This window comes from Uloborus diversus, chromosome 3 (assembly GCF_026930045.1).
Source record: "Uloborus diversus isolate 005 chromosome 3, Udiv.v.3.1, whole genome shotgun sequence".
Taxonomy (NCBI): Eukaryota; Metazoa; Arthropoda; class Arachnida; order Araneae; family Uloboridae; genus Uloborus; species Uloborus diversus.
In genome coordinates this window covers 141646688-141778858 of record NC_072733.1, presented here as the reverse complement: position 1 = coordinate 141778858, position 132171 = coordinate 141646688, and the positions used below count along the sequence as shown (strand labels likewise).

The following is a 132171-nucleotide window of genomic DNA, read 5'->3' as shown; positions in this document are numbered from 1 at the left end:
GCGTTTTTCTTGCGACTTTGCATGCGTGCGACATAAAAGGTCATGAACTCAAATTCATTCGAGTTCTAGAACATTTTAACAACCGAAAGTACTTTAAGCCCCAAAAATTTCAAGTTTCCAGTGTGATAAAATTGTCCGCAACCTGCTCTTAAACATCGCAATTCGTTACGACATTCCAAATTTTAAGGTGATTTTTTTTCTCCTTAAACGAAAGAACACCATCGAAGAAAAAATATATTTTGAAAGGAAGAAATCTGTTCTTTCTAATGGTTTTAACGAAAAGATGCGAGGTGACCAAACTTGAGCTATAGTGCTTTGAAAAGGCTATTTTTCACTTGAACGATATTGATAGCCACTTTGGATGTCAATATCTTTTAGTAAATAGATATGTAAGCTCTGCAACTGTAACCCATTTAAAAACAAGTATTTTTACAATACAATCACGAAGCATGAGCTTTTTGAATAGTTTTTGTTCAAATTTTATGACAACTTAAAATCCAGGAAAAATTTTCCCTATCGCGCTTTTTTCACAAGTTCACGCGCATTCTACACAAAATCTAACGGGCTCAAATTCACAAAAAGACTTGAATATATTAACGGTCAAACGTACTTTAAGCGCCTAAAATTTCAGTCTTCCAGTGTAATAAAATTTTCTGTAAACTTAGTCTAAAGTTTGTAATTTGGCACAAAAAGCTGATCCGCCATTTTGGATCACATTTTTCGGAGATCTTAGATCCTCAGGATTTGGTATCGATATGAAAAATTTGGTCAGTTGATGTGGAATGACTCAAGTAAAATTTTTTAAAAAGTCGACAACAATGTTTTTTATAATTGTTATATAAAAAAAACCCCCAAACAATTAAGAATCAATATTTTTATTATTTCAATCGCTATTTACAAAGAAAACGAATGCCTTAAAACGGCATGTATGGATATTGTGTGTATACATACACACACAAAAAAAGAAAATATGTACACCCTCTTCAAAATTTATAAAATAAGGTGACAAACACCTAAAAACAGACATCTTTTTTTAAACTTTGTGTTCGCATGTATATACAGACAATAGTTGCAGGCCAGCAAATTTATCACAAATATTTCTAAATAAAATACAAACATGCTTTTACATACAAAAAAATCAAATGTGCTCGAAGTATTAATATGACGAAGAAAATTCGCAATACAAAACTGAGAGAAATCAATAAGATTCAAAATTTTTTGAGACAATTTATCACAAAGTAAAAATAAATTCAACTCAGCTGTACCGAAACAACAGACTAAGTGATTTCACTGTGAAGTTCGTAAATTATATTAAGGAAATCACAACGTCTGATTCGTCAGATACAGGCAATAATATTATCCAGTAGACATAGTATTTAAAAAAATGAAAAATCTGAATCAGGACATTTACATGACTCAAGCTTATCTGAAACTTATGTAGCATATATTTTGAAAATTAAGGAAGCGTAAACATGATCAACTAATTTGGCATAAGAGGGGGGGGGGAGAAGAAAATATCTGTACTTTTCAACACATGCAAGGTTGAAAAAAAAAAAAAAGCAAGCAAAATATATCGAAAAATCAAAAATTATTTTTAAACACGTTAAAATAAAAGTTTATCTTGGAAAAAAAAAAAAAAAAAATCACTGCTAAAATTTTGCATTTGTACACTATATCACCAAAAGTATTAGGACACTTTCATAAAATTCACATTTTTAAGAATTTCTCAAGAAATAAGAAATTGTAAGGGGTCGTTTGCAAATGCCAGCAATCGTTCGGTGTCATTCATGATATAACATATTATTTGCGAACGTTCCCTCACGATTCGTCAACTATTTACAGATTATTAAAACTTGACTTATTAGATTGCCGATATCTTTCCAAGTTTTTAAAATTTCGAATTAGAATTTCATTATGAGTTGGAGGGTTACTCGGGATTTGAATTATGAAAGTTATAAATTGCCATCTTTCCAACAAATGCAGCGAAAAATTGCTTTATAACGTTTATATTTCATCAAATTTTCAATATTTTAATTTCAAATTGTAGTATTATGTTTCTCCTGTATGCTGTCAAATATTCTGAAAGTTTAGTAGCGGTTGACGGAAAACTCGGCTTGTAATGAGCCAAAAATCTGCGAGCCAAAATTGATATTTTAAATAGAAATGCTTATATCTTCGCGAATATAAGTGACAAGTTCACGAAAATGTAAAAATTGAATCTAGATAGTAAGTAAATTTATTTCTGAAATTTTTAGCTTATTCCCAGCTATTTACAATGAACGATGATCGAATACATTTTTTGTTTTCTAAATTTGTTGCTGGTCTCCTAAATGCATAGGTGTTTAAATATTTATTGGAAAATAACAGCTAGAGTACAGCTTTCATGTAACAAAAGTGACAGAACCATCGGTCTTTAATGTCTTGAGGAAGCTGTAAAAAAGAATTTTTGAAAATGTCCCAATACTTTTGGTGATATAGTGTATATACATTTAATAATACTTTTCTTGTAGTAGTAGTACTTCCTTTTAAGACAATCCAGCTCCAAGAAATTTGTTAAATACTGTGAACTGCAAAATATATTTGCTATTTATTAAAACGATGTAAGTTTTGAAAAATGAAAAGAAAGATAAAAAAGAGTAAATTGTATTTTAATAAATATAAAACACGATACTAGAATCTTAGTCTTTGTCGTTGCTGTACAAATATCTTTTTACACATGATTATTAAGGTCAACACGATGTAACATACAACTCAAAAGAAAAAAAAAAAACAGACTCAGTGTACAGTACACTAAATAAAAAGCTAACTATGCTGTTTTGCATATCACAAAAGTTTACATTTTGATGTTTTACCCAAAAGACTTTAAACTTATAATTAAAATGATAGAAGTAAAAGTAAAAATGTTTTGAACAGATAAAAATTATGAATTTTTTAAATGCAAGAAATAACAGATTCAAAACAAATTTAAAAGTGGAGTATTTCCATCAAGACGATGCTGCTTGGAAAGCAGCACTATCAAATAAAAAAATGGGAAAACCATCTATCACAATTACTTTTTACTATAAATAGAAAAAAATGGAACTATCAAAAATGTGCTTTGATGAAAAACAAGACAACAGATATCCTTAACATAAGTGGAATCTGATTAGATTGAACCATTGCATTAACCAGCCTTCAGTTCATGTTAATACTTTTGATGAAAAAGTTTTTTATTTGAATCCCAGCACTGCCAGCCACTATTTTGATAAAGAAGTGAAACAAATCATTCAATCAGTGTCGATTTTTTTAGTTTTCTTTCACTTAACAGGTAAATACAGGGAGCCATCATTGATAAGCGTTCTCTTAAGAGGCATAGTGTGAGGGGATGATAGTACCTTGGCCCATTTCAAAAGAAATTTTCCAATTACTTTCTTGAGACACTATATTTTGTAAGACAATTTCTGGATTCTCTTTCAAAATTGATACTCATTCTATTTTTCAGTTCAAAATCTCAATATCAGATAAAATCTTATAATCTAAAAAAAAAAAAAAAAATTGACAATATTTTTTTCTTTTTATCAATTTATTTATCATTATTATTTTGAAGTTTCAAGAGTAGAACTCGCTCCAGTTTAAAGCCCTGCACACATATGCTAAACTGTAATTTCTATGAGAATCTAGAGGAAATGCCCTAACCAGTATAATAAGATAAACCATGTCTCTAAATTGTGTTTTACTCATATATCAGATTTGAATTACTTCAGAACAATAACACTCGCGGAATAAAATTAAATTTTGTATTGATTTAGGCCAAAATATCCATCAACACTACATCACTTTATGTTAGATGCAAGGAAGTATGCACAGGTTGAAGATATGAGCGAAAATGACCCTAAACAAATTACACAGGACGTCCCCCCTCCCCCAGGTGAATTTGGATAAGTAATATGATACAATGAAAAAATTTTATACACTGCAAATTATATGCCATGATACAAACAAAGGCCACTATAAGCTACATAAAAGAAAATTAAGAAAAATTGGTTTAAAAAAAAAAAACTTTATGCAATAAGTGAAATTTTGAGCATTTTTTTTTAGATTTAAGGCAAAAAAAAAAAAAACTGATGTAATAAAAATGCAGCATGCTGCAAAATAAAATTTTTAAATCACATGAATCACGAGCATGCAATAAAAAAAAGACTTTGTAATTAAAATATCACCATTAATTTTCGACATAATCGTAACAATATATTAAGGTCAACATAGAAATACTAAACATTCGCGAGAACCAAATTGGGTACGAATCACTGACACCATATGCCAAAACCACAAATCTAACAATTTGGGCGTTTTCACTTAAATGAATTCTTAAACAGTATTCTTAAAGCACAAATCTGAAAGTCATGCCTAAGTAGTCTAGAGTAATCAATCTCATACTTGAAAACCCTGATTTTTTTAATACATAATCAGACCTTTAAAGACATTTTTCCAAAAAGTAACTTTCTTCACATTTGTGTTTTTCCGTGGCAGAGACAATATCTTAACACACAATAATTTAAACAAATCAGTTTAAGCTGAGACAAGTGAAAGATGTGATCAAATAAAAAATAAACTAACGCTAGGCATTTTATGAAATTAACCCCTTCCCGCGTGCAACCCTCAAAATAACAGGCTCAGCCTATGTCTCCTATTTCTAATACCCATGATATTTCCGGGCAAGAGTGTACAAAGTTCAAGCTTAAAAAAATTCAGAGAAACAAAAATCAATACGTATATTGTACAAATAATTATTTATATAATTTTCTTGCATAAAAAATTAAACATTTTTATGGGGAATTGCTTGAAAATAGTAAGATGGGTAAGGGGTAGGGCTCGACCGATGGCATTTTTTGGCCGATGGGCCGATGCCGATTGTTCAAAGACGGCCGATTGTTTTCCTTCGAATGGCCGATTGCCGATGGCCGATGGCAAAAAAAAAAAAAAAAAAAAAAAATCAAACAGAAATAAATTGATAAGATTATCAGGGATTTAAAGGATCATTGATTCATTTCACTTAACTTCCTTTCTACGAATAAGTTATCGTAATCACAAAAAAAAAAAAAAAAAATCAAATTTCTTGACCTAAATTTCTATTTTACGATCACCCAATTTAAACTTCACAAGTTTTTTCGGCACATCTGTACATGCATATGTACCTAAGAACATATAGATGACCAAAATATCCATTTTGAACGCCTCCTGAGTTAATTATCGCAAATTCCCTTGTGATGTCTTCATGCGCATAAACTTTCTTCACTCAAAAACGTTATGAAATAGTAAGTTGAAAACTCATACGTACGTAGTATGATCTGAAAGCTCGAGGACAAGTTGTATAAAACCTTACCCTGAATAGTTCACATTACCGAAGCACAATTATCTACAAAATAGCCTTGGACGACTATGCACTTCTGCCAACATTCGTATAGCTTTTAGAAGCACTCCTGGAAGACATTTTTCGCAACCTCTTAAAAGGCCTCTTGCGCTGTTACTTTAACTTCATCGTGGGGACGAAGGCAACTTTCATGTTGAGGATGCACGGTTCGATTGGTCAATACTCTGATATGACAAACAAATACATAAGATTTCATCGGACTTAGCTCCATGTGACTTTTACCTGTTCCCAGCAAAAAGACATTTGCATGGACGCCGCTTTCTTCCGTCAGGAGAAGATAAAGCTGCATCATAAGAAGGTAGCGAAAAATGGCTCCCAGGAGTGATTCCAAAAGTTATATGAACACTGGCAGAAGTACATAATTCCTCAAGGAGTCCTTTTGCAGGTGAATGTGCTTCGGTAATATGAACAATTCTGGGTAAGGTTTTATACAGCTTGTCCCCGAACTTTTGGATCTTACTACGTACAATTTGTATAGGGTGTAGTTATGCTTCTCCTTTTTTGACAGCTGTATGATGAAAGAGAAAGAACAACAGTCAAAAAAAAGAAAGAAAGAAAAAAAAAACAAAGAGACTGCTTAATAACCTATTGATTTGTTTTTTTTTTTAAATTGAACATATAACTAAGATTTCAATAATATTGTAATAATGTATGGATTTAGGTACATTAAAAATAGTTAAAAAACATTAAATTATGTTGTTTAGTCCTTCAAAAAAAATAATAAGAAACAAAATAAAACTATGAAACCGTCAACAAATTACGCAATTAAATTGGAAAGATTGCACTTAGACATTTTTTAGCCATCAAATTAAACGAAAAAGATAACAGATAAATTACAATATTAAATCATAATAGAAATATTTTTGTACTTATTTAAAATTTATGAATAGAAAAGTTTGCATTTTTCATAAAATCTATAACAGTGACATAAGTTTTGCTGAAAAAGGAAATACCCATGAAAAGAACGAGGTTCTTAAAACGAAGCAACAATAAACAAATTCAATATTTGCATTAAGTTAATAACTGAATAAATATAATACTTGATCTGTTGTTTGCACATAATATTGAACAATTTGATTGTTTAATCTTTTATGAAGCTTTACAAACAAGTTCAAATTAAATTTTTCAATTCAGCAATAATTTTCTGAAATTTAAAAAATTGCATAATAGAAAATTCTTGAAACTATTCTATAAAAAACGAAAATAACTTATTCATTGATTTTATATAAATACATAAAAATAGTTACTTACAACAGAAAAAAAAAATCGATCGCTATTAATGATGCAAAAAAGATGGCGCATTACGAAATATAGGTGAAACAAGTATGAGAAATACGCAAAATGACATTTCTTGACCAAAATAAATAATCGCTAAATATATAAGAAATGCTTGAAACGACGAGGGAGGGTTGGGGGGGGGGGATCACCCTCTGATTTTGGAGTAACTCACACTTCGGCACCAACTTCGGCCTCATTTTCTTAGTACAGAACCGCTACCACCAACGCCTCGGAAGAGTTTCTGAATCTACTTCAGCACTTCCGAAGAAAAATTCAAAAGTCCCTTTGAGTTCCGAATTATGTCACCATTCAAAACGTCTTTAATCAGTTTGTTACATTAATGCTCTAAATTCTTTCTAAACAATAGATAAAGCTTGAAAAAAAAAAAAAAATCTTTAACTTTGAGAATGGTGTTAGTTTTAAACAACTCAGAAGTACAACTAGAGTTTAATTTCAGAAATTGAGGGAGTGGGAGGAAAGGCACGTAAGTGTTCTCGGAAATTGAAAAAATAGTCGTAAAAAATAGAGTTCAAAATAATCATAAACATGGCCAGAAAAAACCTTTTAAAACTTGCACCCGAGTTTGTTTTGACGTGCAGTGGCGGATTTAAAATTTAGCAAATGTTGCAATTGCACGAGAGGCCCCATAACCATAGGGGCACCGTTGGAGTTACAAAAATGCTTATGATAAATGTTTTACAACTTCTGTGATAGAGAAATAGGGCCCCAAAATGTATTTCAACGGGCCCCAAACTTGTAACTCCACCGAAGCGATACAGAAAAGACTGCATTACTGTGATTCCTATTACAAATATCAAAAAATTAAAAATTACCGTCGGTTCAACGGGAATTTTGCAAAATGACCCAAAAACCGGTTTTGCCATCTCATATTTGTTTCCATATTCTCCAATTCGGCAATATATCACCAAATGATCGTCAGTCTGAGACGCTATATTAGTTTTGCATTGAAATATGTAATTAATAGCCACAAAAAAATGAGTAAACTGGCTTTTTAGAGCACCCGATCGAAAACAAAAGGGAAGTGCACAACTGGAACGTACGCACACCCCGAATGCGAGAATTTAACCTTCTACAGCTTACCATTTTTGAGTTATGACTTATGAGAGATATATACGTACATCCAGCTGCAAGAAAGAACGCAATAATTAACTTGTTTGTACCTGAATGCAAAATTAAAAATTACTTCAGGGGTGATAAAATAGAAATTCATACTGAAATTCAAGTAAAAAATTTTATAAGAAAACAATAACTCCCTTTACTATGTATTAAAAAGTAAAACAGCAAAGGTCCTTTTTTTTTCAAAAACATCGGCCAATTCCATCGGCTTTTCGATGTATTTTAAGGCCGATGGGCCGATGTTTCCTGCAAGTTAGCATCGGCCACCGATGCCGATGGCTAAATTGTTGAACCATCGGCGCCGATGCATCGGTCGAGTCCTAGTAAGGGGTTAATAAAGATTCTTCCTTAAAATATTTAAAAAGTATCAAATATTAAGATAATTTTTGGTAATATTTGCAGTGATAGGAGAATGCTAAAATATTTTTTTTTTTTTTTTTCAAACACTGAATGCAATCCACAGTCAAGTATTCAGAATCGTGAAAAGGCTTCGTCAAAAATTGCTTCTTTTTTCCAGCAAATTGCCAATTAAATATTTTTTTTTTCTGCTATAGATGTGGAGGGGGGCAATTCTGGACAGGATTTGGTGAAAAAAAATTAAATACAATGGGACAAATAGGAAGGGGATGGTGCACAGGAAACACAAATCATATGAATGCACACTATTGTCCCTACAGCACTTAGTTGACAGCTATACAACACAGCAAAAAAAAAAAAAAAAAAAAAAACCCAGATGATTGATATTATTGTAGATATGACTTCAATGCTTATTGGAACTTTTGCATGTCTATTCACAAGCACATATACATATATTTTGAGCAAATACTTCCCTTATTAATAATTTTAGCACTAATTAAAGATGTTTATTAACAACATTATAGCACATATAGAAATCAATAGCAATTTTTCAATCATGTTATAAATATTCAAACCACATTAAATATAAAAGTTCAGTAATAATCTTTTTTGACACTTTAACTCTTAAACTTCATGTTTAGAAATTTTTCAAGGATTACTTGTTTGTGGCATTTGATCTGTTCTATATTCAGGAAATACTTTCATGTGCAGACTATTAGTTGAAACACATAAGCTATTTTATCTTCTAGAATGAGCACAACGGAACAACTTGAGGCAATATATAATTTTCATGAACCTTATTCCTAGCCTTGCTATTTGCATCTCTACCTTCGAAAGCAATATATTTTTCCATTCCTAACAACTTAATATATGACGTTTCACATGCTCTAATCTCTTATTTGTCGTCATAACTTTCCAAGTCAATTGAACTTTTATTGTATATGAAAAATTCCAATTGCATCAGGCTTCAAAAATTTATCTTTCCTTATCAAAACAAAATTCAAATCTAATAGTTGTAAGGAGTGATAAAAAATTGGTAGAAGCAACTGAAACTCATTTATGTATTACAGTCAAATGTCAAACACACTCCCTCTATTTTTCCCTTTCCAGTACAATTCAACCCTCTCCTCCCCCCCCCACTTTAATGTGTTTATACTGAAAATGAGAGGAAGAATAAAGAGGCTAATTTTGGTATTATTATTATTACTTGTGTGAGTATTTGTGCTTGCATGTGCAGATACATAAATGTATTTAGAAACCTTAGATTATGTGATAAAGAACCATTTCAATTTCAGAAGGAAAAGCACAGGCTTTTATAAATGCATTTTTTGCTGATTGTATACTTATCTTTAATTAACTGGCAATTTAGTTCTAAAATTCCTAAAGGAACAGCACAATTTTGGCACATGATAGAATCTTGGAGACAAATTAATACTGAAAGATAAATTATGCTTAAAATTTGAAACAACACACGAAATGTTAGGTTTGTTGAAATGTCTTCACATTTAGCTCTGTTTAACGATGTTTAGCAATAAATACAAAAAACTTTTAAATGCAACTGTACACACAAAAAAACATACGTAAAATCAGACATTGAACCTTTTTTTTTTTTTAGAAATCAACTATCATATTGATAACAATTTGTGCAAGGAAAACACAGACAAACAGACTAGAATTATGAGTATTATAGATGCAGAATATTCACTACATTTTCTTTATCTTTTCTCATACTTCAGAAACATAAAACATATAATGACACAACATTTCAAAAACATCATAAAATTAAACAAAGTTGAAAAGTTTTACACTTACTCTGAGTAAATAGTTTTAATAATATTTATATCAAACCTCAAAACATATACAGACATTTTTACAATGAATTTACAATACTTTTTCTTTTTTACATTTTTACATCTTATTTATACATGAAATTTACAAGTGTACGAAATGGGTACAAAAAATAAAAAAATTCATTAACTGTATTATTAATATTTCTTTGGAATTTATACCTGATGAGAGGTGGAAATGACAAATATAAAAAGAATATGGAAAACAGAGCAAGAGACATGAGTTTTGATCAAGAAATAATTCATACTTGTAACTACACAAAAATTTCAAACTAAAAAAACAATAATGAAACTTAAATTATGGAAATATTAAAGCTAAATTAGAATGTAAATTATTCAATTTGAGATCGGCTTATAGCATTAGTTAAAGACACATTTCAGGAAGCAAAAGCTAACTCAGCCACAGGAATTAAGGAGTTTCCTGTGACCATGAAACACATGCTAGTGTAATTTTAGTAGGCAACTCTTTGCTTCAGTTTTGCTACTCTTCCTACAATCTACATTTGTTGCAAAATGCAATCTTTTAAAACTTAAAATTTAATTTAATATTTTGACAGTATAAAAAATAAGGCAACTTACGAAAAAAACACCTGTTTTTAAATTACAATCAAAAAAATATTTCATATGAAAGTTCTATAGGCAAATAACTAAGAGATAATGGAATATCATGAATCAAATTCAGAAATAAAAAGAATGCATTGCATATTGTCAAAAGGCATGCAATGGTTTGAAATTGCACTAATGACTTAACTCTAAATATTTGTACATGAAATCTGCAGTAAATAGAAATCATTTGCAATATTTTCTCATTGTGCAGATATCTATGATTATTTCATCACTCATTGCATATAATTTGTGTGACTTATCTTTGCATAGAAGAGACTACTAGCACATAATTCACAAAAAACAGATGCTTTGAATCGATTCATCCATATATTATTATTGCAGGATTAAAAAAAAATATTGCAAGCTTTGAAAACAGATGTTTGGTACAATTCAACAAATTCACATTAAACACCAACATTGGGGTGGATTTGGAAGAAGCCTCAGAAATATCACATGAGAAATCAGAGTTTGAGAGAAAAGTATATGACTTCTTTGAATTTTATAATATCATATTTTAGTAATATGTATATCGTAAATAACATCATACTAAAGGGCATAAAGATAATTTGCAATATGGTAAATTACCTTTAAACAAAGGAACTCTCTCATTCTCAGATTTCCCTCAGGAAATATATAATTGAATACAGTTATTTCAGCTTAAGCAAACCAGCAATTTATGCTATACTACCATGTGCAGGTAACTGCAATTTTTTCATTTTTCATTTTTTTTGCATTTTTGTCATCTATTGTACGTTATCTTTACTGTACAAGCTCGCTTATTCGGTTTCCACTGAAAAAAAAAAAAAAAAAAAACGCAAAAAAAAAGTATAATTCCAGCATTTCCCTATTGTTAGTATTGAATCCTCCACACATTTCTTCAAATATCTCGAAAGCTGATTTACTGCAGATACTGCCGTTTACCTGCACACGGCAGTATACTTCTTTGTTTACTTGTCTTTATTCCTGCTTAGCGAGTTTTTTTTAAAAGCAAACTAATTATTTTTAGACTTCCAGCAGTATTAGTTTTTCTTTAGCAAAAAATTTAAACCATAGAAAATATTAAAGCTGATGAGAATTTATTTTTTATTTGAAAACCTTTTTTAATAGCACACTACTAGAAGGGGAACATAATTAAGGCACAAAACTTATAGAGATTCCTAGACCATGAAGCACATGTTTGAAGTTGTGAGCAATTTCTGCCTAAGTTTCGTTGTTGTACATGAAATTCAAGAATAGCTAAAAGGCAATGTTTCCAAGTTAATCTTTTGGATATTTTGATAGATTCAATAACATGACGAAAAGGTAGACTATTATTTTTATCTCAAAATTGAGATTAAAGCACCTTAAAATAATGAATCTATTGTTTTATTAAAAGAATAAAATCAAAACTTTAATAATGGCTATTGTAATATATACTTACTAATCATAGCCAAATTATTTTTTTTATTTAAACCAAAACGTGTTCATAATGCTTAAAAATTATTGAAATCATTCTGATAGGTAGTTTTTCTGTCTCATTTCATAACCACTGGGTGCAGCTATTACTTCATTGCAACAACTTTTATGAACAGAAGGTTTTCTTTTTTTTTTCTTTGCTCACTCTCTTGCTTGTGATCCTTTGTGCATACTGCCTTTAAAGCATCTATATGTTGTAGTACCAGCTTTGTTTAGTTCTTGTGAACAATTTGTTATTGCTTTAAGTAGTATCAAACTCATCAGACATATTTCTCATTTCAAATGAATTTTTTTTTTCTGGAATTTGTTAGCTGAAAAAATTCTAGGGTACTCTACATGAGATTCAATATGAAATAGGTGCACAAGGTTTTCTGTCTTCTTTTCGTCTCATTTTTCCTATCACATGACACTGAAAGCTTGCAGAAAGTTTGTAGAAAATAATTTTCTTCCAAAAAATATTGCTTTTGAAATTGATAATATTAACAGTGGCAGTGATACTAAAAAGTGGTAATTAAACAAGGAATTGAAATGATGATTATGTGTAATGTTCTTTTCATTTAACAAAGCTATAAAATCCCCCCTGAACTAATGATAATGTAATTTATTTTGAAATCAAATAAATGGTATTTAACTATAAATTAAAACAATGTGTGTGGCAAAGTGACTAATTGATATGTTTGCATTAGGAGAATAAATCCATGTGAATATACTGATGAAAGTTTCAGGCACTTCCAGATATTCACTTTCAGGTGTGTTATGCCAGTTTGATCTGAAACACAATAATTTACTCTTTAACACCCAGTATACACATTACAAAATGCAGTGTAGACTTTTCTAAAAATCTATGCACCCTCTATAGTGAATACATGCTGGGTATTGTTGTGGTTTACATCTCTGTACAGTACAACTGCATGCAACATGTTTATATTTGCTTGATGAAGGAAATTAATCTTTTTTTTTTAAATCCAAAAGATAATAGTAGTGAACCAATTTTAAGTGTCAAATAAAAATGAATATAATGGTTTTAGAATATGTACAGTACTAATCAAACTGGGTCAAGCTTATGTTTTTTGAAAATTTTTCTTCTCTGAATCCAATCTAAATGGACTCCAGGAAAAATTAACAAAGTTTTTAAAGTTTTTGTGACATTTCAAATGTTTTTTTTTATCTATAAAATTTGTATCCAATGTTTTTACGTATAGTTTCTTACTTGTGAATTGATTCTTCTTAAAATATTGCTCATGATGAATTCTCCATTTTGCATTTATAACTTGAATATAAAAAAAACTGAAAGGTATAGTCTATGGATGCATGTGTAGTAGACTCTTGCTGAACTTGGAAAATAATTTAATGTGTAGGTGAGAAGTGTTTCAAAGTTTAGGAAGAAATTGAATTATCAGGAAAAAATAACAAACATTTCTACGTCCGGACATCCAAATGCTTTGTTTCTCCACAACTGGCACAGCAAGAAGTTTCACAAGTAAATATCTTGTAGAGAGGAGCCAAGGTTTCAGACAATTGTTTCCTTCTGGTTTCTTCAAATTTTGGTAATGTCAAATAAAATATTATGATGACATTTCATAGTATATTAATTAGAACCAAGTAAAAGAAACCCACATATTCAGATACTATGACATTGCAATTAAACAATGTAACGTGATCTTAATTTATGCCTCTTAAATTAAGTTTTTTAATCCATTCCCCCACGTGAATTATATATGTTTGAACTAAAATATTCCAAGTGTTTAGATCCTTCCCATAGTAGCAATATTTCCCTCTTATTTTAAAATTCAAAGTATACATAGCTCTAAAGCCTTTTTCTATATCAAATTTAGAGAAATATATATATATATATATATATATATATATATATATATATATATATAAATTAACAACTTTCATTACAACTGATTAAAAAAAATGCAACATTGTCATACAGACATCTTTCTCAAATTTCTAGTTTTTTAAGCATGAGATTTAAGCAGTGAGCATAACAGTGAAAAAAATATTTCATGAGAACAATTGCTGGAAATGAATGACCACTAATCTATCAGGAGTTGTCAATCCAGTACAAGTCTTCTTTAAGCCCAAATGTGGTAAAAGGGAACAAAATAAGCACTATGTGAAAGTCTCATAACAATAATCACAACACTTTTGAGTAGTCAAAGTTTGGCATTTTTCAACAAAAAAGAAAACAATATTCAATTTTTTGATACCTAATGATGGGTCTGATACTGAAAATTCAGTACTAAACAAAGATTCCTATGCAAAAACAGCTTTTTTTTCTCTGTGATTAAAAGTGTCTCAAAATACTATTTGTGAAGAAATACGTATTCACATACTCATACATACTTAAAATTTCAGTATGGCGACTTTTCAGATTATGAAAACAAAACTAAAAAAATCTTTTAGTCTGAATAATAATGCTCTTTGAAAGAAATCAGCAGAACGAAGAACTAGTACGCAGCTAAAGCAATGGTTAAATTTTTGGCATGAAGCATCTTTTTGTTTTGTTTTGCACTTTTTTCAGAGTTTTCAGAGGAACTTAAAAAATAATTTCAAGAAAAGATATTTTACCTTGAAAATAATACATTTTTCTTACTGTTATAATCCATAACATACATTTTAACATAGGGGAAACAAATCAGATTGTAAGGGCTGTTTACTAGAAGAAAGCTGATTAAAACATTAAATCAGGCAGAGTTGAACAACATGCTGCTGTTCTATATTGGGGTCTACCAAGACAAAACTATTTTTCTTCTAAAATAATAGGAAGTTTTATAATAAATAGTTATCGTAACTTGTTTGGAATAGTTGGTTTTGCACTATTTTAGGATCAGATAATTTTAAATAACAAATGCCAATAAAAACTACTGTCGTGATAAAGTTGTTTCAAAATATCTGTAGAAAAAATCTTTAACGTAAGCAAACATTTTGGAAAGAATAACCATCAATAAGCATTTACTTTAATACTTCATAATTAAATCTATAAAAGTGATTATGAGACATTGTTATAAATGCTTTTGAAGCTTGAAAAACTTTACACGATGCATCTCAATTATTTTTACTGGATAGCTGAATGTTTCACAGCTTAGAATTGCTATTTTCATAGCTTGATGAAGCTATTTGGGAGTATTAAAAATCTTGCTGACTTGATGCTCTGCAAATTATGTTGCATCAGGTTAATTCACTGTATTCTGTCCATCCATGGTTTGGAGCTCCTAATCGCAAGATGCCGACTGATCTGTCCTTTGAAGCTGTTATTAAGACTTACTTAGGTCAAGGAACAAATAGATAAAAATTTCAACCATGAGCTTGAAAAAACATTCTAAAATCAATTATTTTTCAGAAAGTTGATACTTTCTAATATGATAACATAATGCATCTTTATATTATAATACATAACAAATTAAAAGCCTAAGTTTAAAATTCTGGAATAAATTGTATGAGCAAAACTGTCCTACCCATAGAAATAGAATGAGCAAACATTAGCCTAACAAAATTTAAACAATATATACAGTAGCGAACCAATTATTCGGGATGTTTAGGACCATCGTTATCCCAGATATATGATTTTCTGGATCACTAAAAAACACTGTTTGCAGATTGTTTATAAAATCCTAACTACTATAATATATATATTAATGCATCTTAAAATATGAGGAAAACAGTTCAGAAATGCTTATAAACTTCGAAATAAAAAAAGATATTAAACGGAAGAAAAATTTAAAAGCCCAAAAATGTAAAACATTCACCAACCCTCAAAAGAGTTGAATTTTGTGAACATGTTTTTTCTTTTTTATTTTTTAAAGGTTTCGTTTTGTAGACTACAAAAGTTGTTAATTATTGCTTTTGCACTGAATACAAATTTCCTTTTTAGTTTTGCATCCTTATTAGTTTTGTGTAACAATCTTCAAATCCCACCATACTATCCAAAAAATTCACGAATCTCATTGTTTTTCGCCCTTTTAATGTAGTCACTTATGCTATAAACAGCTTTAATTAATGGCCGTTCAATAAAAGATTGCTTTAGAGTGGGTCAGTATTTTATTTCTTCAGTCTTTAGTTGGAAAAAAAAAATAAGGGAAATGTCAGATTTTTGAGTGTTTTAAATTTTGCTGGGAAAAATATTTCGGAAGTTTTGCTGCGCATGTAATATGACTTCAAATTTAAAGTTTGTTTGTGTACTAGATTTCTCGAACTATACACTAGTAATACGGTATTCATAAAAAATGTTTATATTCTTGTAGGTATTCCAAAAAAATGCTCACTCTTTCAAAAATTAGCGAAAATGGGCATTAAAAAAAAAGAAAAATGGCAGGAAAATGCAGCAAAAATTTCCTGGTTTTTTGGATACCGGATAAAAGATTCTATATTGTACCTTGAACGTATGCCAGAAACAAATTTAAATCAGTCAGTTTTTCCACATTTTGTTAGAATTTTGCAAATAAAGTAAATGCATAGCAAAAACAGACCATTTAATTTTTCATCTAACCATCATCAATACTGCATATTATTTATTTGCATTCCGTCACAAAAAATTAGAAATTTATTTTATGCAGCAGAACCTGCAGTGTAACATCGTTCTTGGATACACATAGTTGTATAAATACCAAAAGTTTAAGTTTAAGACAACTTTAAATAGACAATAAGAAAAAAGGTCAAAAAGTCTCAAGTAAGTAACATTATTATTTTGATAACAAATTATGTTAAATAAATGAAAGTGCAAAAATGAAATAAAATGTAATTTCTTTCAGTTTTTTTTTGTTTCTTTTTTTATGAGCATAAAGTAATGAATCAACAAAAGAGTGGAGATTTTAAAAGTTTTACCCATTTCTTAGATTGCCCATCCAGCTAAAAACCATGTTGTTTCTCAGAACCTATTTTATTTCAAAATATATAATGTTATAGAACCTGCAATAGAAGTTTTGCAAAGACATGCGATTTTCCGATTAAACATTTCATTAAGCTTATTAAAGTTAACTTTTTCTGAAGACTAAACTACTTCAGAAAAAGTAAGTTTTTCCTGAAGTTCACTAAAGTATTTTCAGTAAGTTACATGAAATACACCGTCAACTCAGTCATTCCAGCCAAGGACTGCAGTTTCGTGCTTATTAGCACTCATCAGCCTGGCATAGGAGTGACTGAGCTGGAGGTGGAAAACCTTTTAAGGAAGCCAAGAGTGCTGGTATGGTATTTTCAGTAAGTTGATGTAACTTACTGAAAATACCATGCCTTACCATGCCATACCAATCCTTGCCTTCAATCTTCGAGTTGAACCAAACCATTGCTTATGTGAATTGTCTGGTCAGCGCTAATTCTGTATTAGTTACCAGTTTGTTTGGTAATCTTGACTTCCTTAAGAGGTTTTCTACCTCCAGCTCAGTCACATCCTATGATTATGATGATCCTCCCTCATTATCCTATGCCGGGATAATGAGTGCTAATAAGCACGAAACTGCAGTCCTCAGTCGGAATGACTGAGTTGGCGGTGTATTTCATGTATTCACTAAAAGTAGTTCACTAAACTACTTTTTCTGAAGGAATAAAGACAAGTCCTTGCACATGCAGACATTATTTTTAACATAGGTAGATGATTTAATACAATACACTTCTAGTATATTTAAATATCTTACACGTAAAAGGTTTTACAGACAGTTCTTGTGATAAAATACCTCAGGTTAAAGCATATTAAGCATGTCAAATAATAATTGCCTAGTTTAATCTCATAAGGTTTACAAATTGCATGTTGAGAAAATATTTTGTCACATTAAAGTAAGATTTTAAAGAGTATAAATTACACAAAAATGCGTATGCATATGGCAAATTATATTATAACTACAGGAAAAATGTTAATGCAAGACAATTTGAACTTAAGTAGGTTTATTTTTTTAAAAGGATACATTCATCATAAGGAGACAAATCCATGTCTTGTATATCACCTTTATGTGAATAAACTTCTCCAAGATAAGTATGATGATTAGGATATCTACGGTACCTAAACAAATTAATACTCATACTTTAGGAAGTATACTTCACTAATATTTTAGGAAGTTATGAAGATGAAAATTAAAAACTACCACAAAATAAACATTAGGAAAGTATAGAAGTCCTCTCTTTTCTTTTTTTTTTTTGGAATGATGTGCAAGTACACAAAATGTACAGAGCCTAAACATGTGTATTTAACATGACCAATAACCTTGTGCCATTTTTCAGGTAAGAGATGAGTCCCACATAAGTAAAAGTTCTGAGATTTTGATCAAAAACTGCTTTGGACATCAGTTTTTACGCCACATAGCTCACCAAAGATTTTTATATGGAGATAATGGTCAATGCATAATTTAAACAAGTGATGGTCAGAAGTCAGCTGAACATGGTTAGAAGAAAACTTTAAAATCTAAGCGTAATATATTTCTTTAATGAGTGATGCAGCAAGCAAATATGGAATCAAACAATCCTAACATCCTGAAATTCAATACTTTCATTAATTTTTGACAAATGACACTAAAATGTTGAAGGTTTCAACATTGCTCGCAGTTTGTAGACTTCTTTTTACAGTTTAATAAAGAGCATATATATCAATACATGGTCTTGAAAATTTTAAAGCAGTACTCACTTTCTTACAATTCCACCATCACAAGCAGTATATAAAAGTCCTCCATTTGATGTGTACCTTCAGAAAAAAAAAAAAAAAAACAACCTTTTAATAAAACAAATCATGCTGAAATGTAATAATAGTTTCAAAAAATAAAGTTACATATTGAACTGACAATCTTAGCATTAGTTTAAATATGTATGTAACATATTATGTTGAAATTCTTCACAGCTGCAACAAAAAGTTAGAAAAAAATAATACATGCATTTTGAGGTTGATCTGAATTTGAAAAGACATAGCTTTGGAAAGCACAACATCCTCATAAAAGAAAATAATTGAGCTGACACTTATTAAAAAAAAAAAAAAAGAAACTCCTAGAGAATTCTACGTTTACACAAAGATGCAGTCACCTAGATGGAGACATTAAAAAAAAAGAAGCATACGCTAGTGGCTAACATGGAATAAGAGCATTTTTGGCATTCATAACTACTTGCAGGTGAGTCCCCTGAAAACTATACAGGGGCTTTATTTATCTTCCCATGGGAGAAGACAGCTGTACAGATCTATCAATTCAGTTTTTTTTTTTTTTTTTAATTTTAAAATGGATAGATAGAAATCTTGCATATTTTGCAGATGGAGGTGCAGTGTTAACTTGAACTGTTGTCTTTGCGACTTGACCACTTAGGCCTTATGATGATGAGATTGTGCAAACTGAGGACATTATCATAGATGCAGTGTTAGAAATATGAATTTAAATGGCGTAATGATGATGCCTGGTATAAGTTTCTAGGCTACAAAATGAACTACATAAGTTCAATTTAATGAATCAAATATATATGTCAGTCCTGGAAAATAGGAGATTACAATTATGATATGCAGATTACTATTTTGATTACAGACTCGTGGGGAACAAATAAATACATACACACACCACACACACATATATATATATATATATATTGTGTGTATTATTCTCATTGCACATTTGTCGTAACAACGTCATAGTTGAAAAATTATGATTTTTGATTTACAAATATTATAGAGATGACCAGGTTCTATTTATCGCACAGGAACCTGGGGCTCATCCCCTAGGCAGGTAAAGGAAATTTCTGAGGAGCAGTTTTTTTTCCATAATACAGTGAAACTCCGACTTTACATTTTCTGTCGGACTAGTGATAAAAGACGTTCCAGGCGGGAAAACGTAAAATTGAGGGCAGGGCTAAAACAACGTATTGTTTAAATATTGATCCCTACTCATGAACTTGTGAAAGAAATCTGTAATCTTTTTAATTTTTAGACTGAATTTCTTAAAAGCACGATCTATATTAACAATTTTTCGTAAGCTCGTTTTTTAGTTTAATTGCAAATTTATCGTACGAATTCTCAAATAAAAATTGTTTTTGAGTTTTTATGCTTGGAATCGCTTGATTATATAGCTGTGGGTACATCTTGCATTTTTTTTCTTTTCCTCCAGTGTCTTCATTACTGTCATCAGGAGCTTGTGTTAAATCAAATGCCAAAGTAATTCGTGATTAGATGAGATAATGTGTTATCAACTTCTGGAAGATTTTCAAGACCAAGAGCGTCAAAGCTCTGGTCCTCAATTTAGCTGAAGGAAGATTGTATGTAAGCAGGTTTCCTCAGATTGTTCAAATGACAAAGAGATAGAATAGAAAGAGTTCCGGAATGGCTTCTAGCAGCTATAAAGCAAATTTATCTTTAAAAAAATGCTTGTGTGAGTTTTATAGGAGAAAAATGATTTTGATATGTTTGTACAAAAACTTATTGAGCGAAATTTTTGAAAAAGGGTTACGTTAAATCTGGAAAGTTTTAACATTATCAGTATCAAAAATTTCATGGACCAGCAGAAAATGACATATTAAGCATAATAATGTACTGACGAACCCCAGTCTGGACGCCCGTCCTCGGCCACGTGAATTTGCAACGAGTATGTGTATTTTTGAACACAGACTGGTGTTTGAGTCTCTACCAACTAGCAAAAGCCCTGGATTTATCGGAGACAATGGTGCAACGCATTGTTACGGAGAAGTTGCACGTGCGGAAAATCTGCGGGAAACTTGTGCCTAGAGTTCTGACTGAAGAAGGTACGAGTCAACACTCCCGTGGTACATTAGCTTTTCTACAGTCTGGGCTTGTGGGCCTCTGACTTCTTCTTGTTTCTACTATTAAAATCAGCACTGAAAAGGGAAGGCTTCGAGTTCATCGAGGACATCCAAGTACATGTCAAGGCAGCCCTTGCAGATATCCTGAACAGGACTTCAGCAATGCCTTTGGAGTCATGGAAAAACCACCTACAGCAGTACATTGTTGCTGGAGGTGCCAATTTTTAAAACTATTAGTCATTTGTACCGATCAGCACACTAACTCTGTCTTTTTAAACGAAGGCTCATTACTTTTGGATCGGACCATGTATCAGTGTAATTCATTTGTCAGATCACAAAAGTTTATCATCAATATAACTTGCTAAAATCATGGAATGTTTGCAAGCTTTAAACTAATACAAATACAAATGTGACAACTAGCAACAGGCTCTGGCATAGCTAGGCTGGTCCTAGTCAATTAATTGGTCCTCAATGAAGATCAATGGCCTTCTTAAAGCTATCCATCCCTTTACTCATTACCACCTCTTCCGGTAAGCTGTTCCAAGTTCCCACAACCCTGCTAAAGTAGTAGTTTTTCCTAATTTCCAGGTTAGCCTGAGATTTGAATAGCTTAAAACAATGACCCCTTGTCTTGCTTTCCATGCAAAAATTTAATCCATTAACATCATTCATTTTAATAAATTTAAACAACTGAATCATGTCCTCTCTGGCCCTCCTTTGCTCCAGGCTATACATATTAAGCCTATTAAGTCTGGTATCATAATCTAAATCTGAAAGTCTCCTTACTAGTCTAGTTATCCTTCTTTGAACCCTTTCCAATACATAAATATCTTTCCTCAGATAAGGCGACCAAAACCGCATAGCATACTCCAAATGGGGTCTTACTAAACTCCTATATAAAGGCAGAAGAACCTTCTTAGATTTGTTTGAAATAGATCTATTGATAAAATCAAGCATTCTGTTGGCTTCGTTACTAGCAATGCCGGACTGTTGACTAAATTTGAAGTTCTGATTTATTAAGAGACCCAGATCAATACCATTTTCTGCCTGACTAATGATTGAACCCTGTAAACGATAACTCGTACACTTACTTCCATGACCTAACGGTAGCACTTGACATCTCCCTACATTAACTGCCATACCCCACTTATCCGCCCACTTGGTAATTTAATCTAAATCCTGTTGAAGTTCTTTTACTTGTCCTTCATTTTCTACAATCCCCATAACTTTTACATCATCAACAAAACAATTCATGTTTCCAGAAATATTCTCATTGATGTCACTGATAAAAATAATAAACAAGAGAGGTCCTAAAACTGAACCCTGCGGAACCCCGCTTAAAACATCACTCCATTTAGAATGATTTCCCCCCACAACTACTCTTTATTTCCTTCCAGTCAGCCAATTTCTAACCCAAAGTAAAGTTTTTTCCTATTCCTATATCAGCTAGTATTCCTATATCCATTCCTATATTCCTACATCAACATTTTAAACTAGAGCAACCATTTTCTATTCTTTATGCCTCCCTCCCCAAAAAAGAAAAAAACTAAATATTTTCCTCACATAACACAACATGCCTTTTAGAGGTTGAACACATGTCCTAAGCCTGGCAGGCTAAGATGCAGGCTGATTTTAGGGTGCATTTTCGGAGGGGGGAGTGTCTTGTAGGTAAACAAGGTAGCGCATTGTTTCCAAACTAAATCCCCCTCGCCCCCCCCCTCCCCATAAAAAATAAACTATTACAGGGTGGCGACAGGAACTGGAAAAAAAAGTTCCCTGACTTTTCCCTGATTAAGTTCACCAAATTTCCCTGATTTACGTTATCAATGATAATGGTTTCCTTTCTTTGCCCTACCTGAAAAGGATTGCATATTAAATAAAATGCAGTGTTTAGAACGGTTTAAGCTATTAATTAAAAATATATTTTGAAAAGATGATCTTTTTTTTTTTTTTTGGAAAAATAGTGTATTGAAAATTATCTGCAGAGAAATATTGTAAGAAATCTAAAACAAATACTTTATTTCCAGGAACCAGTTAACATAAGAATTCTATGAAATTATTAAAATCACTCTTGAAGACATATCTAATCATGATAAAACTAAAAAATTTCAATGGAAATAACCTTGAACTGAATTTTTAAGCAGTATAATTGTTGATGCAAGAATAACAAGTGATAGTTAAAGTATAGAAGTAATGTAGTTTTACTTACGTAAATAATACTGCCGTGTGCAGGAAAACGGCAGTATCTGCAGACACTGCATAATCACATCTCATTAATTTTACTTTTTTAAAACAAATAATTGGTGGAAAATTCGTAAGGAATCAAAATACTTCATTTTGCAAGGAAAAAAATTTTTTTTTCTTCATTTGATCAATTTTCCCTGAATTTTTTAATTTTTTCAAAATTCCCTGATATTTCCCTGATTTTTTCCTGAGTGATAAAGTTCCCTGACTTTTCCCTGATCTCCCTGATTTCCCTGATCTGTCGCCACCCTGTATTAAATAAAATTAGGTAAGCTAATAGTAAAATAACAGTGAAAGGTGAGAAAAAAATGCATGGGACATAGATGTAATGCATAGCTATTAATCTACTTTTCAAAACCTTATTAATACAGTAGTCCAAATTTGTTTAACATAATTTGAAGATGCAGTTAAGCAATAAGATAGTTTGCAGGTCTCTAAACAGATTTTTAGTTTGTCCCTAGGGAGAAAAGGGACCTAAATTTTAAAAGAAAAGAAACGAAACAGGATTCAATTTTTAGAGGTTAAAATAGGGCACTGATCAATCAGCTGTATTTAGTAATAAGCAACTTTGCTGATTTTTCATAATTAGTCAATTTTTACAGATTAATTGGATGAAAACTATTTTTTGATTAAAATTACTCTTGCCTAGAACAAGAAACTATGCTGAATGAATTGATTACACTAACCAATAGTTGTGACCCACAACTGCTGTGCCTTAAGTTGATTCAAAATTTACTGCAGATACATAAAAGAGGATACAGGAAAATTTCTAAATGAAACTGAAAGTTTAAAGTGAACATTGGAAAATAGGTCCAGATTTGTAAAAAAAAGACTTTTAGGGAGTTAAACCAGAAAAAAAAAAAGAGACTAGTAGGGAGCCCTAAGTTAGATGTTGATAATTTAAATTGTCAAGTACTGTGGCATATAATCGAAGCGCATTTAATCTAATTTTGTCCTTAAAGCCTTGAGGTCTTTTAGGCTCAGCGGTAAAGCACTGGATTCTCCTACCAAAGGTCCAAAATTTAGACCCCACTATGAGCTCCCTGGGCACCTCCTCTGCAAACATCCACTCATATTTATACACCTACAATTGGCGACCCAAAAACCCATCAAATAGCATAACAACTGCAACCATAGAAAGTACTATACAACGTGAGGACACCATTCCTCGCTGGAATGGCATTTTGTGCATCACCCACTTATTTGCTCAACCATTAGCACTCATTTTCAATGCTCACAATGTTCCCAACTGCAGATGATCACTCTGCAAGCTCCTCCCACTCTGCAGTACCAACAAGACCTGCAACAACGACACCAGCATCTTGTGCCTTGCTGCTTGTAGCAGGATATACCTGGCTTTAGAAATTCATCTGAACGGAATATCACTCAGCATTAGGGAGTTGGCACAATAGACCTCTAGTTGCAACTCTTGGTTTTGCTCAGCCCCTTTTCTCTTTTTTCTTCTATCACTCTTATTTAATGCCACTAGTAATAGTTGCAAATCATTGTCTTGATATGATACTTGATAGTCAGCGTATCAAATTTATAATAATTGTAAAAATTCAAAGGAAAGCTCAATTCAAAATTGTTTTAAGTACATGCATTCTACCATTTTCAAGGACAAATTGAACTCAGTTTATTTTGTTAAAAATCAATAAATAAATAAGTCAAAAAATAAAATTAAAATGATGAGTTTTTGATAACATAAAAAGTTTAACAAACAGTTAGTCACAGGAAAATAAGGAATGTTTGTCCTGATACTGTCTACCCAATAACAGAAATAAAACATCAGTAAAATCAAAATAAAATACTAAAGAAATCAAAAGATTGCTCATTTGCAAAAAGAAATGAAATTTTACAGGAAAAGCATTTGAAGTTAAACTCTTCAGGTAATATGCATTACGATAAGTAAGTTTGGTGTGCACTCCAGTAGTTAATATAAGAACAAAAATTCTGTCATTATTTTCCAAAGAAAATAACATCATTTGAAGGCCTTTAAAAGAAAAAAAAAATCAAAAATTTCGCATTGTGGCATTATTCTTCCAAACGAGCGATATACTGAAACAATAACTTCACTGTTGCTACATTTCAATAAAAAAACTCTTACATAAAAAAAATTATTATTATGATAAAAAAATTTAGCTGAAAGCACGAACCAATTAAATAAATTAACAAATAAAATAAAACGTCAAGATAAATTTGAAATAAACCTGAAAGAGAAAGTTGATCGAACAATATGATTTGTGAGAAATTGCAAAGATATTTTTTACTAAAGTTATTAATCTATTTTTACCTAAATTCAATTTCAAAAGCAAAAAACTTTTCTTCCTTTATTTTACCTTCAGCCAGAGAGCAGAAAAAATTTAAAAATAAAATAGCAGCCATTAGAATTTTTAGGCACCAGTCAATTTATACCCCCCACTTGATTATAAAATTCATGCCAATGCATTTTTTAGTCGCTGGGCAACCAGGAACTAGGGATTTTTCAGATCCTGGCCCTAAAACACAACTTCATGAGAAATGTGATCTTCTAATTCTTCAATATTCTCAACAGACACAGTGAAACTTTAATGAGAAGTCACATCTCTTTATATAACAATAACTTTCATTAACGGTAAATTTTCCAAAACATTGCTTTTTTTCCTCCTGAACTCAAATTTATAAGTTCTCAAGGAGAGACTGGTCAACTTTCCATTAGTGTCAGTATCTTATACCTAAAAATTTTCTTGCTTTATCTTTTTGCACATTACTATATCAATGTAATATTTTTTTAAATCTATAATAATATTATAAAGAGAGAGAGAGAGCGCGGATTTTTGTATGTTTATATGTTTGAAGTAATCTCCGGAAGCACTGCAACTATTGAAAAAATTCCTTCACTACATGAAAGGTGCATTCTTACTGAGTGACATAGGCTATAAATTTTGCATATATGCATTTTTATACTATTTTTTCAAACCAATAGTTTGTCTTTGCTACCAGTTTGTGTTTCAAACTGTTTTATTCTTATAAATGTAAAAACAAACACCTATTGTACCGCCATTTGCAATAGCAGAATGGCTGAAGGTTCTCTTACAGCTGAACGAAGAGGGATGGCAACACTTGAGGAAAAAGAAATCAAAATGTCAGCATAAGAGCCGCCAAAAGCTTTGCATGTATTTGAGGATGCAGAGGATAATGTGTATAGCATTCTGTTTACCTTGGAAATTGAAAATAATTTAGATTCAACCGATGTTTATGCTTCAAAATTTATTTAAATGAATTATAACTGAGATTCGCTTCAGGCAAATTTGTTTTTGAATTCAAGCAGTGCAGATAGACGATATTATTCGGTGTTTTAAAAAGATGTAATTTCCATGCATTTCGGGCTATCCTCCAAGGTTTTTTATTCATGCTAAAATCGAAATGAAAAACATCTGCTAAGAAATTCACGTAAGTACATTAAGTTTAGAAAATTCTGAACTCAAAGAGTAATTGCAGATAAGTATCGAATATTCAAAGTTAAGAGTTAAAATAATGACGAACAAAGAACATTCAAAAGGAAAGAAATTGACAAAGAGGAAAAAATAAATAAATAAATATTATTTTTGGAAATATTCTTCATGATGACCATATTAAGGCACTTAAAACAATATACTCAAATAAGATAGCTCACAAGTCAATTATCGGAAAACATAAAAAAAAAAAAAAATTACCAAAAAAAAGTAGACGGTAGAATCCATGTCAATTCAACAAGGGGAGTAAAATGATGGTCTCTGATTTTTTTGAATTTAACAAATGTTAAAATTCGTAAAAAATTAAGAAATAGGTTTTTTTTGTTTTGCCCAACAAAATTCCTGGGCCGAGATACAGGCCGCCAAAGATGGTGGTCCTGTCATGATTTCTCACTTGGGATTATCGTCAAATCTTTAGAGTCCATTATCTCAGGAATGGTAGAACATATTTTGTTGAGGTTTGTTTTATTTAAAAGGATATTTTTTCTTGTTTAAAAACGTATGCAACATTTTGAAATCTGTTCTAGAGTTTTTTTTCCACAGTCTTTTGAAAAACAAAGCTTAAAATAATTTTTAATTTTTCTCAAATATGTCAATTTCAAAAATTTTTATTTTTTAGTTTATTAGTACCACTGAGCCCTACGTTCCCAGAAAAGGAGAGATTCCACTTTTTCGTTTAACAGATTTTAGAGGCATTTGAAAAAATGAGGGTTTTTAAGGAACTCTTTATGTAATGGCAGATCTGAAAATTCAAAACAAAATTTTGCAACAAGTATCCAGAGAACACTTTTAATTAAGTTATATAGCGAAATTTTCGTTTTGAGTCTCCATTTTATACAGAAGTTTTATTTTTTATGAAAAAAAGAATGCGGCCTCCAGTCAATTCGCTGTATTTTCCCACGCAATCCTTCAGCGTAGCGCCGAAAGAATCGTTAAGCGCAATACCATCGTTTCTCACTAAACTTCTCACTAAATGGCTATTCAAAATGAAAGTTTCGCTATATGACTGAGTTAAAAGTATTTTCTGGCCACTTGCTGCAAAAAAAAAATTTTGAATTTTCAGGTCTGCCTTTACGTAAAAGTTCATTAAAAACTCTCATTCTTTCAAATGCCTCTAAAATCTGTTAAACGAAAAAGTGGAAGCTCTCCTTTTCAGGGAATGTAGTGTTCAGTGGTACTAATAAACTGTAAAAAAATGAAAAATTTTGAAATTGAGATATTTGAGAAAAATCAAAAAAATTATTTAAAACTTTTTTTCAAAAGATTGGAAAAAAAAACCAAAGCACATATTTCAAAATGTTGCATACGTTTTTAAACAAGAAAAAATATCCTTTTAAATAAAACAAACAGCAACAAAATATGTTCTACTATTCCTGAGATAATAAACTTTAAAAATTTTGACGAAAATCCCAAGTGAGAAATCATGACATTTGAAAACCTGTATCTCGGCCCAGGAATTTTTTTGGGCAAAAAAAAAAGTATTTCTTAATTTTTTATGAATTTTAAATTTTTTTTTATTAATTTGTATCCAAGACCATCATGTTACGCCCCTTGTTGAATTGACATGGATTCTACCAGACGCATGCGAGGAAAGCAATTTTTCTGAAGAAAACAAGTAAAGGAGGCTCAAATTCATCCTGAGATTGAAAAAGACTCACCGCTTCGTAGAATATACAGCATTCATCCTACTAGCCTATCGGAATTTTGTCACTTAAGAATTCATTTAGAAAATTTTCGTGGTTCAACATTTTTTTCAAAGTCTTTTTTTCAGTTAAAGGGCTTGCCAACCTATCAAGCAGTACGTACAGAACTCGGTCCTATAGAAGACGATAAAACTCGAAAACTAACCTTATTTGATAGATATAACTTTCTGATTCCGCTTCTTAACTCAGAAAATTATTTATAACTATTTTAACTTTTGCGTCAACTTTTAGATCCTATTGATTTATGGCAAACATTAAAAAAAGATCTTTGCGACAACATATTGCAAGGAGATCGTCAGCAGAAATACGATGATTGAAGTTCAATGTCAGACGATATTAAGCAAAGCATAATTAAAATAAACTGCCAAATTTGTCAATGAAGCAGAAACTCAATAGGGGACTTTAGTTTGGCACCTACACAGAGAACCAACGAAAACAGTTTCATAAAAAACAAGATTAGTCCATAAAAACCAGGAAACCAAATTAATGTTTTTTGGCATACCCCAGTGGGACTGGAAAACTTAATAAATTCATCTGTAGCCAAAAATCGATCAACAGGCAGACTGTCATTTACGGAACTGCCGGGACATCACTTTGTGGTTAAAAAACTGACTATTACTGATTTAAATTAGTTTGAATATCTCGTCCAGAAAGACTCCTTATGTTCCATGAGAAAAAAATGGCAACTGGGAGAACTGCTTCATGATGGCTATAGAATGCGTAGATGGAACGATAAAAAGGTTTAGACAAAAGCATGAGAGGTGTCACCTTCATATTTGACAGTGATTTTTATCAAACTCCTCTGTGGTGCCCTTGAGGAACGCATGCAGATCTACTTCAATCCTGATTACAGTCCTCTCCTTTTAGGAGCCCTTTACAATCTCTGTCTTAAGAATAACTATAAGAGTTCGTTTAGGAGATGGTAGTAAGCATTACTAGAGTCTTTTATTACAAGTAAGTAAGGGGAAAATATCTGGAAAAGGATATATTATCAAAATAGATGAGTCAGGAAATTCTCTCTAAATGATTTGATCCACAATGTTTATCCTGAAACTAAGACTCTTTGTCAAAAAAAAACGTGGATGTGCGAGATTGCTATAGTTTTTGTCAGCAACTCTGTGCATCATCACATGAATTCCTTAATTCCCTCAGCTCCTCCGAACTTCTCTTCATGCTTTTAAAATTAAAGATGATACCTTAATAATTTTATTGTGCAACTTGAATTTGCCTAATCTATGTAATGCAATTGAACCCTAATTAAAATCACCAAGGAATATTATGATTTAGGGTATCATTCTTACAGCATCAGCAGTAGATGAGTTGGATCATCTTTCTTGCATCCCCATGGTCCTTGCATATTTGCTTTTCCAATTTAAGTTATTTTAATTTCGAATGAAAATTCCTTATGCCATCACCATTTTCAAATCTGAAGTTCAAACGCACATTTTTACGATATGTAGTACAATGGTGCATACAAGAAGATTGTATTGTTCAGTAGGAATTACTTGTTTGTCTCTTGATCAGAAAATGAAGTAAATTAATTTGTTTCAAATCTCATAAAAAGCAAACAAAAAATGTTGCTTACTAGTGAACTTTAATTAAAAAGTTACAGCATAATATTTTTTTAAGATAAATAGTTTTTTTCTTAACCCAAACAAGGTCGGAACAGGCCGCTAGTTTCTGAATAAAGGGCTAAGAGGATTTGATGCACTGATATAATCAAGAAGAGAGTTTCTAATGATATCACACAGCCCATAGACTCATAGCAGATAGTTCAGTTGTTCCCAATCTTGGGGGCAACTAACCCCAAAGGGATCAAATGCAATTTTCTCAAGGGAAATGGTTAGTACAAGGATTGGATCATAGTTTGATCACATCAACAAAATCATGTTTATGAAATCTAATTAACAATATAATCTGTTAACATTAGTGATTAGTAAAAAAAAAAAGACCTAGTGCATTAGGAAAGTTTTAGCCTCTAGGTAATAAAGTTTGAGCACAACTTTACAATGTGTATTGCCATGAAATTGCACCAAATATAATTTTTCTTTTTTTTTTTTTTTTTTGTTGATAGAACTAAGCAATATCCAAGAGTCTAACTAATTATATTTTGATTCAATGATAAATTCTAAAACAAAATGGTTTCTATGTCTGAATGATTAAAACTTGCTTTTAAATATTAATTTTCCTAATTTAATGAAAAAAATATAACTTATTTTTCTTTTTTAGATTAAACTTTTTCGGAGAATATTTGCTAAGATATTATCTATTTTACGGTTAATACAGTTTAAAAAGCTCGCGCGAAACCGCCAGGGTTAACAGGTTTTTGACAGTTTAAACTATGGATTTAACTGTCACATCAAAAACTTCGTCAAAAAAGTCAAATGCTGCAAAAAAAAAAAAAAAATAATAATAATAATAATAATAACAAAATAAATAAATAAGTAAATAATAATAATAAAAATAATAATAAATGTATATATATATATATATATATATATATATATATATATGTATGTATGTAAAATTGTAACTAAATGCAAAAAAAAAAAAATTATATAACTATTATTAAATTACTATCAGGATGCAAATATGCATATATAGTCATTCCCTTGATTTGTGCCAAAAAGAAAATGGAGTTAATACATATTGTGTCAAAAATGCATGCTAACTTAACTTGAATTTTAAATATTAGGGGGGAAAAACAACAAAATGTTTGTGCATATACATTTAACATAAATCTTTGATAACCGAGTCCTATCTATCATTTGGCCTTAGTTTTTATTACTTAAAAGGCTTGTGTCTGTGTGTTGATTATCTATATTTAAATCTTATCAAAATGTATGATGACAATTACTAGTTCATACTTCATTTGTTTCTTCAGCAAGCTCTCATTTACCCCTGTAAGGGCTTTTGATGCTGGGGGGAGGAGGGTCAACAGGTTTTTGACAGCTTAAACAACCCTAGCCATGTCAAAAATCCAACCCTGCGAACCACTCAGACAGATTGTAGAGGATGGGGCCTGGATGACGGTCTCCCCAAAACTCCCCACAAACTTCTAATAAATATCAATAAAAAGTATCTATATTAATTCAAAAATCTACTAATATAAATCTGAAAAATATTAATGTTTCCCTCATTTCACACAAAATTAATTTAATTTAGGTTTACCTTATTTTCTGAATAAAACAGTTCAAAAATAAATTGTCAAAGAAAAAAAAAATTGAGTTTATAAAAAAAATGCTTTATTCTTTGGTTAAATAAAAAAACTTATTAGTTGAAACATGACCAAAAAAGAAACATGAGGTGATTGATACATATTTAAATAGCTAATATTTGTTTATCTCTGAAATCTAAATCATTAACTGCTGTTTAACAATAGCAAAGCTATAAAAGGTATGAAGTTCTTAAAAAGAACAAAATTCAATTTTTAACAAGAATTGAAATAATTGTAGAGAAAAAAGGACAAAATTTTAAAGATGGGAAGCCCCATCTCTCACAAAAGCATGTGCTAAGTCATTAAATTATTAAAGGTGTACAAAATATGTTTTTATCAGTATAAGTTGACAATAAGCAAAGAAATGCATGTGAATGATTAATACTATGAACAATTATCAAAAACTTAGTGATAGATCATTAATTTTTGTATTTGGTATCTTGAGTGCTCAGAAGTAATTGGCAAGCATTTGTTCACTTGGAACAAGACGGATCCAGAAATTTTTCAAGAGAGGGGATATTGATTTTTATTAGTTACCCTTTACTACATATCCTAGTTTGCACATCTTGGTCACAAAATTTTCGAACTTCAGTACCGGAACATTTCCGGGCCAGATCATTGAAGCTCGTCTGAAAATGCGTTTTTAAGATTTCAGTTTCCAAAAATTGCTTAAGGAAAGTCTTTGAACTCCATCCTTAATCTTAGCATTATCTAAGATGGTCTACAATCACGTTTAACTAAGAATTCAATTTTGAAAAATGTACATGTTAAATCCGCTGAACCTCTCTTCTCTGAGTAACAAATAGCAAAAGATAGTCTAGAGTTGCGTTTTTGAAATTTAAATGTCGAGACATTTTCGAACCCCATATCTTTCCCTAACATCAAGGGTGGATTCAGAAAATGTTTAAGAAGGGTGCGATTGTATTTTACTCTTTACTCTTTGGAACTTCAATTTCCAAAATTTTTCTAAAGAGTATTGAACCCCATCGCTTACTTTTATGTAATCAAAGGTGTCCTACACTTGTGTTTCTTTCAAAAACATATCCATGTTGAGCCCTTGATATAACCCAAGATTGTGTAAGATTGAGATTTTGGAACTTCAATTAAAAAAAAAAAAATCCTGTAAGAAGTTCTGGTCCCTATGCCAGATTAATAAAAATGGGCTACAATTACATTTTCAAGACTTCAGTTCCGGAAGAATTCCGAGAAAGAGTTCCCTTTCTCCTAAAACTATCGAAGATTAAATTAAATTGCAGTTTTTGAAAAACTGCAATATAGAAAATATACCTAAAGAAAGTTCCCATATCTTGGCTAACGGAGGGGGTGATCGCAACCATTGCCTCTCCCTAGTATCCGTCCTTGACTTGGAGAGAAGGAAGACCTTCAAATATGCCTTTAATCACAAAGATTTACATCACAAATATGCAAAATTTCTGATTTTAAGTATTGAAATCTTGATCCAGTGTTATCAATACTGCATTGCTAAGCACAAACGTCATATCTGCCCTTTTTATCAAAATTGAGTTACGATTCCAGGAAGTTCTTTGTCACATATTTCACCTAAATACAATGCTTTATAGTTATTTGTCAATGGGAAATATTTTTTTTAGAAAAATGAAAAAGTTGCATCTGAATCAAATATATGAAGGCCTAAAACTTTAGACGAGAATTCCTCATTTTAAACTGACAAAGTTCTGTAAAGCCCAAGCAGTAAATCCTTTCAATTTAATTCATTTTAGGTTAGAATTCATTGTAGGTCAGAAATAATTGTTCCACAGAATGTGTTGCACTAAATTTTTTTCGAATAAAACTTTTGAACCTTCATATGTTTCCTTCATTTTAACTGAATTTGGTGATGGGTGGTACCATGGGTAATATGTTTCATTTATTTGATGTGCTAGATTTTCAAAAAATAAAGAAACTAAAAAATGTAAAACAGTTAACAAAAACCATAGTCGTGAAAACTCTTGACAAAATCGTTACTTCAAAAACAGAACCTTTTCATACAAAAATATGAAAATCAAATTTCCAATCTTGAACATGCTTATAACATTTTATTTTCCATCATTTTAAGAGGCTTCTTTTCCAAAATTATGACCAAATATTTCTGATTTTTTCCAGATGTAGGGGGTCCATTTATACTGTAGTTTTCTATAACAACCCTAAGAAAAAATTGACAGTTTCTACTCATTTCAGTTGCTTCTCCCATTACAGTCAAAGTGTTTTACAAACAACCATAATCGTCATTTTGCCTACATTTGGGCTATAATGGTCTCCATAGCTGATTTCTCTTTTTAAATTGGTAGCTTTGAATTTTTCAGTTGAAAAAACTGATTTATTAAAAAGTAAGCGTATTAAAAGTATTACAAAACACTAAATACGGTTTTAATCTTAGGGTTGCAAAAAGACCACCAAGTCCAATTTACTCATTTTCAGTGTTGAACTAAAATCCTTAACTTGGAGATCTGAAGAAAGTGATAGCTAAATTTTTACTGAAAGTAAAAGAAAAAAAAAACATGCTAAATAGAAATTCCTTTCTCAGGTCAGATATGCTTATAATATTTCTCTCACCTACTAATTAGAGTTATGTTGCTGCATCAAAGGAAACAAACTTGTCCTCACTATCAGATACACTAAACTTTCATAACAGACCATGAAGTACCTTCACTATTTCTTATTCATTCTGCTCCAAAATTAATGTATGTTCTTGGAATCCCACCTACCCATGAAGTTGACAAAGTATCTGCTACATTCATGCCTGGACAAAATCTATACATTTCCCATCCTGTCAGTCCTTAAGCAAACCATTTCCATCTCACTCACTGGCACTTTTCTGGTCTTGTCTCCTCCTTCTCCAGAACATATGTGTTTTAGGCACATTAAAGTATAAACACATATGTAGTTATCACTATCGAAGAGAAATAATTTTAAACATACATATTTGAAAAACACAAAAGCTGCAACTTGCTTATCAGCTTTATCTTTAAGGTGATTTAACTAATAAAATATTTGGAACGTAGTCCAATAATTTATCTGATTTTTACATGAAAGTTGCATTCATATATATATTTGCGAAAGCTTCAGTGAGGTGCAAGGGTAGCTGAAGGGTCCATGAATCTGTAGTCAATTTGATAAATGAAACAATTTAAAATAACTTAATAAATGTTGATGTAAGCACTATAGTAACTAAAACAAAGTAGATCTAATTATCACATCACCAAACAAGAGTGCTTTCCAAATTTAATAAAAATATGGAACTGCTACACACTTGTTTGTGAAAATTGCAACACCACGAAGGACTTATGTGAGTCAGTTGAAAATTGCAGGTAATGTAAAGTAGGGCATGATATGAAAATGATTAGAATTGCAGACTGGTAGTGCATGTGTATGCTGAGCAGCACCCTCTGAACGGCGGATTGAACCATAAATAGGCTATAGCGAGGCGTGTATGAGTATCAGTGGTTATATGCTAGAGTAAACGTTAACTGAATCTTTACTACGCCTCTTCGACGAAAGAAAGCGAAATTTGAGCAAATTTCAGAGTTTGAACGGGGCAGAATCGTGGCCCTTTGTGAAGCTGGATTGTCTCATTGTGCAGTAGCCACTCGTGTGCAGCGTAACAGCAGCACAATCATGCATGTTTGGAAGCAGTGGACGGACGAGGGTCGGACAGCTCGGAAATTCGATAGTGGACCCCGAAATGTGACGTCAGCTCGCGATGACAGACACCTGGTGTGTATGGCATTGACGGACCACACAGCTTCTTCTAGACAATTGGCAGCACAGTGGTCAACAGCTACAGGTGTTTCATTGTGTGCTTCATCAATTCAGAGATGTCTGCTGCAGCGTGGGCTGCATGCAAGGAATCCTTTATACAGGATTCCTCTCACGCAAAACCATTGCCGCCTGCGACTACAATGGGCCAACGTGCATAGAAGCTGGCGTACTGATTGGCAGTGGCAGCACGTCATCTTTTCTGACCAATCCTGCTTCAATTTGTGGCACCATGATTGCCAAATTCGTGTCAGGCGCTATGCCGGTGAACGGTATATTACGGAGTGCATTATCGAACGCCACAGTGGACGAACACCCGGAGTTATGGTCTGGGGTGCCATAGCATATTATGGACGATCACAATTGCTATGAATTGTGGGCAATTTGAACAGTACCCAATACATAAACGAAGTTTTACAGCCCCACGCTATTCCTTCCCTGCAAGGATTACCAAGGGGTGTATTCCAGCTGGATAATGCCTGTCCACATGTCCCCAGGACTGTCAAATCGTACCTTGATTCACAGCAGGTACAGCTTCTTCCTTGGCCTGCATATTCCCTGGATATGTCACCGATTGAACATGTGTGGGATTTCATTGGGCGGCGTCTCACTCGTGATCCTCGTCCTGTTGCTTCGACAGACAAACTTTGGTTGCACATACAAACAATATGGAATACTCTTCCACAGGCAGATATTCAAACTTTGTTTCACTCCGTGCTGAGTGGTGTAGCAGCTCTTACTGCAGTGCGTGGTGGCCACACAAAATATTAATTTCTATCTCTTTTTATTGGTTTGAAAATGTAATCATTTTTTTGTACCATTACCACTCAACTGTGTATTAAATTTCATTCAACTATGATGCTTCATTTATGGTGTTGTAATTTTCACAAACAGGAGTGTACTTGTCAAAATTAAGCTACTAATTATTTTCCTTTCTACTATATGGAAAAGCAGTATCTCTAAAAAGTAGCATAAAATATGCAATGCTAATTGTGATTAAAAATATATGGATCTATTTCCATGCAAAAATATACCTAAGGTGTTACATCTATTTAAAAAGTCAACACTTTGTCCAGATGTCTTTTTATTCATAACCTCATATATTTTTGCTTTAAAAATACAAATCCCTGTAAAACTAAAAGTCGTGTCTGCAATTTTTCATAGTTATTTTGAGCCTAAAATGCTGCTTTTTACTTTGTGTTGCATTGTTATTATGGGTAGAAAAATTGATAGATGCAATGCCTTCTACCATATATAGTGAAAACTCTATCCAAATACATTTAGTCTTTAAAAAAGAAAAAAAAAAGTAAAGTTAATGGCGATAAGAAAGAGAGCAAGAATTCGCTAGCTTTAAAATAAATACCTAAATAAATAAAATGAATGATTTCAGCCATATTATGAGTCAAAGATTTTTTAGGGTGAGCCACATTTAGAATAGCTTCCCTTATTCCCAGTAGCAGAATTTATGTCAAAAGTTGAAACAGTTTGAAAAATTCAAAAATAGTCTACAAGGCAAGTGGTCATCTATAAATGCCATATTTTGAGGGACGGATGGAGGTTTGTGGAAATATGACCAGGGGAGAGGGGGTAACAGTGCGACAGCTAGGGACAAAAGGAGGAATAAGGTCAAATTGGTTGAAAAGAGTGTGACATTTATAGACAGCTTCTAAACCAGCATTTGTTTAATCGTACAACTTATTATAAATCATTACCAAGCAATGTCTGAAAATAAAATGCTAAATTTAAAAACTACAAGTGAAACATAGGCTAAAAAGTTACACAGTAAAATGGAAAATCGGGGTACAGGTTTCATATCCTGTTATTTAAAACACTGAAAAAATTAAGTGAATCATCTGAATTTCTTCTAACAATTTTCATGTCATAAATTTTTGGTTTATAACATGTTTAAATATACACTCATGTCCAAAATTATCTTTACATGCATAAATTAACCAATTTCTCAGAAACTGTGAACTATGAACTTGCTATTTTTTGTGGAATGTTACATAGCACAATGACACATATATAACAAAGGGAAAAAGTAAGGGCATTGCACATAAAATTGTAGCATGAAACATGAAAAATGGTAATAAAATGTGGGAAAAACAATCTCAGAAAAAAAGGAATAACGCAGAACAGAATTAAGCCTTACGATTTCAATACGGAACATGATCTCCCCTGACTTGCACACACATATCACAATGTGTTTTCATGCTGGCAATAACGTTGTTAACTACAGTTTGGGGAATTAAGCTCCACTCTTCAAATAATGCCGTCTTCAGAGCATTTACAGTTCAAGGAGAATGAGGTCTGCATGCAATTGCTCTTCCAAGGTAGTCCCATAAGTTCTCTATCGGATTCAGATCAGGAGACTATGCTGGCAATGGCATTCGCTCAATGCCTACAATTTCAAGGAAGTCGTCAACGAGCATTGCCCGATGTGGACGAGCATTATCGTCCACAAATAAAAAGTCACATCCATATCCACCTCTGAAAAGTCTGACATAAGGCTCTAGAATCACATTACGATGCCTCTCGCCAGTCACATATTCACTGTCGAAAATGTGTGGGGGGCATACATCCATTGATCATTATTCCTCCCCATACCATCACACCTGTAGAACCAAAACGGTCACGTTCCATAATATTTGAGGGATGATTTCATGTTTCTGACTCCCTCCACATGTAAACCCATTTGGAATCACCTGTAAAACTAAACCTCGACTCATCCATAAACAGAACATGGGTCCACTGAGGTGTTTACTACAGTTCTGATCTGCTCTGCACCAATTCCGACATTCCCTCTTATTATGAGTGAACAGTGAAACCCATATCCTTGGCCTTTTGGCGTAAAGGTCTGCATCATTAAGCCTACTGTATACCCTTTGCGGTGATACAGCAGTTCCAGTGGTGGCTACAAGCTCTGAAGCCAACTGGCGAGCAGTAGATTTCCTGTTATGACGGGCAGTCAGTGCCAAATATTGATCTTCGGCAGCAGTTGTCATTTGTTTACGGCCTTGACCAGCCCTTCTTACAACAGTTCCCTAGTTTTAAAATTATTTCCATAATGTAGAGACTGTCTGTCATGAAAAGTTCAGACATCTTGCTACTTCTGTGACAGGCTGCCCTGCTTTGAAGCCATAGCAAACCGATTTGAGCTCTTACACCCTAAACTCAAACGTTTTGTTTGATAACTTTTGATTGGATAATGCTAATTAGGCTTGTTTTTCACATCTTCTGCAAAAATGGATCACATTGATTGGACATTTCATTGAATATCACTAATTTTGTATATGTAAAGATAATTTTGGACATGAGTGTATTTAAAAGTCAATATAATATGAAATGGCATATTTTTTGACCAAAGTTACTTTTAAATATTTAAATATAAAATATTTAAAAGCAACTTCTTAAAATATTTTGTAACCTGGTGAATGACCATTGAGCTTCATAAATGCATTCATATCTGCTGTACCAATACATTAGCATTTCGATCAAGCCTTATAGTCATAACACTTAATAACAAAACCCTAACTTTTGCAAATTACTTAAGATACTAGTATGGTAGACAATCGTAGTTACTCGTATTTTTAAGTACTTCCAAGTATGTATAAAAGAAGAAATTCATAATTAACCATAGCATAAAATTGACTTCATTATAGTGTGTGTCTCACTTATGTTGCAGAACATATTCATGTGAAAACATAAATCAAGTGAACTATAGTGGACAAAGGTAATCAAACTATTGAATTGCAGTATAATCAATCAATTAGATTCAAATCAGGTTAGACTGCTTTAGAAAAAATGTAATCCAATTTTAATTTTTTGCTTGTGATGACATTCACGCACTGAAATAGCCATGGTAAAAAGCATAAAAAGTTATTAATGAAAAATATGATTTTGTAGGCTTATTTGTTACTTCACCTCTGTTACTATATGCAAAGTCTGTCCAGAAAGTAATATGAGATAAGTTCAATAAAAATCATTTATTTGTAGATTATTTTTACAAGCACTTAGAAGCCTCCAAAATAGTCTAGACCTGCATTGATATCCTCCACTCAGCCACCCATTGATGCTTTTCTGAAAGTCTTCAAACGGAATGCTGCTCAGAATGAGCGTTAGGTTTTTCTGTTAGTTCTACAGATAGTCAAGATGAGTTTTTAAACTGGGATTCAGCCAATAGAAAAAACATATATCTGACTGACAGAGTATAGGGATACTCTGCCAAGAGCAAGAGGTCATCCCCCCAAATTACCAAAGACTCTAACATTGGCCGTTCGTATGGGGGGGGGGGAGGCAACCGCCCCCTCACTTCCAAAAGTAAAGGGGCCCTGCTCCCTCACTTTGAGAGTTAAATTAATGATTGATTGAAAAAATTTTATATTGGGTGGATTAAGTTTGAGAAAGAAAAGCTAAACGTTCCTAATAAATGACTATCCTTCCCTATTTTTAGAAGTTATTAAATCAGTAATATTAAAAACCATTGATTATAGCCAAATTTTACAAAAAAATTAAAAAAAAAAAAAAAACAGTTTCAGGGGCCACGCCCCTTACTCCTGCACTTCTTTTGGCATCCCAATTTTTTGGTGCACCATCCACCTATGGTCCCCAAGATCGACGGTCCTCCCCAAAAAAGAAAAAATATCCCTAAAACACCCCTCTCCCCCACTAAAACCTTTGCTGGAATAGCCTGCACCATTACCCTCCTAGGTAAGCACCCCTGCAGATTGGGGTGTACGGTAGTTGGTGCAACATTTTGATGTTGTTATCCAAAAATTCAGTCACTTCGGAGAATGCGTGGAGAGCAATTGAAGATCTTTCATGATTATTTAATGCATCAAGGCTTTTGAATTGGTCGATCAATTCTCCTTATTTTAGATTTTGGATGCAATGTAATTATCCTGTCTATTCATTTTTTTGGCGGGAAGGAGGTGTGGGCAAACGGTGCATACTTAATACACATTGTAGGGAAAAAATAAATAATGCATATTTAGATTATATTTCTGAAGAGCAGGGCTAAAATTCACTCCTCCCAAAATGTTAGGCATGCAAGGTGGTAAGTAATTTTGTATGAAGTGGAGTTTTCTTTAAAACAAAATATTTGACTGAGGAAAATAGATTCCTACACTGTTGAAGAGAAATATTGCAAAAGTGAATATTAGGTAAAATGTAAATAATTTGCTCTCTAGTGCAAAAGTAAACTAAGTTGCCAGAATCTTTATAAAAGATGGGCATATCAATGTATATTCTGCTGTAGCAGAATCTGCAGAAATGAGCTTTCGAGATATTTGAAGAAATGTGTGTTGCATTCAATACTAACAATAAGGAAATGTTGGAATTAGACGGTTTTTTGGCGCCTTTTCTCAGGGGAAACCATATAAGCAAGCTTGTACAATCAAGTTGAAGTACAACAGATCACAAAAAAAAAAAAAAAAAAAGAAAAGAAAAATTTGCAGTTACTGCCCTTTACCTGCAAATGGCAGTGTTGGCATGCAAAAGAAAGGACAAAATGCATGTAGCTTTTAAAAAGTTACCACTTTGCAAGATGATTGTCGACTCGTCAATGTATCAATGTTTATTGTTGTAACAAGTATATGCTTATGTTTCGGATAAACCTATCTTGCCAGATAGTATGGTCTTACTATAAAATCGTATGGTCCTACAAATACTATAATGAAATCACATTGTACAGTTATAAAGGAAGTCCCAAAATGATCGCATAAACTCTGCACACCTTGCTTCCTCATTGGGAGTACATTAGAACTGCCCAAAGAAGCGTTCATGTATGATCCATATAGTTTGAGAAAAATATGAAAAACAATGTATAACGTCACTGCAGGTGCAAGGTCTGCTGTCACATGTAATGTACCTATACTGCTGTTGATATATTCAATAAAGTGTTTTTTCTTGCACTGGCAGTGACGTCATACTTTGTTTCTCACATTTTTCTCGTAAACTGTGGATTGTACAGGTACGTTTCGTTGGGCAGTTTTTATGTACTCCCAAAGAGGAATCTAGCTGTGCAGAGTTTATGAAGTTGTTTTGGGACATCCTGTATTGAACAAATTTTATTCCAGAAAGTGTTAATTTCAGTAGTGCTGAGTAATTTTCAGAAAACTGCAACTTTATTCTTTTAAGTGGGTTTAATCAAGATTGCAAAAAAAAAAAAAAAAGGCAGAAATTTCCTGAAACTTTGTAACTTTCTGTTTTGTTCATTTACAATTTTTATCTTTTGTCCCCCCCCCCAAAAAAAGGAAACCGGGACATAATTTTTTCAGACTAAGAACGTTGGGGTACGTTGGTCGACTTTTTGCGGAGCATATTGAACCGGACCAACCTACCCCAAGATTTTTTAAAACTTTTTCCCCCATAAATCTCACATTATAACAATATATTCTAAGAGCTTTGTATGTTATACATTCTGTTCATGTTACACCTCACATGTTTGAAAATAATAGAAATCAAAATTTAGGGAAAGAAAAGCAAAGGCATATTTCATAATTTAACAAAAAGTATACAACCGTAAAATCCCGAAAAGACACCCCCCCCCTCCCTCCTCATTTTCAAATTATTAATTTCAGAAATGGGAGGTTATAATTGAGATTTTTTTGAAAACTTAGCCAAAAAAATTGTTTTTAGTAGCATTAATTTTAGACTACATAAGAGAAATAATAAGTAAATAAGTTAATATTAATGAAGAGTGAGAAATTAACAAAAACTTCTCATAATTTTCTAGTAATCATAAATGCAGGGGGTGTCATTTTTTTTTTTTTAAAGAAAGGATTTTGCACCTTAAGTTGGCAAAAACTGTATAATTTATCGCTTGAAAATTCATCATGTACTGAATGTAATAGGGTTACAGTAAAAGAAGCAAAATCTTAATGTTCTTGTTTTAGAATAGAAGCAAAAATCGCAATTACGACCGCAAATTCGTTAGGAAAATAGTAATTTCGAAAACTATGCATTACAAAATTCGCGAACATAAAAACAGACAACTACTCGATTTAATGAAATTTACATTTCTGATCCTAAATTCGTTCAATTACTTTATTTCGGCTTTAAAAATGGTTATTTTTAAGTTTCGTGCTACTTTTTAAACAATGCTTTTCCAAAATGGTGTCACATTTTCAAAATGGTTTTGTGTTGAAGGTTATTTTTATATGTCAGAACAAAAATGCCCCTTCCAAAATGAATAAAAAACAGACCGTTTTTTTTTCTCTTTTTGTTTAAATCGTTGTGTTTTCTTTCCTTTCCTTCTTTTTAGAAACGAAAACCTGCACATGGAGGGTGAAACAAAACCTCTATCAATCAGGGTTGGCAAATACCCGGGTTTAAAAAAAAAAACCATGGATCTGGGATTTTTTTGTTTTTTTTTTAAACAAAAAAACCCAGCCAAAACTGGGTTTTTTTAAGGAAAAAGGGTGGGTTTTTTGTCTTTTAAAGGAAAAAGGTGGGGTAATTCTAGGGAATATTTGAATAGAAGTTTATTTTTCTAGAAAGAAGTTCGGTTTAATGAAAAAAGTTGAAATTTAAACTTTTTTTAAAAGAAAAAGGCGGGTTTTTAAGCAAAAAGGTGAGGCATTTGTTGGGAAAACTTCAGTGGAAGATTTATTTTTCATAAAGAAGTATGTTTAACAGAAAAAAGTTAGCCTCAAATATAAATAATAATTTTTAATGTAAATATTGCACACAATTCAAGTAATGAAGTTTCAGAAAGCTGCCAAGAAATTGGGATCTTTTTCCATAAACGGGACAGCTTAGTGCTACTTTAAAAAAGATAATATGTTAAAATTTGCTAATAAAACCAAAGCAAACCCGAAAGAAATAGCAAGATAATATGTAGGTGTGTACATAGCAAAATAACCAAGTTTTTCTTAAAGAGGCCAGTTGCAAATTAATATCATGTGACATACAGTGTGTTTTATTAATTCTGGTTCCCACAACAACAGAAGACACATGAAATTCATAAGGCCCACCCCCTAGTGAACTAACAAGCAACTGTCTTGACAAAGAACTAGGATATGATAGATAAAAGGAACAATGAGCAAGGAATGTGTAGCTGCACTACAAGTTTCACTCACAGAAATTTGCACCACATAGGAAGGGCAGAAAGGTTGTCATTATTTGATGAGCAAAAGGAAAGGGCAGGCACTCCCCTTCCCCTTACCATCAGGCATCTCCTGGATAAGAGTTTTGAAGAAGTAGAGTCACAACTTGAACAAGAGTTAAAGGGCTTAACTATAACTTTGATGCTCGACAGATGGTCCTCTATCAAAAATGATCCCATAATAACTACTTCAATTCATACAGGAAAAAATGGCTTTCTGCTAAATGTTTTAGACTGTGGTGCCAAAAAAAAAAAAAAAAAAACTCGCCGAGTATTGTGCTGAAATCGCATGCGCAGTAATTTCAGAAGTAAAGGTTAAATACAGTGCTGATGTCTTTGCAATTTGCTTTAACAAGGAAAAGAAAATGAAAAAGATGAAGGAATCAGCGGCGAAAGAAAATCCAGAAATCTTAACTTATGGATGCTCAGTGCACTATTTAAATCTTTCAGAGAAAGATGTAATGTGTGTAAGATATTCAAAGTTCTGTTTAAAAAAAATGTAAAAAAGTTAATCAAATCAACATTTTTGAGAAAATGAGAAATGTTAAAACTTATTGTAGAAAGAAAATTGAACTTTTTTTCTTTAATTTTTTGTTCAGATAAAAAATGAAAAGTAAAAACATTGGACCAACGTGCTCCATGTCCCACTATGTATGACAAAATGATAAAAAATTTTTAAACAAAATCTTTTTTCAAGTTTCAAAAGAGGGGTCAAAACCTGGAAAACTATCACGTTCCCATGCCACTGATACAGACCTAGGGAGAAACAACTTCCTAAGATATCCAAGTAAGATAAAGGAACTTTTAGTTTTAAAAGAATATTAATTCAAAAACTCTCTCAAACTTACAAAACTGCCCCAAAGGAGTGAGAGGGAATTCAAAGCTAATGAACAAGTTTTTAGTTTGAAGTGATATACTTAGAGCATATTTGTCGAATTCACTATTTACCCCTACAGTTTTCCATTTTAATGCTGTACTGAATTTCCCAACTAAGTAGTTTTCGTTCTATTCAAAATAATTTAATTAAAGCTATTTCTAAAAATTGTTCTAATTTCTAAAGAAGTACACAATACAAAATGATAAAACTTGCTGAAACCAAAATTTTAGACTTTTTCCCTATTACTAACTACTTACTCTAAATTTCCCATTGACATATCATTACTTATTAATACTGATCATCTTATTAATATGTATTTCTAAAGTTATTTTACTGATCACAACATTATTTTATTTTATTTTATTCATATTCAGACTTCTGATGAACAATGCTTTCTTTTTACATCTGCTTTTAAATGTGGGATCAGAATTTTTTTTATTTTTAATGCTTATTGAGTTGATCATTAAAATATTTTGAACTGAAGAGTTAAGGCTAAGTTTAATCTTTTGTTTTTCAAACAAACCAAAGGGCTAGTTGTAATATTTCCTTTTTTTAATTTGTATAATAGAAATCTTTTTTATGCATTATTTTCCACTTGAAGAATTTCAAAACAGAAATTTTCTTTCATACCATTACAAAACTGTAAACAAGAAAAGGCATTACTTTCTGCCAAAAAACCTTTTTTCTGCATCATGGGAATCTAAAAACAATTAGACTCAAAAGAAAACTAAATTTAATTTAAACAACTATTAAATGATAATATCAAATGAAAATAGGATTTAACTACGCTTGGCTTTTTTGTCAAAAGTACTTAACCAAAGATATTTTATAAGTAAAATATTACAAAGTATAACACACACACACAAATTTGCTCCAACTTTCCCTAAAATAAATAGTATCAAAAATTTATGTAATTATTACTTATACAAAATCAAAACACAGACATATGAAGAACCCATTTATGACTAAAGTTTGTTATCTTTGAAAAAATTCTGTATGAATAAAAATATATTTGAATGTCTCATTTGATAAGCAGCATTATCAAAGTACACAATACACTTATAAATGTATACTGGTTTTATAAAATCCATCTTTAAATGTATTCAATTTTCAATGTGTTTTCAAAGAAAAAAAGCAAAACACAAGTTAATGATTTATTGTTTTGTAATGGCATCAAATAAAAAATTAATACACATGTGACATAACTGAAAGCAAATATATATCCGGTAAGACAAAAGGCACTGGATCTCTAGTTTATGCCAAAATGACTATCCAATGCATCTCAATGAAGTAAACACTTCATATATTTTTTAAATCTTTCAATACAAGTTACGCTCTACAAGGGATTTCCAACAAAACTTGTGTTTAACCTGTTAATAGCTGAGGTCCAATGCATTAATACTTTATTTTTGTATGTATTCTATAACATGGCACTTTAAAATGTAATATAGGAAGAAAAAGTTAGAAGTGTGAAAGTTTTAAATAGGTGTCTAGTCAAAGGATCCAGGCAATTTACAGGAATTCAAGCAGGAAACAAACTTTGATTAATACAGATATTGGTGGTGGGAGGGGGGACGGGATTTCTTTTACTCATAGTCTCACACATAAAATATAAATACAAATAAATGAGAATGAATGAGAAGAATGATAACACTGGTTGCCAAAAATTTTACTCAAATATCTTAAGATTTTTAAGGGAAAAAACAGCAGAAAAAATTGAAAAGTGCAGACAAGAAATTTCCGCTGCAAAGTGACCCTGGTTTTCAAACTTTTCAAGTTCTGTTACAATCCTGTATTGTGAAGAACAACATAAACATGAATTTATCAAACCATACCACTTTTTTGCATGGAACAGAAGATTTCTATTAATGCCTTATGTTCACTATGTTACAAGCAAGCGATCATTCAGAAGAGTTATTTGTAAGGATAACCTTCACCTCCCCTAGAAGCGATATCTCAAGCAATGCTAGTGTATATTTTCTTTGCCATAGTAAGAAAATATAATCAAACATTTTATTACATAGTAAGAATAATACTTATAGAAATAGTTTTAAAAATATATATATAAACAGGAGCCAGAAAGAAGTAACAAACAATCATTTAACTTAAAAAAATAATAACAATCATTTAAGTAAAAAAAAAAAAAAACCTTCCCTTTTGGCTAATGGTTAAAAACAGAACCAGCACTACTTTTTTTTTTGATTGTGTGTTTTTTATTTATTTTATTTTTTTAAGTGCTGCTATTTTTAAGGTAAAACATAATTATGCAACACATTCAAACTTTTTGTATGGAAAAAAAAAATTTTTTTTATTCCAAGAAGACTAGAAAAAGTTTTTTAGATGAGAAGTCATTATTAAGTATATTGAATGAACAGGTTATCTTGCAGAATGAGTGCCGGGCTATGAATCAAATAAAGACTAAAGGTTTCACTTACCAATTAATAAGACACTTAAGTACATAATCCTTTTCCAATAAATAAAACAACCTTTTTTACTGACTCAGTTAATTTTACAGAAGAGTAAATAAAATATAAATATGGGGACTTTCCAATGATTTAAAAAGTATGATACATGGAGCTATTAAAAACTCATTTCCTTGTAGTGAAGAAGATGAAACATCAAAAAAAAAAAAAAAAAAAAACTGTGCACAATTTACATTGTAAACTTGTGAATTCATTTTGAAATGAGACAGTTGGCATAAAGGTAATCTTATACAGTTATCCTTTAAGAAATTGGTTTAAAAATAAGTTTTAATAATTGTTAAGTGTGTTATGCATTTCAGGAAACTTTGCCTAATTAATAAACATAAACTAATATAATAAATATTTATTGACCTTAACTTCCATATGGGGACATTTCCATGTTCTCTTAGGCGTTCTTGGATTCCAACATCAGGAATATATCCAGATATAATATCACCACCAACCATCATTATACCTATAATATTCAAAATAAAAAATAAACAAAATACACTATATGTTCAAAAGTACTAAAGTACTTTTAAAATGCACATTTTTAATGATTTCTTAAGAAATGCGACCAATTGCTTTGTAATTTTTGTCACAGAAAAGGTATGCTCCAGCTGTCATTTTCCAATAAAAGTTATATCACCCTTGCGTTTGGGGGCTCAGCAAATTGAAGAAAACAAAAACGGTTTTTTAATCATCACTCATCGTAAATAGATGAGAATAGGCTGTAATTTCAGAAAATAATTACCTGAGTATATGCAATTTTCTTTCAAAACTATGAATTTTATTTGAAGGTTTTTGGCTCATAACACGCAAAGTTTGCCATCAAAGCTTACCAATCTTTCAGAAAACTTCACAGTATACAAGAGAAGTGTAATACTAAAATTTGAAATTAAAATGCTGTAAATTCAGAAAATATGGACATTTAAAGCAATTAATTTTTCACTCTGCTTGCACAAAAGATAGCAATTTACGATTCATAATCTAAAACCCAGCTAGATTCCTCAACTTATAATAAAATTCCAGTTCTATATGTTAAGAACACTATCAGAGATCTAATGAGCCGAATTTCAATAATTCTTGGATAGGCGACGAATCGTGAGGGATTGAAGGGTTGCAAACTTGTGAACTACCCATCACGTTTCATCGCCTATCCAAGAATTATTGAAATTTGGCTCATTAGTTTGCTAATAGCTTTCTGAATTTTTAAGATATAGAACTTAAATTTTATTATGAGTTGAGGAATCTAGTTGGGTTTTAGATTATGAAAGCTATAAATTGCTATCTTTTGTGCATGTGCAGTGAAAAATTAATTGCTTTAAATGCCCATATTTTATCAAATTTTTGACATTTTAATTTGAAATTTTAGTATTATAGTTCTTTTGTATGCTGCCAAATTTTCTGAAAGCAATTAATCTCTTATTTCTTGAGAAATCCTTAAAAATATGAATTTTTGAAAGTGTCCCAATGTTTTTGGTTATATAGTGTAACTACAGCGCACAATTGAAATCAGCAAAAAAACTATGACTTGCAAGTTCTCTATTTGATGTTTTGATTTCAATAAACTTGACTAAAGTTCTGCCTTCACTCTTATATTTCTCCTTTTCTTTTGAATTTAAGAATCTATTTTCTAAAACATCAGTATACACAATCTAGTTTCAACTGGCAACAATGCGAGGGATACCTCCCAAGACCCCTAGGGTAAGTTGAAATTTTGCTTTGTGGTAAAAGGTGTGAATACATTTTTTTTAATAAACAAATCCAATTATTTTGGACATTTTAACACACCTCTGAAACTGTTTTCACCCATTTTTTAAATTTTTATTATCATTTTTACATAAAGAACTGATTTTTCACAGTATTTCAAAAAAAAAAAAAAAAACTGATATTCAACATTAAATACTGAGTTACGATGCCCAAAACCAATGAGAGAGAAATGCATAAAATAAAACACTACCGTACGTATAGTATGTAGTAATAATAAAATGCTGTACAATAATACTATGGTACAGTAAATATAGTAATTATATTGGAAGCACTTTTTAGTTGCTCAAGCAATTCGTAAGGCTCTACCTTTTTTCTTAAACTGTCAGAAATTCTCTTTTTCTTTCCCTTTTCAAACTGTTAATTCATAGCATGCTTTGGTGAAATTATATTTCATAAACTTCATATTTAGAATTTGAAAAAAAAAAAAAAGAATGATGCGAAGAGGTTATTTGTTTACACTAACAAAGTGATGTTTAGATTAGTATGATGTGTGAAACTTTCACTTTCAGTCAGTTCCGCTTCAGCCCGCTTCTCTTCAGTCTATTCACAAAAGTAATATTTAATTGCCAATAGCGAAAGAGATACTTACACTCCGCAATTCCTTTTCGAAAATTTACTTTCTGCAGTCTAGGCTCTAAAATTCGTTTCTGATGAAAAACTTCCATTACAGCCATTTCGCATAAGGTGAATTGCATTGTAGCGTGAGTTGACAGTAGTTAACTTTGATAGTTTATGACCTTTTGTACATGATTACCTTTTTGCAAAACTTGCTTTAAAAAGCATCATATTTGCTAAAGAAGCAATGAAAAGGAAAATGGACAGTATTTATATAAATTTTACCAGAAACCATTTTTTAGAGCTATTCTATAAGAATCCACTTTATAGTTCACCCTTCTCACTAAAAAAGCAATACATAAGGTAAAATTATTTTTAAACTAGTGTACAAATAAAAACTATACATGAAAAAAAAACAATGTTTGGCAGTAAACTCATTTGACCTATGATTTTTTTTTCTTTTTCCTAGTGTACTCGCCTAGCATTGTTTTTCAGTAGTGATTTTTAAATTCATAATTGTGTAATTCATATTCAAAAATTCTAGCTGTAAACAAACTATTAATTCTAGGTGAATTTTAAAATGAAATGATGCAGTGAATTTTCTTTAGTTTGTAGCAAATCACACACTAATATCAGCAGTGTTGCAAATATTAGAAGAAATACATTACTAGAATTAAAGCTACTCAAACAGTTACTTGACATGTGAATAAGAAAATAATTACAGATGCAATTTGTTATTAACTTATTGTTACCCTTTTATCTTGGGGAACTTATTATAAAGCTGATTTTTACTTCTAGCCATATAATAGCCTATTCTAATTAATAACATTAGCCAACTGAATAAGCGATTATGTTGTATTTCTTATAAAAGTTTCTACTTTCTGGTTCATTTTTTTTCAGGAACAGTTAGCCATCATAACAAAGGACTCAATGTGTCTATTTTATTTCATTAAAAAAACTATGCCTTGCAAAGGCTAGTTTGAACGCTGAACATGAATAACATAAATAAAATTCAAAAAACTTTATAATTCATTACTCGAAAATCAATCCTCAAAAGCAAATCAGTTCACTCTATTTTTTTTACCCTTCACACAAACAGGCAAAAAAAGCTTTAACTTATGGGTAATTCTCCAGAAAATGTAACTTTTGAACGCAAATATTTTTTGATTTCGAAACCTTTTGTTTTCTTTTTTTTCATTCTTACATGAATGTGTTACCTACTAGAAGTAACCATAAACAATGTAACAGCTAAGTTCCAATTATTTTACTCAAAAATAGAAAAAAAATTAAAAAATGCCTTGTTCACGGAAATAAAAGAAAGTAAAATTTTTTAATGTTTGAAACTCGAGGCCAATTTACTATCAAAGCAGTAATTTTGTTAATTGTGCAAACAATAAGCTATTTTAATGATTAGTGGGAGTCTAATATTAAGTTTTCTTAATTAAAGTATAGTTTAATTAGTAGTTACCCTTCCAGTTCAAATATGTGTTAAAAATAGTATGTAGTAAATTTGAGAATATACTGGCAATTTACAATTTTGGTGGAATGCATAAGATTGATGTATCTCCCCCTCTATCATTTATTTTCACCTCAGAAATACTGACACTGATAAGGTCTGTCACGGAGGTGAAGAATTTTCCATTAACATAAGGCCTAATGGATACAATTTTCAGGGAAATATTTTTTTTCTTTGTTACTACAATCTGCACATGTTAAGCATATGAAAACATGTTCATTTCTTTTTTTTTACATTAATTTACATCCCTGAAATTAAAGTTCACGGAGATGAGAAGTTACAATAACCACTTAGTTTTTAAAGCAAAATTTATCTTGTTTTTCGACAAAAATCTTACAACTTCTTTATGGCTGAAAATAGACAAGGGGGCTCCCTTGTATCATGGAAACTAAAATTTGATGTCATTACTGCCACGTGTTAATGAGGAATGGCATTTTGTGTTATGAATTTATTGTGTGACATGACTCCTTATCCTACTAAAACTAACTAAAAAATACAATATAAAAAAAAATTAAATATACTTCAACAATTGGCATTTGAGACCCTTGTGAAAGGAATAATAAATAAATATGTATATACTTTTAATTAAACAAGTTATAAAGCAACATAAACAGTCATACAAGGTGTGTGACATGCCACGGAGGTGAGATTTACATGTTTTGAACCAAAAAATATGCTAAAATAAAAACTATTATTAAAAAAATCGTTGGCAGGTTTAAATAGATATGTTTTTGATGAAATTAAAAAGCATTGTTAGATGAAATGTTCCTTAAAGTTTTTACTGTAAAAGGCATGTAACAGAAAAGTTTCACTTTTTGAAGAATGACCCTTATAGGTTATATCAATAGAACAGATTTCCTTCAAACATCATGTAGCTTCTCAAGTGGACACTAAAATATCTTATTGAAACTTAATGTCCTTCTTTTCATCAGAGACTCGAGTTATGCATATGCCTGATAAAGGAAAGTATCTTATCAAGTTTTAAAGAAATTGTATGATGGAGAAAAACACACACAGATTAAGTTTTTATTATAAAAAAGAAGAGAGACAAATCTCTACATTGTGCTTATCAACATGAATACAATGGGCTATAATAGTAGTTAAATAGGAGACATTTCATAAGCTCAGAAACATTGGGAAGAGAGATATTTTACACTACTAATGTGATACCCACACTCCATGTTTTCACTGACGAAATGTAGCAAGAAGGCTGCTGTTTTAAAGGGATATTATATAAAATTCATTTTTTTGAAGCATGTATGAGAGTAAAGATTTAACTTTTTGCAAAACGATGCAAAGCAATACAGGTAACCATATCATTTCATTATCAAAAATCACTTTTACAAAAAATTTCAGCACACATACTAAAAAATCCATCTTCAGCACCAGTGCCATATGTTTCAGGAGTAGGAGCTATTGAATTTGCACCATGGCCGACTTCAAAACAATGCAAATAGCGTCCATCCAAAGTAGTTACCTAATAATGTATGCAAAAGAAATTAAGTAATTAATTCTTTGAAACTGACATTTAATAGGGACAAAAATATTATCTTCCATGATTGCAAAGTCAGAACTGTTTATTTGAAAAGTACAAAGTATTACAAGATACAATATAATTTTCTGATACTGGGTATCTTCAGAGATGAGCTCTTGTCATTAGTAGGAAGGGCAGGGGATGTTAGTTTTCAAAGAGTGCTCTCAAAAACATTAAAATGTGTTTGAATTATAAATGTGTGAAATCTAATCCACACTGAATTTACACTGGTGAATTCTCTCATGAGTTTACATGCATGTTACACAGAAGTTGATAAACTTAAACTCAAATATTATAGAATATATTTACAACAAAAAAAGTTACATTGTATAAAAGTGTACGAAGATTTAGAGCTCCAGTGTAAATAAGTTTTCTACAAGAAAAGTTTAAACATAGTGATTTTTTCCACAAAACTCTCCTGACATTTCCAAAACCTTCACCTGAGAAATCCCATGTTCACAGAATTTGGATCTTGGAAGCTGAAAATTAGCATATGTTATTTTCAAAGAAATGATTACATTTGTGAAATTTTACTAAAAGTATGGATTGTTGAGCAAGGATCACTAGGCTAGCTGACAGAGAATAACTACTATAAGAAAAATATGAAAACTATGATCTGAAAGGAAGCAACATATTAAATAATATAATTTCCAGAAAACATTTTCAGATTCTGTATTTGAGGCAAGTTAAGCAACCTTTTGGACTAAACGTATGCCATGTTTCATAAGTGTGAGTGTATTAGTTCAGTCAGGATAACCCATACACACAGATAAATAGTGCTTTCTTGTAATAAGTTCAGAGAGACTTTATGGTGATTTGATACTTTTGGTTATAACCAAAACCATCAACCATCATATGCACTTATAATAGGTTAAAATAATCAAGCACAAAGTGTTACTTTGGATAGCAGTGGACCAACAAATTAAAAGTGGATGCTGAACCACTAGGACATGATTGGTAAAAGTGCCATAGGATAACTAACACCATGCTCTGTTGAGATCCAAACCAGGATTTGAACTTATTCCTACAAGGTGAGAGTCATCTATTCTACCAACTATGCCACTGTGTAGTTAGAGAATTCCTGATGAACGACACTAACTGCTAATTATTTTCACTCAAAAGCAATACTTAACCTGTAATAAAATGTAATTAATCATACCCAACATTCAGTTTTAAGGTAACATGAGTTTTTAAAACATTTTCTAAAAATTTGCAAACAGGTATATTTTTTTATTTACGGCCTGTTGAAAAACAAATTCAGAAGAGATACACAGAAGACCTTTGTAACTTATATACAATGAGATTGCAGGTATGCATTTTAAACTAATTTTGGTGCTATTAAACATCACATCACAGAGCATTTAGCTTACTTGAAAACATGGTCAATAATATTTGGAATATATGTTTGGATTGCACATGAGAATTTAATAATACACAGAATTTTATAAGCAAAAATCTTGTATCTAAATATTATCAATAATCACTCAGAAATAAATATTCCACATTGCAAGAAGTAATTCTGATAGCCTAGCTTTACTATATGAATTTTTACTTCCTAGCTGATTTAATAACTTTGTTTTCAAAGGAAATAAAGCAGCATTAAATACTTACCATTTCACATACACCATTTTATTCTCTTACTTTTTATTTATAGATGATTTATTTTTTGTTACTGTAACAATAATAATTTTCATTATGAAGTTCTGAATTAAAGCATAAAGATTAAACACTGTTTTAAACTTAATTTGCTGAATAATATAGCGATTTTCGAAATGTAAAATATATGTGTTTCTTAAGCACAAAATTTACTGTTCACTAAAGAGAAATTGTGTTGCTTGGGAAGAAGTGTGAATAAAATGTATTGCTGTAAATATTTCAACTACCAATCAAGATTAGTAGTTTAAACACTTATAGTATTTTATCTCATTTTAGAATTCATTTCTTAAACAGATTTCTTGCAGGCAAGTAGATGAACAGTGTTTTCACTCATAAGTACAGCACAAAACAAATGGACTAACATAAATACAGAAGACATTTTAAAACATAAGTACAAAAAATGGAAAAAAACATACTTTACAAACACCATCACATGATAAAGAGAGAATCGCACTTTGTTGACTCCGGACAAATGGCCAACTACTGTGGACGAATGTGATATCTCTTATGATATTAGGATGCAACTAAATTTAGAAACCAAAAAAAAAAAAAAGAATTAGAATGATGAAAGATTTTTACATGACAAATTATTATGTAATGTAACTTTTCATGGAAATTCTGCACAATGGTTTGAGTTCAAAAAGGACTATTACAATAAAACGTTAGTTTTATCAAAGCATTTCTTAACAGTAGAGTACTAAATCCTACACCTGGAATCCTCCTGAACATGGTAATTCTGAATTTCACATTTATAAAATTCACATCATTAGCATTTTGACAGTCACAAAACTCTACATCACCCTACAAATTAGTCTGTGCGGCATCTGGAAGCTAAAGCAGCTGACACTTTAGTTAGAACTTTTTAACTTTGTACCATAATGAGAAAGAAATTGCTTATAAATCTTTAGAAAAGTAATATGTTGCTTGAATCAGTTATTACAGACCATATACATTTTCAAAAGCTCATAAATCTGGACTTCTAGCAATAACATTTTACTTAAGATTGTAAATTAATATCAGTTTCTACTCTGTAACAAGTGCTTAACTGCCCGAGTCCTTTGCAAACATCATCTAAAAAAAGAGTTTTCTAATAACATCTTTTCACAAAAAGGAAGTGGTAAGTTAAGAGGTTTTAAACCATAGCATAGGATAAGTGCTCAATATAGTGAGTATAGCAGGTACACGGGACGAAAAACATTTTTGTAAGCAACATAGAAAAAATATACTGCCCTGGAAAGGTAAAGCCCAGTATGTGCAGACGCTCATATGTTTTCTATTTTTTGGACATAACTCTATTGATGTAAACATAGATTAAGTAAAATTAACACTAATTTAATAATCAATTTTAAAACTGGAAATACTTAGAAATGAAAACTAACAATGAAATAATGTGTTGAAAATCTGTTTTAAATATTCATTTCTTTACTTGATACCCAGGTTGAACATACAGGATCAATCAAAAACCTGAATACCTTTGGTTCCAAATTTTTTCCTAAAAATGTGAGCTCAGAAATAAACAAAAGTTTTCAGGACATCACCACTCTACCAATTTGAAGGCCAATTTTTCATCCAGCAGTGTAATTATTCATTACTTACAATATAAGTTTGATGATATGGGTGTTAAAAAAGTAGGCTATTCGAATTATAACTCAGAGAATATCTCAAGAATGAATATGAGAAAAAACTATGTAGCCAATAAATACATGTATATTCCAACATCAGTATCACTTGAGTTGTCAGGAAAATGGTTCCTGCGATCATTTATCATAATGTGGTGAAACTTACCAGACATATACAGGATGTATTACTCATTGCAAAAATGCATCAGCAAAATACAAGTACAAAAGTGAAGACCAGCAACAGGTTATGATGGGCAGCCCTATTATGCAGGTTTGAATCAATTTGTCAATCTCCAAAGAAGATCAAGAGCCCTCTTAAAACTAATCACCTTATTGCAAGTAATTGCAGCTTCCAGTCAACTATTCCTAACACCAATTCAAATAGTAGTTTTTCATAATTTCAAGATTAGCTCTGGATTTAAAAAGCTTAGAAACATCATGAATTCTGCCATCCAACCACATGTAACAACTTCCATTTTAATTAATTTATATGATTGGATCATTTCTTCTTGACTCTCCTTTGCTGGAGATAACATACCTTAAGCATTCTAAGCCTGGAATCATAATTTAAATCAGAAAGCAAAGTTACTAATCTAAAGTAGATCTCTTTTGAACCCTTAGCAACATGTTAATAGCCTTCTAAGGATAAGGAGACAAAAACTATACAGCATATTCTACATGAAGTCTCACCAGACTTCTGTATAAAGGTCGAAATGTATTCATAGAATAATGTAAAATGGATTTAATGATAAAACCCAGGGTTTTGCAAGCTTTGTTATTTACTATAATGCATTATTTATTAAACTTTTATGTCCTGATTAAGTTAGACACTCAGATCCAAAACAGTTTCAGCATTACTTAATGATGCTGATAAATAATAGCTAACATGCTTACGTCCAGAACCTAAATACGTATCATTACCAAACACATATCATATACATTCATTTTAGAACAACGATTCTCAACCTTTTTTGATCTCCAGACTGGAAGAGCTTTTGAAAAAAAATAACGTAAAAGGTTGATGAGTTTTTCTTCTTTTTTTATTTCTTACTTTTCTTCTTTCTTTTATTGTTTTCTGCAAAAAAACACCTTGCAATTGTGGACCATTAAAAACATGTGAAAGATTTTTACTGGCTGGGGAGGTTTTATCCAATCCCCCATTTTTTTTTCAAAAAAGAAAAAAAAAAAAACTCAAGGATTGTTATATACTTGAGAAAAAATTTGGGGAACAACTGAGGGATATTTCCCTTTTTTACAAAATGTAATAATAATAATGAACGAGTTATTAAATACATAAATAAAACTTTACTTGGCGTTTAGGAATTGTTACAGAAAATATTTAAATGTTAAGAATAATATAAGTAGTTATTGCAACAATCATACAAAAGTAATAAACATTGGTGAAACATCATAGAAAAGTGTGAAAATTAATTACAAAATTCATGTGAAATGGTACTTTTGTTTTTGAGTAAGGAATGTTTTTAATGTGAACAAGCAAAAACTCTCAGTCAAATTTTTCTTTGGACCAGTGCCGATCAGTCAAACCGCTGGTTGAGAATCACTGTTGTAGAACATATGTATAGATATTTCTAGCTCATATTGACTACTCTGTTTTTTAAGTTCTTTAACGTTTTTTATTGCATTATATTCCTTAACATTGCATATCTCTACTTATCTTACACATTACATAGGTAGAATGCATGCATTTTTGTGATGCAAAAAAACATTGTTTGAAGTTCAGGAATATAAAATTGAACAGTAAATTTTGCAAAAATAACTACAGCAATTTTATAAGCAATGATGGAATAATAAATGAACGCCCAACTGCAATGATTTCCATTCCATGAACAACTAAAATTATTTCATTTAGTTTTATTTTTAACTTGAATTCTATTATAGCTAAACAGTAAAATTTCCAGTAACATAATTCTTATTTCTTGTATATTATTAATAGTGAAAGCTTTCCAGCAAAATACAATTTAAAATTTCAAGTCATAATGTAATGTACTTAAACATATCATCACCTCAGAGCAACTGTTAAGATATCTAATTCCAGAAACAACACTAAGGTCTCACTGCTGCTCTGAGATGACATTATATAGAAATTAAATCATTGAAAAAATAAGTTTCGCCAAGGAACACTTACATCATACACAAAATCCAAAGGAAGGGGCATCCTCAAGTCAAATAAAGTCAACCCCTAGAAATATTTATAAAATGTTAAGTATACCACTAAATCAAAATGATAAGTAGATTAAAAAAAAAAAAGTACCTTCCCATTCACACAACTACAGACAGCCATATTTGGACACACAGGATCCGCAGCTAACCCCGCACGATCTCTACCATTAAAGGCACCTAAGAGATACAAATGATGTTAGCTCATAATGATTTCAATGAAGGCTTATGTCCAAAATTAACAAACTCACTGATGGCATCACTGAATTAATAATTCTAGTACTTGAATGATACAATACCCATACTGATTAAGCTTGGGGGGAGGGGTTGAACACCCTCTTTCAGTTGAAATAGGAAGCTAAAATTCTTCTAGTATATTACTATCCACAAGTCTAAAAATATTGAGGGGTGCCTTGTAATCTAGGAAACTTTTTTTACATGTATTTTTGAACCACTTCAGAGCAGGGTTTCCGCTATGGTCGCATTTTTCGCAAAATGCGAAAAATCTATTTAAATTGCGAAAATAAAACAAGGCGTTTTCGCTTTTTTGCTCAAATAAAAAAGTACAGAAACAAAGAATTTAAAAAAACAAAACTATGCATGAAGCATGATCCGAGAGATTATTAAACAAGAACAGCGATACTCAACTTAATCATATTACAATTCTTAGTTCAGAAAATGTTTCAATTACTATTAAGTTCAACAGCCAGTACTGAGTCATTATTTGCAATCTGACCTCCTAATAAATGAATTTTTGGGCTTCATTAAATGTCGATGCTTTTTTTTTCTAACTTTAGCTTTTTTGCTAAAGAAATTTTAAACTCAGCTTAAACCCTGCTTCAGAATACTTACTGGTTTGCATTCTTTCACTGGTCTTCAAGCTTTGTCAGTTTTCAGAGAAATCAGTGGCTCAACAGTAATTCAGTTGCATAAGTATTTTAAGCAGGAATTTTCCATCAGTTACAAAGAAGTAATATCAATAATTAGATTTGAAAAAGAAAAAAAATCAAGATCACCATCATAAACAAACTTCTAAAACTTATTATTTACAGACTATAGTCAGAAAATGCAGCAGAACTCAAGTGTATCTGAAGAGATGGCTTACTGACACAAAAACATCTTTTTATGTTTGCATATAGTTATCTCTCATGTTGAAAATTTAAAACAACTATTCTGACACCAGACTTACAATTATCATATGACATAACTTGCTCCCCTCTTTCAACATCAATAACAGCAAGTCTTCGTGCAGTAGTGGATGCAAGTATCTATAAATCAGAGATAAATTTCATTACTTTTTGAACATAACTCTCATTTGTCATTGCCCATATTTCATTTATTATGAAAGTATATGCCATTTTCATAAGCGTGATTGAAACAATTTTTGGATTCAATTTGCACAATTCAAGGAATTTATGTGAGATAAGAAAAATTAAGTCTATGCTGAAAAATATCAGAATAAGTTTACAAGATAGTGAACAAGATTTCAAGTTGGAAGCTGAACAACTGAACAACCTGCTTAAAGTCAAAATTCTATGACAGAAAATGTTCAAATCACATAAATTCTTAATATCTTTCGTGGGAGACAGTTGTGAGCAGATGGAACTTTACATAGTGACTATTATAGGAAAAAAACAATCACCTATAGTAGATATTTATCTTAAGATAAATATTTATGTTCTTTTGAGATCAAAAACTGATTTAGTTTGACAAATACTTTACTGTATGGCTTCCCCTGAAATAGGAAGTTCATTGCAACTGTAAAACCTTTTCATTTGCACGTTTGCACTGATGGGCTGAGAAGATTAGCCTTTTTTAGAAAAAAAAAAAGGTGTGACATTCATTTAGAGTATGCATGACCTCTGGGCAATATCATAATCATATTGTGACCTTACAACCATTGGAACTATTTTAGAATGAACATTCTCTTTAACAGTTCGTTGAAATGTTTTTTAAATTACTTCAATGGATAAAACTTTTGATTTTATTATTACAAGACAAGAAGCAAAAAAGTTTTTTTTTTTTTTTGTAGTTATCAATGTAATTTTTTAAATATTTCTTTTTATTTTTAAGCTTCATTATGCTATTTTTTAAAAAGTTATTAGTTTTATTTATAAAATATATTGTTCACAACTGTATTGGAGAAGAAGTTACTGATCAAAAGCATCATAAGATCATTAAAATCCTGTACATTTTTCTATAGATTTCCTAGTCGAGTTTAAAAGAACATTATTTTTCTGTTCATACTATTTTCACCAAAGAAAGAAAATGAGAAATAGTTATTTTTTAGCGACATTATATAGAAAATTAAATACATAGGTAAATTGCTGATCTATGTATTTTCTCAATGGGATCAAGCATCCCCCACGAAGGGATCAAGTATCCCTTGAAGTGGGGATACATAATCTCTTTACAAAATATTGAAAAAATTTATTTTACAAAAATTTTCTGTTTAATTTCAACTACAAAAAATATGGTCAGATAGAGGAAAAAATTACCGTTGTTGAAGCAAGAATTTTTTAAAAACTGATCATTTGCAGCAGAAAAAAAATAATTGAAAACTAAAGTGGGGATCAAGTATTCCCAGTTTCCTCTACAAATGCAACTTTTGCCCAATAAATTTTAACGTCTGTAAATTATATTATCAGAACAGCTATGAAAAAAGGACACATTGAAACAGGAATGTTACATTTTTAATAATTAAAAATGAAATCAAAATCAAACATAGCTTATTAGTCATAATTAGAAAACAACATAAACTTATTAATATGAAGTAACAAATTAAAGTAAAATTGTTAAGCCATATATAAAGGAAAATGCATTACATGAAAAGTGGAAAAATTATAAGGATATCTTCTAATGTGTCTTGAAATAAATTAATATTCTACAAAACCAATATCTATTACAGAATAATCCTTTTTTTTTTTCAATTCCCCTTATTAACTGTTCAGTAGGGTGGGCCGAAAAAAGAAAATTTTTGATAAGCAACTTCTAATAGCCAAAAAAAGTTGTGTGTTGCCATCCTAAACATAGGAAAAATAATTTAAAAAATTAATATTTATGTCTTCAAATTGCACATTGGCAGCAAAGTTTGAAAAAAGGTAAAACATGGTTAATTTTCAATTAATTTTATAAAAATTTAAGCGTTAATTTTTTTTGTTCAAAAACGGATTAAATGCTTTCTTTTAATAGTCTTTTCATACATCTTTCAAAATATTTGTATTCCTTTACAGTTTTTAGTTCGCGCATGAGCCGCAAATTTACGTGAAATTAATCAAAAATTGACATTTTTAGCTTATTTTGCACATTGCAGTATTTCTTCTTTTATATCCCAGTTACATTTTTTTTTACAATAAATGTGAAGTATACAGCTCTTTACTGGAAATGTAATCATGTTTTGTTCCATTAACAACAAAGAATCAACCCCAAGTAGGTGGTTGCACTTCATGTTTCACCCAGCAATTCCCAAGAAGAGTAGTTATTTACAGGACTTATATATTTGTAAAGTAACTTACATTCACAATAACAATATTTTTTAAAACAAGTTTCTAAGTTTAGATCGAGGTTTGAGGTTGGACTGGTGACTCAATTTTTTTATATTGATGATCGCGAGCATAACATTTTCACATTAATCCATATCTTGTCTCCATGCCAAAATACCCAACCTACCGACTCACTAAGCAGTTTAATAACTCTTTTTACAGCCAAAATGTAAAAGAGGAACATTAACTGAATTGTTGGTAAAGCTTCAACTGTTTTTGTATAAATATATATTATTAACTTTGATAGAACTCGGTCAGACAAAATCAAACTTTTAAAATCCGACTTAAAAAGCGAGAGAAAGTATATTTGATGGATATTGTCAATGTAATACATAAACAAAAGTGCAAAATTGCTCTCGCTCTCACAAAACCAAGACTTTTCAGTCTTTAGCATTTCTTAATGCGTGCTAACGGAGAACTAGGGCTGTATATTTATAAATTCAAAGTGTACCATTCAACATACTCATAATGGTTTCTGAAATGCATTTTCTTTTCAAAGCTAGAGGTGCAAATGACAATGCCTTCCGGGCCAAGAGTATTTCTCAAAAAGAAAAGCATAAGAAAGAGGCAAGAATTGCAAATCAAAATAACCAACTTCTTTCTTATTATACAGAAATAAAAACACAAAACAAGTATGTATGAATTTTCATTATTTTCTGCATTAACTCATTTTTTATGAGCACTCTGTCATAACGAAGAGATAATATGGTTCATTGGCACTCCTTATAAGCGAGTTTTACTGCATTTTTAATAGAAGCATTTACACCAGTGCTCTGTGAGAGAAGAATTTTATATTGTTCAGCTTTAGTTTGCGCATTTGATTTTTAAAAGTCAATCAATAAATAGTATAATATCATAAGTAAAAAGATTTGAGCTTAAATTAAACTAAAACCTCAATGGAATGATTTATAATGATACACAAGAAATACATACAAACATTTTAAAAATATTTTCTGCCAAGAACATATGATTATAACAATGAATCTATAAATCTCTACAATGTATCAATCTTCAGAGATTAATTGAAATTTGAATTAAGAGAAAAGATTCTTGGGAGGGTCGTAAGACTCTTAGGATCATAAGACTAAGAGAAGGGGAGGATTACTAAGACCAAACATATAAGAAAAATCTACTGTGAATGGTGCTCTTTATCAATTATAAATATAAACATTCAAAAAGTTACCCTTGAGCCATCACTTGTAAAGCGGACAGCATTAACATTTCGTGCCAGACCAAGTGTTGAGATCTATAAAATAAAAAGCACCCATAATAATCAATGTAAAGAACACATTTTAAAATAATGAACTTCTGAAAATTGGTGCTTTTGCTTATAACATGATCAAGCATTATTTCATGTTTGACAGAGAATTAAAGTGATGCATGCCTAAAGAAGAAAAATAACAAAATTGATGAAAGATCAAGACACTAGAACAACATATCTAATGAGGGTTTCTGGAGCCAAAACTTGAATTACCAGCCAACCAGTATCACACATGCTTGAGCTTAGAACATTTTTTCTGAATTTAGGATTTTGTTGCAACCAGTGTTGAATTATTGAAGCGTTTTTGGTTCAAAAAAAAAAAAAAATTTAAAAAAAGAAAACTGCAAAATGTAGAACATTATTCTTTGTCCCCTTTTTTAACAAAAAAAGTTCAATACTTTGATGTAAAATTCCCTTACAGTAAGCTCCCAATTATTGGCAGAATAGGGTGGCACAGTAACTTTGGATGAGTGGATTTTGCCAATAATCCGCAAAATAGGTAAAAAACAATACTAGTATATATAATAGCTTAAAAAATCCTTGTACTGTCAAATACATTTAAAAACTATAGCTAAAGACGATAAATGTATGTAAAAGCTAAAAAAGAATTGGTCACTACTGAAACACATAACACATGCAAATTGTGAAAACAGATAATCTACAACAGATCAAGTTAGATTATACCAAAATCAAGGAGATATTTTTTTTTTCAATGAAACTGGTCTGGTTAATCATTCACATGGGAAGAAGTGCATATGTAAAAATAAGGTTCCAACTAGTCCAGGTTTGATGACCTTAGAAGGTTTAATACATAGGCCGCTAGAGAAGCACCAAACAAGTGAGAAGTCAAAAGAGTCATGAGGGAGGGTAGATTAGGTTGGCAACATCTCTAATGTAGACTTTATTTTTTTATTGAGCAATTGAATTTCAACATTACTATTGAAAAAATGAACTTCTCTAAAAAAATTCAGGATACTAACTAAAAAATCGGGATCGATGGTAACAAGCCTCCCTCTTCCAATTCAAAGCTCCATTTTCATTTTTGTGAGGTAATAACATGAGAAAATATTTAAAAAAACATTTATGAAGTCAATTGGTCTTTCTTTAAACACGTGCATCTCTTTTGTGATTTTTCAATCAATTGTTCATTTTTGAACTGCCCCTTAATACCCTATATGAGTCACCTATGGTTTGTTGTCATTAGAAGGGAGGGGGAAAAAAGAAAAAGGAGTTAATAAAAATGGATTTTGCACTTGTTAAATTAAAATGGGTGCATTTTTCTAAATTTGGAAAATCATCCATGCAAGGGAAAAAATTCAAAACATGAAAACTGCAGATAATTTGCAAGTTGAACTAGCTAATAACAAGCTGTAATTTAACCAGAACCTGAATTTAACTGGGGCTAAGGTTAGACTTAACCCAGTGTGACTTTTACCTATTCCCAACAGTTAAAATACTTTTGCAAGGACGCCTCTTTCTTTGGTGAGATCAAGTTAAAGCTGCATCACAGGAAGCCTTACAGGTGGTTGTGAAGAATGGCTTCCAGGAGTACTTCCAAAAGTTATACGAACGTTGGCAGAGTGCGTAGTCACTCAACAGGGGTCTGTCCAGGTTTTTTCATAGGGTCCGTTTTTTGTGAAAAATCAAATAATTTTGTGAAAAATGAATTAATTTTGTGAAAAATCAAAAAATTTCGCAAAAAAAAAAAAAAAAAAAAAATTTTGTTAAAACGAAATTTTAGAATTTAGAGATGGCACAAACTGCATCAATTAAACTTAAGTTGAGTGTTTTCTTCTTCTATGACGAGAAAATCATTCTGGATTTTTTTTTCTGATATTTGGCGTGGGGGGGGGGGGGGCATCGCTCTTTCAAGTATCAATATTTATCTACCATTCTGCATTATGTTAAATTATACTAGATATATTTCTGTACAGTATTTAAAATAATAACAAAAATATAAATAAATAAAACAAAATTCAGAATAGGGTTCAGCATTCAACTTTTTGACCCAAGACACTCTTAAAAAGCATGAAATTTCGTTTCTAACTTATAAATTCCGTGATTTTAACAAAAATAAAAAGAAATTTCAATTGTTTACCTCTTAACAAAGCGTAATAATCATCAAAAATTCGAAAAATCGGATTCCCATAGCGGATGCAAAGAGATCGCAATTCTCAAAGTGAAGGCATCAAAAGTATAAAAACGGCTTGTAAAAAAAATATTTTTGATAAAAATTTTTTAAAATTGCATTTTAGAGTGCTATGATAACATATCATTAATATCTGTGAACACAGTTGACCCCAAAAAATAAATAAATAAATAATAATAAAATAAACCATCTATTCAGCATTTTAATTTTTAAATCATAACAGAATTTATGGAATTTTGCTTTTAAAACTTGAAATGAGAGTTCTAACAAAAATAAAGAGACTTTTCATTTATTTGAATCCTAATAAAGCGAAGTTAGCTTGAAAAAAGAACAAAATATGATTCTCATATCGGATGTTAAAAGATTGCATTTTTCAAAATGTAGACATCTAAAGAAAAAAAAAGCGGTAATTAAAAGAGTTTACTTAAAGTTAATCATCCTTGTTAGCATCGAAAAATCAAAACCCATATAATTTTCTCCCAAAATAACAATTAAACATCGCACCGCACCGTAAAAACTCAAATATTGACAAGCCGACAAAATGATGAGAATATTTTCTAATCTCATTATAAAGGTTCAACGCCAGACGCTAAGTGGTGATAGTTTTGAAGTTGGTAACCCTATCTGAAGCGATCATATTTTTTCCTCACCCTTACTATCCCTTTGCAGTTCTAAGTTCATTTCGCAGATATATATTATTATTGTTTATTAAATCATGAGCGGAGAAAAGTGCTTACCAATGCCTTTTCAGAAAAGTTTACAACAACACCGCTGCTAATTAGCTGTGATAAAACAAACAACCATTATATTTATTTGGCAGTAGCAATTATTTATCGCTTGAAGGAGCATCGGAGCATCGCAAGAGTGCCGATTTTTTTTTTTTTTTTTCAAAATTAGCCGATTTTGTATAAGCTGATCCCTCTAATTTGACTTAAAAAAAGGTTCCAAAACTTATCGGTTTATACAGAGAAATATGCGTGTATGCGTTATTTTGCTTTCAGATTTGCTCTTTCAATAAACAATTTGTGACAGATCCGATCTTGTTTATCAGAATTTCGTGAAGGGTCCGTTTTCTTTGATCGGGATTTTGTGAAAGGTCCGTTTTGTTTGATCGGGATTTTGTGAAAGGTCCGTTTTGGTTGATCGGATTTTTGTGAAGGGTCCGTTAACGGACCCAAATATCCTCTGGCCAGACCCCTGCTCAAGGTGACTATTTTGAAGGTCCCTATGCTTCGTGATGTGAACTATTCAGGGTAAGATTTTATATAACTTGTCCCCAAACTTTTGGATTGTACTCTGTAGAAGGACTGTTTTGACTAGAGATTGTTTAGAATACCATGAAACTAATTTCAATAAAAGAAAAACTAATGTAACTAATTTATTAATCAGGACTGCCACTAAGTTTAGGTGTTAAAAATAATAACTTTAGAATAGCCCTGCTATAAAAAAAAGTCTCCAGATGCAAAAAATAGAAGCTAAAATGGTCTCCAAAAAACTTGTTCTTTGTATTAATACTTGTATTGATTGGAGATGCAATGAAACTTCAAGAAATTAGAAAAACTTATGCGGGGAGGGGGAGGGTCTAAAACAAAATTGGCTTTATTCTACACATGTTTCAACAGTACATAAATATTAATTTCTTAAACATATTACGTAACATTATGTAAAATTTATGCTTAAATACAATTAAGAAACTGGCAAACTTAAAATCAATAATTGTCTTTTTTAAATACCCCTTAAATATTACGGTATAAAAATCTTATGAACTATTGAAGATCTTAATTCTTTTTCAACAAAAAAAAATAAATAAATAAATAAATAAAATAAAAATACAGAAAACGATGTTCAAGGACATTTAAGGATCACACACCATATTTGAGATAAGTTATTTTTTGAATTGATTAAAGTATGTTTTATCCCTTTCTTTATAAAAAGCTTTTTTTTTTAAATTTGTAAGTAGAAACATAAGGCACAGGAAATATTGATGTATTTTTTTTCTTCTAGCATCCTCTTTGTATACATGAAACCTAATTCAAAAACACAATCAACATTTCCTACCATCATATGCAACAACATCACATTTGATCATAACCAGAAAAATTCAAATAATTATGCAAGTGAAACTATAGCACATTCTGCTTGAACAAAATTTTGTAGCTTTTAAAAAAATATGTCTAAAACAGAATGATTTTTGAGCCTCAGTCAATTGCAGAACTGCTGAATTTCTTTTAAGTAAAAAAAGTCTGTAGTAAAAAATAAATTTTCTTTTACTCCTTTTGACACACGCAGCCCTAAATTTTATTATAGTTAACATGAAATATGCAAGATATTCCCTCCTCTCCACAGATTCCGAAGTCATTCAAGAGCTTCACAAGAATAAAACTAGAATCTGCGAAAATATGACTCACTAAAACATGACATAAATTATTTCATAACAGAATTTCACAATTAAAACAGCAGAAAGAAATTATTTACTTGGTAACACATCAGTAGTTCCATTCTCTGGGCAGAATACAAATTGACTTTTCCATCATATGCACCAGAACAAAATAAATATCTATCCTAAAAAGATAAGGATTTTATATAAGGATATTAAAATACCAAATCAAACAAAATCTAAGAATAATATTTTTATATTGTATATATGAACTAAAGCTCAAAACTCGCGGTCGCCAGTCGCCAAATGCGACCAATTTTCAAATTTTGGCGACCATTATTTTCACTTCAGTCGCCAATGTGGCTACCATTCGCCAATGCAACCTTCCCTGACCTATAGTCTTGATATATGACCTTTCCCCAAATTCTTTTGTCCACTAAAAGATTGTCTATCGGATCGCCAGGGATGAAGGAGGGAAGGGGGGGAGTATTGTCCAATTGTGGCTAATTGTGCTATGTGTTCTTGTTCTGAATAGAAAACAAAAATCGCAATCACGATGGCAAATTCGTTACAAAACTTGCTATTTCGAAAACTCGGCTTTCTTTACACGCGATCGTAAAAATAGACAAATTTCATACACCAATTTAGTAAATTACGCTTTTTTGATCTTAAATTCATTTTTCAACTTTATTTCTCCTTAACAAATGGCTATTTCTTCGTTTTGCGGTATTTTTAAACTACGCGTTTTCAAAATGGCGTCACTTTGTTATTGTTTATTTTATCAGTTAAGACGAAAATGTCCTTTCCAAAATAAAAAGAATTAATCTTGTACATTTGGTTTACATATGAATAAACAAAAATGGCGCCATTGAGTCAAAATGCACCGAGACAAGGTAAAAACTATATCGTTGAAAAAAAAAGTTTTTTTGCAAGATTTTTGATTTTTTTGTTTTAATCTTATTGTTGGTTTTTCCTTTTTTTTTCTTTTTAAAATAAAAAACCTACTGGAGGAGAGGACATATCCGTTTATTTCCTTTATTTCTCCTTAAAAAAGTTGTTATTTTTAAGTTTCGCGGTAAATTTTCAAAATGGCGTCCCGTGTTTTCAAAATGGCGCCACGTTGTAGATTGTCCATTTTCACCATTTAGAAGAGGAAAATGTGTGTTCCAAAATAAATAAAGAGAAGTACAATCGTATTTATAAAACACATAAATAATAAAAAAAATGGCATTCCTGGATCTAGAGAAGGTGGAAAGAATACGGCTGAAACCCTTTTTTTCTTCTGCTGGATCTTTTATTTCACTTTTTTTTTTTTTTCCGTTTTGTTTTATATTGTTTACCTTTCTTTTATTTATTCATTTTTTGACACTCTGGCTTCGATTTTTATAAAAATCTGCATGCATTTGTAAAAACAAAAAAATATTTTTGTAGAATTGCAAATGGTTTAGGTTTTACATTCTGTTCAAGTTTTTGGTATTTTGTTGTTTTCTTTATCAAGGAACTAACTCGTGTTTTGGTTGAAAGCTGTGATGTTTCTAGAAGTTTTGAAAGCTGAAAAAAAAATTTAATAATAATAATAATCTTATTTATTTATTTTTTTATCCTGATGTGTTTTGCTTAAAGATAAATAAATGCAGATTATAGTTTGCAAAAGATGTGTTAAATAATATCTGGGCAGGGGTGCCCGTTCCCCCCAAGTTCAATTCCCCCCCTCCAAAATTTTTCCTCAACCCTCTTTTCCTTTTTTATTTTTAGCTCGTTTTTATTTTATTTTATTTATTTTTTTAATATTTTTTATTTACTTATTTATTTTTAATTATTATTTTATAAGAAACGTTCTTTGCTACGCCAATGACATATGCACAAATACTAAATAAATAAACGGATTAAAATAAATTAAATAATTTAAATTAAAATAAAGTTTGGCTATCATTTTTTGAGATTTGGCTACCATTTTGGGAGGATCTGGTAGACATTGGCTACCAATTCAAAATTTGAGTTTTGAGGTATAATATGAACAGTGGAAAAAAAGGGACTGAGAACACAAAACTATGATTAGACAGCATATATACAGAAGAATAGATTAAAATAAATCAATTCATGTAATAAATTAAATTTTTTTTCAAAGGTTCACATTCAACTCAAGTCAAAATTAAGCATTTTTTTTTAATTTAAAAGAATTTCTTCCAAAATTAAGCGCCTAGATATAAGAGAACACATTTATAATGCAAAAAAGAATTTGTGGTATGACTCAAGTACTTATAATAACCTATTTATTATCTAAGTTTCAGGCTTGTTTTGCTAATGTTTCTGGTTAATGTGCTGCCTAAAATATCTAAGGATGTTTGTTTCACAGCACAAATAAATTCCAAAGAGAAGTCCAGTTACTGTATGTGGATCTTGATCTTATTTTTCATTGAACAGGACAGCAATTTCAGATTTTATGATACTACTTCTGGTTAGCATATGCAGTTTGTTCTTAAGGGTACATCTGATTGGTATAATCTTAAGCACATGAGCACAGTATTTGATAACTTTTAAACTGTCATCTTTTCCATTAATATTTTGATGTTTATGAATTTTTGACAAGTTTTCTGAGAAGAATGGTGAAAGATATTTAAATACCTTTGAAAAAGGGGCTGATTTCTTGTGACAGTAGTATTCATAGCAATGACTAACCTCTGAACATACTTCAGGCAATACAATAGTGTCCCATTAGGCTCTTCTACATCAGTAGTTACACTTCTCATAGAATTAATGTAATTTTGCCCACCAGTTATAAGAAATCTAATAAAACCCAGCAAACTTTACAAGGATCCATAGTATCTTTAGATGAAGGAAAGGCTTAATTCTGCAGTAATTTTTACATACATGCTGCCAGAAATTTTCTCAACTCAAAGCAAAAATGCTTTGACTTGAAGATCAAAATTTTTAAGCTCTCATTTTAAGATTTAACAACTTGCCAAAAATTCAAAGAATGTGTTCCTTTTAATTCTATTGTCAGTGCAAATCAATTAGCCACCAACTACATTGCTGACTATTTATCTCAGTTAGGACAGGCCCACATAGGAAGCAGCCAGCACTACATACATTATTTTCTTCATTTAATAGAAAATATTTACAGGAAGAAATTCAAGTCGTAGTCCAGTCTAAGTTTGACTTATTTTCTCATGAGATTTGGCAGTTCTACTTTTCATCAACACACATCCTCCCAGCCCAGTTCATGCCCAAGCTTAATTTTTATTACTACATATCATTGCACTCTCCTTTTCATATGCACAATGATATTCTAGAAGCTTATGAATTTCCATATAAATTTATTATCTATACAAAACCTAAACTCTCATGAATTCAAAACGTAACAACAAATGTGTAACTTTTAAACAATTAAATATAGTTAAAATACTTTAACATATGTATATATTATTGAACACAAAGTAAATTGAAGATGAATGAAAAAAGCTAACAAGCAAGTTTTAGCACAAATTAATATACACTAGCATTTTCACTTACTCTGGGACTAAATGCCACACCTCGAACACTACCCTGATGAAACTTCAAATATTTAGGTGTGCCTTCTTGCTGCATAGTGAACGCTTACTGAAAATAAAAATTTTTCAAAAATATTATAAATATAAGTGATGTTTACATGTGTATAGGGCTGTACTGATATCAGATAGTTACTCTACATGATTTACTAATGACTAACTTAAATATGCAGCAAATAAACAATAATTTTGCCTACACCAAAAAAAAATCCAAAAATACTGAACCATCAAACATTTTGGCAAACTAATCTTTCGGAAAAGATTAAAAGAAATTTTTTTTGCACTAGGGGCATATTTTTGAAATACTTAGAAAATCTTATGCAACTAAGTATATAAAAACTTACTAATGAACACGCGTATCTGCCAACAGCAAAAGCCAAGATAGGAGATGGTAGATGGACGAGCCCTCCTCCCTGAAATATATTTAGATTACTATTTTTTTAAAGCTTATTATTTTTACTTTCAAAAATTAATGTTAAACCAACCAGGAAAATTTTTGCTGAGTGTGACCATGAAGAGATCAGAGACGTTATTTTATACTTTAAATAGGAAATTATATTTTGCTGAAATTTTTAAACCCACAAAAGGTGTTTCTTATACCTGGATAATAATTCCAAACAGTGTTAGAAATTAAAAAAAAAAAAATATTCCTCAAATAAAAAACTTTCTTAAACTATCTCATCCAATTAAAAGAAAATATTTGTTTTCTTACCAGATTTTTAAGGTTGACAAGCAAACATGCCTTGAATAAAAAGTGTTTATGTATATTCTCAGATTGAAATTAAAAGACTTGATTACAGAAAACGAAGGCTGTCAAAAAATTTCTAGAAAATATTGCTGAGCTAAAAGCTGTTTTGAACGTAAAATTTGTGAGATGCAGAGAAAAATCTAAAAAAATGACCCACTTTACCCTATCCCCATAAGAATTTTGGATTGAAAGGAAATAGTTTGACTTGTGACCTCATCTAATTTTGAAATTACTGTTCCCTGTAATTTCTCAAAATTCTTAATATAATCAATTTTTCTAAAAATTATGAATTAACTTCTTTGAGCAACAATGTTTTTGTATGTTTAAGGTTCCAAATAGAGCTAAAGCAGTACTGAATGTGATATACATATATCTATAAAGTCAAAAACATAATAATTACAAAATTTTTGAATGCAAAAGTTCAACTCTTCGGGGGGTGCAAGACACACCTCATCAGTTAAGAGTTATAGTATGAAACTGAATTGTTCATACTTGCCACTTACAATAAGCTCAAATGTAAAAAAACTCGGGCATCATTACTTCAAACCCCTGTACATGATTTCAAACTTCAAAACAGGAAAGCAGCAAGCATAAAAATTTTGAAGATTCTTAGATATTTGATAAATAATTTGGTACCTTATCTGTATTTTCCCCTTTCAATTCAGTTCTTACTTGATTTTAATATAATACTTTAGGACTCCAATCTATTGTTTTCACATCTATTGTTTTATGATGCCTATGTTCATTGCAAAAATTGCATTTGAATAACAAACCAAACCATCTACTGTTGTTCAAAAAGTAGATTTCCTGTGTTTATCGTTAATAAATTTTTCGTCTGACCGAAATTCAGTTAAAAGGCAAGTGGATTTGTATGGCATGCAAATTGAAAGAGTCCATTTATCTTTCCTTCCTAGGCAGCTTGTGCACTAAAAACCTGGGTGGTCAACCCAGATGCAGGGGCATGGGGGCTGCAGCCGTTGAGCTGATTCCACCTCCCCCCCTTTTTTTCTTTCATTCTGTCCTTTCTTATTAAAATAAAATTGAGTCATATTATTGAATTTCAACATTGCTCGTTAAATGACTGCTAAAAAATTGGAATATGGCCTCAAAAATCAGAATGGATAGCCATTGTAGACTTCCCCATCCAATTCAAAGTTCCATTCCTATGAAATGGCATGAAAAAAGCCCCTCAAACTTGGTTTTTATTTTTGTGAATTGAATCAATCCACATAGTAAAAAATATTATTTTTCAATCGATGGTTGAATTTTAACTTTGAAAAGTGAGGGGGAAACGACCTTTACTTTTGAATGAGAGCGGCCAGTTGCCCCCCTTGCCCCCTCACACAAGCCGCTTGTGCTTGCTTCCTTTCTTAAACAGAAAAGATTCTGACTATTGTTATTAACGTAAATGGCCCAAATCCAAATGTGATTGCATTCCTCTTTTTGTTCAACTGGACAATAGACTAAATGTTGACTTTTTAATTCTTGTCCTTTGTAACAAAAAAGATTATTGAAATAAATAAAAGATACATGATCACACGCAGTACAATAGATCTGTGGGGTCATTTCAGTAGCATTAGTGAATTTGAGCTTGTGTATTCAAGGGGGGGAGGGGAAACTTGGATATCTGAGTCATAATGGGTTGGAAGAGAATTTATGTTTTTTTTTTTTTGGATTTGGGTACCACAGACATTCTGATACGCTGGTAAGCATAAATCTTACAGAGTCCAAAACAAGGGGAGGCAGGTTCTCTTATTTGGAAAATGCTACATTTAATATACTGCTGTACTAAGGAGAAAAGAGATGCATCCACTGCATTCTTCCAGGCTAATCTGCAATTTTGCAGTGTTAAATTTTATATGTGCCTACATAAGTATCCATTCTGTATGACGCAATTACAGCATTTGAAACTGAATGTACTTTTATGCATGCACAAAATTTCAGAGGGATCCGAAAAATGTTGCATATCTTGAAAATTTAGTTTAATGCAAGAAATGAAAGAAAATCCAACAAATTTAATACATGTTTTAAATAAATACATTGACTAATTTTTAACAACTTTGATTTATTTCTAAAACAGTTTGGTTAATGAATTGACTTTTGCATTAGCATATGTTGTCATACGCTGCGTATAACGCATAAACATTGTTCGTTTGTTTTTCCTGTTCCGATTTTTAACAACTTTGATTTATTACTAAAACTGTTTGGTAAACGATATGTGACAATTGCATTAGTATACGTTTTTATATGCTGCGTATAATGCATAAACATGGTTTGTTTGGGAACTGATGTGATATACCCCACCCTTGGCGACTTTTTCCTGTTGGCGCCAAGAAAGCGTCGCCAAGAAAACGATGTATGACGACATATGTCATACATCGTTCTTAGTGATGCTTTTTTAGCGCCAACAGGAAAAAATCAGATAAAAAAACATGATTAAAGCACTTCAGAACACAATATATATAAAAACAACATAAAACAACAACAAAAAACCATCACGAATGTACGCTTCAAAAATACCAGAATCTAGAAAGTTTTTGTACACAAAGAACAATTAATAGAAAGTATTAAAAATGCTTAAATTGACAAATTACTATAACAGCTCACCAATGAAATATGTACCAATAGAAATAAAAGCTATTTTCCAACATGCATTTCATCAAACAAAAACTTTTCTCATACTCTGCTATAAAAGAGCAAAGCGATTCAAATTGCGATGTTTAAAGCGGAAAACATCCCCAAAATCAATAACTATTTCAGCCAAAAAAGCGCTTAGTTACTCAAATGTATGATGTATGAAAAGTAAAAATGTCTCAACAGAACCATCCTAAACATAAACAATACAAAAATACCATACACTTATTTGCTATCCAGACATGCTTTCAAAATACCTATTATATTTTACATAAAATAACACCTTTATATTTTTATAAAATGCTGTCAACTTATTTTCAGAAATTCAGTACCTAAATTGGGTACGTTCATAGAATGTCTAAATAATTCGTGGCATTGTTCGAATTAACTTTTAGAACAAAATAACCGTACTATTTTTGTAAAATTAATTTACATACAGTAAAAATAAAGTTAAAAACTACAAAACCCCTCAAGGATTTGTAAAAACAAAGAATTTCGAAAGTGAGAGTTTTTTTTTTTTTTGAATTCTAAAATAAACAACTTACCTTTTTATGGTATAAATCCTCACACTCAGTCTAAAACAATGTATCATATGAAAATAGCACGTTACAGATACACACCACGTTGGAGTTAACTTTTAATTAACATTCAAGTTTGAAGAAACTGGCATTTTCTAATGTTTTTCCTTCTAAACACAACTACTGAATTTAAACTAACACAAAATAAGCTTTCCTGTATGGTATATTGCATGAAACAACACCTATCTCTTCTGCGTAAAACTGAGTAAACAACCCAAGTAAACAAGTTTGAACAAGATTGCCTTCGGGTTGCGAAACACAGGTTACTTTTGCCAGGTATGCCATGCTTAAGAAGTTATCGCCTTATTAGCGAGAAAAATATTTCAATTTTGTGCAAAAAATCGGATGTCGCCAAATGGGGGGGGGGGGTATATCACATCTGTACCTTTGTTTGTTTTTCCTGTTCCAACTTGTACCTGCATTTATTGTTTCCCACAACCCACAAAAAATGATGAATTGAGGTTAATGTAAATAATTATCAAAATAAATATCACTAAATGAGGTCATTAAACTATGACACTTGAAAAATTTTATGCACATTCAGTAAAATCCTCATATACAGAATAGCGAATTCACTGATCGAGTAACACTCCTGACGTCACCAGCAATGAAACTTGCGCCACATCATGATAATTTGATAATATTTTTTGGTAATGTTTGACGAGCAAGGAAATGCTTTATTTTAACAAGGCTGAAACTGGATTCGGTAACTTAACTGTTTTACTGGCAAGAGAATAATTTTGGGAGAATGAAGAAATGAAAAAGTGGTCAACAGTTAATACTACCTATTGGAGTTTTAGGTTAATCTACTGTAGAAGCAATTTTCACTTGTCATACCTTGATGGGCAATGTTCTAGTAGTAATAATAATAATACAGTAGGCACTGCTTAATGTGATCATTTTTGGAAAAATATTTTGATAACATTATCCAATTGATAACAATATTCGAAAAGGATCCTGGAGACATAAAATGATGCTTTTTTTCAATTAAGAAGCATTTATTTTTAAGAGTACAATTTAAATTACAACGACTCAAATAAACGTTTAAATTTTTACTTAGCTTCACTTTGTTTTTAATCTCATCACGATTCATTTAGTAACTTACAAAGTAACAGCTGAGAAATTTTTAGCTGTGCTCCAGCATTTCTTTAACTCACCATCGGTAAATTGTTGAAGCGTTTAAAAATGTAAATTTTTTAATTGACAGTTAAATCACTGCACTTCTTCTCCATGACTAAAATTTTTTATCGTTTGGATGGAAGTTTTTAATGTAATTGAACAGAGAGAAAAATTCTGCTTCACTGATAAAAAGAAAACTTATTTTCTCAGAAGCTACATTAATTCTCTCAAAGTGGGTGGAGATCACCTCTTGCAACATGTCCAACAACTGAATTTTTGCATGTGCAAACAAAAAGCATCTTTTAGGGGTCACAGTGGTCACTGAGAACAAAGTTGCTGCTGTTTCATTCCTAGAAAAAGATTGTATAGCTATTGAAAACCACAAAATGCCATACATAAAGTTAGTCTTGTCAGGGTTTGCCTTCATGTTTCTGTTGATTGAGGAACAAAAAGTGGTAAGAAATTGAAAGTTCACTATGAAAAAGTAATAACAATAAATAAAGATACTGATTACAATATCAGACCTTATAAAAGTGTGCCAGGATTTAGTGACTTGATATTATTAAGTGAATGATAACATTCACCGTGATCACATTAAGTGACGCCTACTGTAATTAATTTCATTTTTCTTTCTTTCTTTTTGCTTTTTAATTTTATTTTTTCCCCATGAATTGAGACATATATTACTTATTATTATGATTCATTTTCATGATCCAATGTACTGAAAGTTTTTCATTCATGAAAATATTAGCTCAAGTTTATTTTCTACATTTATAAAATCCTTTTAAATATACATTGAATGCAAAAAAAAGTTCTCTTCTAACACATTCTTTGAATTTAATGTCTCTCCAAAATAAATGGATTTTATAAAACTCAGAAATAATAACACAAGGCAAAAAATGCCCCCACATTTTAATAATACAATCATAAAATACTAACCGTCGATTTTTTACTGGAAGTGTGCCCGTCTTTACCATATGTTTCAACATCCAATTGCCATTTATAATCCGTTTATTTTCCAGAAAACAAACTGTTGAATACTTCAATCAATCTACACATGTAAAAAGAACAAAGCAGAGCACATGCTTTGCTATCCAAGGCAGCAAATGTTGCACACAATATGATGTTTCATTTAACCTTGCTCTGTAAGATAAAAGAAAAAATTATGTCAGAGTTCACATAAAGTTATCTACTATCATTGTATATGCATGTACACATATTAACTAAAATGTAAGTACAGTGAAATCCCTTTACAACGAATACTAATACAACAAAATATTCTTTTCAACGAAATAAATTTCCAATCCCGATTTAATTTCCATTACATTGCTTGAATTTCATTACAACAAAATTCCTGTTACAGCAAACAATATTTATGGCACCTTGAAGTTTGTTGTTAAAGGATTTCATTGTATTTAAATGCAAAAACAACTTGAAGATACATCTTTCAACTCCTCACCAAAAAAGAGATGCAAATCCGACGTCAGCTTGAAAATATCAGCAATATTGGAGGAGCAGCCTGGAGAACCCCATTGGCAATGCGTAGGTTTGCAACAAGCCAACAAGCTAAGTATGGCTGAAACACGAATAAGCAAATTTTCTCAGGACTAGGGGTCATTGCTTTGAGCTATTCACACACACAAATCTCAGGTTAATCTAGAAATTAGGGAAAATTAGGGCTTCAGTAGGGTTGTAGGCACTTGAAACAGCTTACCAGTAGAGGCTGTAATTGGCAAAGGGACACATAAATTGACTAGGACCAGCTTAGCTGTGATCAGTCTATTGCTGGTCATGACTTTTGTATTTGCATTTGTACAGTAAACTCCCTCTAATCTGCAATGCTTAAGACGAAATGTTTTGCAGATGATAAGATTTTCTAATTATACAGAATCTATTTGCATGATTTTTTTACTTCATTGATTTTTTCTACAAAAAATAATATTGCTGTAAAAATCATAGTAAGAATGAAAACCTTTAATCTGATATATTATTTCTAGCAATAAAACAATTTTTAAATTTCAAACCTTGTCCACTTTTTTGTGGAATTGCCTTGAAGCCTATAATACACAACTTTAGACAGGCTCCCGATCTACTACAGTGTGCGGGGAGGGGGAAGGCATACCTCTAAGGGGCCCACAGCCCAAGGAACAAAATAAAAAAAAAATACAAAATAGATTTTGAAATATAAAACTCATGAAATTTATACTTAATCACATACGTGATTATTTACTGAATCACATAAGTGAAGGGGGGGTGTAAAGTTATGGGATGCTTGTTTTCTTGCAGACATAACTTATAAACAAAATGAGTTCCAAAAAATCAAGATAAAAGAAAACCCATACAGCTACCCTGAAGCATTTAAAAACCAGTTAAAACCTTAAAATAATAAAAATAATAAATAAACAAATTATTTTAACAAAAAAATTCACAATTTAAGTAGACATAGTGAGGCAACTAAAAGACATACTGAAATCACTTGATAAAAAAAAATCTGTTTTTTTTTTTATCCAGGCATCAGGGGACCTACCTTGGATTTTTTTTTTTAAATCTTAAAAATTTATTTTAAGCTATCTATTCTGACCAAGGATAAAAAATAAATAACATAAATATTAAACCATTAAATATTAAACTTAAATAAATTATTTAAAAAATGGTTAGATCCTATGTTTTTGAGCATGTTCTTTCAGAAAAAAATACTTTTAAAATATCGGAAATGACCCCATTGCGTTTTTAGGAATTCAATTTCAAATTTTTTTGGAGCTCCCTAAACCCCATGGTTTTTAGCATCCCTAAAGATATCTAAAATTATGTTTTTGAAGCTCTACCATCAAAAAACGATTGGGGAGAATTCCTGAATGTCATCCTTTCCTTCAAGAAAACGAAGATAGCAAACAATTGTTTTCGAAAATATACCCTTAAATTTCAAACAAATTCCAGAGAGGGAGCTCCAAACCTCCCTTCCACTCATTAACCACCAAATAGTCTAAAAATGCGTTCCAAACAAAAAATTCTGGGGGGGGGGGGGGGGCCTGCAAACACTTCTACTTATGTGCGAATATTAACTAACTCAATCAACAAACAAATCCATAGCTATCTTCAAATTTTATTAACAAATGCAATTTTAGTATTTCATTATTTGTTCGGTATGAAAACTGGTAGAAATAGATGCCATCTTGTTACTGCTAACTTTCTTCTATAAAGGAAAAAGTACAACTGAGCACCTGAATGGCTACAGAAAATATTTCATGAGTCCTCAAACGAATCAAAAGTTGAATCGTTTAATTTAGATGATAAATCCAGAATATTAGTAGAAATTCTTTTTTTTTTCAATTTTTTTATTCTTGGTACTCGAAACAATCAAACTTACTTTCAAACTCTTTGAACAATACAGAGTATTCGGAAAAAAAAAACCCATGCTTCAGTTCTTAAACTTTTTAACAATTTAATTTTCATTAATCAATGCCTCCCCCCCTCCCCCCACTAATGCATTACTCAATCGCCCCTCCACACAGGGTCGTCTGGATCAGTCACTGGAGTTACTATTCCTTTTTTTAAAACCTCGATACCTCAATTTTTCTGTTATCCTTTTTTATCTCAGTGTTTAACACAGTTTAGATTCCTGTGCTTTTCTTCAGAACAAGTTGCCCATTTTGGGGACAGGGGGTTGATTTTTCGTCAGTTGTCAAGCACAAATGGAAAATGCGTTCCTCATCTTCATCATCCTGAATTTTAAACTCCTACAAAACGGCTGGAGAAAAGTTTTGAATGTACTACTGTGTGAGGATAAAATTAGACTTTTTAAGATTGCATATGTCGAAATGGTTGTTTATTTCAAAATCCCTACCAGGGGACACTTTCCACAACAATAAAAAACCATAAAATTATTGAGGAAAACTATGATGGAAGAAATTGTTGAAAAATGAAAATTTGGAAGACTCCTTATTCAAAGCAAAACAATCCAGCTGTAAAATACCTATTAGCCAGTCAAAAAATTGAAAATAAATTTCAAATCCAGTAAAATGCTAAAGAATAACTTGTTAACGTACTTAATAACGAATTACTCAGTGGCGGCTCCACAGGGAGAGGGGGGGGGGGGCGATCGTCCCCCTCCCCCTTCAACACATCACAAAAAATCGCCTTAAACTATATTTTTACGACTTTGATCGCAAAACTTTTCCAGGGGGGATTCCTCAACCCCCTCTCTCCAATTTCACCGAAGATCATCAAAACTTCTATTGTTTCTACTCGAAACAATAAAAATTTCATTCAAACTCTTTGAACAATACAGATTATTCGGAAAAAAACCCATGCTTCAGTTCTTAAACTTTTTAAAAATTTGATTTTCATTAGTCAATAACCCCCCCCCCCCTTAATGCATTACTCAATCGCCCCCAACAGGGTCGTCTGGATCCGCCACTGGAGTTACTATTCGTTTTTTTTTAAACCTTGATACCTCAATTTTTTTTCTGTTTCCAAGAGATTCGAGATTTGACTGCAAGAAACATTAAAGTTCCCACATAGAGTAAACTACAAATCCCACCTGGGACTGGGTAAGAAAAAGGCTGTGGGTCGGAAGAATCAGAGTGCCAATTTAACCTCCATGGTAATCGACCATGTAAGGTTTCTGAAATGACCAATTTTAAAATCCAAATGCATAAGTTCCTTTCTTTCAGCTGATGTATAAATGCACAGATGAAGTTCAATGAAAATCTATGGGTGTTTTTTTAATTTAAAAAATTAATTTCTTCTTGACAAATTTCAAGGTTTTGCACTCATTGATTGTGGCTAGGTTTAGAAATATTGTTTTTTACTTTGTTTGAAATGCTCTTTTCCCCTGAATTGCATAATGGCTTTTAAGTAGAAATGTATGTAGAAATTACGCTAACAGATTAACTAAAACGTACCAAATTAGGTTACACCAAATACGTATAGGGGAGGGGAGTTTTTTCAAACAAAACCAATCTGTTTGCTTGTTTAAACGCATTAAGAGCAGATGTAAAAATCTGGTTTCAACTATTCGGATTTGTTGACCAATGATTTAGTGTCAACGGAAAGGAAGGATGTCTAAAAATAGGTTCTGTACCTATAATGGATGCATTTTTCTTCATTCAGTAAGTCAACACATGACAAAATATTCTTTTCTTAAAAGTCTAAAAGACCACAAAGTGGATAATCTGGAGTGTACTGTACTTTGAATTAAATTTGAACCAGCTTTTAATAATTTACAGAGGTTCAATAATTTTAAATGCGTAAAAAAGTAAATCGCAATTTTATAATGTGACCAAATTATCTTTGTTACTTTCATAGTATGGGTTGATGCATAAGCACTTTTAGCACTTTAACCTAATGTAAAAATGTTTTTAAAACAAAGTGAACATGTAGATGAATTGGGAACTTGAATGTTTCCTAAAGAAGACTTTATGAAATTCAACATAATAATAATATTTTGCTCAAGGCAATACAGGTCACTAGAGACGTTTTGAGTACTCGGTAACTACTCGGTTCTCGGCCAAATTTTGATCAGGTACTCGGCCAATACCGAGTAGTTGTAAAAAATTGAATATTGTTCAAAGCAAATTTTACAATTCATAAAAAAGTCCAAACATATAATATACTGCAATCATTTACAATTCAAATTTAAAAGTCAAACACAAATTTTGAGAATAATGAAGTTTGTTATGCTTCAATGGAGTAAATATTATATTTTAATGCCCCAAAGTTAATGAAACTTATTTATTAAAAATGGGGCAAAAAAAGTAAGTACAGAAAATATGAAATATTTATGTTATTAAAATGGATTTTTGAAGCATAAAAATACCTTTTCTTAAAACATAAAACGTTAAAAGCACAAATGTGCAAGAACACTGCAGACTTGTGTTTTGGCATTACAAGGGATGCTTTTTTCAATGCACAAAACGTAAGCTTATGGATTTAGAGACATTAGAAAGTTGGATTTTTTTTTACATTCATTAGTTCACATTTTAAGCACTGAAAAAGATGTTCCTTGTGATGCAGAAACATGTGTTTGCAGTGCTCCTGCACACTTGTACTTTTAACGTGTTCTATTTGCTTTAAAAATTATTTACGTTAGGCGGACGAGAAGTATAGATGGCTATAATTTGTTTTAATTCCAACTTGATTAATCCTACTTTTTATGTATTTGTTTGTTCTTAATTTAAAAAAGAACTTATTTGTAAAATTATTGACACAAACAAAATCTTTTCAATAATGCGTAATTAAATTTCAGCTGGAATTTTGTTTTAAAAACTATTATTTAGACATGGAGGTTATACTACTATTCTAATGAGTTCAAAATTCGTCACGTGTGTGTCCGTGATTCTTCATAAAACATAATTGGAACTCTGCACTTGGCCGAGTAGTGAAAGGCCGAGTACTCAGTACCAGTGGCGGCGCTAGGCGTCGGCGACTGCCGACGGCCTCGCGCAGATAGGGCCTCGCAAAATTCTCAGAAGTAAATTCTCAAAAGTTTTAAGAAATTTCCATGTTTTCAATTGAAGCTCTTATTAAATGCAACAGACACAAAAGTAATCAAAATAGTGCGTGCAGCGGAGACTGCACAGAGCCAGCTTTAGCAAATGCGGGGCCCAATTCTGTAGGACCCTGAATTTAAAATATTCACTAGCTACAGCTTATTGATCAGCTAACCCTTCCCCCCCCCCCCGTTTTATTTCTTTTCTTTTTCTCTTGTTGAAAAATTAGAAAATATTCAAAATGCTGCTCCTCCGAACACACACCCCTCCATACACGCGCGCACCGATAGCATTATGGAGCATCTGAAATTTCGTTTCGAGATCTTAAATTTCGCGATATTTCCAGCTTAAAGCTAAAGCCCCCAAATACTAAACAACATCGAAAATCGCTTAAAATTGTGTTTTTGTAGCTTGAATTTCAAAAATTACCGAACCTAATATTACAAAATATGGCCTTAGAATCACATTTTTAAGGCTTGAATATCAGAAAATATTCATGCAAGGGTCCCCATACCGCCTTTCTTTTATATCGTTAGCAATTAGGTTTTTTAAACTACATCAACAAAAAGTTTAGGTGGACTGGCTCCTGAATATATTGGGTGAGTGCAAAAGTTCGTGCGGAGTTTGCGAAAGAAAGTCATACAGTGATTAGGCAAGCAAAACTCTTTATTCAATCAATGATATATTCTCCATCGTTGTCTATAATCTTCTTCCAACGTTCTGGCAGCATACGGATGCCCCGATCATAAAAACTGCGTGGTTTAGATTCGAAGAATGAAGACACGACGTTTTGTAAGGCATTCAACGAGTCAAGTTTTTTTTCCATTTAAATGATTTTGCAATGACCGGAATAAGTGATAATCCGGTGGTGCGATATCAGGAGAATACGGTGGATGAGTTAGGACACCCCATTTTAGGCTGTTCAGTTTGCGTAGCGTCTGTCTTGAAACGTGTGGTCTAGCGTTATCTTGATGAAAGACTACGCCTTTGCGATTTGACAAACTCGGACGTTTCTGTTTGATTTCTCGGTTCAGATTAGTTAATTGACGACAGTACTTGTCCGAATCAATCGTTTGGCCGGCGGGGAGAAACTCGAAATAAATTATACCCTTGCAATCCCACCAAACACAGAGCATCACCTTCATCGGGTGCAAACTGGCCTTTGCCATTGCGTCACCATGTTCACCTGCCTGCTTCCATGTGCGTTTGCGCTGAACGTTGTTGTACAGGACCCATTTTTCATCGCCCGTCACTAATCGATCCAAAAACGGCTCGTTTTTGAGCCGCTCGAGTAAAGATACAGCAGCAGAAATTTGCTGGATTTTGTTGCTCTCGGTCAACAAATGGGGCACCCATATATCGAGCTTTAAATCAAATCTAATTTTTTTTAAACGCCGAAAAGCGGTTGATCGGTCAACGTTAAGTGCTGTAGCAACTTTCTCTGTTGAAATTCGCGGAGTATTCTGAACTAAAGAACGCAAAACGTCGTCATCAATGTCGGAAGGTCGACCTGAGCGTGGCTCGTCTTCTAGCTTAAAATCTCCACAACGAAATTTTGCGAACCATTTTTCCACAGTTTGTTTAGCTGGTGCTTGATCTTGATAAACGTCTTGAATGTTTTTTACGGCTGCTGCAACGTTTATTCCCTTCCGAAACTCGTAAAGCATAACATGCCGTAAATGCACTTTATCAACACTCATTTTAAAAGTAATCTTTCTCGAAGCAGTTTGTATCTGCACAAATTATTTTGATTGGAATGAAAGCTGCACATGTCACCTTTCCAACGATCTGACTTACGTAGATAGTGGTATTAATGACAACACGTTACGCCCGTTCTAACGCCATCTATTGCAACTCCGCACGAACTTTTGCACTCACCCAATAAAATATTGCTAAAGTTTTTAGAAGCATAATTTTCAAAATTTTTCGAGGGAAGAGCTCCCTCCCTTTCCGTAAAATCATCAAAGTTTGTCTAAAATTCTCTTTTTGAAACTTCGATTTCGAGAATTTGCAGGGGATTGATTTTGACCTTTTTTTTTTTAAACAAAAGAATCGATCTGGGACACTCTCTGACCCTTTAAGTCAATAAAAATGGCCTATAATTGCGTTTTTAAAGCTTCAATTTCTAGAAATTTCCACCGAGACCTCTGTAAATTTTTTCCCCTAACATCAGCAAAGAAAGCCTAAAATGGCGTTTTTAAACTAAAAATTTTAAAATTTTTCCGGGGGAGGACCCTTGGACCCACCTTTCTATCAGGTCATTTTTCCTCTTTCAATATGCCGCCCCCTCCCCCATCACCAAAAAAACTTTTTGATTGCGCTACTAGTCACGAAACGTTTTTCTCCTAGCAATTAAGTGAATTGGAAACTATAAGTGCCAATAGTTAGTACAAAAATTAATTCCGTGAATTCAATGATTTGTCTGAAAATATTTTATGATTAAAAGGGCCTCGCAAAACTGCATTGCCGACGTCTACTTTTGCTCTCGCACCGCCACTGCTCAGTACTTGGCCAAAGTGTTACTCAGTACGTCTCTACAGGTCACTTTTGCAAGTCAAGCTTAATTAAAATGAAACCTAAGCATCATTTTTCTCAAATTACGATTACTGCATTTCTGGGCTTCCTACATGCCATTAGCTTATGAGTCGTTCTCAAAAAAATCAGTAATTTGTGTTTCTGGTTTTTACTATAAAGAATAAAAGTTTAGAAACTAGTTCAAGTGAATAAAACACTTTAATACAACTGATGGAATATATTGAAGTTGCTAAATGAGAAAAAAATATTTTATTTATTGTTTAAATTTTGGCTACAGAATGATTTATCACATCCGTGGATTGTAACCACTTATCTTCTTTTGTGTCCATATTTTATATTTCATTCATCAAACAAAAAATTAGCTATTACAGCTATATTTTCAATCAAGTACACATTTAGTACACACTTCTCAAAAATTTAAAGTTAAAATTAAATTCCATATTTATTTAATTGCAAGTTTAATGCTTGTAACCAGAGAAATAGTCACATCTGTGGACAGAAAAGAAAGTGCCAATAAATTCTATCAGGTTGCAACACCAAACTGTATTGGTTGAATGATCAACTATCAAGAAGCCATTTTGTTTAGTGGGATAGAAACAGGGCCGATCCTAGCAGGTGTGCAGAGTGTGCGCCGCACAAGGGCGGCCAAAGCAAGGGGCGGCCGCAGGCCGCATCACATAATTCTTATAATCAAGCAAAATTCCTCTAGAATTTCTCACAAGATAACTTATAATAAGCAGAATAAATATGCTGATTTTTAAATGTTCAACTGTCAAAGTATGTGTCGATTTCCTGACAGCATAACATCCCAGCCCTACAGCAAAATTTCTTGCATCAATCTTGACAGATCTTGATATTATACTGACGGCATCAATATTGACGTGTTTCATACTGCATAAAGCTTGCGTAAAGATTAAAAAGTAATATTACAATAACAACACGTATGCAACATTGCATTCATCTTAAAATATCAATATTGATATTACCTTACAATAACAACATTGCATACATGTTAACGCCGTCAAGATGTATTGATTTCATGCTGTCGCCGTCAAGGTAATTAGTACACAATACAACAGGTGGACCTTCGTTGATACTTGCGCATGCGCACAGTTCTTTCTACCCAGCGTCCCTCGCATTGCTAGTATGTTATCTTCCTCCTTTGACCTACGATTCAGTCGGTTCAGAGGAGCTGCACGTGGCGTTGGCGTTGTGTTCTTTAGGCTTCGTTAAGTTGGTTGCTTAGTTATTAGTGCGGAATAGTATTGTTTTAGAAATAACTTATGAATGACTGATAACTGCATTTGTTTATTAATATAGTACTAAACAAGTCATATCGCAGACGATGTGCGATCAATGTTAGAAATGGCCGTAAATAACTTTTTTCGTCCCTAGACTTTGAAACAAAGGACATGAAGCCCAGAATTTCGTATTATCACTTCAATCTCATGAGTAAGATTAATTTTATTCAATGGTTATTTATGTTATTCTTTAAGATAAATTCATGTGTTTTGTCCATGGGATATTTTCAACGCTGACATCCATTTGGAAATGTACTTTATTGTATTTATTTACTTATTTATTATCTTGCTTTCTTTACTCTTAAACGTGTTATAAAAACTTCCGCAATTATTCCTAACTAGGCATTTTATGTTTTTATAATACAATTAGAAGCATGAATTTAAAAAATAAGTCAAGTATTACGCAAAACGAAGAAACTTTCATTTTTTAAGTTAAATTGCGGGTACTATTAATACCTTTATATGAATTTCCGATCAGATGTCAGCTTTAAGGAAATATTCTTAGGCTGGAAAACTATCTTGAAGAATAACAGAAATAATTAAAGAATGAAATTTAATTCTCGAGTTTAAAGTGAAAATAATACAAATAAATAAATAGATAAAACACCTTGCAAACGTGCTGATTTCATACTGTCATGTCAATGTATCCTGACATTTTCCTGCCATATCAATACGTATGCAATATTACAAAAGCAAGATCATCTTGCCTAGACCTTGATTTCATGCTGTCATGACAACATCTTGATACAGGCCGAGGACTGCTGATGGCCTTTGAAAAAAGTGAGAAGGGTGACAAATTTGAAAACAAAGGTGACTAAAAGGTGACAAAAAAGTAACTAAAAGGTGACCAAAAGCAATTTGTTAAGAACTCAAAAAACAGAAAAGGATTATCCCTTTTTACTGACTTTTACCAATATAGCCTTATATGCTTTTTGCAAAGATTTCTACAGTTTCACTTTCAATATATGTTTTAATTTTTTCCATTTTCTTAGTTTCTTCTTCACAATCCTTTCTTTTTTGCTCTTCTTTTTGCTTCTGTTTCAATTCCAAATCCTTTTTCCTTTTACATTCATCCATGTATGTCTTTATGAACGATATTCACAAAAATATTTCCGGGAACATGAATTACTTTGCTGATGATGTCAAAGTCATGGGGACTATAGAAAATGAAGAACAAGCAAATCAGCTGCAAGAGGATCTAGATCATATTATGGAGTGGGCTGATAAATGGGGTATGGCTGTTCATGTTGGGAAATGTCAAGTGCTACATTTAGGGCATGGAAATAAGTGTACAAGTTATCATTTGCAAGGTTCAGTCATTAGTCAAGCAGACAAAGTTACTGATCTGGGGGTCTTAATAAGTCAGGATTTAAAGTTTAGCCAACAGTGCAGCATTGCTAGTAACAAAGCCAATAAGATGCTTGGGTTTATCAATAGATCTATTTCAAACAAATCTAAAGAAGTTCTTCTGCCCTTATATAGAAGTTTGGTCAGACCCCATTTGGGTATGCTGTTCAGTTTTAGTCTCCTTATCTTAAGAAAGATATTAATGTATTGGAAAGGGTTCAAAGGCGGGCTACAAGGCTAATAAATGAACTTTCCCACTTAGATTATGATTCCAGGCTTAGAAGGCTAAAAATGTAGTCTTGAGCAAAGAAGAGACCGAGGGGACATGATTCAGTTGTTTAAATTTATTAAAATGAAAGATGTTACGGGGCTGAAGTTTAGCACTGAAAACAGGACAAGGGGTCATTGTTTTAAGCTATTTAAATCTCAGGCTAACATGGATATTAGGAAAAATTATTTTAGCAGGGTAGTGGAACCTTGGAACAGCTTACCGGAAGAGGTGGTAATGAGCAAGGGAGTAGATAGTTTTAAGAGGGCCGTTGATCTTCACTGGGGCTTGTAAATTGACCAGGACCAGTCTAGCTGGGCCCAGAGCCTGTTGCTGGTCGTCACTTTTGTATTTGTATGTATGTTGTGTAATTTACGTGTGCTTGTTGTGCATATTTAATTATTTCTGGACCAATTGGTAAAGAAAGCAAATGAGGATATTCTTTTACAGAGTCTTTAACTATAAGTATGCTGTTTAAAAATCTTTCAGTCCTTGCTGTCTTATTTTCACCAAAAAGGTGCTTTGAAATAGAAAATAGTCTTTCAATGTCAGCATTACCATGTGATAATGAAAGTGAAGCTTTTATCATCTTAGAAACATTAGATCATTGGAAGTTAAGTCCTTTTTTGAAATGTGCTGCTGCCAGTAGATATCAATGGTTTTGTTTTTGGATGCTTCATCATCTTTTTCCAGCTGCAAAAGTTTCCATTCATCTTGCAACTTATCGAGTGGAACATTAAAAGGCATGATTTTGGCAACCTTTATCAAATCCTTACAGCTTCTAGATTTACTTCTCTCTTTTGGATCCAAAAATTTAAAACTTTTCAGTAACCCGTTTGATATGCAACTTTTTTCTATTACATACTTGCATGCAGTCACACAATGCTTTTTAACAGCTCTTAAAAACATAACCTTTTCATTTTCTTCCAGTTTTGACAGTTCATCTGTCACCTCTCCACTAACAACGAGATCTTCAAAAGGTAGTCTGTTACCAACTGCAAACAGTTCATCCGTGTCTACGTTTAAAAAATCAACTTACTTTATGACAGAGGCTTTTATAACCCAAGCCATAAAAGTCTGAACAATGGTCTCTATTTCTTGGTACAATTCATGTATCATAGGTGCTTGGCATTGAAAGTGTTTCGTGAACTGCATAAACAAATCAGCAGATTAAAAGATAAAATGCAGCTCAGCTTTTATAGAAGGTCTTTTTAAAATATTTGCAACAGCTTTATATGACCTGCATTGCATAGCTGAATTATTTTTTAAAGGCACATGTTTAAAAAAATAATACTGAAGAGCATTCCACTGTTCCAGTAGTCTGTTTGCTGCAGGTCCAAGGGTAAGCCAATGGGTAGTTGTGTGTTTCAGGAACTTGCGATGAGGTGCATTTAGTTGAGCTTGCACTTCTTCTAAGTCCTCCTAATGGGAAGGCCAACCTTCAAAACAGCTATAAGTACTAAGAAGAAGTTTAGATGCTTCTTCACCTAAATATTGCAATATTTATTAGGCTTTTTTCTCGTGTCTCAAGGATAATAGTGTCAAACAACCTAAAAACCTTTTTATTAACATAAGGACCATCCAAAGGAAAGCATGAGACATTTATTCATGGATAATTACTCTCGGTAAGTGCTTCACATAGCTTCTCAATCCAAATTTCACCAAATGCCTTGCCCAAGAAGGAAAGTTTTGAGATGCCTTGTAGTGATGCAACATTGGCTTTCAGACCAATATTTTATTGTTCGTTGCAGTTCTTTTTTGTCTTTGACATTGGTAGTTTCATCAAAGCTCAAAGTATAATAGGATAAACATGCTTCCTTTAACATACATTCCCGAAAATAAGGAGCAAGTCCATCTGTAGAAGGGATAGAAAGACTGGTTCTGCTCATGAGGTGCAATTGCAAGCGATAAAAAAAATTCCCTGATTTCCCGGTAGCATGGCTATTTTTCTTAAACAACAACAAGGTGTGTGTGGGGGGGGGGCATATTTAAGGCTATTTTTTAATTAATTTCACTGTTAAAGATATCATTCAGATATTTTTCAAAGATTTAATTATTTAAAAAAAAATCCTAAGATGCATTTCAAGAAAGGTGAGAAAGGTGACAAAAGTTGCAAAAGGTGACTAAAAGTAACCAAATTTTCAAAAGGTGACTAAAGGTGAGAAAGGTGACTGACTCCTCGGCCTGTTGATATTATCCTGTCATATCAATACGTATGCAATATTACAAAAGCAGCCTACCTTGATATTTTCCTGATATTATGCTGCATACACCTTGTCAGTCAATATTGTGGCAGCCTGCTGACAGCATAAATGGAGTAACATAACAACATTGAGGCAGCATTAATGCAAGATGATTTTTCTTGCATGTCAACCTTTATGCAATACTGAGGCAAGATATTTTGCTTACTGGGTAGTAAGCACCACCACCTGTTGTATTGTGTACTAATTACCTTGACGGCGACAGCATGAAATCAATACATCTTGACGGCGTCAACATGTATGCAATGTTGTTATTGTAAGGTAATATCAATATTGATATTTTAAGATGAATGCAATGTTGCATACGTGTTGTTATTGTAATATTACTTTTTAATCTTTATGCAAGCTTTATGCAGTATGAAACACGTCAATATTGATGCCGTCAGTATAATATCAAGATCTGTCAAGATTGATGCAAGAAATTTTGCTAGTAGGGATAGTTTAAGAAAAATAGAAAGTTAGGGAACATTGTGTTGGTTCATTGTCCATTAATATCTACTCTTAACACATGCTTCATTTGGTTGCAAAGTTTGACAGAACCGGTAATCAGGCATGGATCATACAGGGGAGGGGAAAGGCCCCCTTCTGAAGCATGAAATGATGCCGTCTGAAAGGAGTTCCGAGGGCGGCCACTAATGTTTACCCCCCAAGCTTTTATAGACCTAAACAATGAAGACATATTTTATTTATTAAAAAAAAAGCTATACTGATTAGATACTCTCGCAAGCATTTCAAACAACAAACTATGTAACAAACTCTGTGGTTAACAATCGTGGATGCGTGGAGAAAAAGTGGACAATTAGGACTCCCTTGAGAATAACATATATGAATGACGAACTAAAATAGTGTACTTTTCTCCCTTTACGACAATTTTTCCGATTAAAATGTTGAATGAACTGCCAGGTTTCAGATCAGGTAGGAGGACAGGGCCCTTGCCCCGGGAAGCAAATTTAAATGTAGCTCCAAAACGAAGATCCAAAAGGATGCCATGACCTCCTTGACGAAACTAAAGAAGGCTTAAAATTGCGTTTCTAGGACTTTAATTTCGGAAAATTTCGCTGGTTGAACCATTTATCTTAAGGACCCAATTAAGTCTCTGATTCACCTCTTCCACCTTAACTTAATCAAACATAGCCTAAAAATGTTGACGCCAAAATCCAAAACGTGTTTTCAGACGACAGCCCATCCTATCATCAAACGTCATATAAAAAATTGCTTTGGCATTTTTCGAAATATTTGCAGTGGAGGACCCTGAAATCCATTCACAAACGTTACTACCAAAGACAGTCTCAATTAGCGTCTTTAGATAAGCCCCTAATTCCACCCCCTTTCACTTAACGTATTGAAAAACAAACTAAAATTGCGTTTTACAAACATCAGTTTCAAGAACTTTTGGGGAAAGACCCCGGATCCCCCTTTTCTCCAACGCAATCACTATACCTGAAAATTTCGTTTTTAGACGGTTCCGTGGAGCCACAGCTACAGCTTCCTGCCTAAACTAGCCTGAAATTGACTTCAGTTTCAAAAACACAGTTCGTGAGGGCACACTGAACCCCCGCCCGCTCTTAGTCCCATCATTATCAAACAATGCTTAAAATACGATTTTGGGACTTATATTTCTAAAGAATTCCGGAGGAGAACTGCTAGGTTTATGTAACTTTTCACGGCGCTAGGGCATATCCATCAATCGTCGAGGTGAGGTGGACAAAAGTCTATAGTTATATTTTTCAGATATTAATGTTGAAAAATATCCCAAAGATCCGTAGAAGCTACCCAGTTTTGTTAACGTCACCAAAGATAATATAAAATTGAGATTTTAGAAATATCCGCTTAAGTGCCCCAAAATCCTTCCTCCTCAAAAATAGCCTATAATGGATTTCAGTTCCGAAAAATATTTTGGTTCGGAATATTTTCACGTTTCCCCTATTGTTTTCAAATCTAGTCAAAAACGGGTTTTTGAAAAAATAGTGCCTGGAAATTGTCGGAGGATAGCCGCCAGATCCCCTACCGTCACCAAAGACGGTCTAAATTTGCGTTTTAAACTTATATTTCGAAATCTTCCGATGGGAGACGATTGAATATCCCTCCCTCTTGCAACGTCAACAAAGGTAACCCAAAAAATTGCGGGTTTAAAATTTCAATTTCGGAGATTTTTCGGGAAGAACGCCGATCCTTCCTAAGCTACGGTCTTAAAAAATAGCTTCAAATTGAATTCAATTTTGAAAGAATTTTAGGAAAGAACTGCAACATTACTTTCACCTAAAGTCTCGAAAAAGTTCCTAAAATTGCGATATTTGACGCCAATCTCGAAAATTTCTCCATGCACTTTGAATATACTTGACTCTTTTGTCCTTGCAACCAAACACAACTAAAGATTAAGTAAAATATTTTTCATACGCCTATTTCGATAATTTTCTTGGAGGAATCCTCCTCCCCTGAACCCCTGACACCTCCCCCTTAATCCGTCCCTTCTCTGATGTCACCGAAGAAAGATTATAAAATGCGTTTTTACGACTAGTAAATTTTGGTATCTATTACTTTCTTCAAAGATATTAATTGTACCTAAGGAGTTTCTTACTATAAAAAATTTCTTCCTTTTTATAAGATCATTCTTCTGTTTCCCCCTCCCCCTTTTTTAAATTCGAAGTTGGCATAGAAATTTAAAGAAAGATTTATATAGACGTTAAAGATTAGTCAAAATATGCAAATTACTCTTGAGGGGCGGCACATTAGGTCTTTGCACACGGGCGGCCGACACCCTAGGATCGGCCCTGGATAGAAACAGGAGCTTGCTTTTTGATATTTCTGTGACTCTATTTAAAGTTTCTGTCCTTGATTTATAAAAAGTAAAGATCAACTCATCACATCCGTGGCTCATACAGATTTATAATAACCAAGATAATACAATAATTCAATGAATTTATAATATTTAAGGTAAAAAATTTGTTTTTCAACTTTCAAGTCAAAACTTCAAAAGCACATGATCTTAAATATAGAAAATGGTTGTTTTTATCACATCTGTGGACAGTTTGTCCCATGGCTTATGATACTAAAAATGTAATTTAGAAAATTTAAAATATTTGTCGCTTGATAGACTTTTTGCTTGCTCCCTAGAATAGCATCATTACTTTAGGATAGATCTAACTTAATCTTAAGTATGTAACATATTAGGAGAAATATGTTTTAAAAATCAGCAGCAAAATTGCTGCTTTTTCTGAGAATGACCCTTATAGCATGAGGCCAAGTAGTACATTTAACCAGTTATGAGAGACTGCAATTGCAGAGACAGCTTCAATATCTCAAAGCCCACTTTGCCCCAGATTTAAAAAAAAAAACTCTTTTATCCAATTTCAGGCATAATAAAGCTTTTGAAAATGAAAGAAAACAAAACATTGAAGAAGTTTTTAATTTAGAAAACTTTCGTCATATTAATTGTGTGTTAAATCTGTCATTTAACATGTTTCAATGAAAAACAAATTAGCTGAAATTATGACCAAAACTGTGTTTCACGGTTTTCGTTACAGTGGCATTTTTTGCAAAATGTGAAAATACTATAAAACTTCTGAAATAGGAGCAAGGCATTTTCGCTATTGTGCTCCAAATAATAAGAAAAAGAAGGGGTGGGGGAGATACACAATCCGAGAGAGGAAGCAAGCACGAGAGAGGAAACAAGCACTGCAATATTGAACTTAATCTTATCAATAAATCTTAGCTAAAATGTATAAACTGCTATTAAGTCAAACAAATTTTGTCTTAATGGGCATTATGTCCCCCAAATAAATGCATTATTTGTTGTTTAAAAAAAAAAGGCTTTCCCTCAATACTAAGAACAATTCTGAATTTTTTCATTTCAAATTTTTAAAAAATGCTACCTGTTGTACATTTATTTCTTCAAAGATGTCAAGGCTGAATTTTGGCAATTAGCTGAAGATTTTTTCTCAATTTTGTCTTTATTGCTAAATAATTTTAAAACTCAGCTTAAACCCTGTTGTGTTTACTCATGATTGAAAAAATGCGGAAAAAACATTAAAACAACAGGATAAAAATTGAAATTACATTCAAAAAGGTAAAATTCATTAAACAGAATCTTACTCAAATTTCTAACCCCAACAGTAGAAAACCCAGCTTTCTACTACATTATCAAAATCAACAATAGCACCTACCGAAATTGAAATTCTATCAACAAAGACTTTTCATCTTTGCTGTTCTCAGTTGCAGCACATCACATTTCTGCCATAAAGCTCATAATCTTCATTTTTCAAGAATATTTAAAACCAGCTTCGGAAAATAATTTCACACAAAAAGATTGTAAGGAAAAGAAAAAAAAAGAAAAGCAGTCGCATTTTTAATCTTGTGACATTTTATTGCCAAAAAAGTTTTCACGTACTTAGTACTAATTTCTTTTCATCGAAGATAAGACAATAAATTTTAGAGATCAGACTCATAAGTTCAAAACGTAAAATTAACCTTTGATATCCCCGTGACTCAAGTAATGGAAACACTTGTTTCCCATAAGAAATATATAAACTTTACCTGTATGTATGGAAATAGTATTAAATCTAAAAGCGAAACAAACGGGGAAATTAAAATGAAAATTGTACTTCATTGAGAGTTTCGTGTTCCATGCATTTATTCAAAAAAAAAAGTCACTAATTTAAAGGATATCATTGAATTTATAAGTTAACGTGTGCATTTTTCTTCTTTTTTCTTTCTTTTGTATACTTACAGTATGCTCTCTGCCTTTTAACATCTGAAATCTGACACTAAATTTATAGAATCGGTTTTTCAATGATTAAAAATTTCACTTAATCATGTGTTTGTCTTTTATAAAGTTATCATCCTTTTCCGGATAATTAGATGACTTATAATTCAATACTTTTAAAAATCATACAACCAAACTAATATTTATTTCGCGTACACATTTCTTTCATAAACTACTTCTCACTTCTCCGCTTCTCCAGAGGGCGTAAGCAGTTGTAAACAGTTGATGTTTTCTTCTTCTCATGTCAATAGCAGCACAGCTGAGAAACAAAGTCTACGTTCGCATACCGCTACCGATTTCCACCGGTAGATCGCAATTTAAGCTGGTTGATTGGTTGATTGAACCACGTGACATTTTTTGAGCAATAATAATTTTTTTCACCTGCGTGTTATTCGTCTGCGCAAGTAATCGGGATCCACCGAAACCGTTCGATGAAGCAGGGGTCCCCCCCCCCTTCGAGCAAGGGCACACACCGCCCTAAAATTACGAAGAACCTCCAAACGCAAGAACCTCCCCTAAAAAGAGATAAATACCTCTCAAAACAACCCCCCCCCCCTAAAAATTTCAATGGCGCATTCCTCGCCATGAACCCCCCTAGGTGGGCACCTTTGGATGAAGCATCGGTTGGTGAATAACCGGTCTACATTCGGAAACAGGCACCGGTGCCAACACAAGAGGTCGAAACGTTTGATTCCCAATATAAAACGGATTGAGACTCGATCGTTTCCGAACGCTTGCGGTGGCACCTGTGCCTGCTTCCGAGTGTAGCACCGGTCGGTGAATAATCGCTGACGTCATGTGATCAACCGACCAGTAGTTGTAAAAATAATCGCTAAATTGAATGCAAAATTTTTTGAATGGGATATAATTTTTTAATTTCTCTATATTTTGCTACGTTAATCAGTGGCGTATATATGTTTTTATTTTGGAGGAGGCCCAAAACCAAGATCAGCTCCTCCCCCCCTTTTTTTTGCAATTTCCATTTTTCTTGAGGGGAGTGGCAACAGTGCCTTAATCTTCTCTTTTTTTTTCGAGGTTAGGCAATTACTTCATTGCTTCATACTGTCACCCAGTGGCGCAACTGAAGAAAAAGTTTTAGGAGGGCACTCTTAAAAAAACTCTCCCAAGTAGCATTTTATCTTGGCTCAATATTGGCGTGAGATTGTTCACGTTGGCAATGTCTTGGCCAATATTGGCACGATTTTTGCAATATTAAGCCAATATTGGCTTCCCATTGTATTAACAATATTGTTCTTAGATTGGCATATAATCTTGTGCCAATATTGGTGTCTCATTGCATTAACAATATTGTACTTACATTGGCACACAATCTTGTCCCAATATTGGCTTAACAATGCGCAACCATTATTGTATTTAGGCTGTGAGACAATATTGGCGAAAAATTGGTCGAATTATGGAAAGCCAATATTGGGCGGAAGATGGCTCTTTGATGTTCAACCGATTTTGAAACAAATCTGAAAAATGATTCATTTTCCTAAGTGAGCAATTAAACACTGAGTCTGATTACCTGAAACTCCACGAACTGTTTTAAAATGCTAAGACAAATTTTGAACGTAGAGAGAGTCCTCAAAAATTGGAGCTATTTGAGTTCACTTTAAACGCTTTTGTAATTTTTTAAAACCCGGCGAAAAAGAAACTTCAACTTTGTCTGCTCTGCACATTTTGTGTTTTGTTGCTCTTCCTCGCCGCTGCACATGGTAAATGCTTTTGTCCGAATATCGGAGATATTTTCCTCAAAATTTTATTGTTGCCTTCATTTCTTAAATGATATTTTATCATTTTCATCAGTGAATTTTTTAACTATGTCTAATCCACTGTAAAATTTTAAAAAGCGAAAGAGAAAAGCGTTATTGGAGCAACTCAATGAGAAAGCTTTCTTTTGCAGTGATGAACTTTGTCTTCCAAAATAAAAGTAATGAAATAAGGCAAAAAATTTTTTGAAGAAATATTAAATGCTGAATAAAATTCTGGATAGATATCCAACATTGAAGAAATTGCTGAAACGATGTGAAGCAGTGAAAATTTTGGATCGACATTGTGTTTTCAAAACTCGAAATCATAATCGAACAGTGACATTCTAAATTGCGTCAAACATTGAGAATTCTGAACTAACATTTGAAACTGGAGTAAATTCTGGATCATATTTGACTTTGAAAACACTGGATCAATATATAAAGATTCCAGGAGTTTTATTTTCATGATTCTAAAGTGAGAATGTATCATGAGACAAACTTTCCGTGAAAATTCAAATTTCTACTGGAAAACTGCATTCCTTTTCACAGTGCTCTATAACACCTAAACTTATTGACAATAATCTAGTAAACTTTTAGAAGTCTGAATGCAAAATGTGAAAGAAGATTTTACTGACTAGTTTTATGCTACCAAGTTCATTTCTCTACACGGATTTGCGTTTTGATGATCATAAGACTTTTGGCTCATTACGGTATGAGAATTAAGTTCCATGGTCTATTTTCAGCTGAGCATGTACAATTAAATGGCAGTAAAGGTAGTGTAAACTATTTAGCGTCAACCATTGTTACGGAAATAATTGAAGTTCTATCTGATAAAGTAGTTCAAGAAATGTATCCGAAATCGAATAAAACCAAGATGCTTTGATTAACTATGATTTTACACCAGTGTTGAATTTTTTGTGCCAAACCCTTATTTTCTAATGACATGTCAAGAATCTCTTGAACATACGTTCAACACCATGACGTTTTTCATATTTCAAGTTAGAACTTTTTCTAGAAATTTCGTAGGTTTTTTAATTGTTTCTACATGTATAAGTATTGAGCAAAAAAAATGGCTCAGTCATCTAGAAAATCTGAACTTTTATTGATAAATGTTGTGCAAATTCTACGTCCAATACCGTGAAATTGTCCATTTGCTTTACAAATAATTCTATTTATACCGTTGCCTGTAACAAACTGTTCTAGTGAATGTTCCTTTTCAACCTTATAAATTGTTTCACTTCATCTCATTTGCACAAAAAAATTAAGTGTTCATACTCTTTCGTCTATTAAAAGTAGATTAAAATTTAATAATGTTGAAGATTTTGGAAATTTAAAGGTGAGGGGAAAAACATGTAAAGTAAGCCGTAAGTTCTTTTGCATTATTGTATGGAATATTTTTTATTTGTTTAGAAATAAAAATAAATGTTTTTATTTTTTATAAAAACTAAGACAATACAGAGCTAAAAAGTGATGTCAGAAGTTAAGCCAAAATGCAAAGGGTTTAATAATCATTTTCAACTTTTTAAATTTTCCTTTCATTATGGTAAGTGGAAGTATTTTTTTATGTGTTTTAGTTTTCAAACATATGTACTAGACTGACTGCTTGTCCATAATTTCACTGCAATAAGTGCAACCTATATTTGCATCAATAATAAATGATTTTCAGATTATTCAGTGTTCATTGTCACCTACATTACATCCATTTTAAAAAAGAAAAACTTAACAACTTTGTTTGTAGTACACTCAAACCTGTTTGTGTGGGATCCTTTTTCTTTGTGGTACATGAAAATTTCAATCAAATTGTGACTCAATCGACTAACTTGTCTATAAAACAAGTGCTCGGTAGTATTTTTAAGTGATGAATCGTTCTCTGATGTATATTTTAAAAGCGGATTTAAATGGTTGGCGAGATTCAAAGTAGTTGCAAAAGCAGAGCTGTCTTCAGGGTCCCATCTAACTGGTTACGCCACAAAAAGTGGTAGGTACAGGGAACTCTGGAGTGAAAAGTGTCTTGAATTTGTTTAAAGAAGAAATTCCTACAGTTTCGTATGTTTTGGGTTATTTTCAAGTGAGACTGTTACGAAAGCATTTTTTTGTAGCTAATAGTGAAGTTTTGAGTGAATTTTTTTATGCGGTCCCTATCCACCACACAAAACTAGGTTTGAGTGTAGTTTGTTTCCACATTTATTATAATGAATGCCAATTTTGTGAAATAGATCTTATTATTTTTCTTTGACAATAATTGTTAGTTCATTATTGAATACTTTTTGTTTATGTGAAAATATTAGACATATGCTGGAGTATTTGATAAAGAAATTTTAAAGATCTACTTACTTTATTTACATAAACATGGTCAAACATTTTACTGAAGGAGTTAATTCTTGCAAAATTAAGTTGCTATTTCTGAACTATCCGGGTCAAAGAAAAAGGTACTTAAAAATGATGTTCATATTTTATTTTTTTTAAATAGGAATAAAAATTCCTACCATTGTTCAATATTGCAAAATAACTTCACTAATCAGTTATTTCAAATTTAAAAGTTTATTATTAATTTGAATGACAATGAAAACGATCAAGCAAAGATTTTGAGCAACTTTTGCACTGTACTTCAATTACATTTACTTTCTGTGTAACCTTAGAATTGCAATGAAACCAAATGTGTACAAACTTTCTATTTGTTCGTCGAGGGAGAATTAACTCTAATCTGAATTCTGCTCAGGAACTTTTGTAACTAATATTTAGCAATGTTAGTAAGTTTTGAGCAGAATTTGGAAATATCCGATATTTTCAATTAGCACAAATTAAAGTCTTTAAAATAGTAAATGTTTCCTCAAATCACTCTTTATTTTCTTATGTTATTATTACAATATGTAGAATTAAAATTAAGTTTTTTTTTTATTATATTTCATTTTACATTTTCATCAGTTTTTATGGAGTTAGCATTGACTGTTTCATTTTTCTTCTGTCAGCTACTTTTACATTTATATGATTCAAAAATAAAATATACATTAATTGGTGCACAGTCATAAGAAATTCTCTTTTTTTCTGACAAACATTTAATAACTAGGCACTTTTAATATGAATTAAATTGATGATGTTGTGAGATTCTGGGCTGTTCTGCTGTGGTCTGAGTGTTGTTACCACAAACATTTCAACTGCATCTGCGGCAGTCATCTTCAGTGTTTACGTGGTCGAAGCTTCCAGGAAAGCGACTTTTAATTCCTTCTTCCTTTTCGTTGAAATTGTTGGAATCCTAACAATTTCAGTCCTGGTTAAACTGTAACAGCTACCTACACTGCTGGCCACACGAAATGCAACACCAAGAAGGATAGTAGTCAGAGTGAAATGAAAGTTTATACTCGTGATGGCAACCTTACTATCAGAAAGTGATTACAAAATGAGAACAAATTGATCATTTATTACTGGAAAAATTCCAAATTAATGGAGGTTTAAGTCTCCTGTCGAGCTAATTATGGCATGAATGTACGAGGTAATACAGTCAAACATTGAAGCATATCAGTCTTGTAGGATATCCTACTACACAGGTACTAGAAATGTGCACCTAATTCCATCAAGCTCATAGCCTACGCAATTTACCATCTCAAGTGATCCCAGATATGCTCAATTTGTGACAAAGCAGGGTGACGCACTGGACATAGAAAGTGGAAAAGGAAGTCCCCTCACACCCTTGCTGTGTGTGATCAAGCAGTGTCTTCCTGGGAGCCCCGCCATGAGTGTCAACACATGTGACTGAATAATGATATTAACGCAGTTTGGTGTCATGGGGACCGCAGGGTGACCTGTCGTGGTGCTGTGGATCAATATTAGAAGTGACTATGTTTTGTACATGATTGCAACCCATAAAGGCATCCCAGCTGTGGGTGGGGTATGCCGCTGAAAAGCAAAAGCATTATTTGGTAGTTCACAACGTGTTCTCCATAACCTTGCAAAAATGTTATTTTTGCCAAATTCGATCTGGATTCATCGCTATGAGAGCAATCAGGAACCATTCAGTTGCTAACAAATCGATTTGAACTCGAACCTACTCCAAGTGTGTGCGACACTAATAAAGCCTGCTTTTTAGGAGCACACCACGTCGACAGCTGTAGTGATGCTATGGGGTGCTATATTGTGCGTGGGACAGGATCACCTCTAACATTGATTCGCTGCACTATCACAACCTAATGGTATATTTTTGTCATGTGTTGAGACTCGTGTTCAATAGGACAATGCACCGTCACACACAGCAGGGGGGGGGGGTTCCTCTCCCACATTATCATCTTTTCTGACCTGCGTGATGTCATGATTTATCACAAATTGAGCATATCTGGAATGACTTGACGGTAAATTGAGCAATCTATGAGTTTGATTGAATTAGTAGTGCTTTACATTAACTGATAGGAATTGACCTATTACATCATATGAGACTAGTGTACCTCAATATTCGACTGTATCGTGTTGTACATTCAAGCTAGAGTTGATTCAACAGGTACTTAAACCTCCATTCATTTGGGATTTTTCCAGTAATAAATGTTCATTTTATTTTCATTTTGTAATCAATGTTGCCATCAAGTGTAAAATTTTGTATCATTCTGACTGCACCTTCTTGATGTCGCATTTTATGTAGACAGCAGTGTATATAACAATAACGGAAGCCACTATTTAACCAATATTGGCTTAAAATCGAAATGCAATAATGGCTCAAGAGTGTGATTGCAATATTGGCCAATATTGTCAAAATGTATCCCCTCCGTGCTTCAGCCAATATTGTGAGCCACTATTTAGCCAATGTAACGCCAATATTGGCCTTAGATCGGCATGCAATAATGGCTCAAGATTGCAATAGCAATATTGGCCGATATTGTCAAAATGTATCCCCTCCGTGCTTCAGCCAATATTGTGAGCCACTATTTAGCCAACGTAACGCCAATATTGGCATTAGATCGGCATGCAATAATGGCTCAAGATTACAATAGCAATATTGGCCAATATTGTTAAAATGTATCCCCTACGAGCTTCAGCCAATATTGGGTGTAAATCGTACGCCAACATTCAGCCAACCAAGTACAATATTGCGCCAAGATTCAATGCTACTTGGGTCTCGCTTCCAAGGGGGGGGGAGGTCTGAGGGATTTCCCCCGGGATTTTTTTGAAATTGTAGACCTAAAAACGCAGTTTTAGACGGTCTCTGGTGATTCTACAGGGAGGAAAATTTCGGAGGGCTTTCAGCGAAAATTTTTCGAAATTAAAATCTTTAAAACGCCATTATAGATTGTTTGTTGACGTTAGGGTAATGAAAAGAACGGGGCTTCTCTGAATTGTCAGCCCGATTGATTAAAAAGAAAAAAAGAGCGAGTGAAATCCATCCCCCTCTGCTCAATTTTTCGAAATTGAAGAGCTAGAAACGCAGTTTCAGATTAATTTCGCCTGTTGCTGGTCGTCACTTTTGTATTTGTATTTGTATGTTATGTGAAGAGCGGTTCTGGGGTTCCTCACCCCAAAACTAGTTTGAAATTGAAGTACTAAAGAACGAATTTTTAAAGAGATATTCAGTGATAGGTGGAGGGATTTAAATCCTCTCCACTTTTCGAAATTGTAGGTTTCTCATTTTCAGATTTCATTCGGGAGCAGTCGGAGCCTCGTCCGAAATTTTTCGTAACTGAAGTCTTAAAAACGTGATTGTGGACACTATTTGGAAACGTTAGTGGTTTTGGTAACGTTAGCGTGATTACCTGACGTATAGTCAGCAACTTTTGAATTTTTTTATTTTATGGTTCTTTCCAAAAGCAATTCAGATTTTTTCCTAACACTAGGCAATTTTTGGAGAGGAAGAGAAAGGCCTCCCCCCTGAAAGCTAAAACTCAATTTCAGGTTATCTTTGGAGACGTTTACAACTAAGGAGTGGTTAGGGATCTTCCTCCGAAATTTTTCAAAATTGAAATCCTATAAACTATTACCTATTGCAACTAACTAGGTTTGGTTTTAAAGATTAATTTCGTGTTAGTATTATTAGTGTTTCGCTCAGGATTCGGTGGATTTTCCGTTAGTTTAGGTAGTAGTTTATAGGATAGGAGGCATCGACTTCAAATGTGATTAAAAATTAAGAGATCGTATATAATTAGTTAAGTACTAAAATAATTTGTCGTACATTATTTAAAATCAGTGTTTATTTTATAATTGGGTGTTTAGTTTTATTGATTTTTGTACTGGAATTGTAAAATATGATTTATTTGTTTGGGTAGGAAATCGTATGTAAATGTGACCAATTATTTTTTGCTTTTTAGTTCCTGGGTGTTTTTTTTTTTTTTTTTTTTTTTTTTTTTTAAATAATTGGTCGTAATCTTAGTGAAAGGATGTTGGTTCGGAGACCTTCCTCTAGAAATATTTTGAAATTGATGGTCGAAAAGCGCCTAAATAAATGCGTTTTTAAGACATCAATTTCCATTATTACTCCAATGGAGCAACTAAAACTTATTTTAAATTTCTTGCAGGGGACGAGAGTTAAGGAGGGAAGCATTTTGAAGACCCTTCTTTTCAGACTGACTAAGAAAAAAAGGGGGGGGGGGGATGATATGGGAACTTAATTTGCTAACCAATAAACTGCATCTTTTAAATATTTTTGATTTAAAGATTTCTTTTTGAAGGAGAATGGCGTTTGTTTCGCCAACATTATTTGCTTTTCGTTTTGTAAAATTACTTCGCTTTCCCAAGACACGTTCTTTTCTTGAGTAAGAGGTACTTAGCCCCTGACCCCTTCACCTGGTGCCTTCTAACGCAGAGTTCCCAAACTTCAACAATTCACAGCACTTTTTGAAGAATTAGAATTTTCTCACGGCATCCCCCCTCTAGTCTAGTTTTATATACATATTATTGCTGCTATGGGCACTTCGCGGCACCCTTCACCTCTTAATGCAGTCCACTTCGGAAATCCCTGGTCTAACGAGTTATAATTATTATTAGCACTATCATTATTTTTCATTTATTTATTTATTTACTTTTCTTTTGCAGCCTAAATTTTGGAAATTATTTGTGAACAAACTGAAACCAAAAAATAACTACCTTTAATTAATTTTTTTCCAGATTTTGGAGGGGGCCCGGGCCCCCTAAGCCCCTCCCTTATATACGGCCTTGACGTTAATGAAGGGAGACTGAGCGATTGGATCCAGGGGCGGATACAGAAAAATCTTTTGGAAGAGGTCCGGGAAATTGAATAGCACCCCTCCCCCCAACCCCACACACACATTCTATGTTTCATAACAAAGTTTTCATTACTTTATTTTTAAATTTCTTTTTTTTCCCAGGATCCTTTCAGGTTATAATGATCTACTGCTAAGTACATAAATATTATACACTAATGTACTTTGAATGGTGGACGTAAAACATATTTAACGTTTCAAGACAATTAAATAATAAACCCAATATAATGTAACCGAGATGCTATACAGTGAGTGGTTTTAATTAGGAACATTGTCATAATGATTACAACACGAAGGCAAGATTATTCAATAAACCCATATACCCATATCATTTGAGTTTTTATAAATTATTTTATGTTTTAACTATAAAATATTATTCAATTAAGAAAATCATAGCTATTAAACGTATAAATTTTATTGAAGAATGCAGGACTATTTCTGTGTGAATTTCAAAGCAGTTGCTGGCTGCTGATTTGTTCTTGAAGTCATTATACAGTTGAGACAACATGTGATATTACATGCCGTTTCCATTAATATCATGGTTTTCTCAAGAAACTACTATATGATTTCTTTCATTTTGCATTTTTTATAAGCTGAAAAATAAATCTATTATTTAGCAAATAACTCCTTGAATCAAAATAACTCTTTTAAGCACGTCTACACATTTTTTGAAGAATGTTATTTATTATTGATTCCATGAAAGAAGAATTAATGAACGAATCGCGCGATATTTCGTTCTCTTTAATTTCGAAACCAGCGAGTTGAATGTATTCTAACACTCCGGGCCTCTGACTCCAGTATTACTTCGTTAGCAAACAAATATGCTTGTATTTAAAATGCTCTGTGTGTTTTTTGTTCTTTTTAATTGACTGTATAAAAAATGCTATAGAGAAGTGTCAATTGAAAAATAATGAATAAAATAGTTAAATAATTTCATCTTTTTGTCGGGGCATGTGCCCCCTGCACCCCTCCCCCCTAAAACCCGCTACTGGTCCATCAAGCCAGTCATTTCAAAATTTTCCAAGGGGGTCAAAGGGTATATACCCGATGCAAGTTATTTCGAAAAACAGCAAAAACCACACCCTTTTATTCGTAATTATATTAATTTCTCAAAGTTAGGGGGCCCAGTTCCTGGGGCACATATCATAAAAAAAAAAACTGATACGTGAAAGAGAATATTATTGCTTTGCGAAAAAGCGAAAAAGGAAAAAGCGACTCAACTTGTAATCCATGTAGTATGACTAAGTTTTCTAAACGTCATTAAAAGGTACTTGGAGACGTCAGTTTTGAGGTCAAAATGCCCCACCTGGCAGCTTTAGACGTTTTCTATTTGCGTTTAGAAAATGGCGCGTAACAGCGTTTTGATGTCGTTTTTGTACTATATGCAGAGAGGGGCGGATTGGTCCGCGAGCCAATGCACCCTCGCGCCTGCGCGCGCTCTCTGCGCCTTCGTTTCTTTCTTTCTTTTTTTTCTTTTTTTTTTTTTTTTTTTTTTTTTGCGCCCTCAAACGTGTGCGACTTGGTTTTTTTCTTCTCTTTTCGTTCTCATTTTTTTGCGCCCTTGAACCTGTGCGCCTTTGTTTTTCTGCACCCTCGGACCTGTGCACCTTTGTTTTTCTTCTTTTGCGCCCTCAGACCTGTGTACCTTCAGGCTTCTTTTGCGCCCTTCAACCTGAGCGTCTACGTTTCTTCTACGCCCTTGAACCTATGCACCTTCACCCCCCCCCCCTCTCCAGCCTGATCTGTGCGACTTCATTTTCTTTTCTTTTTGTTTTCCTTGCGCCCTGAAAAATGTGCGTTTTCGGAGGGGTTTTTTTCCGCCTTGAAACATGTGCGCCTTTATTGTTTTTTCCTTTGCGCCATTTGGGAATCAAGGTTGGCGCCCTCTTGGGGACCCAGTCCACCCCTGTGTGTAGATCTTTTGAGAATGCCATATGACATCCTCAGTAGTTCAATTCAATTCAATTCAATTCATTTAATTTCAATCAGGGTAATATTTTTTATAAAAATGCATTTCACAGATAAAATAAAAGAAAAGAAATTACAAACAGAAACATATTTCACGCTGTCTATTTGAAAATCCCTGATTGAGTAGGTGTTAGTAAAGGTTGTAACAATAGCCTGACTAGCTCCCACCACTCAGAAAAGAACATAATTTACGGCCAGTTTATAACATAAGATAATAATAACAAAAATAAATGCATAATCATACAAAGAACACATAAACACAACACAAGCAATGCAATAAAGTATGTCGAATTTTATAACAAAATCAAGATATACTATTACAAATATGCTACTTTATCCTAAATTAACTTCAGTAGAATTGAGTATAAAATTTTTTAGCCTTTTCTTAAACAAATTTCGACTATTTATGGTTTTTAGACAATTGAGTAAGGTGTTTCACAATCTTGGTCCCTAAGAGTTAATGCCATTAAATAATAGATTTGTTTTTGCATTAATAGGTATACTATTTTCACAATTTCTAGTGAGGTAATTATGAACCATTTCACGGATTTTGATACTATTTCCAAATTCAAACCATTTATTACTAAATCATGCATAAAAATACCAACATTATATTTATAAATTTGTTCCACGGTCTTTAAAAATCTTCTATAACTATTACCCATAATTTTTTCTCTATTAATTATTCTGTGAAATCTTTTTAATAAAATATTTATTCTATTTAGATTATTTTTAGTTGTTTGACCCCAAGCAAGAACACCATAATTGAGAACTGAATATATTAAAGAAATATATAAATAAACAGAACATCAGCAGGAAGGAAATTAGACACAAAATTAATTAAACCTTAATTACGAGAAATCATTTTTGAGAGAAACTCAATGTGATTATCCCTACGTAAGTTATTTTGAAGATTTAACCCACAAAAATTAATATTCTCAACATGTTGATGAGTTTTTCCAATCAATTTTAGTTTAAAACTATAAATTTTTTTATTTTTCCAATGAAAACAGTGAAATTAGTTTTTCCGTAATTTATAAATAATTTATTAGTAATAAACCATGTCATGACTTGCTCTAAAATTACCTGACACTTATTATATAAGAAACTACATCTTTTTCCCCAATAAAAACAGATGTGTCATCAGCATAAGACAGTATTAATGAGTTATTTGCAATAGAGAAAATGTCGTTTAGAAAAATGATAAATAACAATGGACCCAAAATTGATCCTTGAGGAACACCATGAGTAACAGTGGGCAATCTCGATTTTGTATTTTTTATATAAACATATTGTTTTCTATTCCTGAACTAACTCTGGAACAATTCAAATGGCTCCCCTCTTATAACATAAAACTTTAATTTGTGCAGCAAAATATTGCGGTCAATAACGTCCAAAGCTTTTGTGAGATCTAGGAAAAAAAAACCAAGTACAATATTCTTTTTAATATCAATCTCTTTCTGAATATAATCAATTGTTCGAATTATAGCTGCTTCTGTTGATTTATTTTTAGTGAAACCATACTGGTTATGAAACAATAACTTGTTATTATAAAAGTAGTTCCAAATCCTTGTATAAATTAATTTCTCAAGAATTTTAGTAAATGTGCAAGCAATAGAAATTAGTCTATCATTTTTAATATCCTTATGGTTACTTTTTTTTTTTTTTTTTTGAAGATGGGAACAACTTTACAATTTTTAAAAAATTTTAGGTATTTTAAACTCAGAAAAAACATTATTAAATAATATAGTAAGTGCAGGAGATATCTCATTATTAATGTATTTTATCACTTTAGGGCAGCGTTTCTTAATTTCTTTGATCAGTGGAACCCTTTTTGTGCTCACTTATTTCGTGGAACCCCTGGTGTTTCAATAGTTTGCAGTGGCGTAGCCAGTATTCTGCTTCGGAGATGGCCCGGTTCTGTCCTCAAAGAGACTATCACATTAACTATTTGTCATTAAATCGCTAATTAAATGCACATAGTTATAGATCATTTTAATTATTGATGATTGTTAATTATTATATCTCATTGTAAAATACCAGTACACCCCTATTTGTGATTCTGAGAAATACTAAGAATTGTTCAAAAGGGATAACAACCTCAGAATTTAAGCATCAGTTATGTGATTAAAATATCTTCTTAATTAGGAAAAGAAATACTGATGTGCTTTACCAACAAAAGTGTTAATAATGCACTTAAATTTACGTAGAAAAAGTTTTTAAACTTTGAAACAAAAAATTTTAAAATATCGCTTATTTTTTAACATTTTTTTAATGTATTTACAAATTAGAGTTTTTGATGTCACTGTGTGTTCCCTCAGACAGAACTAGAGTCGTTCTATATTATAGGGGTCTTAGACACAACTAAATTATTTAGACCCTCGTGACTAGTACTCCTCATTAAATTGATCATCACTCGGTAAATGCTTAAATTGTTTTTTCAACTGCTGCCATAAATTCTTTTCTTTTTTTCACTCCAGAGTCCCCCTACCTGCCACTATTTGTGGCTTAATCAGTTGGATGGAACCCTTAAGACAGCTCTGATTTTTTGAACCGGAGCTGTAACCGAGCAATCCCTGGTCCAGCACCCCAAGAGCTATCGTATCACTTGGAGGACTTTGTGACCACGAGCATATTAACGTGCCCCAGTCACCATTAATAAAGACGGTGGATCGTTGACCAGCGAGGATCGAACCTGGGAAGCTCCGGTCACAAGGCCGATGCCTTACCGATCAGGCCACCACGGCCTTGCTATAGGTACTGGGAGAGTGGCTAGTATCAGGATCAAAACATTTGAAATTTATGTCAAAAATCATAATTTATGGCAATATTTGGTAATGTTGTAGGAGAGGGATTTGGGGTGCTTTCCCAAAATTTGTTCAACCCTAATTCCCCCCCCCCAATCCACTTTTAAAACTATTTTTGGCGATATTTGGGACTCAATAGCTTCTTTCGAAACTTTTTCAAAATTGAAAACTTTAAAACCCAATTATATATTATCTTTGGAGACATTAGCTGAAACAAAGGCGTTTTGGGATTGTTCTCGAAAAAGTTAAAACCTTAAAGGCACCATTTCATGCCATTTTTGATAGTGAAAAATTTGCATTATTTTAGACCGAGAAATAAAATTGATCCAATAGTGGCAATTCCAGATGGGTAATAATGCTTGGATTAGATGCGAAAGTGACAGTAAATGTATTTTTGAAAAGACGTTATTTTTGCCGGTTTTTTAGGTGACAAATTTAAAAGGTGTGAACAGAAAATATACAAATCTCATGGAATCCCTGAGAGACTCCGTGGAACCCTGGGGTTCCGCGGAACACAATTTAAGAAACGCTGCTCTAGGGTGTATTCCATCATGACCTGCACTTTTTATGCATTCAGTTTATTAATTGCCATATAAATCTCAGTAGTAGTAATTTCATTAAGATAAAAGGAGTTAGGCACTGGCACTGACTCCAAATTCTCTAAATACCCTTTGAATGAGAGATCCATCAGTATAATTAGCATTGATTAAATTATGAGTTATATTAAGAAAATAGTTATTCAAAGCTCAGCCTTATCTGCATCATTCCCAACGATTGCAACGCCATTGTTTAAATCTCCAATATCACACTGTTCCATTCCCTTAAAATTGACATTAATTTTCTTTAAATTATTCCATATAACTTTAGTTGATTTATCAACGGAAAATTAATTGCTATAGAAAACTGCCTTTTCACTCTTTTAATTTCCTTTTTTATTCTATTTCTATAAGTCTTGTAGGTTAATAAACCGTCGCAGTTTCTAGTGTGAATGAATTTCTGATAGAGCTTATTTCTGTATTTAATCTTTTTCAGTGTACAAGTCATTGTTCATCGAACATTTTCTCATTTTTTTTCTTCTTTTTAAAGGCAATAAAAGGGAAAAAATATCATAGTATTCAGAAAATGTTTTCGAAAAAGTGATTGTAGTTGTCAACAATGTTATTAAATGTCAATATATCCTTCCAATTCATTGTAGAAATAAAAAGTCTGAAATCTTCAAGAGATTGCGGATTACAAGACCGGAGAGAGATCATATGTTCAGTCCAAACATTATTTTCATTTAGAACTATACGATTATTAAAAATTAATTTCTGTTTCATTTTAACAAAAACAAGCAGATGATCAGAAATATCTGAGATAATTATGCCAGCAAAAATTTCCCCATTAAAATCAACAGAATCAAAGTGATTGAAACTTGCAATGTCAAAACTGCCCAAGTTTTCGAGGTTACGGTCAAAAAATTATCATATAGCCTACTTTTGTAACAATTATATCAATGAGTAGAAGTACTATGATTTGGCGAATTTCAAGGTATTCATGCAAAATGTTTTAAACTCTACGCAATTTATCTTGGTAAAAATAAACACAAATAAATAGCCAAATGAAAACCGAAACAAACAGAGAAATTGATGAATTTGAATGTGACACCAACTCTCCCCCAATATGACACCAACTCAAGCACCACATTCAGTAACTTTTAAAATAAAAAACACACAACTTTTCAATCAAAAGTTAGAATTATATATTTTAATTTATTTCTCAGTATTTCAGACACGATGCAAGGGGGAAATGCTTATTTCTGTTATAAAGATTTTTAAAATAATTATTACTTACTTCGAAACACATTTAGATCGTTCCCCAGAAATTCATTTACGACTGATGAATATTTCACAAAATGTTTAAAAACATTGCGCCAAAAATAGTAACGCCATACTGTGACATCAAACAGAAACCTTACATCCAATTATCTTAGATACTTTGAAAATAGTTTTCCACTTCCCCAAGAAACTCCCGGGGAATGAAGGGGTGACATTGGAAGGAAATTGCCGATGAATTGCTTCGTAAGACAATATATATCGACCATAGACACGGAAACCGGTTCGCTAGCGAACCGGTTCCCATGTCTATGATATCGACACAATAGATCAGTCTTATTCAATTTTAAGGGTGAAATCAAATGAAAATGCACGGCTCTCAATGATTACGGTTATGGCAAAAAGCACGGTAAACGTTACTCGGATCAGAATGACGTTTAATAAACGACTTTGATTGCCATTTTCTCTACGTCACTAGGTAAACGTTTTAAAGGTATCAAAAATTATCCGTTCACGCTTCTCGGTTTCAATTTAAATTTTTAAAACGTTATTACTTTATTAGAAACGTTTTTTTCTTTCTTTCTTTCTTTTTTTTTTTTTTTTGACTTAAAAAAATGCGTTTACTAAGTGTCAACTTGATGCTTGGGAAATTGAACATGATTTAAACTTACTCTGTGAAACTTTTTTGAAGCTTTTAAAACATATGCATATTTGAACTGTGAAAGAATTCGATGCAAAGTTCGCAAATTGAAGGTATTTCGTTCTTTCTTATCTTTGCATTTGTACAAACAAGCTGAATAAGTTTAAATAAATTTTGATTCGATTGCGTGAAAAGTAGCTGAGTGGGCAATTTTTTGCCGCGGCTCACGACTTAAAATTTTATTGCCAGCTACTCCTTGAGAAATTTAAAATTTTGGCAAAAATTACAAAAAGCATATGAGCTTGAACAATTGAGGAAGTGAGAAGCAAAGGGATGTAAGTGGCAAAATTAAAAATTTGGAGATAACCAGTGCACATGGTAGGTGAACCTCTCCTCTGTCTTGGTGCAAGAAATATGGTACTAGTAGCCCTGGTAGTTACTGCTATACAGCATTATTTAGAAAACAATTTCAACGAAAGCTTACCTAGGATGTTATCTTTAAACGCGTTTTACTCAAAACTTGAAAATTTCCACTTACATTCCTTGCTTCTCACTGCCTCAATTGTGCTTTCACAACAAAAAGACGTTTAAAAGCAATACGAACTAAAGTCAAGAGAAAAGAAATTGGCCCTATGACAGCAACGGCAGCGAGCTGTGGTTTCATAAACAGCAATGATAACGAAGCTAAAGTGACCGACGAATGGGATCATTTTGTATGCTAATTGGAATGGGCAGAAATGAAAGATTCCTTGAATACTGATGAAAAGGTAACTACGTGTGAATCCTTGTTGTACGAAGAGATTGTGCAAGCTTTTCGTAAAGAGTCTGCTTGAGCAGATTCTGATGAAGATAATGAATATCATTTACCACCTCAAACTAATCATAATATTTTGCCAATATTTTACTGAAGTATCTAGACAATTCCGAAAGCGTGGATAAATCGAATCTTCTTTAAAAACTTAATGACATTTTCAAATGCGATTTAAAAAAATGTAAGCATAGTCAAATATAACCATATTTTTTGAAGTATCTTCAAAAACTTATTCTATGTAAAGATATTTTTGTGCAGTGAAAATAATAAAATTTTATTTAAACTATAAGTGCTATAGCCTTTTCATTATGCACTATTTCTGAAAAAGAAAATAAAAATTTATTCTTGGGAAGGCTAGAAAAGAAACTTTCCATCGGTAAATAACGAATAAATACCTTTGTGCTTGAAAATTTTTCTCGGATAACTTTTCGTCCAAAAGCTTCTTTGCATTGAAAAAGGTGTTCCTTGTAACGCCGAAACACATATCTGCAGTTATTTGCAATTTTTGTGCATAGAAAAGTTGGCAATTCATTCATTTAATGTCGATCGGTAGTTCGAGTAATCGGTAGTTTGAGCTTGGTCAAAAAATCAAAAATCAAACTCGAACTTCCGATTGCTCGAACGTTTTCGCCAATCCAATGGGATTTCGAGTTGTCCAATGCTGACTGTATATAGATTATTATTTTTATTGTTCGTAAAAAGAACAATTAAAGAAGATCTTCTTGAAGGTTCCTGAAATTTCTTTGAACTGGCAATGATATTTCTTGGAGAAGTTCTCTCTAGAGGACACCTCTTCGGCGGCCTGTAGAGGTGGCTAAACGAATTTATGGTTTAAAAGTTGACATGAGGCAGTGAGAAGCAAAGGGATGTTTGCGGACACTTTCAAGTTTTGAGTAAAACTGTTTAAAGATAAGGTCCTAGGTAGGTTTTTATTGAAAAGTGTTTCTAAATTATGCTGTATAACAGCACCTACCAGGGCTATTAGTACTATCTCTTACCCCAAGACAGAGGAGAGGTTCATCTATCATTTGTACTGGCTATCTCCAAATTTTTAATTCTTTCACTTACATCCCTTTGCTTCCCACTGCCTCATATATACTTGGAAAACAATTTAAATTTTTCCGAAAGGCAATCGCTGTTTCATAGTTAAATGTTACATTAAACCATGGTTTTCAGCTGCTAATTTAGTTAAAAAACGCCTTTCAATCATTTTGTGTTTCGAAAAAATATTGAACAGAAAAATGATGCCTAACCTGTCACAGAAGCAGCAACAGTAAAATTTATGTACCATTTATATTACTTGGGGAATGGCAGTACCAGATCAACGAGTTTTCGAGAATGAGCAAGAAATTGAAACTACCGTCCTTACCCATCTTTCTTCAAACTTTTGCATCGAATTTTAACAAAAAAAAAAGAAAGAAAAAGAAAATGAATTCCCCCGCAGAAATAGGGTGATTTTTTCGCCCTCCAAAAATTGCCGCCGGGAGCAAGAGTCCGGATTTGCTGCCCCCTAGATCCGGCACCAGGGAATAGTATCCTAACTTGTACTTGGATGAAGAATAATCTTAGAAAGTAGACCGACACTGGTCCCAAAATTGCTTAAGAGGAAGATGCGCCTGATGATTTTATAAAAATATTTCAAATAAGAGCGGTAACACACGAGACGAAAATCTCGCAGTAAACAGCGGTTTATCACGCAAGAAGTGTTTTCAGTGTGGTAACACACGAGCGATAAAATTCGCAATAAATAAGATTGTATATTATTATTTTCAGTACTCCGTTTGTAAAAGTGTGTCCTTCACGAAGGAACCGAATTACAGAGTAGAATCTGGTGACTGTTCCTGAGCACCCTCTATAAAAGGGGCTCGCAAATCGGAAATCTTGTGATCATGTTGTACAAACATTTAATTTTTTCTAAATTATTTATAATATGTTCTGATTTTCCCATCATTTCTGAGATTACGCATTTACTTTGCCCCAAAAGTTTGTTATTTAATAAGGTAACTAATTAATCTCGTCTAACTGAATGAAAAAAAAAAATCAGCATTTTAATTTGATTCATTATTAACTACTTAATAGACAATAAGTAATTTCTACTTCTAAGCACTTTGTTACTAAATATGTTAGTGTGCAATAGTTTTTATCATTTTGCTCTCGCAACTAATACTAATGTTTGCTCGCATCGATTGAAAGGTCATTTTTACCTAGCATGTATCGTTACAGTGAGAATACTGAACATGATAAATTTTTTAGATAGCCAACAAATAATTATTTGGAAGACGCTAGTTAGTTTGGAAGGTAAACCAAACGTATATAGCCACAGCAACCTTAAAAAAATGAAAACTTTTACTTTTCGATTAAAATTGTTGATATATTTTCGGTATTGGCCCATTTGCTGTTTATGCTCAGTGCCGGATCAAAGGGAGAGCAAACCGGGGCGCTTGCACCATCAGGCGGCAGTTTCTGGGGGCGGCAATTTAACCCTAATTGTGTGTGTGCGTTTCTCTTTTGTTCCCAAACATAAAAACTTGAAAAAAGACGAGTAAGGTGGAGGATTTCGTTGTTATTAAAAGGTGTTTCAAGTGTCTTGGTTACTTTCATAAATCCAGCGAATGTAGGAGTAATATTACTTGTTTTATTTGTGCGGGAGACCATAAGAGTTCTGATTGTGATCGAAGAAATTCGCAAGTTTGTTCTAATTGCGTGAAGTTTACCAAAAAAACTAAGAATCCATCCAAGAGGGTCAGTGTTGATCACAAGCCTTATGCCAAATGTTGTAGTACTGATATTTTTATGAGAAATGTTGCTGTATCTCGTATCAATTATGAATAATTTGTCTTCTGCTCTTTTACGTGTTGTTCAACTTAACCTGCATAGGTCTAAGAGTGCTACTCAGCAGCTCATTGCGTACATGGATTAATTCAACATTGATGTGGCCTTGATTCAGGAGCCGCATTCTTTCAACGGAAAATTGCCCGGTTTTCCTGCTTCCTATAAAAAATTTTTTGACTATAATGCTGAAACTGTCAAATCTGCTATTATTTTACGTTCTGGAAAGATTTTTGGATTTATGAACTTTAATAATTCAAATTATAAAATGGTTTTCGTGGACATTTCTATCAATGGTGAAATGTTTCATTTACTTTCTTACTACTTTGAACCTTCACGAAATATTGAAGCGGACCTGCTATCACTCTCTCAAGTCTTTGCTGGTAAGAACCTCGCTCGCTTGATTTGGAGTATGGACGCCAACAGTAAATCTGTTATCTGGTCTAGCCCTTATAGTGACTCTAGAGGAGTGAAACTGAGTGATTTTTTTGGCACTTGGCAACGCTTTGTTGTGAATGAGGATTTTGGACCAACTTTTTCTTCTGTGCAATGCAGTAGTTATATTGACGTCACTGCAGTTGGATGTGAATTATTGAATTGTATTAATAACTGGTGCATTCCTAATCACGACTCACTGACCATAGGTTGATTTCATTCGAGATAGCGCTTCCTCTGTCATTTGCTCCTAATTGTTCTGGTGCTAAACTTTTTAATTTCAAATGTGCTAATTGGATAAGTTTTCAAGAATATTGTGTCAATGAAATACATAATCTTAATTTAGATAAGTTGATTCAGGAGTGTTCCGAGGCCTCTGCCTTGGATGGACTGGTACTAATTTTGGAAGAAATTTTTACTGAAGAGGCGCCCGGAATTCCATTCCTCTTAAGAACGTTCACAAACGAACTGTACATTGGTGGTCAACCGAAATTTCTATTATGAGGAAACAATTAAATGCAGCAAGGCGTAGGTTTCAAAGGATTAGAAATCCCCCCATTCGTGCTATGTACAAAGAAAAATATGATCAAATCAAATCTAAATATAAGGTTAAGTTAAAAGAATCTAAATTTACAACTTGGAAAGATTTCTTATCTGGTGTTACCAACAGCAATGTTTGGAAAAAACTATATCACGGGATGAAGAACAACTTTAAAAGACGCATTGAGATTTCTTGCATTGATCTTCCAAGTGGTAATGCTACTACCAGTTATGAGGAGTCAGTTACTGCTATCTTGGAGAACTCCTTTCCTCGTGATCAAACTGGCAATGACTTATTGTTTCACAAGACATTACGTGAGGACACTAAATGATGATTATAATGTCAGCAATGATGTCCCCTTCACGGTTGCAGAAGTGAATGATGTTATTAAAAACCTTAAGCCGAACAAATCTCCTGGACCTGATAATATTGCGAATGAAATGATCAGAAGTTTTCATGAATGTTGCCCTACGATACTGTTTCTTCTGTTTAATGCTTGTTTTAGACTTTCCGCTTTTCCTTCTCGCTGGAAATTTGCAAAAATTGTGACGATTCCTAAGAATCTTCACTTTGGTCGTCCTCATCTTAATAACATTAGATGTATTAGCCTTCTGCCTTGTCTTGGTAAAGTTCTAGAATTTCTTCTCACCCGGAGACTCTCATGGCACTTGGCTAAGAACAATATTCTATGCTCTGACCAATACGGTTTTACACCAAATAAATCTGCTGGAGGTGCCCTCTCTCGCTTATGCGAGATTGTTGCATATGGCAAAAGAAAAAAACCTTTTTACTGTCTTGGTATTTATGGATATCAAGGGAGCATTTGATAACGCGTGGTGGCCTGCTGTTATTGATCTACTCAAAAAAGCTCGAGTTCCTGCAAATATCTTATATCTTTACAAAAATTTCCTACACAATCGATTTGCCGAGCTTACTCTTGGGGATGTCAAGAAAGTGTGCCAATTGGAGAAAGGCTGTCCTCAAGGTTCAGTATCTGGTCCCAGTTTGTGGAATTTAGTAATGAATGATGTATTACAAAAACTTTCGTCATTTATTGGATGTTTTAAAATTGCCTTTGCGGATGATTTACTACTTATTTTTCAAGGAAAAGATTTCCATAATGTTTGTACTCTTGCACAAGATGTACTTGATTTTACTGTGGAGTGGTCAAGGCTTTTCAAGCTTGAGTTTCATCCAATTAAAACAAAAGCTATGATTATACATAAGAGGACACTTAACAACGAACTTTTGAATCTAAAGCTTGGTAATTTCCCAATAGAAAGCGTGGAGGAAATGAAATATCTTGGAGTTATCATTGATTTTAAATTCCAATGGAAAAAGCACATTTCTTTTCTTTCGAGTAAGATTGAGAAGCTTATTTGTGGATTTTATTGCATTTGTCGAAACAACTATGGAATTACCATGGATACTGCGAAACTCATTTATAATCAAGGGCTACTGCCGGTTATCTCTTATGCCTCATGCATCTGGGGGCACAGCTTAAAAAAGAAAATAAATCGCAAAGAAATCAGAAAACTGCAGAGAAGAGTCCTTTTGAGAATCGTCAAAGCTTACCGAACGGTGAGTTATGAAGCCATTTTTGCTCTGGCCGGTGCGCCTCCTTTGGACATAGTCATTTGCAACACGATGCTTGCTCGAGATGCTTATCTCCGCTCCGTTCGGCATGTTCACTTAAATAGTACTCTCTCTCCCTCCGATCTTCCTCATCCCTCTAAAAGAGTTCCTATTTCACTTGTAGATTTCAATGCCACTAATTTGAACAACTATGATTTTGTTTGCTTCACAGACGGCAGTAAGATCAATGAGAGAGTCGGACTAGCATTTGTTTTGTATCAGCATGAGATTGAGTTCTCCATTTATCAGTTCCGTATCAGTGACAACTGTTCCGTTTTCCAAGCCGAGCTCTTGTGCTTAAATCTCGCAGTGAAACACGTCTCGAATTTTCTTGGAGCTAAAGTACTGATTTGCAGTGACTCTCTTTCCTCTCTTTTTTCTCTTTTGAATGTCAGAAGTTTTGAAAAGCTCATTGTGGAAGTTCAAAGCATTATAAGCAATATTAATTCACACGATATTTGTGTCGATTTTACCCATGTGCGAGGCCACTCAGGAATTCGAGGAAATGAAAGAGCTGATGCTTTAGCAAAAGAGGCTACTCGTTTACCTTTTTCCTTAGATGTAGCTAATCCTCCCTCGTTCTGGAAACTGTTCTACTCTAAGAAAGCTACTAAGGATTGGAATTCAGAGTATCTGTCTTCAAATAAGGGAAAATGGACCAAGCGCTTCCTTCCCACTATTTTCTTTAGATTGAAACGGCAACATCTCAAAACTGATTTTTTTGTCACTCAGTTTCTTACTGGGCATGGTAATTTCAAAGAGTACTTGTATAAATTTAATATTTCTACTAGTAACGTGTGTGATTGTGGACAGGATATTGAAAATCCAGAACACTTGTTGTTTTGTTGCAATCGTTTTAACCCCCAGAGAGAAATTCTTATGCGGGAGCTGAGGAAGTTGTCCGTTTCTTGGCCTCCTGTTCCTTCTGCTCTGGTTCAGAGTGTCGAGACTTTTTTTCTTTTTAAACGTTTTATTTATTCAGTTGTTTGACCTTTTTGTATGTGTGTGTGTGTGTGTGTGTGTGTGTGTTTTTCTTCTCTATTCTTTGTTAATTGTTTGTATGTTGTGCTCATTTTATTTTGTGTATTTTGTACTGTTGTGCCTCTTACCTTCGGGCCCTATGTGATACTATGTGGTGCATAGGGAGTTTCTTTTTGTGTCCAATAAAAAAAAAAAAAGGTGGCAGTTTTAAGTTTTTTTCCCCAGTTCGTAAAAATTGTAGATCCAGAGGCGATCTACGTTCTAAGTAACTAGAAGAAACTCGCTAGAGAGTAAACCAGTTTTTTCTCCCGCGTGGCGTCACTACTCGTGAGGTAGAATTTTGCACTACGCTCTAACACACGTTTAAGTTTCGATACCTTGTTTAGCTGGCGACGACTTCAAGGCAGGGGGAAAGCGGGTGACTACTCTTACTCGGCAGCGAGAAGTTGCTTGTTTACGCTGATTTCTCACTTTGACTGACTCTCTATTCATGAAAATTATTAAGCAAAGTACTCTGCGTCATGATTTTTTAAGTTTTTAAAAACTTGAACTTCAGTCTATAATTCCAAATAGTCAGTTATTTATAACTGACTTTTAACCTACAAGAATTTTCTTTAGCTTTATATGACAAATAGATACAAAGAGCTAAGCAAAATGGTGTTTATAGCTTAATGGAAATAAAATTGTATACCTTTTAAGTACTTTTTCCACCTAAGTAATGTAATTGTAAATAGATTGAAAAACACTGTTGTTTGTCTATAAAGTAGTTTAATAATTACATCTTAACTTAAGCCACAAATTTAAAACTGATAACATTAATTGACTCTTAGAAAATGAGTGCATTTAAAAACGGTAGTAATAATAAAAATTATGTATCTTTTGCAAAGATTTCACTTTTTTTTAACACCTCCTGCAGCGTTTAATTTTTCAACTTATCGTTCCTAGTCTCTCTGTCGATTTAATGCTCAATATTTTGCAGTTAATTTATTCGCACTTATAAGTGGTGATTGTTTTCCATTTCTGACTAATTACTTTAAACTGATGTTTCTTGATTCCCATAGCCGTAATTAAGTGGCGGGTTTTCCGGTTCAAACCATCTCAAAAAAAATTTCAAAAAAAGCAAAAACATGGTTTTTATAAAACTGTTTTGCTAAAAACTTCCTTTTGCTGTTTTATTTTTTATTTATTTTTTTCAGTTCCATTTTAAAAATAAAATATTTTTTAACGAATTTGAATAAACTAAGTGCTTTTTCTGCAGTCTTTATTTTTTATTATTATCATTGTGAATATCATTTCTTTCAAAACACTAGTTCTCTTCAGTTTTGAATACCTGACGCTAACAAAAACATCAAAGTTTTTTTAATTTACAAGAGTCAAACTCTGCATTTTGCATTTTTTAAAAGTGTCAAACAGTATGAATTTAAGAAGTATTACTTTGAATGTGCATACATGAGTACACGCATGTATTTTGTCCCCTCCCCTTTTGAGTTTTTAAATAGAAATCGCATATTTAATGGGGGTGAAGTTACATAATTTTTTTCTTCCATTTAATGGAAAACTCCCCTTTTATATTTGCTTATACTGATACCTTTACCCTCATTTAAATAACGCATTGTAACAAAAACCAATATTTGTTTATAAATCACCAAAATGGTTTAAAAATAATTGAGTGTGAAGGATTATTTAGAAAGATTACTTTATCATTTGTAACATTGACTTATAAAATTAGAACCGGATTAGTTTGTGAGGATTTTTACAACAGCCAATAAACCAAAAAAGACTTTAAAAAAGTCTTATAAAATGAAAAGTATATCTAAATAGTTTTTAATTTTTCATTCCTCATTCAAAGTGTTTTTTCTAGCTCAAATAAATTGTAAATATTGTTACAAATTCTGTAAATAGTAATTATTGTAGTAACGTAACCTGTAAATAGTTTCCCGTAATGAATATACAAACCCTTTTCATTCGGCTGAAGTATACGACCCCCTATTTCCTTTTCTTTTCATTGATAAAATTTGATAACGGTCTACGCATTTCGAGAAGCAGTAAGAATGTTGTGGAAACTTTTTCGATGTTTATAAAAGCGTCCCGCGTGATAAAAAGTTTAGTTTCGATTGAGAATTCGAACTGAGAGTGTATTAGTTCTGTTTATTGCGAGGTATTTCGCTGTGTTGTTTTTCGTATTTAAAAGTAAATACGTGTGTAACCGTTGAGTTAACGGTTTGGGTGATATTTGCTTAATTGCTGATGATTAATTTAGCAGTTGTTGACGATCTTCCCTGTACATAGTGTAAATAAATTTCCTGTATTTTTAATCAAGAACTGTGTCGTCCTTTCAAGAAAGTTGGAAGTCTCACCGGATCCGTTACAATTCGGCGCCCAACGTGGGGCTACTCTAGGACTTTCTTGGAGTAAGTGTGACTTTGGACATTTTTTTCATAAAGACTTTTTAGATTTGGACTTTATTTATATGGTGATTACTCGCGCAATGGATGAACAATTAAAACAACTTCTTGACGCAATCACCTCTGTGAAGAGTGATATGGCGGCTAATCAAGAACAATTGAAAAATGATATGGCTGCTAATCAAGACCAATTAAAAAGTGATTTGACTGCAAGTTTTACTGCAAATCAAGAACAATTAAAAAATGACATTGCGGCTAATCAAGAACAATTGAAAAATGAATTGGCGGCTAATCAAGAACAATTGAAAAATGAATTAGCGACTAACCAAGAACTGTTAAATAGTGATTTAACTGCTAAAATTACTACAAGTCAAGATGAAATGAAAAGTGACCAAACGTCGATGAAAACCATGATGGAGAATCAACTAACCGCCATGGGAGATAAAGTCGATGCTCTGGAAGAAAAATTTGATACTGTGGAAGAGCGCATCGCCAATGTGAAAAATAAGTTGGAAGAAGAAGACAAGAAATTGACTTCATTTAAGGAAGAAATAATTAAGGACGTGGAAAGGAGATTGGCGACCGCGGAAAGCAGCTCTGTACAGTTTGGTGCTCCCACATCGGTTGCTCGACCGTCCATTAAACTTGCCACATTTGATGGGAAAACTTCGTGGCAGGTTTACAAAACTCAATTCATGATAGTGGCGGAAGCGAGCGGATGGGACTCTGCTACCAAGGCCGGTCATCTTGCAGCATCCCTGAGAGGTGACGCAGCGGACATTCTTCAGACCCTTCCGGACAGCCAGCGCCTAGATTTCGCCGCCCTCACATCTGCGTTGGAGCTTCGTTTCGGTGAGAAGTGCCAGAAAGATTTCAGCCGACTCCAGTTGAAGTCCCGTTTCCAGAAAACCGGGGAAACCCTGCAAGAACTAGCGGCGGATATCGAGAGACTGTCGCATCTTGCTTTTTGCGACTGTCCTGCGGATGTTCGAGACAACCTGGCACTCAACTACTTCATCGACGGAGTTCGGAATCCTGAGATCCAGAAGGCCCTCCGGATGGCGAATGTAAACGACTTGAAATCCGCTTTGATATATGCGATGAGATACGAGGCCGCCCAAGAAGCAACCCGTGTGGATCGCCATCTAATCCGGACTCAGGAAGCTGATGAGTCTGATTCCAGGTCGTCCCATCTCGCTGAACTTGAGAGACAACTCGGTGACTTGGCAAGACATCTGAGCAGCATAACAGCCCAAAAGAAACAAGAGCAGAAGTGCTGGAAATGCGGTAGTGAAGGGCACCTGCGAAGGAGTTGTCCTGCTCGCCAAGCTACGCGAGGGAAAGAAATCACCTCCACCAGAGCTCTGCAGATTTCCTCTACTAGTAGTGGCAGTGATGGACTTTTCATTTACGCCCATGTAAATGGGAATCCTTGAAAACTGATTGTCGACACTGGAGTCAATGTGACAATCGTTAGGACAGATGTGGCTCGTGAATTTGGATTGAAACTGTTGTGGACATCGCCACGCGTAAGTCTCCAGACTGTGACAGGTGACAAAATTGAGATTGAGGGTAAAGTGGACTTGGAAATATTGTTTGGGAATGCCACCTACCATCATACGGCATCCGTTGCGGATATCACGGACCCCTTCATTCTCGGATTGGACTTTTTAAAGAAATACGACTTCACCCTTGACTTCAAGACTAATGAACTGCACTCGATGAGAGAAGACATAGCCATCTTCAACGTTGAAAATGATGTAAAATCCGCTCATCAAATAATAGCCCAAACAGATTTGTCGATTCCCTCAAGGTCAGAATCATTAATACCTGGCTCCATTGAAGAAAGCAATAGTTTTCGATTTGGACTCATTGAATACCCTAACCTAAGCAATAGCCTAAAAGGAGTGCTGGTAGCATCTACGCTTGTGGACCTTTATAAGGATGTAATTCCTGTGAGAGTCGCCAACGTGAGTGAAAGGCCAAGGAATATCCGAAAAGGTGAAGTGTTGGCAACTTGTACTCCAGTAAACTGCATCATTAGAAGAATCAATTCCCCCGAGACTGTGTCTTCTGAGTCCTTGACATCGAAGTTAATTGGGAGTGCGTCATTATCGAAAGATCAAAGAACTGCTGTGGAACAATTGGTGGACGACTTCAAGCATCTGTTTTCCTCTACATCGGAGGATGTTGGCCGTACGAATTTAACGCAGCATAGGATTTACACTGGAGAACACCCCCCTATTAAACAGCATCCAAGACGACTACCGTTCGCTAAGAAGGAAGAGGTTGAAACCCTCCTGAAAGAGATGAAGGAGAATTATGTAATCGAACCCTCATCCAGTCCTTGGGCCTCTCCCATCGTCTTGGTACGAAAGAATAATGGCTCCACCAGATTTTGTGTCGATTATCGGCGACTGAATGAAATCACCAAGAAAGACAGTTACCCTCTTCCACGGATAGACGACACCTTGGACACTCTTTCCGGACACAAGTGGTTTTCGACCCTAGACTTGAAGAGCGGCTACTGGCAGGTTGAGATACACCCTGATGACCGAGAGAAGACAGCGTTTACAACTGGACAAAGCTTATGGCAGTTTAAAGTGATGCCCTTCGGCCTCTGCAATGCACCAGCTACGTTCGAGCGTCTTATGGAGACAGTGTTAAGAGGACTTTCCTACGAATCCTGTCTGGTCTACTTAGACGATATCATCATCGTGGGACGCAGTTTCGAAGAACATCTGGCAAATCTTAGGAAGGTGCTGCAAAAGCTTAAAGAAGCCAATCTGAAGTTAAGCCCGTCCAAATGTAATTTGTTCCGCCGGGAAGTGAACTACCTTGGTCACACCATCTCTTCTGAGGGTGTACAAACCGATCCAGAGAAGGTATCCGCGGTCAAGAGTTGGAGTCGTCCCGAAAACATCCATCAGCTACGAAGTTTCCTGGGGCTCTGCACGTACTACAGGAAGTTTGTGAAGGGTTTTTCCAACATTGCACGACCTTTGCATAAGCTGACGGAGAGCAAGCAAAAGTTTGAATGGTCCAAAGAATGCGAAGATGCATTTCTACGACTGAAGGAGGCTTTAACATCAACGCCTATCCTCTCATATCCTCAGCCTGGAAAATTCTTCATCCCAGACACTGATGCGAGCCACGAGGGCATCGGAGCTGTTTTATCCCAAGAAATTGACGGCGATGAACATGTCATCGCTTACTGGAGCAAATGCTTATCAAAGTCGGAGCGAAATTACTGCGTCACCAGAAAGGAGTTACTGGCCATAGTGAAAGCTGTAGAACACTTCCATCATTACCTCTACGGCTGAAAGTTTTTGCTTCGGACAGATCATGCCTCGTTAACTTGGCTTTTGAACTTCAAGAATCCAGAAGGCCAGATAGCCAGGTGGATACAGCGGCTCCAGGAATATGACATGGAGATCAAGCACCGAAAAGGGTTGTCTCACGGTAATGCAGACGCTTTATCAAGGAGACCCTGTCCTGAGAACTGCAATTATTGTTCCCGAATCGAGAAACAGTATGGAACGACTAGCCCTACTGCCTATCAGGTGACAGTGACTCCAACATCATCAGAACCTGATCCATGGAGTGACGACCAAGTTCGAAAAGATCAACTTGAAGACCCGACATAAAACCAATTTTGGAGTTCATGGAAAGTGACAGTCGGCGCCCTAGCTGGCAGGACGTTTCCATCTTCAGCCCTGCAACAAAAAGATACTGGGCTTTATGGAACTCGCTCCATTTACGGAACGGCGTGCTACACCGAAAATGGGAATCTGATGACGGCAAAGCATCTAGGTGGCAGTTACTACTTCCCCGATCAAGGATTTCAGATGTTCTGAAAGAAATACATAGTAGTGTGACTGGAGGACATTTTGGTGTGTTGAAAACCCTCAATAAAGTTCGGGAGCGCTTCTTCTGGAGCAAGGGGAAGGATGACGTGGAGAAGTGGTGCCATTCTTGTGACCCCTGTTCTGCTCGTAAAGGACCGAAGAAAAGAAGCAGAGGGAAGCTACATCTGTACAACGTTGGAGCTCCTTTCGAACGAATTGGGATCGACATCCTGGGTCCTCTACCAAGAACTGCTGATGGGAACAAATACATTCTTGTTTCCATCGACTACTTCACCAAATGGCCAGAAGCATATCCCATTCCAGATCAAGAAGCTACCACCGTAGCAGAGACTCTAGTCCAACATTGGATCTCGAGATATGGAACACCTTTGCAGATTCATTCCGATCAAGGGAGGAATTTCATCTCTGCTGTGTTTAAGGGCCTATGTCAAATTTTCGGAATTGAGAAAACTAGGACAACACCACTACACCCACAATCGGACGGCATCGTGGAGAGATTTAACCGCACAATCCTGAATAATCTCTCACTTATGGTCTCCAGAAATCAACAGGATTGGGGCAAGAAGCTACCTTTGTTCCTGCTGGCCTACCGCAGTGCTGTCCACGAGACTACCGGATATGCCCCATCTCAGATGCTCTTCAGACGACAGCTTCGGCTACCTTGTGATCTCGTCTTCGGTCGTCCTCCGGATGCGCCTGCATCGCCTGAGGAGTACATCCAGGATCTCCAGGCCCGGTTGGAAGACGTTCATAACTTCGCACGAGAGCGAATCAACATCGCGGCGGAGAAGATGAAGACCCGATACGACACGAGGTCTACTGGACATGAATTCAACGAAGGCGACAAGGTTTGGTTATGGAATCCCATCCGACGGAAAGGTCTGTCACCCAAATTGCAGTCGCATTGGGATGGACCCTACAAAGTCCTGAACCGACTAAATGACGTCGTAGTGAGGATCCAAAAATTACCTAATGCAAAACCTAGGGTTGTACATTATGATCGGTTAGCCCTATACTATGGCCATAGTTCATGAGTATTACGTAAACAACCATGGTTGATAACATAAAAGTTGTAGATAATTTTTTTGCTTTTAATGTTTAGTAATATTATTTGTTATTATTGTGTTTCCTATGCATTATTGGTTATTATTTAATGTGTGTATTTGTGAACTTGTGATAGAAATTTGGCACCCTTTCTGGGGATTGTACTGCCCGGGACGTGCAGTCCTTAGGAAGGGGGCAATGTTGCAAATTCTGTAAATAGTAATTATTGTAGTAACGTAACCTGTAAATAGTTTCCCGTAATGAATATACAACCCCTTTTCATTCGGCTGAAGTATACGACCCCCTATTTTCTTTTCTTTTCATTGATAAAATTTGATAACGGTCTACGCATTTCAAGAAGCAGTAAGAATGTTGTGGAAACTTTTTCGATGTTTATAAAAGCGTCCCGCGTGATAAAAAGTTTAGTTTCGATTGAGAATTCGAACTGAGAGTGTATTAGCTCTGTTTATTGCGAGGCATTTCGCTGTGTTGTTTTTCGTATTTGGAAGTAAATACGTGTGTAACCGTTGAGTTTACGGTTTGTGTGATATTTGCTTAATTGCTGATGATTAATTTAGCAGTTGTTGACGATCTTCCCTGTACATAGTGTAAATAAATTTCCTGTATTTTTAATCAAGAACTGTATCGTCCTTTCAAGAAAGTTGGAAGTCTCACCGGATCCGTTACAATATTTAAAATGAAGTGTTCAAAGTTTATCTGCTTATATCATTTTTTATTACATCTGTTTTATGTTCATAGTTAGTAACCATTTATTCATAGCATTGAGAACAAACTGCCGTACACACCAAAAATCAGCCACAGGTGTGGCTAATATATACTTGACACGGGGGGGGGGGAGGACCATCCATTTCGGTGTCCCGGTTGAACATTTCAGAAATCTGGCAAGCCTATTATTAAATAACTCATACCTCATTTGAGTTTGTTTAAATTAATTTATATTTTAACCATAAAATATTATGTAATTGAGAAAATCATAGCTTCATAACATATAAGCTTAGTTAAAGAATTCAGAAACTTTGTTTGCGAATTTCAAAGCAGTTGCTGATTTGTTTTTAAAGCCATGATACAGTTGAGCTATTTTGATACATACCGTTTGCATTAACATTATGGTTTTGCCAAGAAATTACCATGTGATTTCTTTCATTTTGCATTTTTTATAAACTGAGAAATAAATCTAGGATTTCGCAAATAGCTTCGGATCGATATGGCTCTTCTAGGTATTTCTACACATACTTTTAAAAATGTAAATTTTTGATCCCATCAACGAAAATTACTGGACAAACCGCGATATTACCTTCCCTTGAGTTCGCAACCAGTGAGTTAAGTAATATATTTTGTTACTCCTAATGACTCCAGTATTACTTCTTTAGCAAAGAAAAATGCTTTCATGCGAATATGCTTTGTGTAGTGTGCTCTTTTTAAATAACTAAAAAAATAATATCCATGTCATAGAGGAGTCAACTAAAAAATAGTAAATGAAAAATTAATTTATCCCTGTGTGAGAGGGGGATGCCCCCCCCTCCCCGCCCTCTTATTAAAATGCGTCTTTATGATTCACCATTACAAAGAAATAAATTTCACTAATTTAAAAAGTTAAACTAATAAAACACGTGTAGCTGTTTGGATAAACACTAGTGAGAGGTGAGATATGGAGTCATTTGATTGGTCAATCGTTTCCCCGTCTCGAGTTGCAGGACGAAGGGGAGAAAATTCTCACTAGGGGGTTTGAGCGTAGCACGAAATGTTGCAACCGACTATTTTCTCGGCGATCCTCCCTTCTCGTGAGGGAGAAATAGACGTCACTGGAAGTTGCGGACGAATTTAACGTAGGTCGCCAGAACTGTTTGTGCCCACGTCCCCACTTGTCTAAATCAGTACCTGCTTGCACGAGGCAGGTAAATTTAATTTAAAAAATAACAATTACAAAAAGATATCGGATTTTTTTTTTTCTTCTTTTCCTTAACAAATCACATAAGCAAAGTACTTTATCTTAAAAACTAATCCATTCCTGTAAAAATATTTAATTTCTGTTATTAAACCGGAAATTGTGATTTCTATATTAATTTTTATTTTAAGTATTTTAATTAGATGTAAGAACGTACAATGCTTTTTTTTTATTTTCCTTTCTGTTTTAATGTGTGTGTTAACTAAAAATTTGCAGCAGCTGGAACATATTTTGTACAAAATAAAACTATGAAACAATAAACAAAATGCATCATATTTCAGCAGGATAGTAAAAGAAAGTTTTTAAAAATTCACCCTTTTTGGGTAAAGGAAGGCTTAAAATGTCATTTTTTCTATTTTCTGATATTTTGAGTGGCTTTCAAGCTGAAATGGGTAAAATACACAATCAGTTATATTGTGTCATAAGTGTTCTGTGATTAATTTTTGTGATATTTTATTTTATCGTTTCGTCTCCTAATAGGAGAGTTATCAACTACAGAAATAAGTAAAAATTAGAAGTCTGACCTTGAACTTTGGCCTGTTGTCAGTAATTTTAATTATAAAGTTCCAGCAATCTTATCAAGTGACTTCATTTCCTCGTGTACTTTCATACTAAACTATAAAATTAGAAACCATTAATTAAAGCCCTATAGATTGGGGCTAAAGTGTAAAGATCTCATAATTTCATTTTTTACCTCGAGAACAGCTTTGGATGACTTTTACAAAATATATATCAAAATTTTATTATATGGATTGATATTATAGACATGGGAACCGGTTCGCTCTCGCTCACTTAACTAGATGGATCAGCCTACCGAAGTTCGGAGGGGAAAATGATTCTCCCTAGGAGTACACTCGGCCGCCATTGTGAGGGCAACTATATTGGTGGTTGAACAGCATTTGCTTCGTTTCTCAGAGTTTTTCAGGTGGATGAAACTCAATCATGCCGACTTCGTGTTCAGCCTTTAAGTGTACGAATAGAACAAAGAAAGGAAGCAATGTATCTTTCTACAGATAAGAGTGAGTTTGTATTTAGAAGCGTAGAATTTAGTTTGAGCTACTATAATGTTAAATAATCAACAGGAGTAAAAATATTGTAACGCATACTGCTCTATTTGATAGGAAAAATAAAGGAGGGTTGACGAAACCGACTAAGGATAGTGTTAAAATTTGCTCAGAAACAGAAAAGTGTATCCGTAAGTATATTAACAAAGGTTTACCAAAAATGGTCAAAATAAGAACCAAACTTGTCAATTTAGTGCTAGCCAATTTTACTTGCATTTCATTATTTAAAGAGATCAATCATGGCAATGATGATAAAGATAGGGAGCATACACTTCAACTACACTGTAAAAACGATTCAGAAACGTTCCTGGAAAATAATGGGCAGCTGATGTGCCTAATTTCTGTAACAGAACTTGCAAAAACCAAGAACGTTTTCTGCTAAAATTCAGTAACCGTCCTGAAATTATCCCGGAAGCTTCCTGAAAAATTCAGAAATCTTCCCGTTAGAAGCCAGTCGTGTCTCCGAAACTTTAGATTAAACTTAGGAATGTATAATATAATAGCTCGGCATCTTCCTGATTTACCAAGGTAGTTCTAAGAGCATTATTGGAAACATGGCCAAAGCTAAGCCAGAATTGCAAGTAAATAACGAGAATTTTACCCTCCTGCAATTCTTGCAAAGCAAAGTAGTCCACACTTATTCGCTCCCTTTGGAAACTTAATTTGCATGGACGGGCCGTAATTGAACTGAAGCCGATGCACTTTATAAATACGTTTAGTTAATCTTTAAACTGGGTGCTAAAAATATTTTTGACAACAGTGAGAAGTCTGCATTCGTGCGACTTATAGCAATTCAGGAAACTTTTTGACACGGATACTTGATTTTTCCAGGAAGTGGGTAAAAACCATTAAAATCCCGAAACGTAACTCGGAAATACTCAGTAACGTTTAGGAATGTTTTTAGTGTAATAAAATTACTTGCAAACCAATAGTTAAAACTAGATGTCACCATATTTCTAAGAATCTCAACTGTAAGCGTAGTAGAATCAGACAAAAATTAACAAAAACCATACTCTTTAATAACGATTAAATTATCCGTTAAGTATAAAATAGCATAAATAAACTTATACCAAACAGCATTTTAATTTAATTTTGCTTTAAGAAAAACATGAACAATTAACAAGTTAACATATAAGCTGATTACGTATAGTTTTATGCAATTTACTAGCTTTTAGAACAATATAAAGATAACTAATGCTTCAACTTTAAGTTTCAAAGATACTAGGAAACCATACGATAGTGTAATAACGAAAAAATATTGATGATTTAGTAGCAATGGAAAGAGCTAAGTACAGCATGTGTCTATATTCGTAAATGTTTTGCCTTCGTGTCTCCGTAACCGAAATATGAAGTTTGTAGGTCTCTCGTAATTTTAAGAAAAGTTTAAATTTAGCAAATTTCAGTGAGAAATGGATAACATTTTTCACACGCATGCAGGCAGATACCGCTCAAAAACTAAAGTCTTTTGTATTTTTAAGGACATAAAACTTTTAGATCAATCAAAAATTAGCGTTGAAAAGTTGTCGCCATTAAAAACTGCACATAATAGAGAATTAATAGCAAATTTTCGTGTTTTATCAACAATTTAGTAGCAAGTGTTACATATTATTTTATTTCATAATATTTGTTATTGATTCTGATCCGATGAGATTTACAAATCTATGTGCCTAATGCCATTTTTGTTCAATAAAAATATTTTTTAAATTTTACTTCTTGCAATTTAAAATACATATTCTGATTACGAGTAATTAAACATGTTACCATGACTTTAAAAGTCATTCAATATAAAATTTGATTTCTTAAATAAATAATTTATTACTAACCAAAACTACATATAAATTTACCCATGAATTGCAAATTTTATGCAGTAAACTTCACAGATATATCCGAGTTAATTTAAAATCCTTTTATTTGAAAATATGCGAGAATTCACACAAGATACGAGATGCAGCCTAAAAAATCCTCGTAGTGATTAAAACTGACTTATCCGTTACACAAAAATTAATTTTTCGTTAAAGACAAAAGTATACTTTAATGTTTCGCATAATTCCGAATGACGAATGAGTTACAAATTAAGAAGATGCGAAATCTATTTTCTGTTTTGAAATTACCTCCAGTAGATAATTTCGAACAGAAAAGTGATTTTGGGGATTTTTTTTTTTTTTCAAATTAAAAAAAAAATTTTCACTGAAAGTACTATTTTAAAACAGAAAAATCTCAGAAAATAGCGGAAAACGTACCGATAGTAAGCTTATGTGATGCGCGGTGGAAAGTTCTTGCCCTACAAATGGCGGACGATCGTTGGTTGAAAAGGAATCACTTTTCTACCACAGGATGATCCATCTAGTTAAGAGAGCGCGAGCAAACCGGTTTCCATGTCTATGATTGATATCAAGCATACAAGAACCAAAATAATAAAAATAATTAAGATGCTCAATTCTATGAAATTTTATCAAAACTATATTATGTGGATTGACCCAAGAGTCATTTACTCATAGCCCAAACAAATCAATCATCAATCTCTCGCCCTCTTTCGTCTTTCTCTTTGTATGACATCTTTCAAGCTTGAACCTCAAGTTCTTTCATTCAAACTTATTGTCGTTTATTTGTTTATTCACATTCTTCAAACGTACACTCAATCAGGGGTGGATGTTATGCACAGTTTAATTCTGAACAATTTGATACCTTATTTATTACTAAACGCCAAAAACTTTTCGAGTTATTGTAAAAATGCCTAAACTTTCCCCATCGAGATTTATATTAACAGTAGCTGTTTAAGCCTCTTTTTCTCAGGTGCCGGTTTCTTCGGTTTTCTCGTTTTGCGCGCATGATATCTCAGAAGGTTTCTTATATATCTCCGTAAAACTTTTTATGTATGTTTATCTGGTTTATATTTATGACCTGAACCTAAATTTATTTATTTTTTTTAAATTATTTCTTTATTTTTTTGAAATTTGGTAAGTTAATATCGAAAATTTCCAAAATTTTGGGTAAAAAAATATTTATTTTTAAATATTAACTTTAATTTTTTAGTTCAAATTTAGGTTCAGATCGTTAAGATATATCAGACAAACATGCATGAAAAGTTTTACGGAAATATCTAAAAAACTTTCTGAAATATCATGCGCGCAAAACGAGAAAACCGAAGAAATCGGCACCTGAGAAAAGGAGGCTTAAACAGCTGCTGTTAACATAAATCTCTACGGGGAAAGTTTACGCATTTTTACAATAACTCGAAAAGGTTTTGGCGTATATCAATAAATAAGGTATCAAATTGTTCAGAATAAAATTATGCATAACATATATTTTTTCCAGAAAATCGAAAATTCTAAAGATTAAAGGTCCTTAGACCCCTTAAATTGAAAAAATGCACTCCCTCCTCCCCAAAGTTTCATAACATTGTTTCCACGACTTTATTTTTAAATGCCTTTTAGGATTCCTTAAGGCCAATTAATCTATTTTCAAGGCAAATATTATGCACTAAACAGATACTACCACATACTTTGAACGTGAAAATAAAATATCTTTAACATTTTACGATACTCGTAATTAAATGCTGTAAACGCTACTCATCAAAAACAACACTGTTGTAAAAATTTCCCCGCCAAGAAAACCTCTAACTTTTCCGCACAAAAAAGAAAGCCTTCATCCTAAACCCCAAAACCCTCAGTCTTAAAAAGTTATGATATCTAGTTTGCCCGCCAAGTATCTGCCAAACTATCATCCTCCCTCTTCTCCTCTTTCATCACATCTACTTCCGTTAGAACCTCCTCAAACCTTCAACTCTTCAGAAATATGGATAGATCTTTTAAATTGTTTATCCTGTTTGACGGGAAGCTTTTTGCTCACCAAGCAACCACTTTTCACTTTGAAAAGCTTTTCGCCAAACAGGATAAACAATTTAAAGGATCTATCCATATTTCTGAAGAGTTGAAGGTGGAAGGAGGTTCTAACGGAAGTAGATGTGATGAAAG

The 132171-nt window shown here is 32.9% G+C and overlaps 1 protein-coding gene across 3 annotated transcripts; it reads right to left on the bottom strand.

Annotated features, from left to right (window-relative positions):
• Nucleotides 1–11985: 11985 nt before the first annotated feature.
• On the bottom strand, nucleotides 11986–94627 carry LOC129218661 (uncharacterized). Of its 3 annotated transcripts, none has more exons than XM_054852981.1 (15): nucleotides 94403–94627; nucleotides 76413–76616; nucleotides 70739–70807; nucleotides 70360–70446; nucleotides 66945–67031; nucleotides 62243–62305; nucleotides 58707–58785; nucleotides 57612–57697; nucleotides 57486–57539; nucleotides 54137–54244; nucleotides 51896–52007; nucleotides 47059–47161; nucleotides 18707–18763; nucleotides 17994–18088; nucleotides 11986–15359 (listed from the first exon to the last, which is right to left on the bottom strand). In XM_054852981.1, exons 4-15 carry the CDS (start codon nucleotides 70432–70434, stop codon nucleotides 15268–15270), a joined length of 1011 nt encoding a protein of 336 aa, XP_054708956.1. In that variant the 5' UTR covers nucleotides 70435–70446; nucleotides 70739–70807; nucleotides 76413–76616; nucleotides 94403–94627; the 3' UTR covers nucleotides 11986–15267. The 3 variants fall into 3 exon arrangements, with proteins under 3 accessions (XP_054708956.1, XP_054708957.1, XP_054708958.1); XM_054852982.1 differs by lacking the exon at nucleotides 94403–94627 and adding an exon at nucleotides 76933–77060 and having other exon boundaries at nucleotides 15153–15359; XM_054852983.1 differs by lacking the exon at nucleotides 70739–70807 and having other exon boundaries at nucleotides 15153–15359; nucleotides 94403–94621.
• Nucleotides 94628–132171: the final 37544 nt, after the last annotated feature.

Coding starts and splice junctions, on each gene's coding strand:
- LOC129218661 (XM_054852981.1), bottom strand. CDS start 70,434: ATGCAGCAAGAAGGCACACCTAAATATTTGAAGTTTCATCAGGGTAGT. Junction 58,786..62,242: donor TTACAAGTGATGGCTCAAGG/GTAACTTTTTGA, acceptor TCTGATTTATAG/ATACTTGCATCCACTACTGC. Junction 57,698..58,706: donor AGTTATGTCATATGATAATT/GTAAGTCTGGTG, acceptor TGTATCTCTTAG/GTGCCTTTAATGGTAGAGAT.